Consider the following 144,179-nt stretch of genomic DNA (forward strand, 5'->3'; position numbering starts at 1 on the left):
TGACCTTTACCCTCACCGTCACCCTAACCCTAACTCTCACCCTCACCGTAACCCTAACACTAACCTTAACCCTCACCCTAAACCTAACTCTGACACTCACCCTCACCCTCACCCTAAGCTGAACCCTACATCTAAGCTTAATCTTAAACCTAACTCTCACTCTCACCCTCACCCTAAACCTAAACCTTACCATAACCCTAACATTAACCCTAGTCCTCACCCTATCCCTTTCCCTCACCGTCATCCTAACCCTAACCCAAACCCTCATCTGAACCCTCACCCTCACACTCACCATAACACTCACCCTCACCCTAAACATCACCCTAACCCTAACACTCACACTATCCCTAACCCTCACCCTAACCCTAACCCTAACCCTCACCCTAACCCTAACACTCACCCTCATCCTAGCCCTCACCCTAACCCTAATCCCAACCCTAACCCTCATCCTAACCCTAAACCTAACCATAACCCTAACCATCACTCAAAAGCTAATCCTCATCCCCAAACTCACAATCAGCCTAACGCTAACACTCAGCCTAACTCAAACCCTAAACCTAACCCTAATCCTAACCCTCACCCTCAGCCTCATCCTCACTGTAAACTTAACCCTAACCATAAAACTAACAATAACCCTAACCCTAAACCTAATCCTAACCCTCACCCTCACCCTAACCCTAAAACTAACCCTCACACTAATCGTAACCCTCACCCTCAAAGTAACCCTAACCCTAACCCTAAAACTCAACCTAACGCTAACCCTAACACTCACCCTCATCCTAACCCACACCCTAACCCTAAAGCCCTAATCCTCATCCTAACCCTAACCCTCTCCCTCACACTCATGCTCGGCCTAAGCGTAAGCCTAACACTAAGTCTAACCGTAAACCTCACACTCACCTTAACCCTCACCCTAACCCTAACACTAACCCTCACGCTCACCCTAGCCTATCATCTAACCCTAAGTCTAAGCCTAACCCTCACCCTAACCCTCAGCCTCACCCTAAGTCTAAACATAACCCTAACCCTCACACTCACCCTCACCCTAACCTTAACTGTAACACTAACCCTAACCCTAAAACTAACCATCACCCTAATGCTAACTCTAACCCTAAACCTCATCCTCACCCTAACCCTAACCCTCACCCTCACCCTCACCCTCCACCTAACACTAAGACTATCCCTAAACCCAAACCTAACCCTAACACTAACCCTAAACCTAACCCTCACACTAACCCTCACCCTAACCATGACCCTAAACCTCACCCTCACCCTAGCCCATAACTCAACCCTAAGCCTAATCCTAACCCTCACCCTGACCCTCTCTAACCCTAACCCCAACCCTCACCCTAACCCTAACTCTCACCCTGACCCTCACCCTCAACCTTAACCTAAGCCTAAGCCTAACCCTAACCCTAAACATCACACTCACACTAACCCTAATCCTAACCCTAAACTTAACACTCACCCTCACCCTAACCCTATCTCTAACACTAAGCCTAACCCTAACCCTCACCCTCAGCCTCACCCTAACCCTAACCCTCACCCTCAACCTCACCCTCAGCCTAACTCTAAGCCTAACTCCAAATCTTACCCTAAACCACACCCTCACCCACACACTAACCCTAAACCTAACCCTAACCCTAACCCTAACCCTCCTCCTAACTCTCACCATAACCCTAACCCTAACACTAATAGGAACACTAACCCTTAACCTCATACTAAACCTAACGATACTCCTCACCCTCACCGTTATTCTAACCCTAACCCTAATGATAACACTAACACTAACCCTCAACCTCAGCTTCACCCTAACCCTAACCCTCACCCTCAACCCAACCCTCAGCCTAACCCTAAGCCTAACCTCAACCCTAACCCTAAACCACACCCTCACACTCACCCTAACCCTAATCCTAACCCTAACCCTAACCCTAACCCTCCTCCTAACTCTCACCATAACCCTAACCCTAACCCTAACCCTAACCCTAACCCTAACCCTAACCCTAATCCTCACCCTCACGGTTATTCTAACCCTAACCCTAACCATAACACTAACCCTAACCCTAACCCTAACCCTCACCTTCACCGTAACCCAATCCCTCCTCCTAACCCTAACACTAACCCTAACCCTAAACGTCACCCTAACAATAAGCCTAACCCTCACCCTCAGCCTCACCCTCAAAATAAGATTAACGCTAAACATAACACTAACAATAACCGTAACCATATCCTTAATCCTAACCCTCACCATCACCCTAACCCTAACCCTAACCCTCAACCTAACCCTAAACCTCACCCTCAATGTAACCCTAACCCTAAACCTAACTTTACCCTAATGCTAACCCTAACCCTCACCCTCACTGTAGCCCTCACCGTAACCCTAATCCTAACCATAAACCTCATCCTAACCCTCACCCAAACCCTACCACCCTAACCCTCACCCTTACCCTAACCCATACCCTCAACCTTAAGCTCGGCCTAAGGCAAAGCCTAAGCCTAAGACTAACACTAACCCTCACACTCACCTTCACCCTAACCCTAACCATAACACTAACCCTAACCCTAACCCTCACACTAACCCTAACCGTAAAACTCACCCTCATGCTCGGCCTAAGCCTAAGCCTAAGACTAAGTCTAACCCTAACCCTCAACCTAACCCTCACCCTAACCCTAACACTAACCATAACTCTAACCCTAAACCTCACCTTTACTCTAACCCTATCCCTAAAGCTAAGCCTCACCCTATCCCTAACCCTAACGCTCACCCTCACAGTAACATTCAACCTAACTCTAATCCTTAACCCTAACCCTAACGCTAAACTTCACCCTGTCCATAACCCTAAACCTAATCCTAACCCTAAACCTCACACTTAGGCTCAGCCTAAACCTAAGCCTAAGCCTAAGACTAACCCTTACCCTCACACTCACCCTCACCCTAATCCTAAGAGTAACACTCACCCTAACCCTAACCCTCACACTAACCCTCACCCTAATGCTAACACTAACCCTAAACCTCACCCGCAACCTAACAATAACCCTCACCCGCACCCTCACCCTCACCCGAACCCTCACCCTCACCTTCCGCCTAACACTGATCCTATCCCTAACCCCAACCCTAAATTTAACACTAACCCGAAACCTAACCCTCATCCTAACCCTCAACCTCACCCTAGCCCATACCCTAACCCTAAGCCTAATCCTAACCCTAACCATAACCCTAACACTAAATCTAACCCTAAACCTAACCCTAAACCTCACCCTCAGCCTCACCCTCACTGTAAACTTAACACTAACCTAACACTAACAATAACCTTAACCCGAACCCTAACCCTCACTGTAACCCTAACCTTAACCTTTAGTCTTACCCTCACCATAACCCTCACAATAACCCTAACCCTCAACCTAACCCTAACCCTAACCGTAACTCTCACCCTCATGCTCACCCTCAGCCTAACTTTAAACCTAACGCTACTCCTAACACTAACCCTCAACTTCACCCTCACACTAACCGTAACCCTAAACCTAAGCCTAACCCTCACACTCACCCTCACCCACACCCTAAGCCTCACTGTCACCCTCACACTCATCCTCACCCTAACCCTAACCCTAACACTAAACCTAACTCTAACCCTAAACCTCACCCTTACCCTAACCCTAACTCTAACCCTATCCCTAAACCTAAACTTCACCCTAACCCTAACCCTAACCCTCACCCTCACAGTAAATTTCAACCTAACCCTAATCCTACCAATAACCCTAACCCTAACGCTAACCCTCACACTGTCCATAACCCTCACCCTAACCCTAACCCTCACCCTCACCCTTAGGCTCAGCCTAAACCTAAGCCTAAGCCAAAGACTAAACCTTACCCTCACACTCACCCTCACCCTAACCCTAACAGTAACACTCTCCCTAACCCTAACCCTCACCCTCACCTTCACCCTCCGCCTAACACTAAGCCTATCCCTAACCCCAACCCTAAACTTAACACTAACCCGAAACCTAACCCTCACCCTAACCCTCACCTTCACCCTAGCCCATAACTTAACCCTAAGCCTAATCCTAACCCTAACCCTAACCCTAAACCTAACCATAAACCTCACCCTCAGCCTCACCCTCACCGTAAAATTAACACTAACCTAACACTAACAATAACCCTAACCCTAAACCTAACCCTCACTGTAACCCTAACCTTAACCTTTAAACTTACCCTCACCATAACCCTCACAATAACCCTAACCCTCAACCAAACCCTAACGCTAACCGTCACCCTCACCCTCATGCTCACCCTCAGTCTAAATTTAAACCTAATGCTACTCCAAACACTAACCCTCAACTTCACCCTCACACTAACCCTAAACCTAACCCTAACCCTAACCCTCACACTCACCCTCACCCACACCCTAAGCCTCACTGTCACCTTCATGCTCACCCTCACCCTAACCCTAACCCTCACCTTCACCTTTAACCTATCTCTCACCCTAACCAAAAACCTCACAATCACCCTCACCCTCACCTCACACTAACCATAAACCTAACCCTAACCCTCACCCTAAACCTCACCCTAACCCTAATGCTAACTGTAAACCTCACACTCATCTTAAACCTCATGTTAAACCTTACTCTCACCATAAATCTAACACTAACCCTAACCCTCACCCTGACCCTAAACCTCACCCTAACCGTAACCCTAACCCTAACCTTCACCCGAACCCTGACGCTAACTATAACCCTAACCCTATCCCTCATCCTAAACCTCACCCTAACCCTAACCCTATCCCTATCCCTAACGTTAACCCTAAAGCTCATCTTAACCATACCGTACCCCTCAAACTAACACTCATCCTAAAGTTAACCCTAACAAAAACCCTCACCCTAACCCTAACCATAAAACTCAACCTAACCCTAATCCTCACCCAAATCCTCAGACTCATCCTCAGCCTTAACTTAACCCTAACCCTAATCTGAAACTAATCCTCATCCTAACTCTAACCCTAACCTTCACTCTCAACCTCACTCCCACCCTCAACCGAACCCTAACCCGAACCCTAACCCGAACCCTCACCCTAACCCTCATCCTAACCCTCTCCCAAACCCTCATCCTTACCCTAAACCTAACCCTTATATAACCCTAAACCTCACCCTCACCCTAAACCTAACCCTAACCCTAACTCTCACACTCACCATAACCCTCATCCTAAAACTTACCCTCACCCTAACCCTCATCCCAACCCTCAACATATCCCTAACCCTAACCCTCAACCTAACACTTACACTTACTCTAACACTAAGCCTAACCCTACCACTAACTCTCACACTAACCCTCAACTTAAATATCACCCTATCATTAAGCCTAATTCTAACACTCACCCTAACCCTAATCCTCACCCTCACTCTCAGCCTAAAACTCAGGCTAAAGCATAACCCTAACCCTAACACTCGGAGTCACCCTCACCCTAACCCTAACCCTAAGCCTCACCATCACCCTCAACCTCACCCTAAACCTAACACAAACACTCAAACTAACCCTCACCCTCACCATAAACATCACCGTAACCCTAACACCCACCCTAATCTGCACCATAACCCCAACCCTCACCCTAACGCTAACCCTCACCCTCACCCTAACCCTAACCCTCACCCAAACCCTAACCCTAACCCTCATCTAACCCTCACCCTAAACCAAACCCTAACCCTCACCCTAACCGTCAACCACACCCTCAACCTAAACCTAACCCTAATGCTCACACTCAACATAACCCTAAACCTCACACTCACCCCCACCCTCAGCTTAAATCTGAGCCTAACAATAAACCTAACCCTAACCCTCACAGTCACCCTCACCCTAAACCTAATACTAACCCTAAACCTAACACTCTCACTCACCCTCACCCTCAACCTAACCCTAACCCAAACCCTCAACCGAAACTTCACCCTCACCCTAACCCTAACCCTCACCCTCAACCTAAACATCACCCTAAACCTAACACTCACCCTAACCCTTAGCTTAACCCTCACCCTAAACCTAACCCTCACCCTCACCCTCACTCTCAGGCTCACCTTAATCCTAATCCTAACCCTAAGCCTCACCGTCACCCTCAACCTAACCCTACCCGTAATGCTAACCCTCACCCTAACACTAACCTCCAAACTAACCTTAACCCTAAACCGAAACCTAATCCTGACCCAAACCCTAACACTCACACCAACCCTTACGCTCACCCTTACCCCAAACCTAATTCTCACCATAACCCTAACCCTCAAGCTCACAGTCACCCTCAGCCTAACCCTAAACCTAAGCCTAACCCTATCCCTAAACCTCACAGTCACCCTCAGCCTAACCCTAATCGTAAACCTATCCCTAACCCTAACCCTCCTCCTAACTCTCACCCTAACTCTAACCCTAATAATATCACTAACATTATCCTAAAACTCACCCTAACCCTAAACTAATTCTCACGCTCACCCTGATTCTAACTCTAACCCTAACGATAACACTAACCCTCACCCTAACCCTAAACCTCACCCTCACCCTAAACCTATCCCTAAGTCTCAAGCTCACCCTAACCTTAACCCAAACCCTCAACTGAACCCTCACACTCACCGTCACTCTAACGCTCATCCTCACACTAAACATCACCCTAACCCTCACCCTTACACTCACCCTAGCCCTAACCCTCATACTAACCCTAAACCTCACCCTAACCTAATCCTCAACCTAACACTTACCCTCACCCTAACACTAAGGCTAAACATAACATAAACCCTCACACTAACCCTAAACCTCAGCCTAACCCTAACCCTCACACTCTCCCTAACCCTCACCCTAACCCTAAACCTAACACTCACCCTAACCCTAGCTCTCACCCTCATCTAACCCTCACCCTAACCCTCACCCTAACCCTCACCCTAACCCTCAACCACACCCTCACCCTAAACCTAACCCTAATGCTCACACTCAACATAACCCTAAACCTCACACTCACCCTCACCCTCAGCTTAAACCTAAGCCTAACAATAAACCTAACCCTAACACTCACACTCAACCTCACCCTAAACCGAGTCCTAACCCTAAACCTAACCCTCTCACTCACCCACACCCTCAACCTAAACCTAACCCAAACCCTCAACCGAACCTTCTCCCTCACCCTAACCCTAACCCTCACCCTCAACCTAAACATCACCCTATACCTAACACTAACCCTAACCCTTAGCCTAACCCACCCCCTAAACCTAATCCTCACCCTCACCCTCACTCTCAGGCTCACCTTAAACCTAATCCTAACCCTAACCCTCAACCTCACCCTCAACCTAACCATACCCCTAACGCTAACCCTCACCCTAACACTAACCTCCTACCTAAACCTAACCCTAAACCTAACGCGAACCCTCACCCAAACCCTAACAATCACCCCAACCCTTACCCTCACCCTAACCCCAAACTTAATGCTCACCATAACCCTAACACTCAAGCTCACAGTCACCCTCAGCCTAACCCTAAACCTAATCATAACCCTATCCCTAAACCTCACACTCACCTTCACCCTAACCCTAATCGTAACCCTAACCCTAACCCTAACCCTCCTCCTAACTCTCACCTTAACCCTAACCCTAACACTATCACGAACCTTAACCGTAAACCTCACCCTAACCCTAACCCTAATCCTAACCCTCACCGTTATTCTAACCCTAACCATAACGATAACACTAACCCTAACCTTTACCCTAACCCTCACCCTCACCCTAAACCTAATGCTAAGTCTCAACCTCACCCTAACCCTAACCCAAACCCACAACTGAACACTCACCCGAACCCTAACCCTAAACCTCAACCTCACCCTAAACCTAACACTAAGTCTCAAGCTCACCCTAACCCTAACCCAAACCCTGAACTGAACCCTCACCCTCACCGTCACCCTAACCCTCACCCTCACCCTAAACATCACCATAACCATAACCTTCACCCTTACCCTCAACGTAGCCCTAACCCTCATACTAACCCTAATCCTCACCCTAACCTAACCCTCAACCTAACCCTTACTCTCACCCTAACTCTAAGCCTAAACCTAACATGAACCCTCACATTAACCCTAAACCTCACCCTAACCCTAACCCTCACCCTCAACCTCACCCTCCGCCTAACACTAAGACTATCCCTAATCCCAACCCTAACCCTAACACTAACCCTAAACCTAAGCCTCACACTAACCCTCACCCTAAACCTGACCCTAACCCTCACCCTCACCCTAGCCCATACCTTAAACCTAAACCTAATCCTAACCCTCACCCTAACCCTCACCCTCAGCCTAAACTTAAGCCTAACCCTAACACTAACCCTAAACCTCAACTCACCCTAACCCTAATCCTAACCCTAATCTTAACCCTCACCCTCACCCTAACTCTAACTCTAACACTAAGCCTAACCCTAACCCTCACCCTCAGCCTCATCCTAACCCTAAACGTCACCCTCAACCTCACCCTCAGCCTAACCCTAAGCCTAACCTCAATCCTAACCCTAAACCACACCCTCACCCTCACCCTAACCCTAATCCTAACCCTAACCCTCCTCCTAACTCTCACCCAAACCCTAACCCTAACCCTAACACTAACACTAACCCTTAACCTCATCCTAAACCTAACCCTAATCCTCACCCTCACTGTTATTCTAACCCTAACCCTAATGATAACACTAACCCTAACCCTAACCCTAACCCTAATCCTCACCCTCACCTTAAACCAAACACTTCTCCTAACCCTAACCCTAACCCTAAGCCTAAATGTCACCCTAACCCTAACCCTAACGCTCACCCTCAGCCTCACCCTCAACATAAGCTTAACCCTAACCATAACACTAACAATAACCCTAACCATATACCTAATTCTAACCCTCACCAACACCCTAACCCTAACCCTAACCCTCACCCTAACCCTAAAACTCATCCTCAATGTAACCCTAACCCTAACCCTAACTTCACCCTAATGCTAACCCTAATCCTCATCCTCACACTAGCCCTCACCTGAACCCTAATCCTAACCCTGAACCTCAACCTAACCCTCACCCAAATCCTAACACCCAAACCCTAACCCTAACCCTAACTCTCACCCTCACCCTTACCCTCCGCTTAACACTAAGACTATCCCTAACCCCAACCATAACCCTAACACTAAACTTAAACCTAAACCTCACACTAAACCTCACCCTAACCCTGACCCTAAACCTAACCCTCACCCTCACCCATACGCTCAGCCTAAGCCTAAGCCTAAGACTAACCCTAACCCTCACACTCAATTTCACCCTAACCATAACCCTCACACTAACCCTAACCCTAAAACTCTCCCTCATGCTAGGCCTAAGCCTAAGCCTAAGCCTAAGCCTAAGCCTAAGCCTAACCCTAAAACTCACACTAACCCTCACCCTAACCCTAACCCTAACACTAACCCTAAATCTAACCCCAAACCTCACCCTTACCCTAACCCTAACTCTAACCCTATCCCTAAACCTAAACCTCACACTATCCCTATCCCTAACCCTCACCGTCACAGTAACTTTAAACCTAAACCTAATCCTACCAATAACCCTAACCCTAACGCTAACCCTCACCTTGTCCATAACCCTCACCCTAACCCTAACCCTCACCCTCACTCTTAGGCTCAGCTAAACCTAAGCTTAAGCCTAAGACAAACCCTTACCCTTACACTCACCCTCACCCTAACCCTAACAGTAACACTCACCCTAACCCTAACCCTTACACTAACCCTCACCCTAATGCTAACACTAACCCTAAACCTCACCCGCACCCTAACCCTAACCCTCACCTTCAACCTCACGCACCGCTTAACACTAAGCCTATCCCTCACACCAACCCTAAACCTAACACTAACCCTAAACCTAACCCTCACCCTAACCCTCACCCTCACCCTAGCCCATACCCTAACCCTAAGCCTAATCCTAACCCTCACCCTAACGCTAACTCTAACCCTAACCCCAACACTCACCCTAAACTTAACCCTCACCCTCACCCGCACCATAACACTAACCTTAACCCTAACCCTAACCCTCACCTTAAACCTCACCATAACCTTAACCCTAAAAATAACCCTAACCCTAAACCTAACCATAAACTTCACCCTCAGCCTCACTCTCACCGCAAATGTAACACTAACCTAACACTAACAATAACCCTAACCCTAACCCTAACCCTCACTGTAACCCTAACCTTAACCTTTAGCCTTACCCTCACCATAACCCTCACACTAACCCTAACCCTCAACCTAGCCCGAACCCTAACCCTAACCGTCACCCTCACCCTCACGCCCACCCTCAGCCTAAATTTAAACCTAACGCTACTCCTAAAACTAACCCTCAAGTTCACCCTCAAACTAACCCTAACCCTAACCCTAACCCTAACCCTAACCCTCACACTCACCCTCACCCACACCCTAAGCCTCACTGTCACCCTCATGCTCACTCTCACTGTAACCCTAACCCTAACCCTCACACTAAACCTATCTCTCACCCTAACCATAAACCTAACAATCACCCTCACCTTCACCTGATCCTAACCCTAAACCTCACCCTAACCCTCAACCTAAACCTCATCCTAAGCCTAATGCTAACTCTTACCCTCACACTCACCCTGATCCTCACGCTAACCCTTACTCTCACCATAAAGCTAACACTAACCCCAACCCTCACACTTACCCTAACCCTCACCCTAACCCTAACCCTAACCATAACCCTAACGCTAACCCTAACGCTCATCTTAACCATAACCATACCGCTCAAACTAACTCTCATCCTAAACTTAACCCTAACCTAAACCCTCACCCTAACCCTAACCCTAACTTTCAACCTAACCCTAATCCTCACCCACACCCTCAGCCTCATCCTCAGCCTAAACCTAACCCTAACCCTAATCCTAACCCTAAACTTCACCCTCATCCTAACTCTAACCCTAACCTTCACTCTCACCCTCACTCCCACCCTCACCCTAACCCTAACCCGAACCCTAAACCGAACCCTCAACCTAACCCTCATCCTAACCCTCTCCCTAAACCTCATCCTAACCCTAACCCTAGCCCTTACCATAACCCTAAACCTCACCCTCACCCTCACCCTAAACCTAACCATAACCCTAAACTGAACCCAAACCCGAACCCGAACCCTAACTCTCATCCTAACCCTCTCCCTAACCCTCATCCTAACCCTAACCTTAGCCCTTACATGACCCTAAACCTCACCCTCACCCTAACCCTAACCCTAACCCTCACACTCACCATAATCCTCACCCTAAACCTTACGCTCACCCTAACCCTCATCGCAACCCTCACACAATCCCTAACCCTAACCCTCAAGCTAACCCTTACACTCACTCTAACACTAAGCCTAACCCTAACAATAACTCTCACACCAACCCTCACCCTAAATATCATCCTATCATTAACCCTAACCCTAAAACTCACCCTAAACCTAACCCTCACCCTCACCCTCAGCCTAACCCTCAGCCTAAAGCCTAACCCTCACCCTAACCCTCAGAGTCATCCTCACCCTAACCCTAACCCTAAGCCCCACCCTCACCCTCAACCTCACCCTAAACCTAACGCAAACCCTCAAACCAACCCTCACCCTCACCATAAACATCACGGTAACCCTAACACTCACCCTAATCCGCACCATAACCCGAACGCTCACCCTAACGCTAACCCTCACCCTTACCCTAACCCTAACCCTTAACCTAACCCTAACCCTCACCCTCATCTAACCCTCACCCTAACCCAAACCCTACCCTCACCCTTATCCTCAACCACACCCTCACCATAATCCTAACCCTAGTTCTCACACTCAACATAACCCTAAACCTCACACTCACCCTCAACCTCAGCTTAAACCTAAGCCTAACAATAAACCAACCCTAACACTCACACTCAACCTCACCCTAAACCGAATCCTAACCCTAAACCTAACCCACTCACTCACCCTCACCCTCAACCTAACCCTAACCCAAACCACCAACTGAAACTTCACCCTAACCCTAACCCTAACCCTCACGCTCAACCTAAACATCACCCTAAACCTAACACTCACCCTAAACCTTAGCCTAACCCTCACCCTAACCCTAACCCTCACCCTCACCCTCACCCTCAGGCTCACCTTCAACCTAATCCTAATCCTAACCTTCACCCTCACCTCAACTTAAATCTACCCCTAACGCTAACCCTCACCCTAACACTAACCTCCAAACTAACCCTAACCCTAAACCTAACGCTAACCCTCACCCAAACCCTAACACTCACACCAACCCTTACCCTCACCCTAATCCCAAACCTAATGCTCACCATAACCCTAACACTCAAGCTCACAGTCACCCTCAGCATAACCCCAAACCTAAGCCTAACCCTATCCCTAAACCTCACACTCACCATCACCCTAAACCTAATCCTAACCCTAACCCTAACCCTCCTCCTAACTCTCACCCTAACCCTAACCCAAACACAATCACTAACATTAAGCCAAAACCTCACCCTAACCCTAACCCTAATCCTCACCCCCAACGTTATTCTAACCCTAACCCTAACGATAATACTAACCCTAACCCTAACCCTAACCCTCACCCTCACCCTCAACCTAACCCTAAGCCTCAACCTCACCCTAACCCTAACCCAAATATTCAACTGAACCCTCACCCTCACCTTCTCCCTCACCCTAATCCTCACCCTCACCGTAAACATCACCCTAACCCTAACCCTCAACCTTACCCTCACCCTAGCCCTAACGCTCATACTAACCCTAAACCTCACCCTAAAGTAAACCTCAACCTAACACTTACCCTCACCCTAACACTAAGCTTAAACCTAACATGAGCCCTTACAGTAACCCTAAACCTCACCCTAACCTTAAACATCACACTATGCCTAACCCTCATCCTAACCCTAACCTAACCCTCACCCTAACCCTAATCATCACCCTCACCCTCACTCTCACCCTAACCCTCTGCCTAAAGCCTAACCCTAACCCTCACAATCACTCTCACCCTAACCCTAACCCTAAGCGTCACCCTCACTCTCAACCTCACCCTAAACCTAACGCAAACGCTCAAACCAACCCTCACCCTCACCATAAACATCACCGTAAACCTAAAACTCACCCTAATCGGCACCAAAACCCTAACCCTCACCCTAACGATAACCCTCACCCTCACCCTAACCCTAACCCTCTCCCTAATCCTAACCCTCACCGTCATCTAACCCTCACCCTAACCCAAACCCTAAACCTCTCCCTAACCCTCAACCTCAACCTCACCATAAAACTAACCATAATGCTCACACTCAACATAACTCTAACCCTCACACTCACCCTAACCCTAAGCTTAAACCTAAGCCCAACAATAACCCTAACCCTAACGCTCACACTCACCCACACCCTAAACCTAACCCTAACCCTAATCCTAACCCTCTCACTCACCCTCAGACTCACCCTAACCCAAACCCAAACCCTCAACCTAAACATCACCCTAAACCTAACCCTCACCCTAACCCTTAGCCAAACCCTCACCCTAACCCTAACCCTCACCCTCACCCTCACCAACAGGCTCACACTAAACCTATTCCTAACCCTAAAACTCACTCTCATCCTCAACCTAACCCTACCCCTAATGCTAACCCTCACTTTAAACCTAACCTCCAACCTCACCCAAAACCTCACCCTTAACCTTACCCTCAACCTAACCCTAAACCTCACCCTAACCCTAAACCTCATGCTCACAGTCACCCTCCGCCTAACACTAAACCTAAGCCTAACCCTATCCCTAATCCTCACACTCACCCTCACCCTGAACCCAACCCTAAGTCTCACCCTCACCCTCAACCTCACCCTAACCCTAACCCAAACCCTCAACTTAACCCTCACCCTCACACTCACCCTAACCCTCACCCTCACCCTAACATCACCCTAACCCTAACCCTCACCCATACCCTCACCCTAGCCCTAACCCTCATACTATCCCTAAACCTCACCCTAAACCTAAGACTCAACCTAACATTTACCCTCACCCTAACACTGAGCCTAAACCTAACATGAACCCTCACACTATCCCTAAAACACACCCTAACCCTAAACCTCACATTAACCCTAACCCTCACCCTAACCCTAACCCTATCCCTCAACCTAACCCTCACTCTAACCCTAACCCTGACCCTAACCCTCACCCTGTCCATAACCCTCATCCTAACCCTAACCCTGACCCTAACCCTAACCCTCACCCTCACCCTTAGGCTCGGACTAAGCCTAAACCTAAGGCTAAAACTAACCCTTACACTCACACTGACCCTCACCCTAACCCTAAAAGTAACAGTCACCCTAACCCTAACCCTCACACTAACTCTCACCGTAACACTAACACTAACCATAAACCTCACCCAAACCCCAACCCTAACCCTCACCCTCACCCTCACCCTCCGCCTAACACTAAGACTATCCCTAACCCCAACCCTAACCCTAAAACTAACCCTAAACCTAACCCTCACCCTCACCTTAGCCCATACCCTAACCCTAAGCCTAAACCTAACCCTCACCTTAAACCTCACTCTAACCCTAACCCCAACCCTCACCCTAAACCTAACCCTCACCTCACCCTCACCATAACTCTAATCCTAACCTTAACCCTAACCCTAACCCTCACACTCACCCTCTCCTTAACCCTAATCCTAATCCTAACCCTAACCCTAACACTCACCCCCACCCTAAACCTCACGCTAACCCTAACCCTAACACAAACCATAACCCTAACCCTCACCCTACACTAACTCTAACCCTAAACCTCACCTTAACCCTAAACCTCACCCTAACACTTACCTTCACACTAAAACTCACCTTAACCCGAACACTAACCCTCACACTAACCCTAACCATCACCCTAAACTTAAAACTCAATCTAACCCTAACCCTAAACTTCAACCTTGCCCTAACCCTAACCATTACCCTAACCCTATCACTCACCCTAACCGTAACCCCCACCCTCAACCTCAAGCTGGGCCTAAGCCTAAGCATAAGCCTAAGACTAACCCGAACCCTCACACTCACCCTCACCCTAACCCTAATCGTAACCATAACCCTAACCGTAACCCTCACACTAAACCTCATCCTAACACTAACACTAACCCTATCCCTAACCCTCACCTAACCCTCACCCTAACACTTAACCTTCACCATTACCATAACACTCACCCTCAGACTAACCCTCACCTTTACCCTTACTGTCACCCTCACCCTAACCCTCACCCTAACCGTAATCATCATTCTAACACTCACCCTAACTGTAACCCTAACCATCACCCTAACCGTAACCCTCACCCTCAACTTCAGCCTCAGCCTATCCCTAAGCCTAAGCCTAACCCTAACCCTAAACATCACCCTCATCCTAGCCCTCACCCTAACCCTAATCCTAACCCTAACCCTCATCCTAACCCTCAACCTAACCATAAACCTAACCATCACTCAAAAGCGAATTCTCATCCCCATTATCACCCTCAGCCTAATCCTAAGCCTAAGCCTAACCCTAACCCTAATCCACACACTCACCCTCACTGTAACGCTAATCCTAAACCTAACCCTAACCCTAAACCTAATCCTAAACCTCACCCTCACCCTAACCCTAAACCTAACGCTCACCATAACCCTAACCCTCACCCTCAAAGTAACCCTAACCCTAAACCTCATCCTAACGCTAACCCTAACCCTCACCCTCACTGTAGCCCTCACTTAACCCTAATCCTAACCCTAAACCTCATCCTAACCCTCACCTTAACCCTAAAACCCTAATCCTCATCCTAACCCTAACACTCTCCCCCTCACACTCATACTCGTCCTAAGCCTAAGCCTAAGACTAAGACTAACCGTAACCCTCACACTCACCCTAACCCTCACCCCAAACCTAACACTAACCCTCACCCTCACCTTAGCCCATACTCGAACCCTAAGCCTAAACCTAACCCTCACCCTTACCCTCACTCTCACCCTCACCCTAAGTCTAATCCTAACCCTAACCCTCACACTCACCCTCATCGTAAACCTAATTGTAACACTAACCCTAACACTAACCCTCACCCTAATGCTAACTCTAACCCTAAACCTCATCCTCACCCAAACCCTAACCCTCACCCTCAACTTCACCTTCTGCCTAACACTAAGCGTATCCCTAAACCCAGCCGTAACCCTAACACTAACCCTAAACCTAACTCTAACACTAACCCTCAAAATAAACCTCACCCTAACCCTCAACCTCACCCTCACCCTAACCTAACCCTAATTCTCACACTCAACATAAGCATAACGGCCACACTCACACTCACCCTCAGCTTAAACATAAGCCTAAAAATAACCCTAACCCTAAACCTCACACTCACCCTCACCCTAAACCTAAACCTAACCATAAACTTAACCCTCACACTCACCCTCACCCTCACTCTAACCCTAACCGAAACCCTCAACCGAACCCTCACCCTCACCCTCAACCTAACCCTAACCCTCACCCTAACCCTCAACCTAACCCTACCCCTAACGCTAACACACATCCTAACCCTAATCTCCAACCTAATCCGATCCCTAACCCTAACGCTAACACTCATCCTAACCCTAACCTCCAACCTAACCCTAACGCTCACCCTAACCCTAACGTGAACCCTCACCCTAACCCTAACACTCAACCCAACCCTTACCTTCACCCTAACCTTAAACCTCACCCTAACCCTAACTCTCACGCTCACAGTCACCCTCAGCCTAACCCTAAACTTAAGCCTAACGCCATCCCAAACCCTCACACACACCCTCACACTAAACCTAACACTACGACTCACCCTCACCCTCAACCTCACCCTAACGCTAACCCAAACCCTCAACTTAACCCTCACCCTCACCCTAACCCTAACCCTCACCCTCACCCTGAACATCACCCTAACCCTAATACTCACCCTTTCCCTCACCCTAGCCCTAACCCTCATACTAGCCCTAAACCTCACCCTAAACCTAAACCTCAACCTAACCCTAACCCTCACAATAACCCTAACCCTAACCCTAACGCTAACACTAAACCTACCCTTAACCCTACCCCTCACTCTAACCCTAAATCCAACCCTAACCCTCACACTCACCGTCACCCTAACACTCACCCAACCCTAACACTCAACCAAACCCTAACCCTCATACTCTCCCGAACCCTAAGCCTCACACTATCACTCACACTCATCCTCAACCTAAACCTCACCCTAACCCTAACCCTCACCCTAACCTCACCCTTACCCTCAACCTAACCCTCACCCTCAACCTAACACTAACCGTAACCCTAACCCTAAACCTCACCCTAATCCTCACCCTAACCCTATTCCTAACCCTCACCATCACGCTAACCTTTAACATTACCCTCAGCCTAAGCCTCACACAAACCCTAACCCTCAACCTAACCCTAACTCTAACCGTCACCCTCACCCTCACGCTCACCCTCAGCCTAACTGTAAACCTAACCCTACTCCTAACACTAACATTCACCTTCACCCTCACACTAAGTCTAAGACTCACACTCACCCTCACTGTCACCCTGAACCTAAGCCTCACTGTCACACTCACACTCACCCTCACCCTAACCCTAACCATAACTCTAACCCTAAACCTCACCCTAAACCTAACCCTAACACTCACCTTCAATCTAACCTTTAACCTTACCCTCACACTAACCCTAACCCTCACCCTAACCCTAACCCTCACCCTAACCCTCACTCTCACCATAGACCTCACCCTAACCCTAATCCTATCCCTAACCCTCACCCTAAACCTAACCCTCAACCTAACCCTAACCCTCACCCTCATCTAACCCTCACCCTAACCCAAACCTAACCCTCACCCTAACCCTCACCTTAACCCTAACCCTCACACTAAACAAACCCTAACACTCACCCTAACCCTCACACTAACCCTAATGCTAACCCTAATCCTAACCATAACCCTCACCCTAAACCTAAACCTCAACCTAACCCTAACCCTCACACTCATCTAACCCTCACCCTAACCCTACACTAACCCTCATCCTAACCCTCACCCTAACCCTAACCCTCACCCTAACCTAACCCTAACACTCACCCTAACCCTCACACTAGCCCTAATGCTATCCCTAACCCTCACCCTCACACTAACCCTTCAAACTAACCCTTAAACTCACAGTAACCCTAACCCTAACACTAACCCTCAACCTCACCCTAAACCTCAGCCAAACCCTAACCCTCACCCCAACACTTACCCTCACCCTAACTCTCATCCTAACGCTAACCCTAACGCTAAACCTCACTTCACTCGCAACCTCACTTTAACCGTAACCCTAACACTAAACCTAACAATAACCCTCACACTAACCCTAACCCTCACACTAACCTTCACGCTCAACCTCACCCTAACCCTCACCCTCATCTTAACGCTAACCATAAACCTAACCCTGAACCTCACCCTAACCCTAAACCTAACCCTCACCCTCTCCCTAACCTTTAGCCTTCACCTCACGCTAACCCTCACACTAAACCTAACCCTCACCCTAACCCTAACCCTAACCGTCACCCTCATCCTCACGCTCACCCTCAGCCTAACTTTAAACCTAACGCTACTCCTAACACTAACCCTCAACTTCACCCTCACACTAACCCTAACCCTAACCCTAAGCCTAACCCTCACACTCACCCTCACCCACAACCTAAGCCTCACTGTCACCCTCACGCTCAACCTCACCCTAACCCTAACCCTAACCGTCACGCTAAGCCTATCTCTCACCCTATCCATAAACCTCACAATCACCCTCACCCTCACCTCACCCTCACCCTAAACCTAAACCTAACCCTCACCCTAAACGTCACCCTAACCCTAATGCTAACTCTAACCCTCACACTCACCCTAAACCTCACGCTAACCCTTACTCTCACCGTAAATCTAAACCTAACCCTAACCATCTATCTGACCGTAACCCTCACCCTAAACCTAATCCTAACCCTAGCCCTCACCCTCACCCTCAACCTAACCCTACCCCTAATGCTAACCTCACCCTAAACCTAAACTCGAACCTAACCCTAACCCTAACCCTACCACTAAGCCTCACCCTAAACCTAAACCTCATCCTAACCCTAACCCTCAACCTCACAGTCACCCTCAGCCTAACCCTAAAGCTAAGCCTAACCCTATCCCTAATCCTCACACTCACCATCACCCCAAACCTAACCCTAAGTCTCACCCTCACCCTCAACCTCACCCTAACCCTAACCCTAACCCAATCCCTCAACTGAACCCTCACCCTCACCCTAACACTCACCCTAACCCTAACTCTCACACTCACCATAACCCTCAACTTTAACCTTACCCTCACCCTAACCCTCATCCCAACCCTCACCCTATCCCTAATCCTAACCCTCAACCTAACACTTACACTCACTCTAACACTAATCCTAACCCTAACACTAACTCTCACACTAAACCTCACCCTAAATATCAACTTATCATTAACCCTAACCCTATCCCTAACCCTCACCCTCACCCTCAGCCTAACCCTCAGCCTAAAGCCTATCCCTAACCCTGACCCTCAGATTCACCCTCACCCTGACCCTAACCCTAAGCCTCACCCTCACCCTCAACCTCACCCTAAACCTAACGCAAACCCTCAAACCAACCCTCACCCTCAACATAAACATCACCGTAACCCTAACACTCACCCTAATCCGCACCATAAACCTAACCCTCACCCTAACGCTAACCGTCAATTTCACCCTAACACTAACCCTCAAACTAACCCTCAACCTCACCCTCACCCTAAACCTAAACCTAATGCTCACACTCAACATAACCCTAACCCTCACTCTCACCCTCACCCTCAGCTTAAACCTAAGCCTAACAATAACCCAAAACCTAACCCTCACACTCACCCTCACCCTAAACCTAACCCTGACCCTAATCCTAACCCTCTCACTCACCCTCACACTCACCCTAACCCTAACCCAAACTCTCAACCTAAACATCACCCTCAACCTAAACTTCACCCTAACCCTTAGCCTTACCCTCACCCTAAACCTAACCCTCACCCTCACCCTTACCCACAGGCTCACCCTAAACCTAATCCTAACGCTAGCCCTCCCTCTCCCCCTCAACCTACCCCTACCCCTAACGCTAACCCTCACCCTAAACCTAACCTCCAACCTAACCCTAACCCTAACCCTAACGCTAACCCTCAACCTAACCCTAACCCTCATCCTAACCCTAACCCTCACGCTCACAGTCACCTTCAGCCTAACTCTAAACCTAAGCCTAACCCTATCCCTAATCCTCACACTCACCATCACCCTAAACCTAACCCTGAGTCTCACCCTCACCCTCAACCTCACCCTAACCCTAACACAAACCCTCAACTGAATCCTCACCCTCACCCTCACCCTCACCCTAACCCTAACCCTAACCCTCACACTCACCATAACCCTCACCCTAAACCTTACCCTCACCCTAACCGTCATCACAACCCTCACCCAATCCCTAACCCTAACCCTCAACCTAACCCTTACACTCACTCTAACACTAAGCCTAACCCTAACACTAACTCTCACACTAATCCTCACCCTAAATATCACCCTATCATTAACCCTAATCCTAAAACTAACCCTCACCTTCACCCTCAACCTAACCAACAGCTTAAGCCTAACCCTAACCTTAACCCTCAGAGTCACCCTCACCCTAATCCTAAACCTAAGCCTCACCCTCACCCCCAACCTCAACCTAAAACTAATGCAAACCCTCAAACCAACCCTCACCCTCACCATAAACATCAGGGTAACCCTAAAACTCACCATAATCTGCACCATAACCCTAACCCTCACCCTAACGCTAAGCCTCACCGTCACCCTAACCCTAACCGTCACCCTAACCCTAACCCTCACCCTCATCTAACCTTCACCCTAACCCAAACCCTAACCCTCAAACACACCCTCACCCTAAACCTAACGCTAACCCTCACCCAAACCCTAACACTCACCCCAACACTTACCTCACCCTAACCCCAACCCTAATGCTCACCATAATACTAACCCTCAAGCTCACAGTCACCCTCAGCCTAACCCGAAAACTAAGCCTAAACCTATCCCTAAACCTCACACTCAACCTCACCCTAACACTAACCCAAACCCTCAACTGAACCCTCACCCTCACCCTCACCCTAAGCCTCACCCTCACCCTAAACATCACCCTAAACCTAACCCTCACCCTTACCTCACCTTAGTCCTAAACCTCATACTAACCCTAAACTTCACCCGAAACCTGACCTTCAACCTAACCCTTACCCTCACCCTTACACTAAGTCTAAACCTAACATGAACCCTCACAGTAACCCTAAACCTCACCCTAAACTTAACCCTCACACTATCCCTAACCCTTTCCCTAACCCTAACCCTCACCCTAACTCTAAACATCACCCTCACCCTCACCCTCAGCCTAACCCTCAGCCTAAAGCCTAACCCTAACCCTAACCCTCACAGTCACCCTCACCCTAACCTTAACTCTAAGCCTCACCCTCACCCTCAACCTCACCCTAAACCTAATGCAAACCCTCAAACCAACCTCACGCTTACCCTAAACATCACCCTCACCCTAACCCTCACCCTAATCCGCACCAGAAACCTAACCCTCACCATAACGCTAATCCTCACCCTCACCCTAACCCTAACCCTCACCCTAACCCTAACCCTCACCCTCATCTAACCCTCACCCTAACCCAAACCCTAACCCTCACCCTAACCCTCACACTCACCCTCACCCTCAGCTTAAACCTAAGCCTAACAATAACCCAAAACCTAACCCTCACACTCACCCTCACCCTAAACCTAACCCTGACACTAATCCTAACCCTCTCACTCACCCTCACACTCACCCTAACCCTAACCCAAACCCTCAACCTAAACATCACCCTAAACCTAACCCTCAACCTAACCCTTAGCTTAACCCTCACCCTCACCCTAACCCTCACCTTCACCCTCACCCTCAGGCTCACCTTAAACCTAATCCTAACCCTCACCCTCACGCTCAACCTAACCTTTATCCTAACGCTAACCCTCACCCTAACCCTAACCTCCAACCTAACCCTAACCCTAAACCTAACGCTAACACTCACCCAAACCCTAACACTCACCCGAACACTTACCCTCACCCTAACCCCAACCCTAATGCTCACCATAACCCTAAACCTCAGGCTCATAGTCACCCTCAGCTTAACCCTAAACCTAAGCCTAACCCTATCCCTAAACCTCACAGTCACCCTCACCCTAAAACTAACCCTAAGTCTCAATCTCACCCTAACCCTAACCAAAACCCTCAACCTAAACTTCACCCTAAACCTAACCCTCACCCTAAACCTTAGCCTAACCCTCACCCTAACACTAACCCTCACCCTCACCCTCACCCACAGGCTCACCGTCAACGTAATCCTAACCCTAAACCTCACCCTCAACCTAACCCTCACCCTAACTCTAACCTTCACCCTAAACCTAACCCTCACGCTCACAGTCACCCTCAGCCTAACCCTAAACCTAAGCCTAAACCTATCCCTAATCCTCACATTCACCGTCACACTAAACCTAACCCTAAGTCTCACCTTCACCCTCAAACTCACCCTAACCCTAACCCAAACCCACAACAGAACCCTTACCTTCACCCTCACCCTAATACTCACTCTCACCCTAAACATCACCCTAACCCTAACCCTCACCATTGCCCTCACCCTAGCCCTAACCCACATACTACCTCTAAACCTCACCATAAACCTAACCCTCAACCTAACCCTTACTCTTACCCTAACACTAAGCCTAAACCTAACATGAAACCTCACAGTAACAGTAAACTTCACCTTAACCCTAACCCTCACCCTAAACCTAACACTACCCCTCACCCTAACCCTCACTCTGACCCTAAACCCAACCCTAACCCTCAACCTCACCATCATCCTAACACTTACCCAACCCTAACCCTCACCCAAACCCTAACCCTCATACTCTCCCGAACCCTCAGCCTCACTCTAACAGTTACCCTCATCCTCACCCTAAACCTCACCCTAACCCTAACCCTATCAGTCACGCTCACCCTCACCCTCACACTCAGCCTAACTCTAAACCTATACCTCACCCAAACCCTCAACTTAACCCTAAACCTAACCCTCACCTTCACCCTAACCCTAACCCTCACTGACAACCTAGCATTCACCCTAAACCTAATCCAAACCCTAACCCTCACCCTAACACTAACCCTTACCCTCACCCTAACCCTAACCATAACCCTACCCCTAATCCTCACCGTAACCCTAACCCTAACCCTCACCCTAACCTTTAACCTTACCCTCACCCTAACCCTCACACTAACTCTAATCCTCAACCTAACCCTAACCCTAACCATCACCCTCACGCTCACCCTCAGCCTAACTTTAAACATAATCCTACTCCTAACACTAACCTTCACCTTTACCCTCACACTAACCCTAACCCTAACCCTCACTGACAACCTAGCATTCACCCTAAACCTAATCCAAACCCTAATCCTAACCCTCACACTCACCCTCTCCCTCACCCTAAGCCTCACTGTCACCCTTACGCTCACCTTCACCCTAAACCTAACCCTCACCTAAAACCTATCCCTCACCCTAACAATAAACCTCACAATCACCCTCACTCTCACCTCACCCTAACCCTAAACCTAACCCTAACGCTCACCCTAAGCCTACCCTAACACTTATGTAACTCTAACCCTCTCACACTAAACCTCACGCTAACACTTACTCTCAGCATAAACCTAACCCTACCCCTAACCGTCGCACTAACCCTATCCCTTACCCTAACCCTAACTATAACCATAACCTTCACCCTAACCCTCACCCTAACCCTCACCCTAACACTAAACCTCATCCTAAACCTCACCCTAACTCTATCCCTAACCCTAAAGCTAACCCTAATGCTCAATCTAACTGTAACCGTACCCCTCAAACTAACTCTCATCCTAAACTTAAACCTAACCCAAACCCTTACGTTAACACTAACCCTAACACTCAACCTAACCCTAATCCTCACCCACACCCTCAGCCACATCCTCAGCCTAAACCTAACCCTAACCCTAACCCTAACCTTAATCCTCACCGCATCCTAACTCTAACCCTAACCTTCACTCTCACCCTCACCCCCACCCTCACCATAACCCTAACCCGAACCCTAAACCGAACCCTCACCCTAACCCTCATCCTAACCTTCTCCCTAACCCTCATCCTAACCCTAACACTAACCCTTACCGTAACCCTAAACCTCATCCTAAACCTCACCCTAACCCTAAACCTATCCCTAAACCTAACGCTAACCCTAACGCTCACACTAACCGTAACCGTACCGCTCAACCTAACCCTCATCCTAAACTTAAGCCTAACCCAAACTCTCACGCTAAACTTAACCCTAACACTCACCCTAACTCTAATCCTCACCCACACCCTCACCATCACCCTCAACCCCACCCTTACCAAAACCCTAACCCTCACACTAACCCTAACCCTCACCCTAATGCTAACCCTCAACCTAAACCTTACACTCACCCTAACACTAAGCGAAACCCTAACACTAACTCTGACAATAACCCTCACCCTAAACATCACCCTATCCCTAACCCTAACCCTAACCCTCACCCTAACCCTAACCCTCACACTCACCCCCACCCTCAGCCTAACCCAAAGCCTAAGTCTAACCCTAACCCTAACCCTCACACTCACCCTCACACTAACCCTAAGCCTAATTCTCACCCTCACCCTCAACCTCACCCTAACTCTAACCCATACCCTCAAACCAACTCTCACCCTCAACCTCACCCTAACCCTCACCCTAAACATTACCCTAACCCTAAACTTCACCCTAATCCTCACCCTTACAATAACCATCACCCTAACCCTAACCCTCACCCTAAACCTAAACCTCAATCTAAACATTACCCTCAACCTAACACTAAGCCTAACCCTAACACTAACCCTCACTAACTCTTATCCTCACCCTAACCCTAATCCTCACCCTAACATAACCCTAACACTCACCCTAACCTTCAACCTATCCCTTAATCGCACCCTAAACCTAACCCTAACACTAATCCTCAACCTCACCCTAAACCTCACATTAACCCTAACCCTAACACTAACTCTCAACCTCACCCTCAATCTTACCCTAACCCTAACCCTCACCCCAACACTTACCTTCACCAAAACCCTCACTCTAACGCTAACCATAACGCTAAACCTCACCTCACCCGCAACCTCACCTTAACCGTAAACCTAACCCTAACCCTAACAATAACCCTAACCCTAACCCTAAACCTAATCCTTACCCTAACCCACACAATCACCCTCACTTTCACCCTAAACCGAACCCTAATCCTCTCCATAACCCTAAACCTCTCCCTAAACCTAACCCTCACACTCACCCTAACCCTCACCCTAAAACTTACCCTCACCCTAACCCTCAGCCTAACCCTAAACCTAACTCTAACCCTCACCTTAACCTTCACCCTAAACCCAACCTTAACTTTAACCCTCAAACTAACCCTGAACCTCACCATAACCCTAACCCTGCCCCTCATCGTAACCATCGTCCTAACCCTCACCCTAACCCTAAATCTAACCCTAAAACTTACCCACACCCTAACACTCACCCTCACACTCGCCCTAAGCCTCACCCTCACACCCACCCTAACCATTACCCTATCCCTAACCCTCACCCTAACCCTAAGATTAACACTCACACTAATCATAACCCTCACCCTCACCCTCACCCTCAGCCTAAACCTAACCCTAATCCTAACCCTAACTCTACCCCTCACCGTAACACTTACCCTAACAATCACTCTAACCCTAATGCTCACACTCAACATAATGCTAAGCCTCATACTCACCCTCACCCTCAGCTTAAACCTAAGCCTAACAATAAAGCTAATCCTAACCGTTACACTCACCCTCACCCTAAACCTAATCCTAACCCTAAACCTAACCCTTAACTTCACCCGCACCATAACACTCACCCTAACCCAGACCCTAACACTCACCTTCACCCTAACCTATCCCTAACGGTCACCCTCACCCTAAGCCTAAGCCTCACAGTAACCCTAACCCTCACCCTCACCCTCACCCTCAGCCTAACCCGAACTGTAATCCTAAACCTAACCCTAACCTTAACCCTCACCCTAACTCTAAACCTAAAACTCACACTCAACCTAACCCTAACTCTCACACTCACCCTCAGCCTAAACCTACCCTGAACCTAACCCAAACCCTCAACCAAAACCTCACCCTCACTCTCACCCTAAACATCACCCTCACCCTAAACATCACACTAAACCTAAGCCTCACCGTAAGCCTTAGCCTAACCCTCACCCTAAACCTCACCCTCACCCTCAGGCTCACCCTAACCCCAATCCTAATCCTAACCCTCACACTCAACCTTATCCTCACCCTCACCCTAACTTTAACCCTAACAATAACCCTAACCCTAACCCTGAACCTAACCCTCAACCTAACCATAAACCTCACGCTAACCCTCACCCTCACCCTCACCCTCATCTTAAACCTAAGCCTAACCCTAACCCTCATCCTTACACTCACCTTAACACTAGTCGTAACGCTAAACCTCACCCTAACAGTAACCCTAACCCTCACCCTTTCTTTATCCTCACCCTAAACCTAACCCTCACATTAATCTTTATGCTCACCCTAACCCTAACCCTACCCTTCACCCTAACCCTCACCCTAATTCTAACCTTAACCACTAACCTAACCCTCTCTCTAACCCTAACCCTAACCCTCACCCTCACCCTAACTCTCACCTAATCCTCACCCTAACCCTAACCTCTACCTAACCGAGACCCTCACCCTCAACCTCGCCCTCATCTTTAACCTAACACTCACCCTCACACTACCCCTCATCCTACCCCTACCCCTAATCCTAAACCTCAATCTCACTCTCACCCTCACCCTCAGCCTAACCCTAACTCTAAAGCTAATCCTAAACATAACCCTCAGCATAACCCTAACCCTCACCCTAAACCCTTACCCTCACCCTCACCCTAACCCTAACTGTAACCCTCACACTAAACCTAACCCTCACCTTAAACCTAACCCTCACCGTATCCCTCACCCTAAACCTAACTCTAACCCTCACCCTAACCCTAATCATCATCCTAATCTAGCCATCACCCTAACCCTCACCCACACCCTAGACCTGACCCTCACCCCACCCTCAAATTAACACTAAGGCTAACTCTCACCCTAACCCTAACCCTTACCCTAAAATTAACCCTCACCCTATCCCTCAACCTAACCCTAACCCTAAGCATCACCCTCACTCTCACCTTAACCAGAACCCTAATCCTAACCCTCAACCTAAACCTAACCCTCACCCTAACCCTAACCCTCACCCTAAAATTACAATCACCCTAACAGTAACCCTAACCCTAACACTAAGCCTCACACTAACCCTAACAATCACCCTAAGCCTAACATTAAACCTAACCCTAACCCTCACCCTCACCCGAAACCTAACCCTAACCCTAACCCACACCCTCATCCTCACCCTCACCCTAAATCTGACCCTAACAATAACCCTAACCCTAACCCTCACTCTAAACCTCATCCTCACCATCACCCTAACCTTAACCCTAAGCCTAACACTAACCCTCACCCTCACCCTCACCTTAACACTAAAGCTAACTCTAAACCTCACCCTAACAGTAACCCTAACCCTCACCCTAACATTAACCGTCACCCGAACTTTATCCTAACCCTATCCCTAACCCTCAAATTAATCCTAATGCTCACCCTAACCTTAACAGTACACCTCACGCGAACCCTCACCCTAACTCTAATCCTAACCCTAAACCTAACCCTCATCTAAACTTAACCCTAATTGTCAATGTTACCCTAACCCTCACCATCACCCGAAATCTCACCCTAACCCTAACACTCACCCACACCCTAACCCTCAAGCTCACCCTAACCCTAACCCTCACCTAATCCTCACCTTAATATTAACCATTATCAAACAAAGACCCTCACCCTCACCCTCTCCCTAACCTTCACCCTAAGCCTCACCCTCACCCTATCCCTCACCCTAAATGTAACCCTAACTCTAAACCTCACCCGCACCCTCACCCTCATGCTCATCCTTACACTAACCCTACCCCTAATCCTAATCTTAACCCTCAACCTGATCATAACACTCACCATAACCCTTACCCTCACCCTCACAATATCCCTAACCTTAAACCTCACACTAAACCTAACCCTCACCCTAAACCTAACCCTACCCCTCACCCGAAACCTCAACCTAAACCTAACCCTAACCCTCACCCTAAAGCTAACCCTCACCCTCACCCTAGCCCTCACCCTAATCCTAACCCTCATCTTAAACTTCACCCTCACACCACCCTCAAACTAACCCTAACCCTAACCCTCTCCCTAACCCTAACCCTAACCCGCACACTAGCCCTCACCTTAAACCTAATCCTAACCCTACCCCTCACCCTAACCCTAACCTTAACCCTAAACCTAACCCTCACCCTAACACTAACCCTAACCCTAACCCTCACCCTTACCTTAACCCTCACCCTAACCCTTAACCTCATCCTCACCCTTAACCTCACACTAAACCTAAACCTCACCCAAACTCTAACCCTAACCGTCACCCTCACCCTCACCCTCATGCTAATCCTAACCCTAACCCTCACCCTAACCCTAAAACTCACCCTAACCCTAAGCCTAACCCTCACCCTCACCAAAACCGACTGCTACCTCTAACACTCACCCTAACCCTCACGCTATCACTTACCCACACCATAAACCTAAACATAACCCTCACCCTCACCCTCACTCTAAATCTCACCCTAAACTTAACCCTAACCGAAATACGAAACCCTAACCCTAACCTGAACCCTAACCCTCACCCGAAACCTTAACCCTAACCCTAAACCTAACCCTCAAGCTAAGTGTCACCCTATCCCTAACCCTATTCCAAACCCTAACCCTCACCCTAACCCTCACCCTAAACCTTATACTCACCCTCACCCTAACCCTAACCCTAACGCTGACGCTTACAATAACTCTAACCCTCACCCTAAACCTCTTACCCCTCACCCTAACCCTCATCCTAACCCTAAACCTACCCAAAACCTATCCCTAACCCTAATCCTAACCCTAACCCTCAGCCTCATCATAACTAACCCTAACCCTAACACTAACTCTCACCCTCACGCTCACCCTCAGCCTCACCCTGACCCTCACACTAACCCTAACCATCACGCTAACCCTCAACCTAATCCTCAACACTAACCCTAACCCTAACCCTTACACTTACCCTAACCCTAAACATCACCAAAATCCTCAATAACCCTAAACCTGGTCCTAACCCTAACCCTTACCCTCACCCTAACCCTTACACTAACCCTAACCCTAAACATCACCAAAATCTTCAATAACCCTAAACCTAGTCCTAACCCTAACCCTTACCTTCACCCTAACCCTCACACTCACCCAACCCTAACCTTCACCCTAACACTAAGCCTAACCCTAACACAAACCCTCACACTAACCCTAACCCTCAGCCTAAACCTAACCCTCAACCTAAACCTAACCCTAACCCAAATCCTCACCCTCAACTTATCCCTCACACTAACCCTTTTTCTATCCCTAACCCTAACCCTAACCCTAACCCTCACCCTTTCCGGAACTCTCACCCTCACCAAAAACCTGACCCTTACCCTTACCTTAACCTCACCCTAACCCTCACACTTACCCAAAACCTCAACCTAACCTAATAAAAACACTCACACTAAACCTCACCCTAACCCTAATGCTAACCCTAACACTCACCCTCACCCTAACCCTCACCCTAAACCCGAAACTCACTCTAACCCTAACGCCAAACCCACAACCTCACCCTAAACCTCACCCTAACCCTTACCCTCACCCTAACCCTCACCCTAAACCTAACCCTAAGCTAACCATAAACCTCACCCTAACCCTCACCCTCATCCTATCCCTAATCCGCACCCTAACCCTCAGCCTAAACCTCACCCTAACCCTAACCTTAACCTTCACACTAACCCTAACCCTCACCCTAAACTTAACCCTACCCCTCACCCTAACCATATCCCTCATGCTCACCCTAAACCTAACCCTAACCCTATCCCACACCCTCACCCTAACCCTCATCCTCACCTTCACCCTAAACCTAATCCTAACAATAACCTTAATCGTAAACCTAACCCTCACCTTAACCCTAAACCTCAAGCTAACCCTCATCCTCACCCTCACCCTCACCTTAATCTTAAGCCAAACCCTAACCCTCACCCTCACCCTCAACTTAACACTAAAGCTAACCCTAACCCTCACCCTAACAGTAACCCTAACCCTCACTCTCACCCTAACTATCACCCTACCATTATCCTCACCCTATCCATAACCCTCACATTAACCCTAATTCTCACCCTAACCTTAATAGTACCCCTCACCCAAACCCTCATCCTAACTCTAACCCTAACCCTAAACCTAACCCTCACCTAACCCTAAATCTCAACCTTACCCTAACACTCACCATCACCTGAGCCCTCACCCTAAACCTAACACTCACCCACACCCTAACCCTAAAGCTCACCCTCACCCTCACCCTCACTTAATCCTCACCCTAACCCTAACCATTATCTACAAAGGCCCTCACCCTCACCTTCACCCTAACCCTCACCCTCACCCTAGTACTCACCCTAAACGTAACCCTACCCGTAAACCTCACCCACACTCTCACCTTCATGCTCAGCCTTACCCTTAACCCTACCCCTAATCCTAACCCTAACCATCAACCCATCATAACCCTCACCATAACCCTTACCCCCACCCTCACCCTATGCCTAACTGTTACGCTCTCACTAAACCTAAACCTCACCCTAAACCTAACCCTACCCCTCACCTCAAACCTCAACCTAAACCTAACCCTGACCCTCACCCTAATGCTAACCCTAACCCTCAACTTAACCCTCACCCTAATCCTAACCATCATCCTAAACCTCACTCTCACACCACCCACAAACTAACCCTAACCCTAACCCTCACCATAACCTAACCCTCACCCTAACCCTAACCCGCACCCTAGCCCTCACCCTAACCCTAACCCTAAACCTCCCCGTCACCCTAACCCTAAACCTAACCCTAACCCTCACCCTAACCCTCACCCTAACACTAACCCTAACCCTAACCCTCACCTTTACCTTAACCCTCACCCTAACCCTTAACCTCATCCTCACCCTAAACCTCACACTAAACCTAACCCTCACCCTAACTATAACCCTAACCGTCACCCTCACCCTCACCCTCACGCTAAACCTAACCCTAACCCTCGCCCTCACCCTCACCCAAACCCTACTAATAACTCTAACACTCACCCTAACCCTCACGCTATCACTTAAACACACCATAAACCTAAACCTAACCCTAACCCTCACCCTCACCATAAACCTCACCTTAACCCTAACAGTAACCCAAACACGAAACCCTTAACCTAACCCTAAACTGAACCCGAACCCTCACCAGAAACCTTAACCCTAAACCTAAACCAAACCCTCAAGCTAACAGTCACCCTAAACCTAACCCTATCCCTAACCCTAACCCTCACTCTAACCCGCACCCTAAACCACTCACCCTAAACGTAATCCTACCCATAAACCTCACCCGCACTCTCACCTTCATGCTCAGCCTTACCCTTAACCCTACCCCTAATCCTAACCCTAACCATCAACCCATCATAACCCTCACCATAACACTTACCCCCACCCTCACCCTATGCCTAACTCTTACGCTCTCACTAAACCTAAACCTCACCCTAAACCTAACCCTACCCCTCACCTCAAACCTCAAACTAAACCATATCCTCACCCTCACCCTGACCCTAACCCTAACGCTAACCCTCACAATAAAACTAATCTCATTCTAAACCTAAACTTTCCCCTCACCCTAACCCTCATCCTAACCGTAAACCAAACCCAAAACCTCTCCTTAACCCTAATCCTAACCCTTATTCTCAACTTCACCCTCACCCTCAGCCTAACCCTAACCCTCACACTAACCCTAACGGTCAAGCCAACCGTCAACCTAATCCTCACACTAACCCTAACCCTAACCCATACACTAACCCTAAACCTAAACCTCAACAAAACCCACAATTACCTTAAACCTAGACCTAACCTTAACCCTTACCCTCACCCTAACCCTAACCCTCACCCTCACCCTAACCCTAACCCTCACCCTAACCCTAACCCTCACCCTAAACCTTACCCTCACACTAATACTAAGCCTAAACCTAACACCAACACTCACACTAATCCTAACCCTCAGCCTAAACCTAAACCTAACCCTAACCCTAATCCTCACCCTCACCTTAGCCCTCACCCTAACCCTTTTCCTAACCCTAACTCTAACCCTCGCACTAACACTAACCCTCTCCCGTTCCGTAACCCTCACCCTCACCAAAAACCTCACCCTTACCCTTACCTTGCCCTCACCCTAACCGTCACACTAACCCAAAACCTCACCCTAAACTAACCAAAACACTCACACTAAACCTCACCCTAACCCTAATGCTAACCCTAAAACTCACCCTCACCCTAAACCTCAACCTAAACCTTCACCTCAACCTAACACTAACCCTAACCCTCAACCTCACCCTAAACCTCACCCTAAGCCTAACCCTAACCCTAACCCTTACCCTCACCCTAACCGTAAATCTAAGCTAACCCTTAATGTCACCCTAACCCTCACTCTCACCCTAACCCTAATCTAAACCCTAACCCTCAACCTAACCCTCATCCTAAACCTATCCCTAACCTTCACACTAACCCTAACCCTCACCCTAACCTTAACCCTACCCCTCACCCTAAACCTCATCCTAACCCTAACCCTAAACCTAACCCTAACCCTAAACCTCACACTAACCCTCACCCTCACCCTCACCCTCAACGTAACCATAAACCTAACCCTAAACCTAAAAATAACCCTAATCCTAACCCTTATCCTAACCCTCACCTTCACCCTTATCCTAACCCTCACCTTCACCCTCACCCTAACCCTAACCCTCACCCTTAACCTAACCATCAACCTCACCATAACCCTAAACCTAACCCTAAAACTTAGTCTCACCCTAACACTAACCCTAAACCTAAAACTAGCCATTACACTAACCCTAATCCTCAGCCTAACCCTAACCCTCAACCTAACCCTATTCCCAACCCTCAATCTCACCCTCACCCTAACCCTAACCCCAAACCAAACACTCACCCTAACCCTCACCCTTACTGTAAACCTAAACCTAACCCTCACCCTAACCCACAAGCTTACCATAATCCTAACCCTCACACTTAACATTACTCTCACCCTCAACCTAACCCTCACCCTAACACTAACCCTCACACTAACCTTACGCTAACCCTCACAATAACCATAATGCTAACCCTAACTCTCACCCTGACCCTAAACCTCACCATAACCTGAAACCTCACACTAAACCTATCCCTATCCCTAACCCTCAACCAAACCTTTACCCTCAACCTAACACTAACACTAAGCCTCACACTAACAATAAACCTCACCCTAACTCTAACCTCACCCTAACCCTAACCCTCACCCTAACACTAACCCTAACCCTCACCCTCACCCTAACCTTTAACCTTACCCTCACCCTAATCCTCACAACAACCCTAACCCTAAGACTAAACTTTACCCTCTTCCTCATGCTCACCCTCAGCCTAAATTTAAACCTAACCCTACTCTTAACCCTAACCCTCACCTTCACCCTCACACTAACCCTAAGCCTAAAGCTAACTCTAAGCCTAACCCTCACAATCACCCTCACCCTCACCCTAAGCCTCACTGTCACCCTCAGGCTCACCCACACCCTAAACCAAAGCCTAACCCTCACCCTAAACCTATCTCTCACCCTAACCATAAACCTCACAATGACCCTAACCCTCATCTCACCCTAAACATAAACCTAACCCTAACACTCACCCTAAACCTCACCCTAACCCTAATGCTAACTCTAAACCTCACACTCACCCTAAACCTCATGTTAACCATTACGCTCACCGTAAATCTCACCCTGACCCTACCCCTCACCCTAACCGTAACCCTAACCCTAATCCTAAACCTCATCCTAAACCTCACCCTAAACCTAAACCTATCCCTAACCCTAACGCTAACCCTAACGCTCACCCTAACCCTCACCCTAACCTAATCCTAACCCTAACCCTCACCCTAACCCTCACCCTTAACCTTAAACTAACCCTCATACAAACCATCACCCTAACTCTAACCCTCACCTTAACCTACCCCTAAACCTCTCCCTAACACTCACCTTCACCCTATCCCTATTCCTCACCCTAACCCTCACACTCACACTCACCCCCACCCTATTCCTAACCCTAAACCTCACCCTCACCCACACCCTAAACCTCACACTCACCCTCACACGAACCCTAACCCTAACCCACACCCTAACCCTAACGCTAAACCTAACTCTCACCCAAACCCTAAACCTAACCCTCACCCTCACACTCACCCTAACCCTAAACCTAAACCTAATCCTCACGCTAACTCTAACCCTAACCCTAATGGTAACCATAACCCTCACCCTCACCCTAACCCTCACCTTAACACTTTCCCTCTCCCTAACCCTCATCTTAACCCTCACACTAACCCTAACCCTAACCATCACCCTAACCATAATCCTCAACCCCACCCTCACCCTAAGCCTAACCCTAAGACTAAGACTAACCCTAACCCTACCCCTCAGCCTAATGCTCACCCTAACCCTAATCCTAACTCTAATACTCACCCTATCCCTAACCCTAACCGTAACCCTCACCCTCACCCTAGACCTGACCCAACCCCAAACCTAACCCTCACCATAACCCTAACACTAATGCTAACCATAAACCTCACCATCAATCTAACCCTCACCCTAAGACTTACCGTCCGCCTAACCCTAACACTCACCCTCACCCTAACCCTCACACTAATCCTTACCCTAAACCTAACCCTCACACTAACCCTAACCCTCACCTAACCCTACACTTACCCCTCAGCCTAACCCTCTCCCTCACCCTAAACCTAATCCTCAGCCTAACCCTCACCCTAACCCTAACCCTAAAACTCACACTCACCCTCACACTCACCATCACCCTCAGCATAACACTAACCATAACCCTAATCCTAACCCTAAACCTCACCCTCACCCTAAAAGTCACCCTAATTCTTACCTTCACACTGAACCTAACCCTAACCCTAACCCTAACACTCACACTAAACCTAACCCTCACCCTAATCATAACCCTACCTCTTACCCTAACCCTCACCCTAAACCTAACCCTATCCCTAACCCTAACCTTCACCCTAACCCTCACCCTCACGCTAACCCTAACCCTAACACTCAACCATACCCTAAAGCTCACCCTAAGCCTTAACCTCATCCTCATCCTAAACCTCACACAAAACCAAACCCTCACCCTTACTCTAACCCTAACAGTTACCCTCACCCTAACCCTCACCCTAAACTTCACTCTAACCCTAATGCTAAATCTAACACTCACCCTAACACTCACACTATCACTTACCAACACGATAAACCTAAACCTAATCCTAACCCTCACCCTCACCGTAACCCTCAACCTAACCCTAACCCTAACCCGAAACCCTCACCCTAACCCTCACCCTAACTCTAACACTAATCCTAACCCTAACCCTAACCCTAACGCAAACCCTTACCCTAACCCTAACCCTAACACTCACCTAACCCTCAGCCTACCCCTAAATCTAACACTGACCCTCACCCTAACCCTAAACTTCACCCAACCCTAACCCTCACCCTAAGCCTTACCCTCACCCTAACACTAAGCCTAACCCTAACAACAACCCTCCCAATAACCCTACCCTCAGCCTAAGCCTAAGCTTCACCCTAGACCTAACCCTACCCCTAAACCTCACCCTCACCTTAGCCCTCACACTAACCCTATTGCTAACACTAACCCTCACCCTAACACTAACCCTCACCCTAAACTTCCTCCTAACACTAACCCTAACCCTAACACTAAGCCTCAACCTAACCATAACCCTAACACTAATCCTAAACTCCACCCTAACCCTAACCCTCACCCTAACCAAAACCCTAACCCTCAACCTAACCCTAACCCTAACCCTCACCCTAACCCTCACACTAACCCTATCCCTCACCCTACCCCTAACCCTACCCCTCACCTTAAACTTCCTCCTAACACTAACCCTTACCCTAACCCTAAACCTCACCCTAACCGTAACCATATCCCTCACCTTCACCCTCACCCTAAACTGAACTGTAACCCTAAAAATAACCCTAACCCTAACCCTAATCTTAACCCTCACCCTCACCCTAACACTAACCCTAACCCAAATCCTCACCCTCACCCTAAGTCTCAGCCTCACCCTCAACCTCACCTTCACCTTAACCCTCACCCTCACCCTAGCCCTCACCCTAACCCTAACCCTAACCCTAAACCTCACCCGCATCATCACCCTAACCCTCAGTCTAAACCTAATCCTATCTTTAATCATAATCCTCACCCTCACCCTCACCCTAACCCTCACCCTAACCCTTACCCTCACCCTCACCCTAATCTTAGCCATAAAACTCAAATTAAAGCTAACCCTCACCCTAACCCCCACCCTAAACATAACCCTAACCCTCAAAATAACCCTAAAGTTCACCCTCAACCTAGCCCTCACCCTAACCCCAAGCCTCACCCTAAAACTCACCCTCACACCAGCCTCAAACTAAACCTAACCCTAACCCTCACCCTAACCCTAACCCTCACCCTAACCCTAACCCTCAGCCTAGCCTTCACCCTAACCCTAAATAACCCTCACCCTCACCCTCATCCTCACCCTCAGCGTAACAGTAATCCTATCCATATTCCTAAATCTAAACCTCACCCTCACCCTAACCACCAAGATAATTCTTACCCACACACTAATCCTAACCCTAACCCTAACCCTAACTATCACACTAAACCTAACCCTCACCCTAACTGTAACCCTACCCGTTACCCTAACTGTCACCTTAACCCTAACCCTAAACCTCACCCTAAACCTCACCCTAAACCTCACAGTCACCCTAAACCTGACCCTAACCCTAATGCTAACCCTAACCATAACCCTCACCCTCACCCTAAACCTCACCCTACACCTCACTCTACTCCTAACCCTAACCCTCAGCCTAACCCACACCCTAACAATAACCCTAACCCTCACCATATACCTCACACTAACCCTAATACTAACCTTCACCCTAACCCTCACGTTCACCCTAACCCTAACCCGAAACCCAACCCTCACGCTCACCCTTACCCTCTCCGTAACCCTAAGCCTAATCCAAACCCTCACCCTAACCCGAACCCTAACTCTAATACTAACCTCTACCCCAACCCTAAAGTTCACCCTAACCCTAACCCTAACCCTAAGCCTCACGCTCACACTCACCCTCTCCTTAACCCTAAGCCTAACCCTAACCGTCACCCTAACCCTCCCCTTAACACTAAACCTAACCCTCACCTTCACTCTAATAGTAACCCTAAACCTCACCCTCACCCTAACTCTCAACCTTACTTTATCCTCACCCTAACCCTAACCCTCACATTAACCCTAATACTCACCCTAACCATAACCCTACCCCTAACCCTAACCCTCACCCTAACTTTTAGCCTAACCCTAACACTCTCCTAACCCTAACCCTAACCCTAACCCTAACCCTCACCTAACCCGGTTATAGTTAATAACCCTCAACCTCATCCTAACCCTCACCCTCACCTGAACCTCCACCCTCACCCTAACCCTCACCTAATCCTCACCCTAACCCTAACATTACCTAACCAAGACCCTCACCCTCCCATTCACCTTCAGCCTAACCCTCACTCTCACTCTAGCCCTCACCCTAACCGTAACCCTAACCAAAAAATTCACCCGCACCCTCAGCCTAACCCTAACACTATCCCTAATCCTATCCCTAACCATCGCCCTCACCCTAACCCTCACCATAACCCCTAACCTCACCCTCACCCTAACCCTAACAGTAACCCTCACACTAAACCTAACCTCACCCTAAACCTAACCCTACCCCTCATCATAACTCTTAAACTAAACCTAACTCAAACCCTCACCCTAACCCTAACCCTCACACTCACCCAGGCCCTCACTCTAACTCTTTCACTCACCCTAAACCTCACCCTCATACCACCCTCAAATTAACCCTAACCCTAAACCTCACCCTAACCCTAAATCTCACCCTAACCCTAATCCTCACCCTAACCCTCAACCTAACCCTAACCCTAAAACTCACACTCACCCTCACCCTCACCATCACCCTCAGCGTAACACTAACCATAACCCTAACCTAACCCTAAACCTCACCCTCACCCTAAACGTCACCCTAATTCTTACCTTCACACTAATCCTAACCCTAACCCTAACCCTAATACTTACACTAAACCTAACCCTCACCCTAACCATAACCATACCCATTACCCTAACCCTCACCATAACCGTAACCCTATCCCTATCCCTACCCCTAACCCTATCCCTAACCCTCACCCTAACACTAACCCTAACCCTCACCCTTACCCTAAACCTCAAAATAAGCCTTAACCTCATCCTCAACCTAAACCTCATACTAAACCTAACCCTCAGCCTAACTCTAACCCTAACCGTCACCCTCACCCTTACCCTTACCCTCATGCTAACACTAACCCTAACCCTCACCCTAACCCTAAAACCAACCCTAACCCTAACCCTAACCCTCACCCTCAAGCTCACCTTAACCCTAACCATATCCCTCACCCTAAACTTCACTCTAACCCTAAAGCTAACTCTAACACTCGCCCTAACCCTCACACTATCACTTACCCACACGATAAACCTAAAACTAACCCTAACCGTCACCCTCACCTTAACCTTCAACCTAACCCTAACCCTAACCCTAACCCAAAAGCCTCACCCTAACCCTAACCATAACTCTTACACTAACCCTAAACCTCACCCTCACCCTAAACGTCACCCTAATTCTTACCTTCACACTAATCCTAACCCTAACCATAACCCTAATACTTACACTAAACCTAACCCTCACCCTAACCATAACCATACCCATTACCCTAACCCTCACCATAACCGTAACCCTATCCCTATCCCTACCCCTAACCCTATCCCTAACCCTCACCCTAACACTAACCCTAACCCTCACCCTTACCCTAAACCTCAAAATAAGCCTTAACCTCATCCTCAACCTAAACCTCATACTAAACCTAACCCTCAGCCTAACTCTAACCCTAACCGTCACCCTCACCCTTACCCTTACCCTCATGCTAACACTAACCCTAACCCTCACCCTAACCCTAAAACCAACCCTAACCCTAACCCTAACCCTCACCCTCAAGCTCACCTTAACCCTAACCATATCCCTCACCCTAAACTTCACTCTAACCCTAAAGCTAACTCTAACACTCGCCCTAACCCTCACACTATCACTTACCCACACGATAAACCTAAAACTAACCCTAATCGTCACCCTCACCATAACCTTCAACCTAACCCTAACCCTAACCCTAACCCAAAAGCCTCACCCTAACCCTAACCATAACTCTTACACTAATCCTAAACCTCACCCTCACCCTAACGCTAACCCTTACCCTAACCCTAACCCTAACTCTCACCTAACCCTCAGCCTAACCATAACCCTAACCCTGACCCTCACCCTAACCCTAACCCTCACCTGAAACCTAACCCTCACTCTAACCCTTATCCTCAACCTAACACTAAGCTTAACCCTAACACCAACCCTCCCACTAAACCTAACCCTCAGCCTAAGCCTAAACCTCACCCTAAACCTAAGCCTAACCCTAACCCTCACCCTCACCTTAGCCCTCACACTAATCCTATTGCTAAACCTAACCCTCACCCTAACACTAACCTTAACCCTAAACCTCAACCTAAGCTGAACCCTCACCTTAACCCTAACCAAAACCCTAAACCTCACCCTATCCCTAACCCTACCCCTCACCTTAAACTTCCTCCTAACACTAACCTAACCCTAGCCCTAAACCTCACCCTAACCGTAACCATATCCCTCACCTTCACCCTCACCCTAAACTGAACTGTAACCCTCACTCTAACCCTAACAATAACTCTAACCCTAACCCTAATCTTAACCCTCACCCTCACCCTAACACTAACCCTAACCCAAACCCTCACCCTCACCCTAACCCTCAGCCTCACCTTCAACCTCACCTTCAACCTAAACCTCACCCTCACACTTGCGCTCATCCTAACCCTAACCCTAACACTAAACCTCACCTGCACCCTCACCCTCACCCTCAGCCTAAACATAACCCTATCTCTAATCATAACCCTAACACTCACCCTCACCCTAACCCTCACCATAACACTTACCCTAACACTCACCCTAACCTTAACCGTAAACTTTACACTAAAGTTAACCCTCACCCTAACCCTCACCCTAAACATAACCCTAACCCTCATCATAACCCTAAAGTTCACCCTCAACCTAGCCCTCACCCTAACCACAAGCGTCACCCTAAACCTCACCCTTACACCAGCCCCAAACTAAACCTAACCCTAACCCTCACCCTAACCCTAACCCTAAACCTAACTCTCACCCTCACCCTCATCCTCACCCTCAGCGTAACTCTAATCCTATCCATATTCCTAAACCTAAACCTCACCCTCACCCTAAACATCACCCTAATTCTTACCCTCACACTAATCCTAACCCTAACCCTAACCATAACTCTCACACTAAACCTAACCCTCACCCTAACTGTAACCCTACCCCTTACCCTAACCCTCACCTTAACCCTAAAGCTAATCCTCACCCTAAACCTCACAGTCACCCTAAACCTGACCCTAAACCTAATCCTAATGCTAACCCTCACCCTAAACCTAACCCTCACTCTGACCCTAACCCTCACCCTAAACCTCATCCTAATCCTAACACTATCCCTCAGCCTATCCCACACCCTAACACTAACCCTAAACCTAACCCTCACCCTAAACCTCACCCTTACCCTAATCCTAACCCTCACCCTAAACCTAACCCTAACACTCACCCAAAACTCAACCTCACCCTCACTCTAACCCTAACCCTCACCCTAACCCTCACCATCACCATAAACTTTACTCTTACTGTAACCCTCAATCTCACCCTAACACTCGCCCTTACCCTTATTCTTCCTCTCACCCTAACCCTCACCCTAACCCTAACCCTCAACCTAACCTAACCTGAACCCTCACCCTAGCCCTCAACCTAAAGCTAATGCTAACCCTAACACTCACCCTAACCCTAACCCTTAACCTCACCCTAAACCTAACCCTAAAACTAACCCTCACTCTCACTCTAAACCTCACCCTAAGCCTAACCCTCACCCAAACACTTACCCTCACCCTAAGAGTAACCCTGACGCTAAACCTCACCTCACCCGCAACCTCACCGTAACCGTAACCCTAAACCTAACCCAAACAATAACACTAACCCTCACCCTAACCCTAACCTCACACTCACCCTAACCCTCACCCTAAAACCTATCTTCACCCTAACCCTCACCCTAACTCTAAACCTAACCCTAAACCTCACCCTAACCCAAACACTAACCATAACCCTTAAACTAACCCTGAACTTCACCCTAACCCTAACCCTGCCTCTCATCCTAACCATCTTCCTAACCCTAACTCTAAACCCTCACCCTGACCCTAAACCTAATCCTAAACCTCACCTGCACCCTAAGAGTCACGCTCACCGTCACCCTCACCCTAACCCTCAATCTCACCCTAAACATCAACCTATACCTAACCCTCACCCTAACCCTAAGCCTAACCCTCAAACTCACCTTCACCCTCAGCTTAAACCTAAGCCTAACAATAACCCTAACCATAACCCTCACAATCACCCTCATCCTAAGCCTAAGCCTAACCCTAAACCTAACACTCAAACTCACCCTCACCCTAACCCTAACCCAAACCCTCAACCGAACCCTCACCCTCAACCTAAACATCATCCTAAACCTAACCCTCAAACTAACCTTTAGCTTAACCCTCAATCTAACCTTAACCCTCACACTCACCCTCACCCTCAGGCTCACCCTAACCCTAATCCTAACCCTAACCCTAACCCTCACCCTCACCCTCAACCTAAACCTTTTTCTAACCCTCACCCTCACCCTATCACTAACCCTCACCCTAACCCTCACATAACCCTAACCCTAACCTTCAACGTCACCCTAACCCTCACCATTACCCGAACCCTCACCCTAACCCTAACCCTCACCCACACCCTAACGCTCAAGCTCACCCTCACCCTAAACCTCAACTAATCGTCACACTAACCCTCACCCTAATCCTAACCCTAAACCTCACCCTAACCCTAAGCATAACCATAAACCTAACCCTCACCCTAACACTCACCCTAAACCTAACCCTCTCTCTAACCCTAAAACTCACCCTAATCCTCACCCTAACCCTCACTCTCACACTCACCCTCACCCTAACCCTCACCATAACCCTCACCCTAACCCTAATGCTAACTCTAACACTCACCCTAACCCTCATGCTATCACTTACCCACACCCCAAACCTAAGCATAACCTTAAACCTCACCCTCACACTAAACCTCACCCTAACCCTAAACCTAATCCTAACCGTCACCCTCACCCTATCCCTAATCCTAACCCTAACCCTCACATAACCCTAACCCTAACCTTCAACGTCACCCTAACCCTCACCATTACCCGAACCCGAACTCTAACCCTAACACTCACCCACACCCTAACTCTCAAGCTCACCCTCACCCTAAACCTCAACTAATCGTCACCCTAACCCTAACCATTACCTAACCAAGACCCTCAGCCTAACCCTCAACTTCACCCTAACCCTCACCCTCACCCTAGACCTCACCCTAACCATAAACATAACCCTAACCCTAAACCTTACTCTCACCCTCAGGCTCACCCTCAGCCTAAACCTAACCCTATCCTTAATCCTAACCCTAACCCTCACCCTCAATCTAAGCCTCACCATAACCTTTACCCCCACCCTCACCCTCAACCTAAACGTAAACCTCACACTAAACCTAACCCTCATCCTAAACTTAACCCTAACCCTCACCCTAAACATAACCCTAACCCTAAATCTCACCCTCACGCTAGCCCTCACCCTAACCCTAATTCTAACCCTAACCCTTATCCTCACCCTAAACCTCACACTAGCCCTAACCCAAGTCCTCAGTCTAACCTTAACCCTAACCCTTATCCTAAACCTCAACTTCAGGCTAACCCTCACCGTTACTCTTACCATCACGCTCGTCCTAACCCTCACCCTAAACCTAACCTAATCCATCACTATAACCCTAACCCCCACCCTCACCATCACCCTCATCGTAACCCTATGCCTAAGCCTAACACTAACCCTTTCCCTCACCCTCACCCAAGACCTCACCCTAACCCTAATCCTAACCCTAACCCTAACCTTAACTCTCACCCTAACCCTAAGGCTAAACATCACCCTAAGCCTAATCCTCTCCCCAACCATCACCCTCAACCTTACCTTAAGCCTAAGCCTAATACTAATCCTAACCCTCACACTCACCCTCACCCTAAACCTAATCCTAACCCTAACCCTAAACCTCAACCTAACCCTCACCCTAAACCTAACGCTAACCCTAACACTAGCACTAACCCTAACAGTCACCATATCCCTCAGCCTCAACCTAACTCTAACTCTAAACCTCACCCTCACCCTATCCCTAATCCTAACCTTATCCTTAAACCTCACACTAACCCTAACCCTAAATCTCACCCTCACCCTCACCCAAACCGTAACTCTAACCCTAACCCTAACATTAACACTAATCCTAACCCTAAAACTAACCCTAAACCTAACGCTAAACTTCACCCTCAGCCTCACCCTAATTGCAAATGTAACCTAACCATAACACTTACAATGATCCTAACCCTAATCCTAACCATCACCCTCACCCTAACCCTAATCCTCACCCTAACCCAGACCCTAACCCTAACCCTGACCCTAACTGTAACCCTCACCATCATCTTAAGCCTCACCCTCACCCTAACCCTAACCCTTGAACTCACCCTAATCCTAACACTAAGCCTAAACAAAAACTCACCCTAACCCTCACCCTCAACCTAACTGTAACCCAAAACCTAACGACCAACCTAACCCTCACCCTAACCCTAACCCTAAACCTAACCCTAAACCTCACAGTAACCCTAACCCTCACCCTAAACCTAACCCTACCCCTCACCCTACCCCTCATTGTAACTCTAATCCCAACCCTAACACTCACCCTCACCGTCACCCTAACACTCACACTAACCCTAACCATCACCCAAACCCTAACCCTCACACTCTCCAGAACCCTCATCCTCACTCTAACACTCACCCTTACCCCAACCCTCACCCTTACCTAATCCTCACCCTAACCCTAACCCTCACACTAACCCTAAACTTAACTTTAACCCTACTCCTCACCCTACCCCTCTCCCTAACTCTAACCGTAACCCTAACACTAACCCTCACCCTAATCCTAACACTTACCCTCACCCTCACCCTAAACCTTACCCTTAACTTAAATCTCACCCTAACCGTAACCCTCATTCTACACATCACCCTAACCATAACCCTCACTCTAACCCTAACCCTATCACTCACACGAAACCTGACACTCACCCTAACCCTCAACCTAACCCTAACCTCCAACCTAAAATTAACCCTCACCCTAACCCTAACGCTAACCCTCACCCTATCCCTAACCCTCACCCTAACCTTTATCCTCACTCTAAACCTATCCCTCACAGTAACCCTAATCCACACCCTAACCCTAAATCTACCCCTCACCCTAACACTCACTCTAACCCTAACCCCAACCCTCACCGTCACCCTAACACTCAGCCTAATCCTCAAACTTATCCTCACCCTAACCCTCACCCTAAGCCTAACCCTCACCCTAAACCTTAACCTCACCCTCATCCTAAACCTAAACCTCACCCTAACCCTAAACCTAACCCTAAACCTCAACCTAGCTCTCACCCTAACCCTAATTCTAACCCTAAACCTCACCCTAATCCTAAACCTAGCCCTAACCCTTACCCTATCTCTAACCCTCACCCTAACCCTAGCCCTCACCCTAACCCTAATAGTAACCCTCACCCTCACCCTAACCCTAACCCTCATCCTCACATTAACCCTAACCCTAATAATCAGTCTAACCCTAACCCGAACCCTTACCCTAACCCTCACCCTAACACTAAAACTCACGCTTATATTAAACCTCACCCTCAGCTTAACCCTCACCTTTACCCTTACCATCACCCTCACCCTAACACTCACCATATCCCTAACCCTCACCCTAGCCCTCAACCTAAACCTAACCCTAACCCTCACCCTCACCTTCACCCTCACCCTCAGCCTAACAATAACCCTAACACTATTCCTAAAACTAAACCTCACCCTCACCCTAACCATCACCCTAATTCTTACCCTCACACTAATCCTAACCCTAACCCTAAATCTAACTCTCACACTAAACCTAACCCTCACCATAAACTTAACCCTACCCCTTATCCTAACACTCACCTTAACCCTAACCCTAAACCTCACCCCAACCCTCAGCCTAAACCTCCCCGTCACACTAAAGCTGACTCTAACCCTAATAATAATCCTAAACCTCACCAGAACTCTAACCTTCACCCTCACCCTAACCCTCACCCTAATCCTAAGCCTAACCCTCAGCCTAAACCTCAGCCTAACCCTCACCCTAACCCTAAGGATAACCCTAATCCTAACACTCACCCTAACCCGAACCCTCACCCTAACCCTAAACCTCACCCTAATCCTCACCCTAACCCTCACTCTCACTTGCATCCTCACCCTCACCCTAGCCCTAATGCTAACTCTAACCCTCACCCTTACCCTCATGCTATCACTTACCCACACCACAAACCTATCCCTAACCTTAAAACTCACCCTCACCCTAAACCTCACCCTAACCCTAAACCTAATCCTAACCCTCACCCTAACACTTACCCTCACCCTAACACTAAACCTCATACTAACTTTAAGCCTCACCATAACCCTAAACCTCACCCTCACCATAACCCTAACCCTAACTCTAACCCTAACACTCACCCTAACTCTAAACCTAACACTAACCCTAACACTAACCATCACCCTAACCCTAACTCTAAACCTAAACCTCACCCTCAACCTAACCCTAACCCTACCCTAAACCTCACCCTAAACCTAACCCTAAACCTCACCTTCATTCTAACCCTCATCCTAACCCTCACCCTAAACCTAATCCTAACCATCACCCTAACCCTAATCCTCAAGCTCAACCTCACCCTCAGCATAACCCTAACCCTAAACCTAAACCTAAACCTAACCCTAACCCACACAATCACCCTCACCCTAACCTTAACCCTAAGCATAACCTATCCCTAACACTAACCCTCACCCTAACACTTCCCCTCACCCTAACACTAACCCTAACTCTAACACTAACCCTCACGATAACCCTAACTCTCACCTTAACCCTAAACCTCACCCTAACCCTAAAGCTAAACTTCACCCTCACCCTAGCCCTCACTGTAACCTTAATTCTAAACCTAACCCTCAACCTAATCATAACCCTCATCCTCACCCCAAACCTCACACTAACCCTAACCTAATCCTCAATCTAACCCTCACCCTATCCCTAACCCTTAACCTAACCCTCACCCTAACCCTATCCCTCACCCTTATGTTAACTCTCACCCTCAGCCTAACCCTCACTTTGATCCTTACAATCACCCTCACACTAACCCTCACCCATACCCTAACCCTCACCATAGCCCTCACCCAACCCTAAACCCAACTCTCACCCTCACCCTCACCCTCAGCGTAACATTAACCCTATCACTATTCCTAACCCTAAACCTCACCCTCACCCTAATTCTTAACCTCACATTAATCCTAACCTTAAACCTATCCATAACCCTACCCCTTATCCTAACCCTCACATTAACCCTAACTCTAACCCTCACCCTAAACCTCACGGTCACCCTAAACCTAACCCTAACCCTAATAATAACCGTAACCCTCACCCTAATACTAACCCTCACCCTCACCCTAACCCTCAACCTAACCCTCACCCTAATCCTAATCCTAACCCTCAGCCTAACACTGAAACTAACCCTAAGCATAACCCTAACCCTAACCCTCACACTAACCCTCACCCTAAACCAAACCCTAACCCTAACCCTCACACGCAGCCTAACCCTCACACTAACCCTTAACCTCATCCTCACCCTAAACCTCACACTTAATCGAACCCTCACCATAACTCTAACCCTAACCGTCACCCTCACCGTCACCCGCACGCTAACCCTAACCCTAACCCTCACCCTAACCCTAAAACTCACCCTAATCCTCACCTTAAACCAAACACTCACCCTCACCCTCACCCAAACCCTAAACTTAATCCTCACCATAACCCTAATGCTAACTCTAACACTCACCCTAACACTCATGCTATCACCCACACCACAAACCTAACCCTAACCTGAACCCTCACCCTCACCCTAAACCTCACCCTAACCCTAAAACTAATCATAACCCTAACCCCCACCCTCAACCTAACCCTCACCATAACCCTTGCCCTCACCCTCACCCTCACCCTAACCATAACCCTCACACTAAACCTAACCCTCACCCTAAATCTAACCCTACACCTCACCCTAACCCTCACCCTAAACTTAGCCCTTAACCTAACCCTCACCCTCATGCTAACCCTCACCCTAACCCTAATTCTAACCCTAACCCTCATCCTCACCCTAAACCTCACACTAACCCTAACCCTAATCCTCAATCTAACCCTAACCTTAACACTTACCCTAACCCTCACCCTAACCCTAACCCTCACCCTTACTGTAACCCTCACGTTCAGCCTAACCCTCAACTTTACTCTTACCATCACGCTCATACTAACCCGAACCCTAACCCGAACCCTCATCCTAAACCTCCCCCTAACAATAACAATATCCATCACCATAACCCTAACCCTCAAACTCACCATCACCCTCAGCCTAAACCTATGCCTAAACCTAACCCTAACCCTAACCCTCACCCTCACCCTAGCCCTCACCCTAACCCTAATCCTATCCCTAACCCTCATGCTAACCCTCACACTAACCCTAAGGATAAACATCACAAAAAGCCTAATACTCATATCCACCCTCACCCTCAGCCTAACCCTAAGCCTAAGCCTAATCCTAACCCTAAACCTCACACTCACACTCACCCTAACCTAATCCCAAACCTAACCCTAAACCTCAACCTAACCCTCACCTTATACCTAATGCTAACCCTAACACTAACCCTAACCCTGACCCTCACCCTAACCCTCCCGCTCAACCTAACTCTAACCCTAAACCTCACCCTGACCCTATCCCTAATCCTAACCCTAACCCTAACCCTAAAATTAACCATCACCCTCACCCTCACCCTCACCCAAACCGAAAGTCAAACCCTAACCCTAACATTAACACTAATCCTAACCCTAACCCTAACCCTAAACTTCACCCTCAGCCTCATCCTCACTGGAAATGTAACAGTAACCATAACACTTACAACAACCCTAACCGTAATCCTAACCATCACCCACTCCCTAACCCTAATGCTAACCCTAACCATCACGCTAACATTAACCCTCACCCTCACTGAAACCCTAACCCTCATCTTAACTCTCAACCTAACCCTAAGCCTAACCCTCACCCTAACCCTTAACGTCACCTTAATCCTAACACAAAGCCTAACCTAAATCTCACCCTAATCCTCACCCTCAGCCTAATCCTAACCCAAACCCCAACCCTCAACCTAACCCTCACCCTAACCCTAACCCTAACCCTAAACCTCACATTAACCCTAACACTCACCCTAACCATAACCCAAACCCTCACCCTAACCCTGATGCTAACTCTAACCCTCACCATTACCAGAACCCTAAACCTAACCATAAACCTCACCTTAAGGCTAACTCTAACCCTAAACCTAACCCTAACCCGTACCCTAACCCTAACCCTCACATTCACCCTCACCCTCAGCTTAATCCTAAGCCTAACCTTAACACTAAGCCTAACCCTCACACTCACCCTCACCTTAACCCTAATCCTAAACTTACCCTATCCGTGCACCTAACCCTCATCCTAACCCTCACCCTAAGCCTAAACCTAACACTAACCCTAACCCTAACACTCACCCTAACCCTCACCCTAACCCTAACTCTAACCCGAAACCTCAACTTCAGCCTAACCCTAAATCTAACCCTAAACCTAACCCTAAATCTCACCCTAACCCTAACCCTAAACCTCACCCTCACCTTCAAACTCACCATAAATATAAACCTAACCCTAACCCTAACAATAACCCCAACCGTAACCGTAAACCTCACCCTAACCATAACCCTCACCCTAACGCTAAACCTCACCCTAACATTTACCCTCACCCTAACACTAACCCTCACACTAAACCTAACCCTCACCATAAACATAAACATCACCCTAACCCTAACCCTAACCCTAATTCTAACACTAACCCTCACCCTAACCCTAACCCTAATCCTCAATCTAACCCTAACCCTAACCCTTACACTAACCCTCAATCTAAACCTAACCATTACCCTTACTGTAACCCTCAGGCTCATACTAACCCTCACCCTAACACGAACCCTCATCCTAACCCTCACCCTAAACCTAACCATATCCATCACCATAACACTAACCCTCACCCTCACCATCACCCTCAGCCTAAACCTATGCCTAAGCCTAACCCTAACCCTAACACTCACTGTCACCTTAGCCCTCACCCAAACCCTAATCCTACCGCTAAACCTCATCCTAACCCTCACCCTAACCCTAATGCTAACCATCACTCTAAGTCTAATACTCAATCCCACCCTCACCCTCACCCTAACCCTAAGCCTAACACTCACCCTAACCCTAACCCTCACCCTCATCTAACCCTCATCCTATCCCTAACCTTAACCCTAATGCTCACAGTCACCCTAACCCTAACCCTCAAACTCACCTTAACCTCAGCTTAAACCTAAGCCTAACCATAACCCTAACCCTAAACCTCACAATCACCCTCACCCTAAGCTTAACCCTTACCCTAAACCTCACCCTCACCCTCACCTTCACCCTCACCTTAACCCTAACCCAAACCCTCAACCGAAACTTCACCGTCAACCTCACCCTAACCCTCACCCTCAAACTAAACATCACCCTAAACCTAACGCTCACCTTAACCCTTAGCCTAACCCTCACCCTAACCCTAAACCTCACCCTCACCCTCACCCTCAGGCTCACCCTAACCCTAATCCTAACCCTAACCCTCACGCTCATCCTCAACCTAAACCTATCCCTAACCCTAACCCTCACCCTAACCGTAACCTCTAACCTAACCCTAAGCCTCAACATAACCCTAACACTAACCCTAAACCTAACACTAACCCTAACCCTCACCCTCACCCTCAGCCTAAGCCTAAAGCCTATCCCTAACCCTCACACTCAGCCTTACCCTAAAACTAACCCTAAGCCTCACCCTCACCCTCAACCTCAACCTAAACCTAACCCAAACACTCATCCGAACCTTCACACTCACACTCACACTAACCCTCAACCTCACCCTAAACATCACCCTAACCCTAACCCTCACCCTAACACTTACCCTCACATTAACCCTAACCCTCACTCTAACCCTAACCCTCAACCTAACCCTTACCCTCACCCTAACACTAAGCCTAATCCTAACTGGAACCCTCACAGTAACCCTAAACCTCACCCTAACCCTAACCCTCACAGTAAACCTAACACTCACCCTAAACCTAACCCTACACCTCACCCTACCCCTCACTCTGACACTAACCCCCACCCTAACCCTCACCCTCACCGTCACCCTAACACTCAACCTAACCCTAACCCTCACCCAAACCCTAACTCTCACACTCTCAAGAACACTCATCCTAACTCAAACACTCACCCTCAAAATAAACATAACCCTAAGCCTAACCCTCACCATAACCGTATCCCTAACCATCACACTAACAGTAACCCTAAACCTCACCCTCACTCCAACCCTCACGCTTACCTTCTCCTCACCCTAACCCTAACCCTCACACTAACCCTAACCTTAACTCTTTCCCTACCCCTCACCATACCTCTAACCCTCACCCTCACCATAAACCTAACCCTTACCCTCACCCTCACCCTAACACTCACCGTAGCATTAACCCTCACCCTAACACTAACCCTCATCAATACCTTAACCTTCACTGTCACCCTCACCCTAAGCCTCACCCTCATTCTACACATCACCCTAAACATAACCCTCACCCCATCTCTAAACCTATCACTTACCTTAACCCTAACACTCACCCTAACCCTCACCCTAAATTCCAACCTAACACTAACCCTAACCCTAACACTAAACCTCACACTAACTCTAACCATCACCCTAACCCTAAACTACACACTAACACTAACCCTAACCCTCACCCTCAACCTCGCCCTCACCCTAACCCTAACCCTCATCCTGACCCTAAACCTAACACTAACCCTAACACTAATACTCAATCTAACCCTCACCCTCACCATAACATTTTCCCTAACCCTCACCATAACCCTAACCCTCACCCTTACCGTAACCCTCACCCTTGGCCTAACTCTCACCTTTATCCTTACCGTCACCCCCACCCTAAACCTTACCCTAAACCTAACCCTCACACTAACTCCCACCCTAAACATAACTCTACCCCTAAACCTCATCCTCACACTAACCCTAACTCTAAACATAACCCTAACACTAAACGTCACCCTAGCCCTAACCCCCACACTCACCCTCACAGTAACCGTAACCCTAACCCTAACCCTAGCAATAACACCTCACCCTAACCCTTAACCTCATCCTCACCCTAAACCTCAAACTTAACCGAACCCTCACCGTAACTCTAACCCTAATCGTCACCCTCACCGCCACCCTCACACTAACCCTAACCCTAACCCTCACCCTAACCCTAAACCACACCCTAATCCTGACCTTAAGCCTCACTCTCACCTGCAACCTCACCCTAAACCTAAACCTAACCCTCACCCTAACCCTAATGCTAACTGTAACACTCACCCTAACCCTCAGGCTATCACTTACCGACACCATAAACCTAACCCTAACCTTAACCCTCAACCTCACCCTAAACTTCACCCTAACCCTAAACCTAATCCTAACGCTCAACCTCACCCTAAACCTCACCCTCACCCTAACCCTCACAATAACCCTTACCCTCACCCTCACCCTCACCCTAACCGTAACCCTCACCCTAAACCTAACCCTCACCCTAAACCTAACCCTACCCCTCACCCTAACCCTCAAACTAAACTTAACCCTAACCCTAACCCTCAGCCTCATGCTAGCCCTCACCCTAACCCTAATTCTAACCCTAAACCTCACCCTAACCCTCATCGTCACACTAAACCTCACACTACCCCTAAACCTAATCCTCAATCTAACCCTAACCCTAACCCTTACACTAACCCTCAACCTAAACCTAACCCTCACCCTTACTGTAACCCTCAGGCTCATACTAACCCTCACCCTAACACGAACCCTAATCCTAACCCTCACCCTAAACCTAACCATATCTATCACCATTACACTAACCCTCACCCTCACCATCACCCTCAGCCTAAACCTATGCCTAAGCCTAACCCTAACCCCAACCCTCACATTAACCCTAACCCTAACCCTCAACCTAACCCTTACCCTCACCCTAACACTAAGCCTAATCCTAACTTGAACACTCACAGTAACCCTAAACCTCACCCTAACCCTAACCCTCACAGTAAACCTAACTCTCACCCTAAGCCTAACCCTACACGTCACCCTACTTCTCACTCTAACCCTAGCCCCAACCCTAACCCTCACCCTCACCATCACCCTAACACTCACCCTAACCCTAACCCTCACCCAAACCCTAACTCTCACACTCTCAAGAACACTCATCCTAACTCAAACACTCACCCTCAAAATAAACATAACCCTAAGCCTAACCCTCACCCTAACAGTAACCGTAAACCTCACCCTCACTCCAACCCTCATGCTTACCTTATCCTCACCCTAACCCTAACCCTCACACTAACCGTAACCTTAACTCTAACCCTACCCCTCACCCTACCCCTCACCCTAACTCTAACCCTAACCCTCACCATATACCTAACCCTTACCCTCACCGTCACCCTAACCCTCACCGTAACATTAACACTTAACCTAACACTAACCCGCATCCATACCTTAACCTTCATTGTCACCCTCACCCTAACCCTCAGCCTCATTCTACACATCACCCTAAACATAACCCTCACCCTAACCCTAACCCAATCACTTACCTTAACCCTAACACTAACCCTAACACTCACTTCCAACCTAACATTAAACCTGACCCTAACCCTAATGCTAACCCTCACCCTAACCCTAAACCTCACCTGACCCTTACCCTCACTCAAACCCTAACCCTCACACTATTCCTAATCCTCACCCTAAACCTAACACTACCCCTCAACCTAAACTTCACTCTAACCCTAACCCTCACCCTCACCGTCACCCTAACACTCACCTTAACCCTCAACCTTTCCCTCACCCTAACCCTAACCCTAACCCTAACCCTCACCCCCACACTAACCCTCACCCTAAACCTTAACCTCACCCTCACCCTAACCTTAAACCTTACCCTAACCTTAACCCTAACCCTAAACCTCACCCTAGCCCTCACCCTAACCCTAATTCTAACCCTAATCCTCAACCTAACCCTAAACCTCATCCTCACCCTAAACCTCATATTAACCCTAAACCTAATCCTCAATCTAACCCTCACCCTAACCCTAACTCTACCCATTATCCTAACCCTCACCTTAACCCTAACCCTAACCCTCACCCCAACCCTCACTGTAAACCTCACCATCACCCTAAACCTGACCCTAACCCTAATAATAACACCAACCCTCACCAGAACCCTAACCTTCACCCTCACCCTAACCCTCACCCTAACCCTCACCCTAATCCTAAGCCTAACCCTCAGCCTAACCCTCACCCTAACCCTAAGGATAACCCTAACGCTAACCCTCACCCTAACACTCACCCTAACACTAACCCTCACCATAACCATAAACTCACCCTAATCCTAACCCTAAACCTCATCCTAACCCTCACACTCACCCTACCCCTCAACCTAACCCTTATCCTAACCTTCACCCTAATCCTAACCATCACCCTTAGGGGAACACTCACCCTCAGCCTAACCCTCACATTTACTATTACCGTCACGCTCACCCTAACCCTCACCCTAACCCTAAACCTCATCCTAACACTCACACTAACCCTAACCCTATCCATCACCCAAACATTAACCCTCACCCTTAACCTAACCATCAGCCTAACCCTAAGCCTAAGCCTAAGCCTAACCCTAACCCTCACCCTCATCCTAGCCCTAACCCTAAAACTAATCCTAACTCAAACACTCATCTTAACCCTCACCCTAACCCTAACCCTAACCACCACCCAAAACTTATTTCTCACTTCCACCCTCACCCTCATCCTAACCCTAAGCCTAAGCCTAACCCTAACCCTAACACTCATACTCACCCTAGCCCGCACCCTAAACCTAATCTAAACCATAAGCCTCATCCTACCCCTCATCCTAAACCTAACCCTAAACATCAACCTAACGCTAACCCTAACCCTCAACCTAACCCTAACCCTCACCCTCACCGTAACCCTAACCCTAACACTCACTCTGAACCAAAACCTAACCCGAAACCTAAACCTCACCCTAAACATAACCCTAAACATAACGCTCACCCTAGACCTCACCCTAACCCGAATCCTAACCCTATACCACATCCTAACCCTCACCCTAACCCTAACCCTAACCCTCACCTTAACCCTAAACCTCACCCTCACCCTCAGCCTAAAGCTAAGCCTAGGCCTAACTCTAACCCTAACCCTCACACTCACCCTCATCCTACCCTTAATCCTAAATCTAACCCTATCTTTAACCCTAACCCTCACCCTCACCCTAGCCCTAAACCTAAACCAAATCCTAACCCTAACCCTCATCCTAACCCTCACCCTAACCTTAACGCTAACCGTCACCCAAAATCTATTTCTCACACCCACCCTCACCCTCAGCCTAACCCGAAGCCTTAGCCTAACCCTAACCCTAACTCTCACCCTCACCCTAGCCTGCACCCTAACCCTGATCCAAACCATAAACCTTAACCTCACCCTAACCCTAACCCTCAACCTCACCCTAAGCCTAAACCTAAGCCAAACCCTAACCCTAAAACTAACCCTCACACTCACCCTCAACCTAACCCTAATCCTAATCCCACCCCTAACCCTACCCCTCACCCTAACCCTAAATTTCACCCTAAACATAAAACTAATTCTGATCGTAAACCTAACCCTCACCCTAACCCTAACCCTCACCCTCACCCTCAAGCTAACGTAAACTTAACTCTCACCCTAACCCTAAAATTCATCCTAGTCCTCACCTTAACCCTCACTCTCACCCGCACCCTCACCCTAACCCTAAACCTAACCCTCACCCTAAACCTAATGCTAACTCTAAAACTAACCCTAACCCTCATGCTATCACTTACCCACACCACAAACCTAACCCTAACTTTAACCCTCACCCTCACCCTAAACCTCACCCTAACCCTCACCCTCACCCTAACCCTCTCCATAAACCTTAACCTCACCCTCACACTCACCCGAACCATAACCCTCAAACTAAACCTAACCCTCACCCTAAACCTAACCCTACCCCTCACCTTAAACCTCACCCTAAACTTAACCTTAACCCTAACCCTCACCCTAACGCTAGAACAAACCCTAACCCTAATTCTAACCCTAAACCTCACCCCAACCCTCATCCTCACCCTAAACTTCACATTACCCCTAACCTTAATGCTCAATCTAACCCTAAACCTAACCCTTACCCTAACCCTCACCCTTATTGTAACCCTCACTTTTACTCTTACCGTCACACTCCTACTAACCCTCACCCTAACCCGAACCCACATCCTAACCCTCACCCTTACACTAACCCTATCCATCACCATAACCCTAAAGTTCACCCTCACCATCACCCTCAGCCTAAACCTAACCATAACCCTAACCCTCACCCTCACCCTAGCCCTTACCCTAACACTAATCCTAACCATAAACCTCATCCTAACCCTCACCCTAACCCTAAGGCTCACCATCACCCTAAGCCTAATACTCAAACCCACCCTCACCCTCAGCCTAACCCTAAGCCTAAGCCTAATCATAACCCTAACCCTCACACACACCCTCACCCTAACCCAAATCCTATCCCTAACCCTAACCCTAACCCTCACCCTAACCCTCCCCCTCAACCTAAGTCTAACCCTAAACCTCACCCTGACCCTATCCCTAATCCTAACCCTAACCCTAAACCTCACCCTATCCCTAACGCTAACCCTCATCCTCACCCCCACCCTCACCCAAACAATAAGTCTAAACCTAACCCTAACATTAACACTAATCCTAACCCTAAAACTAACCCTAAACCTAACCCTAACCTTCAGCCTCACTGCAAATGTAACCCTAAAAATAACACTTACAATAACCCTAATCCTAATCTTAAACATCACCATCACCCTAACCATAATCCTAAACCTAACCCTCACCCTAACATTAACCCTCACCCTCACTGAAACCCTAAAGCTCATCTTAACCCTCACCCTAACCCTAAGACTAACCCTCACCCTAACCCTTAACCTCACCGTAATCCTAACACTAAGCCTAACCTAAACTTCACCCTAAACTTCATACTCACCCTAACCCTAACCCAAACCCTAACCCTCAACCTAACCCTCAAACTAACCCTAACCCTAACCCTAAACCTCACATTAACGCTAACACTCACCCTAAACCTAACCCTACCCCCACTCTTACCCTAATGCTAACTCTAACCCTCACCATTACCAGAAACTTAACCCTAACCCTAACCCTAAACCTCACCTTAAGCCTAACTCTAACCCTAACCCTAACCGTAACCCGCACCCTAAACCTATCCCTCACCTTCAGTCTCACCCTCAGCCTAAACCTAAGCCTAAACCTAACACTAACCCTAGCCCTCACACTCACCCTCATCTAAACCCTAAACCTAATCCTAACCCTATCACTAACCCTAACCCTCCCCCTAACCCTCACCCTAACCCTAACCCTAACACTAAACATAACCCTCACCATAACCCTCATCCTAACCCTAACTGTAACCCTAAACCTCAACTTCAATCTAACCCTAAATCTAACCCTAACCGTAACCTTAAATCTCACACTAACCCTAACCCTAAACCTTATCATCACCCTAACCCTCACAGTAACCATAACCTTAACCCTAACACTAACAATAAACCTAACCATAACCCTAAACCTCACCCTAATGATAACACTCACCCTAACCCTAAACTGCACCCTAACACTTACCCTCACCTTAACACTAAACCTCACACTAAACCCAAACCTCACCATAACCCTAAACTTCACCCTAACCCTAAACTTAACAGAACCCACACCCTAACCTTAATTCTAACCCTAACACTCATGCTAACCCTAACCCTCATCCGCACCCTAACCCTCACCCTAACCCTAAACTTAACCCTATACCTCACCCTAACCCTAACCCTAACCCTCACCCTCAGCCTAACCCTAAGCCTAACCCTAAACCTAACCCAAACCCACACACTCACACTCAACCTAACCGAATGCTAAACCTATCCCTAACCCTAAACCTCCCCCAAAATCGCACCCTAACCCTAAACCTAACCCTCAACCTAACCCTCACCCTAACCCTAACTCTAACCCTAAACCTCACCCTAACCCTAAACCTAACTCTAACCCTACCCCAAACCCTAAACCAAACCCTAACCATAACCCTAACCCTAATTCTCACACCCACCCTCACACTCAGACTAACCCTAAGCCTAAGCGTAACCCTAACCCTTACCCTCACAATCACCCTCACCCTAAGCCTAATCCTAACCCTAACCCTGACCCTAACCCTTAACCTCAACCTAACCCTCAACCTAACCTTAACCCTAACCCTAACCCTAACATTAACTCACGAAATAACCCTCCCCTAACCCTAAATCTAACCCTAAACCTAAACCTCATCCTCACTGTACCCCTTACCCTAATGCTCACCCTAAACCTAATCTTAACCTGAACCCCAACTCTCACCCTAACACTAAACCTAACCCTCACCCTAACCCTCACCTCCACCCTCACCCTCAGCCTCAGCCTAAGCCTAAGCCTAACCCTAATCCTAACCCTCACACTCACCCTAACACTAACCCTAATCCTAATCCTAAACCTAACCCTAATATTCACCCTCACCCTAACCCTCACCTTCAACCTAACCCCATCACTAACCCTAACCCTAACACACACCCTCAGCCTAACCCTAAGCTGAACTCTAACCCTAAATCTCACCCTCACCCTTACCCTAACCCTAACCCTAAACCGAAACCTAACCCTAACCCTAACCCTAAAACTAACCATCACCCTAGCCCCTCCCCCTAACCTTAATCCTAACGCTAACCCTCACACTAACCCTCCCCTAACCCTAACCTTAACCCTCACCCTAATCCTGAGCCTCACCCTCAACCTCACCCGCAGCCTAACCCTAAGCCTAACCCTAAAGCTAACGCTAACACACACACTCACCCTCACCCTAACCCTAATCCTAACCCTATCCCCAACCCTAACACTCCTCCTAACTCTCACCCTAACACTAACCCTAACACTCACCCTAACCCTAAACCTCAACCTCACCCTCACCCTAACACTAAATCTAACCCTAAAGTTCACCCTCACCCTAAACCTAACTCTAACCCTAACCCAAAACCTAAACTTCACCCTATCCCTAACCCTGACCCTCACCCTCACCCTCACCGTAAACCTAAACCTCACCTTAACAATAAACTTAAACCTATTCCCAACCCTCACCCTAAACATAACCCTCACCCTAACCCAAACCCTCACTCTCACACTTACCCTCACCCTAACACTAAACCTAAACCTAACACTAACCCTCACACTAACACTAACCATAATCCTAACACTAAACCTAAACCTAAACCTCACCCTCTCCCTAAACATAACATTGACCCTAAACCTAACCCTCACACTAACCCTCCCCCTAACCCTATATCTAACCATAAACCTCACCCTCACACTCACACTAACCCTAACCCTCACCCTAACCATAAACCTCACCCTAACCCTAACCCTCACCATAACACACTCACCCTAACACTAACCCTAACCCTAACACTCACCCTCACACTAACCCTAACCCTCACCCTAATCCTAAACCTCACCTAAACCCTAACACTAACCCTAACTCTCACACTCACTCTAGCCCTCACCCTAACCCTAATTCTAACCCTTACCCTCACCCTAACCCTAAAGCTAACCCTAACCCTCACCCTTATCTTAACCCTAAGCATCACATTAACCCTAAACCTAATCCTCAATCTAACCCTCACTAAACACTAACCCTAAACCTAACCTAACCCTAACCCTTACACTACCCCTAAAGCTAACCCTAACACTCACCCTTATCTTAACCCTCATCCTCAGCCTAAACCTCACCTTTACCCTTAACATCATCCACACCCTAAACATCACCCTAACCCTAAACCTCATCCTAAACCTCACCCTAACTGTAAACCTAAACATCACCCTAAACCTAACCCTCACCCTCAACCTCACGCTCAGCCTAAGCCTAAGCCTAAGCCTAAGCCTTACTCTAACCCTCAACCTAACCCTCACCATAACCCTAACCCTAACCCTCACGCTAAACCTCGCCCTAACCCTAAGTCTAACCCTAAACCTCCCCTCAACCTAAACCTAACCCTATCCCTAAACCTCACCCTAAACCTCACCCTAACACTTACCCTCACCCTCACCCTCAACCTCACCGTAACTCTAACCCTAACCCTAACAATAACCCTAAACCTAACCCTAACCCTAACCATAACCATAACCCTCACCACAAACATAACCCTAACCATAACACTAACAATAAACCTAACCCTAACCCTAATCCAAATCCTCACCCCCACTGTCACACTTAGCCTAACCCTAAGCCTAAGCCTAACCCTAACCCTAATCATAACCCTCACCCTTAACCTCACCCTCACCGCAAACTGAACCCTAACCATAACACTAACAATAACCCAATCCCGAACGCTAACCCTAACCCTAATCCTCAACCCCACTGTCACCCTCAGACTAAACCTAAGCCTAACCCTAACCCTAAACCTAACACTAACCCTAAACCTAACCCTAATCCTCAGCCTCACATTCACCCTAACCCAAACCCTAAACTTAACCCTCACCCTAACCCTAAGCCTAGGCCTAACACTAACCCTAACCCTCACACTCACCCTCACCCTAAACCTAATCCTAAACCAAACCCTATCACTAACCCTAACCCTTACCTTAACCCTCACCCTAGCCGTCAACTTAACCCTAAACCTGACCCGAAACCTCATCCTAAACCTCACCCTAATTCTAAACCTAACCCTCACCCTAATCCTAACCCTAACCCTCACTCTCATGCTCAGCCTAAGCCTAAGCCTAAACCTATCCCTCACCCTAAAACTAACCCTAACACTAACTCTAACAGTAACCCTAAGCCTCACTCTAACCCTAACCCTAACTCTAACCCTAAACCTAAACCTAAACCTCATCCTAACCCTAACCCTAACCCTCACCCTCACCCTAGCCCTCACCCTAAACCTTACCCTCAACCTCACCCTAAAACTCACACTAACCCTAACACAAATCCTCAATCTAAACCTCACCTTCACCCCACCACTAACCCTAACCCTCACCCTAACCCTAACCCTCACCCTAACCGTAAACCTCACCCTCAGTCTAACCTTCACGTTTACCCTAACTGTCACCCCCACCCTAACCCTCACCCTAACCCTAACCCTCACCCTATCATTTACCCTCACGCTAACACTAAACCCAACCCTATCTTTAACCCTCACACTAACCCTAACCCTCACCCTAATCCTAAACCTCACCCTAACCCTAACCCTAACCCTAACTCTGACCCTAGCCCTCACCCTAACACTAATTCTAACCCTCACCCTCACCCTAACCCTAACCCTCATACTCACCCTAAACCTCACACTAACCCTAACCCTAATCCTCAATCTAACCCTCACCCTAAACCTAACACTCATCCTTACCCTAAACCTAAACCTAACCTTTACCCTCATCCTAATCTTAATCCTCACCCACAGCCTAAACCTCACATTTACCCTTACCATAAACCTCATCCTAATGCTAACCCTAAACATAAACCTAAACATCGCCCTAACCCTAACCCTCACCCTCAACCTCACACTCAACCTATCCCTAAGCGTAAGCCTATGCCTGAACCTCACCGTCACCCTCACCTTAAATCTAACCCTAATCCTAACAATAACACTAATCCTAAACCTAAACCAAACCCTAAGCCCAAACCTAACTTAATCCTAAACCTCACCCTCACCCTAAACCTAATCCTAAACCTAACCCTAACCCTCACCCTAACCCTAACCCTCACCCTTACCATAACCCTAACCCTCATCCTAACCCTCACCCTAACCCTAACCCTAACCCTAAACCTCATCCTAACACTAACCCTAACCCTCACCCTCACCGTAGCCTTCACCCTAATCTTAATCCTAACCCTAATCCTCATCCTAACCATCACCCTAAACCTAACCCTAACCCTCACCCTAACCTTAAGAATAGCCCTCAACCTTACCCTAACCAATACGTTCACCATAACCCCAAACCTAACCCTCAGCCTAACCCTAAACTTAACCCGAACCCTAACTCTCACCCTATCCCTAATCCTATCACTCAACCTAAACCAAATCTTCACCCTCACCCTCGCCTTCAGCAAAACCCTAAGCCTAACTCTATCCCTAAACCTAACCCTCACACTCACCCTTATCCTAAACCTAATCCTAACCCTAAGCTTAACCATCACCCTCACCCTAACCCTCACCCTATCCCTAACTCTAACACTAACCCTAACCCTAACCCTCACCCTCAGCATCACCCTAACCCTAACTCTAACCCTAAAACCCACCCTCACCCTAACCCTAACCCTAACGGTAAACCTCAACCTAACCCTCAAACTAACCATAACCCTAACAATAACCCTAACCCTAACCCTCGACCTAACCCTCCCCCTAAACCTAAGTCTAACCATGAACCTCACCCTCACCATAACCCTAATCGTAACCCTAATCCTAAACCTAACCCAAACCCAAAACCAAACCCTAACACACACATTCACCCTCACCCTAACTCTAATCCTGACCTAACCCTACCCCTGAACGTCCCCATAACTCTCACACTAACCCTAACCCTAACACTAATCCTAACCCTTAACCTCAACCTAATCTTCACCCTAACCCTAACTCTCACCCTAAACCTAACCCTCACCCTCACCTTCACTGTAACCGTAACCCTAACCCTAACCCTAACAATAACCCTAACAAAAACCCTCACCCTCACCATAACAATTACCCTCACCCTAACAATTACCCTCACCCTAACACTAACCCTAAACCTAACTCAAACTCTCACACTAACCCTAACCCTCACCCTAATCCTAAACCTCACCCTAACACTAACCCTAACCCTCACCCTGACCCTAGCCCTCACACTAACACTAAATCTAAACCTCACCCTCACTCTAACCCTAACCCTCATACTCACCCTAAACCTCACACTAACCCTAACCCTAATCCTCAATCTAACCCTCACCCTAACCCTAACCCTCATCCTTACCCTAAACCTAAACCTAACCCTTACCCTCATCCTAATCTTAATCCTCACCCACAGACTAAACCTCACATTTACCCTTACCGTAAAGCTCATCCTAATGCTAACCATAAACGTAAACCTAACCATCACCCTAACCCTAACCCTCACCCTCAACCTCACACTCAGCCTATCCCTAAGCATAAGCCTAAGCCTGAACCTCACCGTGACCCTCACCTTAAATCTAACCCTAACCCTAACAATAACACTAATCCTAAACCTAAACCTAACCCTAACCCCAAACCTACCCTAACCCTAACCCTCACCCTTACCGTAACCCTAACCCTCACCCTAACCATAACCCTAACCCTAAACCTCACCCTAACACTAACCCTAACCCTCACCCTCACCGTAGCCTTCACCCTAATCTTAATTCTAACCCTAATCCTCATCCTAACCATCACCATAACCTAACCCTAACCCTCACCCTAACCTTAACAATAGCCCTCAATCTTACCCTAACCCTCACGTTCACCATAACCCCAACGCTAAACCTTACCCTAACCCTAAACGTAACCCTCATCCTCATGCTCTCCGTAACTCTAACCCTAACCCTAACAATAACACTAATCCCAACCCTAAACCTATCCTTAACCCTAATCCTAACACTCACCCTCACCCTAACCCTAAACCTAACCCTAACCCTCACACTAAACCTCACCCTCACCCTCATTGTAACCCTAACCTTCATCCAAAACCTCACCCTAACCCTAAACCTAACCCAAAACCAAACCCTAACAAACACACTCACCCTCACCCTAACTCTAATTCAAACCTTAATCCTATAACCCTGAACGTCCCCCTAACTCTCACACTAACCCTAACCCTAACACTAACCCTAACCCTAACCCTCAACCTAACCCTCACCCTAACCCTAACTCTAACCCTAACCCTAAACCTCACCCTCACCTTCACTGTAACCGTAACCCTAACCCTAACAATAAACCTAACCCAAACCCTAACCCTCACACTAACCATAAGCCTCACCCTAACCCTAAACCTCAACCTAACCCTAACCCTAACCCTAACCCTCACCCTCACCCAAACCTGAACCCTAACCCTCACCCTCATCCTAACGCTACCCCTAACCCTAATCCTAAACCTCACCCTAACCCTAACACTAACCCTCACATCACCCTAACCCTAACCCTAACTCCAAACTTCATCCTAACCCTAAACCTGACCCTCAACATCACCCTCACCCTCACCCTTACCTTAACCTTAACCCTAACCCTAAACCTAAGAATAACACTAACCATAAACCTAACCTTAAACCTCACCCTCACCGTAACTCTATCCCTAACCCAAACCTTCACCCTAACCCTAACACTGACCCTAACCCTAACCCTAAACCTCACCCTAACCGTAAACCGAACCCTCACCCTAGCATATATCCTAACCCAAATCTTAAACCTATCACTCATACTAACCCACACTCTAACCCTAAACCTAACCCTCACCCTTAATCTAACCCTCACCCTCAGCCTCAGACTCAGCCTAACCCTAAGGCTAACACTAACTCTAACCCTCACACTCAGCATCACCTTAACCCTAATCTTAACCTTAACCCCAACCCTAAACCACCCTAACACTAACCCTCAACATCAACCTAACCCTAACCCTAACACTCACCCTGGCACATACCCTAACACTAATCCTAACCCTAATGCTCACCCTAACCGTCACTCTAAACCTAACCCTAAACCTAACCCTCACCCTAACACTAACCCTCACCCTAACGCTAACCCTCACCCTACCCCTACCCATAAACCTCACACTAAACCTAAACCTCACCCTCACCCTAAACCTCACCCTCACCCTAACCCTAAACCTCACCCTCACGCTAGTATTCACCCTAAACCTAACCATAACCCTAACACTCACCCTAACCATAACCCTCACCATAACCCTAACACTCACACTAACCTTAAATCTAAACCTCTCCCTCACCCTCACCCTAACCCTAACCCTAACCCTCCCCCTCACCCTAAACCAAACCCTAACCTGAACACTCACCCTAACACTAACCCTAACCCTAACCCTAACCCTCACACTCACCCTCAACCTACACCTAATACTAAACCTAACCCAAACCCTCACAGTAACCCTCAAACTAGCGCTCACCCTAACCCTAATACTAACCCTAAATCTCATCTTAACCCTCACCATAACCCTAACCCTAACCCTCACCCTAACCCTAATCCTCACCCACACCCTTATGCTCGGCCTAAGCCTAACCCTAAGCATAAGCTTAAGCCTAAACCTAAACTTCACACTAACCCTCAACCTAACCCTAACCCTAACACAAAAGCTAACTCTAACCCTAAACCTCACCCTCACCCTAACCCTAAATCTAACCCTAACCCTAAACATAAACCTAAACCTCAACCTAACCCTAAACCTCACACTCACCTTAACAGTAAACCTAAACCTAACCCTAACAATAACCCTAACCCTAACCCTCATTCTAACCATAATACTCACCCTAAACCTAACCCTCACCCTAAGACTTAAATTCACCCTAACACTAAACCTAACCCTAACACTAGCACTCACACTAACCCAAATTCTCCCCCTCACCCTAAACCAAATCCTAACCCTAACCCTCACCCTAACCCTAAGCCTAACCCTAACCCTAACCCTCACACTCACCCTCAACCTACACCTAATCCTAAACCTAACCCTAACCCTCACAGTAACCCTCAGACTAGCCCTCACCCTAACCCTAATCCTAAGCCTAAATCTCATCCTAACCCTCACACTAACCCTAACCCTAACCCTCACCCTAACCCTAACCCTAACCCTCACCCTCATGCTCGGTATAAGCCTAACCCTAAGCCTAAGCTTAAGCCTAAACCTAACCCTCACACTAACACTCAACCTAACCCTAACCCTAACACAAAAGCTAACTGTAACCCTAAACCTCACCCTCACCCTAACCCTAACTCTAACCCTAACACTAAACATAAACCTAACCCTCAACCTAACCCTAAACCTCACACTCAACTTAACAGTAAACCTAATCCTAACCCTAACCCTAACCCTAACCCTCATTCTAAACATAACACTCACTCTAAACCTAACCCTCACCCTAACACTTAAATTCACCCTAACACTAAACCTAACCCTAACAGTAGCACTCACACTAACCCTCACCCTCACCCTCACCCTAGCCCTCACCCTAACCCTAACCCTCATCCTCATCCTAAACCTCACACTAACCCTAAAACTAATCCTCAATATAAACCTCACGCTCACCTTAACCCGAACCCTAACCCTCACCCTAAACCTAACCCTCACCCTTAACTTAATCCTCACTCTCAGCCTCTCACCTTTACCCTTACCTGCACCCTCACCCTAAACCTCACCCTAAGCCTAACCCTCATCCTAACACTCACCCTGACCGTAACCCTAAGCCTAACCCTAACCCTAACCCTCACCCTCACCCTAGACATCATCCTAACCCTAATCCTAACCCTAAACCTATCCCTAACCCTAACCATCACCTTTAACCTAATCCTCAACCCCACCCTCACCCTCAGCCTAAGCCTAAGCCTAAGCCTAATCCTAATCCTAACCCTCACACTCAGCCTCACCATAACCCTAATCCTAAACCCAACCGTAACACTAACCCTAAACCTCAACCTATCCCTCCCCCTAACCCTCCCCCTAACTCCAACTCTAACCCTAAACTTCACCCTCACCCTAACCCTCACCCTAAACCTAAATCTAACCCTCACCCTCACCCTCACCGTAACTCTAACCCTAACTCTCACAATAACACTAACCCTAAGCATCACCCTAACCCTAACCCTAACCCTAAACCTCACCCTAAGCCTAACCCAAAACCTCAACGTCAGCCTCACCCTAACCGTAAACTTAACCTTAACCATAACACTAACAATAACCCTAACCCTAATCCTAACACTGATCCTCACCCTAACCCTAACCCTCACACTCACCGTAAGCCTAACTCTAACCCTCACCCTAACCCTCACCCTCAGGTTAAGGCTAAGCCTAACCCTATGCCTAAGCCTAACATAATCACTCACCCTAACATTTACCCTAATCCTAATCCTAATCCTAACCCTAACACTCATCCTAACCCTCAGCCTAACCCTAACCCTAACACTAACCCTAATACTCAACCCAACCCTAATTCTAACCCTAAACCTCACCCTCAACTTCACCCTAACCCTAATCCTAACCCTAAACCTCACCCTAACCCTAACCCTTACCCTCACCCTCACTGTAACTCTAACCATAACCCCAACAATGACACTAAACCTATCCCTAACCCTCACCCTCACCCTCAACGTAACCCTAACCCTAACCCAAACCCTCACTCTAACCCTAACCTTAACCCTAAACTAAACCTCACCTAACCCTAACCCTAACCCTCACCCTGAGCCTCAACCTCACCATAAACTTAAACCTAACCATAACACTAACAATAACCCTATCCCTAACCCTAATCTAACCCTCACCCTCACCCTCACCCTAACCCTAACCTTCACCCTAACCCTAACCCTCACCCTCACCGTAACCCTCACACTAACACTCACCCTAACCCTAAACTTAATCCTAACCCTAAACGTCACCCTAATGCTAACACTAACCCTCACCCTCACCCTAGCCCTCACCTTAGCCCTAATCCTAAACCTAAACCTCACCCTAACCTTCACCCTAACCCTAAAACCCTAACAATCACCCTAATCCTAACCCTTAACCTCACCCTCACGCTAGGACTAAACCTACGACTAAGGCTAACCCTAACCCTAACTTTCACACTCACCCTCATCCTCATCCTCACAGTAACTCTAACCTTACCCCTAACAATAACACTAACCCGAACCTTAACCCTAATCCTTACCCTCACCTTGACAGTAAACCTCAACCTAAACCAAGCCCTCACCCTAACACTAACACTAATCCTAACCCTAAAATTTACCCTAACCTAACCCTAAACCTAACCCTCAGCCTCAACCTCACTGTAAACTTAACCTTCATGATAACACTAACAATAACCCTAACCATAACACTAATCCTAACCCTCAGCCTCACCCTAACACTAACCCTCACTCTCACCGTAACCCTAACCTAACCCTCACCCTAACCCTAAACCTAACCCTAATCCTAAACCTCGCCATAATGGTAACCCTAACCCTCACCCTCACCCTTGCCCTCATACTAACCCTAATCCTAAACCTAAACCTCATCCTAACCCTGATTCTAACCATAACCCTAACCCTCAACCTAACCCTAACCCTAACCTTGAAGCTAACCCTAACACTCACACTCACGCTCACACTCAGCCTCAGCCTAACCCTAAACCTAAGCCTAATCCTAACCCTCACACTCACCCTCACCTTAACCCTAATCCAAACACTAACACTCACCCTAATCCTCAACCTAACTCTCCCACTAATCCTAACCCTAAACCTAAACCTCACCCTCACCCTAACCCTAACTCTAACACTGAACCTAAAACCTAAACCTCACCCTAACCCTAACCCTAACCTTCACCCTCACCGTAACAGTAACCCTAACCCTAACAATAACCCTAACCCTAACGTTAACACTAACCCTAAACATAAACCTCACCCTAATGCTAACCCTCACCCTAAAACTAACCCTAATACTAACACTAACCGTCACACTAACCCTAACCATCACCTTAACCCTAAACTTCAACATAACCCTAAACCTAACCCTCACCCTCACCATAGCACTCACACTAACCATAACCCTCATCCTCACCCTAAACCTCACACTGACCCTAACACTGATACTCAATTTAACCTCACCCTCACCCTAACCCTAACCCTAATCCTCATCCTAACTCTCACCCTAACCTTAACCCTCACCTTTACCCTTACTGTCACACTCACCCTAACCCTCACCCTAACCCTAACCCTCATTCTAACCCTCACCCTAAACATAACCCTAACCATCACGCTAACCGTAACCCTCAAACTCACACTCAGCCTCAGTCTAAACCTAAGCATAAGCCTAACCCTAACCCTAAACCTCACCCTCACCCTAGTCCTCACCCTAACCATAATCCTAACCCTAACCCTAAAAATAACACTAACCCTAACCCTAACCCTCATTCTAACCCTAAACCTCACCCTAACCCTGATCCTCACCCAAACACCTTACGCTAACAATAACCCTAACCCTACCCCTAACACTCATTCTAACCCTAACCCTCACCCTAACCCTTACCCACACCCTAACACTTACCTTACCCTAACACTAACCCTAACCCAAACACTAAACCTCACACTAACCCTAACCCTCACCCTACCCTAACTCTAACCCTAAACCTCACCCTAGCCCTAACCCTAACCCTCACCCTCACTCGCCCCCTCACCCTCACCCTCACCATAACTCTAACCCTAACCTTAACAATAACACTAATCCTAACCCTAATCCTAATCCTAACCCTAATACCCACCCTCAGCCTCACCCTCACCACAAACTTAACCCTAACCATAACACTAACAATAACCCTAACCATCACCCTAACCCTAACATTAACCCTCACCTTAACCCTAACCCTAACCCTAATCCTAACCCTATACCTCATCCTAACCCTCACCCTAACCCCAACCCTAAACCTCAACCTAACCCTAAACCTCACCCTCACACTCAGCCTAACCCTAAACTTAACCTAAAAACTAACCCTCACACTCACACTCAAGCTAACCCTAATCCTAAATCTAACACGATCTCTAACCATAACCCTCAACCTAACCCACACCCTAACCTTAACCCTAACACCAATCCTAACACTAACCTTCACACTAACCCTAACTCTAACCCTAAACCTCACCCTCACCCTCACCTTAATCCTGACCCTCAACCTCAGCCTAAACCTAAGCCCGACCCTAACCTGAATCATCACACTCACACTCACCCTCACCCTAACACTAATCCTAATCTCAGCCCTAACCCTAACCGTCACCCTAACGCTAACCCTCACAATAACCCTAAACCTAAAACTAACCCTAACGCTAATGCTCACCCTAACCATAAATCTAAACCTAAACCTCACCCTCAACTTAACCCTAACCCTAACCCTAACCCTAACCCTAAACCTCACCCTAAACATAACCCTAAACCTCACCTTCACCCTAGCCCTCACTCAAACCCTAATCCTAACTCTAACCCTCATCCGAACCCTAACCCTAACCCTAACCCTAACCATCACCCTAACCCTAACACTCAGCCTCAACCTTACCCTCAGCCGCAGGCTAACATTAAGCCTAAACCTAAACCTAACCCTAACCCACACACTCACCCTCACCCTAACTCTAATCCTAATCCTAAACCTAACAATAACCCTAACCCTAAAGCTAACCCTCACCTTAAATATAACCCTCACCCTAACCCAAACCCTCACTCTAACACTTACCCGGACCCGAACACTAGCCGTAAGCATCACCCCAACGTTCACACTAACCCTAATCCCCACAGTAACCCTAAACCTCATCCTAACCTTAACCCTAACCCTAACCTAAACCTCAACCTCATCATAGCCCTCACCCTAACCCTAATTCTAACCCTAACCCTAACCCTCATCCTCACCCTAAACCTCACACTAACCCTAACCCTAATCCTCAATCTAACCCTCACCCTAACCCTAACCCTCACCTTTATTTTAACACTCACCCTCAGCCTAACCCTCACCTTTACCCTTACCATCACTCTCACACTAAACCTAAACCTCAACCTAACCATAACCCTACACCTTACCCTAAACCTCATCTTAACCCTAACTCTAACCCTCACCCTAACCCTAACCCAAAACCTCAACATCACCCTAAATCTGACCCTAACCCTAAGAACAACCCTAACCGTCACCCGAACCCTAACCGTAACCCTGAACCGAACCCTCACCCTAACCATCACCCTAATCGTAACCCTAACCATCAGCCTAACCCTCATCCTAACCCTAATCATAACCCTAACCCTAACCCTCACCCTAACCCTCACGCTAACCCAAACCTTAACCCTAACCCTCACCCTCACCCTTACCCTCATCCTAACACTTAACCTCATACTCACCCTAAACCTCACATTTAACCGAATCCTCACCGTAACTCTAACCCTAACAGTCACCCTCACCGTCACCCCCATACTAAGCCTAACCCTAACCCTCACCCTAATCCTAAAACCCACCCTAATCCTCACCCTAAACCTTACCCTAACTCTAATGCTAAGTCTAACACTCACCCTAACCCTCACGCTATCACTTATCCACAGCACAAACCTAACCCTAATCTTAACCCTCACCCTCACCCTAACCCTAATCCTAACCCTAACCCTCATCCTAACCCTCACCCTAACCCTAAGGTTAACCATAACCCTAAGCCTAATCCTCACACACACCCTCACCCTCAGCCTATCCCTAAGCCTAAGCCTAATCCTAACCCTAGCCCTCACACTCACCCTCACTCTAACCCTAATCCTAACCCAAAATCTAACCCTAGCCCTAAACATCAACCTTACCCTCACCCTAAACCTAATGCTAACCCTAACACTAACCCTAACCCTAACACTCACCCTTACCCTCCCCCTCAACCTAACTCTAACCCTAAACCTCTCCCTCACCTTATCCCTAATACTAACCCTAACTCTAATCCTCACCGTAAACCTAACCCTCACCCTCACCCTCACCCTCACCCAAACCGTAAGTCTAACCCTAACCATAATATTATCACTAATCCTAACCCTAAAACTAACCCTAACCCTAAGCCTAACGCTAGTGCTAACACTCACCCTCACCCTAATCCTAATCCTAACCCTAACCCGCAACCTAACCCTAACCCTCACCCTCACTGTAACCCTAAACCTCATCCAAAAGCTCACCCTAACCCTAACCCTAACCCTAAAACTCACCCTAACACTAACCCTAACCCTCACCGTCACCCTAGCCCTCACCCTAACCCTAATCATAACCCTAATCCTCATCCTAACCCTCACCCTAACCCTAACTCTAACCCTAAAACTCACCCTAACCCTAACCCTAACTAAACCCCTAACCCTAACACTAAACCTCACCCTAACCCTAACCTTCACCCTCATCCTCACTGTAACCCTAACCCTAAACTTAACAATAACCCTAAACCTAACCCTAAACCTCACCCTAAACATAGCACTCACCCTAACCCTAACCCTCACCCTAACACTTACCCTAACCCTTACCCTAACCCTAACTCTAACACTAACCCTCACAGTAATCCTAACTCTCACCCTAATCCTAAACCTCACCCTAACCCTAACCCTAAACCTAACCCTCACCCAAACCCTAGCCCTCACTCTCACCCTAATTCTAACCATAACCCTCAACCTAACCCTAAACATCATCCTCACCGTAAACCTCACACTAACCCTAACCCTAATCCTCAATCTAACCCTCACCCTCACCCTAACCCTCACCCTCACCCTAACCCTCACCCTATCCCTTATGCTAACCCTCACATTAATCCTTACCCTCACTCTTAATGGAACACTCACCCTCAGCCTAAACCTCACCTTTACTGTTACCATCATGCTCACCCTAACCCTCACCCTAAAACTTACACTCATCCTAACCCTCACCCTAACCCTAACCCTATCTATCACCCTAACCCTATCAATCACACTCACCCTCACCCTCAGCCTAAACCTATGCCTAAGCCGAACCCTAACCCTAAACCTCACCCTCACCCAAGCCCTCACCCTAAAACTTATCCTAACCCCAACCCTCATCCTAACCCTCACCTAACCCTAACCTTAACCATCACCCAAAACCTATTCCTCACCCCCACCCTTATCCTCAGCCTAACCCTAAGCCTAAGCCTAACCATAACCCTCACATTCACCCTAGCCCTCACCCTAAACCTAATCCTAACCCGAAACTTCATCCTAAACCTCACCATAACCCTAACCCTAACCATCACCCAAACCCTATTCCTCACCCCACCCTCAGCCTAACCCTAAGTCTAAGACTAACCCTAACCCTAACCCTCACCCTCACCCTAGCCCACACCCTAATCCTAACCCTAACCTAACCCGAACACTAATCCTAATCCTAAACCTAAACCTAACCTCAACCCTCACCCTAGCCCTCACCGTAACCATAATCCTAACCCTAAACCTCATCCTATCCCTCATCCTAAACCTAACCCTAACCCTTACCCTAACCCTAACCCTCACCCTCACCCTCAGCCCAACCCTAACCCTAATCCTCACACTCACACTCACGCTAAACCTAATCCTAAATCTAACCCGATCCCAAAACATAACCCTCACCCTAACCATCATCCTAACCCTAATCCTAACAGCAATCCTTACACTAAACCTCACACTAACCCTAACTCTAACCTCACCCTCACCCTCACCTTAAGCCTCACCCTCAACCTCAGCCTAAACCTAAGGCTCACCCTAACCCTAACCCTAAACCTTACACTCACCCTCACCCTCACACTAACACTAATCCTACTCCCAGCCCTAACCCTATCCCTCACCCTAACCCTAACCCTCACCCTAAACCTAAACCGAACATTAACCCTAAACCTAACCCTCACCCTAACCCTAACTCTAAACCTAAACCTCAGCCTCACCTTAACCCTAACCCTAACTCTAACCCTAAACCTCACGCTAAATATAACCCTAAACCTCACCTTCACCCTAGCCCTCACCCAAACCTTAATCCTAACTCTAACCCTTATCCTAACCCTCACCCTAACCCAAACCCTAACCATCACCCTAACCCTAATCCTCAGCCTCAACCTCACCCTCAGCCTAACCTTAAGCCTAAACCTAAACCTAACCCTAACCCACACACTCACCCTCACCCTAACCCTAATCCTAATCCTAGCCCTAACAATAACCCTAACCCTAAACCTAACCCTCAACCGAAACATAACCCTCACCCTAACCCAAACCCTCACCCTAACACTTACCCTCACCCTAACACTAACCTTAACTCTAACCCTAACCCTCATACTAATCCTAACCCTCACAGTAACCATAAACTTCACCCTAACCTTAACCCTAACCCTAACCTAAACCTCACCCTCATCCTAGTCCTCACCCTAACCCTAATTCTATCACTAACCCTAACCCTAACCCTAACCCTCAACCTCACCCTAAACCTCACACTAAACCTAACCCTAATCCTCAATCTAACACTCACCCTAACCGTAACCCAAACCCTTAGCCTAACACTCACCCTAACCCTAACCCTCACCCTTATCTTAACCCTCACCCTCAGCCTAACCCTCACCTTTACCCTTACCATCACTCTCACCCTAACCCTCAACCTTAACCTAACGCTCACCCATGAACTCACCCTAACCGTAACCCTAAACCTCACCCTCACCCTCAGATTTACACTAATCCTATCACTATTCCTAACCCTAAACCTCACCCTCACCCTAACAGTCAGCTAATTCTTACTCTCAAACTAATCCTAACCCTAACCCTAACCCTAACTCTCACAATAAACCTAACCCTCACCCTAACCGTAACCCTACCCCTTACCCTAACCCTCACCTTAACCCTAACTCTAACCTCAACCTAACCCTCACCCAAAACCTCACCGTCACGCTAATTCTGACCCTAACCCTTATAACAACCCTAACCCTCACCCTCACCCTAACCCTCACCCTAATCATAACCCTAACCCTCACCCTAAACCTCACCCTAACCCGAACCTTAACCCTAACCCTCACCCTCACCCTAACCCTCATCCTAACACTTAACCTCATCCTCACCCTAAACCTCACACTTAACCGAATACTCAACGTAACTCTAAACCTAACCGTCAACCTCACCGTCACCCTCACGCTAAGCCTAACCCTGACCCTCACCCTAACCCTAAAACTCACCCTAATCATCACCCTAACCCTCACCCTAACCCTAATGCTAAGTCTAACACTCACCCTAACCCTCATGCTATCACTTATCCACACCACAAACCTAACCCTAACCTTAACCCTCACCCTCACCCTCACCCTAAACCTCACCCAAAACCTAAACCTAATCCTAACCCTCACCCTAATCCAAACCCTAACACTAACCCTCACCTAACCCTAAAACTAACCCTCTACCTCACCCTAACCCTCACCATCACCCGAACCCTCACCATAATCCTAACGCTCACTCACACCCTAAACCTCAAGCTCACCCTTACCCTAACCCTCAACTAATCCTCACCCTAACCCTAACCATTACCTAACCAAGACTCTCACCTTCACCCTCACCTTCACCCTAACCCTCACCCTCACCCTAGACCTCACCCTAACCATAACCATAACCCTAAACCTCACCCTCACCCTCACCCTCAACCTCAGCATATCCCTAATCATATCCCTAATCCTAACCCTAACCCTCACCCTCATCCTAACCCTCACCATAACACTTACCCTCACCCTCACTCTCACCCTTACGGTAACCCTCACACTAAACCTAAACCTCACCCTAAACCTAAACCTACCCCTCACCATAAACCTCACCATAAACTTCACGCTAACCCTAACCCTCACCCTCACGCTAGCCCTCACCCTAACCCTAATTCTAACCCTAACCCTCACCCTAACCCTCATCCTCACCCTAAAAATCACACTAACCCTAACCCTAAACCCCAATCTAACCCTAACCCTAATCCTAACCCTAACCCTCACCCTAACCCTAACCCTCAACCTTACCGTAACTCTCACACTTAGCCTTACCCTCAACTTTACTCTTACCATCACGCTCATCGTAACCCTCACCCTAACCCGAACCCTCATCCTAACCCTCACCCTAACCCTAACACTATCCATCCACATAACCCTAACCCTCACCCTCACCATCACCCTCAGCTTAAACCTATGCCTAAGCCTAACCCTAACCTTAACCCTCCCCTCACCATAGCCCTCACCCTAACCCTAATCCTAACCCTAACCCTCATCCTAACCCTCACCTAACCCTAAGGTTATCCATCACCCTAAGCCTAATCCTCACACCCACCCTCACCCTCAGCCAAACCCTAAGCCTAAGCCTAATCCTAACCCTAACCCTCACACTCTACCTCACCCTAACCCTAATCCTAACCCTAAACCTAGCCTAAACCCTAAACCTCAACCTTAACCTCACTCTAAACCTAAAGCTAACCGTAACACAAACCTAACCCTACCCCTCACCCTAAAACTCCCCCTCAACCTAAGTCTAACCCTAAACCTCACCGACACCCTATCCCTAATCCTAACCCTAAAACTAACCCTTACTCTAACCCAAAGCTTCACTCTCAGCCTCACCCTCATGGGAAATGTAACCCTAACCATAACATTTACAATAACCCAAACCCTAATCCTAACCATCACCCTCACCATAACCATAATCCTAACCCTAACCCTCGCCCTAACCTTAACCCTGACTCTCACTGAAACCCTAACCCTCATCTTAACCCTCAACCTAACCTAACCTTAACACTCACCCTAACCCTTTACCTCACCCTAATCCTAACACTAAGCCTGACCTAAACCTCCCCCTAAACCTCCCCCTCCCCCTAACCCTAACAAAAAACCTAACCCTCAACCTAAAACTCAACCTAACCCTAACCCTAACCCTAACCCTAAACCTCACATTAATCCTAACCCAAAACATACCCCTCATCCTGATCCTCAAGCTAACTCTAACCCTCACCCTCACCAGAACCATAAACCTAACCCTAACCCTAAACCTCACCTTAAGGCTAATTCTAACCCTAACCCTAACCCTAACCGGCACCCTAACCCTAATCCTCACCTAAACCCTCACCCTCAGCCTAACCCTAAGCCTAACTGTAAGCCTAACCCTCACACTCACCCTCACCCTAACCATAAACCTAAACCTAACCCAAGCCCTAACACTTACCCTCAACCTAACACTCACCCTAACCCTAACCCTAACACTAACCCTAACCCTAACCCTCAACCTAAACCTCACCCTAACCCTAACACTAACCCTAAAACTGACCTTCACCCTAACCCTAACTCTAACCCTAACCCTAACCCTAAATCTCACCCTAACCCTAGCATTAAACCTCACCCTCACCCTCACCATAACCATAACCCTAACCCTAACAATAACACTAACCATAATCCTAAGCCTCACCATAAACATAACCCTCACCCTAACCCTCAACCTCAACCTAACACTTACCCTCACCCTAACATTAACCCTCACACTAAGCCTACCCCTCACCGAAGCCCTAAACCTCACACTAAACCTAACCCTAATCCTCAATCTAATCCTCACCCTCACCCTAACCCTAACCCTTACCCTTACCCTCACCCTCACCCTAACCCTAAACCTTACCCTTAATCTATACCTCACCCTAACCCTAACCCTCCCCCTTAACGAAAACCTCACCCTCAGCCTAACCCTCACCTTTAACCTTACAGACAACCTCAACCTAACCCTCACCATAACCCTAAAGCCGAACCTTAATTCTCACCCTAACTCTAACCCTAAACCTCACCCTAACCCTAACACTCACCCTAACCCTAATACTCACCCTCACCCTCACCCTCAGCCTAACCCAAAGCCTAACCCTAACCCTAACTCTAACCCTCACACTCACACTCTTCCTAACACAAATCCGAATCCTAACCCTAACCCTAACACACACCATCACCCTACCCCTCACCCTAACCCTCACCCTACCTGTAACACTAAACCTAACCCTAACCCTCACCCTAACCGTCACCCTAACCCTACCTCTAACACTAAACGTCAAACTCACACTGACCCTAAATTTAACCCTAAACCTAAACCTCAACCTAAACCTACCCCTAAACCTCACCCTCAACCTAGCCCTCACCATAACCATAATCCTAAAACTAACCCTCATCTTAACCCTCATCCTAACCCTAAACCTAACCCTAACCCTCACCATAACCCTAATCCTAACCATAATCCTAACCCTAAACCTCACCCTAACCCTAAACCTAAAACTAACCCTAACCCTAACCCTCATCCTAACCCTCAATTGAACCCTAACTGTAACCCTAAACCTCACCCACACCCTCACCGTAACTCTAACCCTAAACCTAAACCTCACCCTAACCCTAACACTCACCCTCACCCTCAACGTAACCCTAACTCTAAACTTAAAAATCACCCTAAACCTAACACTAACCCTCACCCTAACCATAACCCTCACCCTAACCCTAACCCTCACCCTAACACTTACCCTCACCCTAACACTAACCCTAACTCTAACACTAACCCTCACTCTCACCCGAACCCTAAACCTCACCTAAACCTTAACTCTAACCCTCAGCCTCACCCTAGCCCTCACCCTAACCTTAATTCTAACCCTAACCCTCAGCCTAACCCTAACCCTCATCCTCAACCTAAACCTCACACAAACCCCAATACTGATCCTCAATCTAACCCTCAACCTCAACCTAACCCTCATCCTAATCCTTACCCTAAACCTCAACCTAATCCTAACCCTCACCCTTAGGGGAACACTCACACTCAGCCTAACCCTCACCTTTATTCTTACCGTCACATTCAGGCTAACCCTCACCCTAAACCTAACCCTCATCCTAACACTCACCCTAACCATAACCCTATCCATCATCCTAACCCAAACCCTCAAACTCACCCTCACCCTAAGCCTAACCTTAAGCCTAAGCCTAAGCCTATTCCTAACCCTAATCCTCACCCTCACCCTAGCCCTCACCCTAAACCTAATCCTAACGCTAAGCCTCATCCTCACCCTCAACCTAACCCTAACCCTAACCATCACCCAAAACCTATTCCTCACCCCCATACTCACCCTCAGACTAACCCTAACCATAACCCTCAAACTCAGGCTCATCCTCACCGCAAACTAAACCGAAACCATAACACTAACAATAACCCTAATTTTAACCAAAACCCTAACCTTAATCCTCACCCCCACCCTCACCCTCAGCCTAACCCTAACCCTAACCCTAAACCTAAACCTAACACTAAACCTCACCTTAATCCTCAGCCTCACCCTAACCCAAACACTAACATTAAAGGTCACCCTAACCCTAAGCCTAACCCTCTCAAACTCAACCTCAACCTAACAATAAACCTAACCCTCAACCTCACCCTAAACCTAACACTCACCCTCAACCTCAACCTCACTGCAAACTTTACCCTAACCATAAAAATACCAATAACCCTAACCCTAACCCTAACCTTAACCCCAATCCTCACCCCCACCCCCACCCTCAGCCTAACCATAAGCCTAATCCTAAACCTAACCCTAAGCCTCACCATAACCCTAAACCTAACCCTCACCCTAACCCTAACCATAACAATAAACCTCACCTTAAGGCTAACTCTAAACCTAACCCTAACCCTGAACCGCACCCTAACTCTCACACATACACTCTACCTCAGCCTAACCCTAAACCTAAACCAAACCCTAATTCTAACCCTCACACTCACCCTCAACCTAACCATAATCCTAAACCTAACACTATCCCTAACCCTAACCCTCACCCTAACGTGAACCCTAACCCTCACCCTAACACTAACCCTAAACCTAACCCACACCCTAACCCTCCTCCTAAACCTATCTCTAACCCTAAACCTCAAACTCACCCTGACCCTAACCCTAAACCTAACCCTAAAACACACCCTAACACTAAACCTCAACCTCACTCTAGCCCTCACCCTAACCCCAATCCTAAACCTAACCCTCATTCTAACCCTCACCTTAACCCTAAACCAAACCCTCACCCTAACCTACACCCTCACCCTAACCCTCAGCCTAACCCTAAGCCTAACCCTAAACCTAACCCTAACACTAACCCTAACACTCACACTCACGCTAACCTTAATCCTAAATCTAATCCTATCCCTAAACATAACGCTCACCCTAACCCTCACCCTAACACTAACATTAACACCAACCCTAACGCTAACCCTCACACTAACCCTAACTCTAACCCTAAACCTCACCCTCACCCTCACCTTAACCCTCACCCTCAACCTCAGCGTAAACCTAAGCCTAACCCTAAACCTAACCCTAACACTAACCCTCAAACTCACACTCACCCTCACAAAAATCCTTATCCTAATCCCAGCCCTAACCCTAACCCTCACCATAACCCTAACCCTCACCCTAACCCTAAACATAACACTAACCCTAACTGTAACCCTCACCCTAACCCTAACTCTAAACCTAAACCTCACCCTCACCTTAACCCTAACCTAAACATAACCCTAAACCTATACCTCACCCTAAACATAACCCTAAACCTTACCTTCACCCTAGCCCTCACCCAAACCCTAAACCTAACCCTCAAACTAAACATAACCCTAACCCTAACCCAAAGCCCCACCCTAACACTTCCCCTCACCCTAACACTAACCCTCACACTAACCCCAACTCTCACAGTAAACCTAAACCTCACCCTAACATTAACCCTAACCCTAACCTAAACCTCACCCTCACCCTAGCCCTCACCCTAACCCTAATTCTAACCCTAACCCTCAACCTAAACCTAAGCCTCAACCTCACCCTAAACCTCACACTACCCCTAACCCTAATCCTCAATCTAACCCTCACTCTAACCGTATCCCGAACACTTAACCTAATGCTCACCTTAACCCTAACCCTCACCCTTATCTTAACCCTCACCCTGAGCCTAACCCTCACCTTTACCCTTACCATCACTCTCACCCTAACCCTCAACCTTAACCTAACGCTCACCCAAGCACTCACCCTAACACTAAGCCTAAACCTCACCATCACCCTCAGCTTTACACTAATCCTATCACTATTCCTAACCCTAAACCTCACCCTCACCCTAACAGTCAACTAATTCTTACCCTCACACTAATCCTAACCCTAACCCTAAACCTAACTCTCACAATAAACCTAACCCTTACCCTAACCGTAACCCTACCCCTTACCCTAACCCTCACCTTAACCCTAACTCTAACCCTCAACCTAACCCTCACCCAAAACCTCACTGTCACCCTAAATCTGACCTTAACCCTTATAAAAACCCTAACCCTCACCCTCACCCTCACCTTAACCCTCACCCTAATCATAACCCTAACCCTCAGCCTAACCCTCACCCTAAACCTAAGCATAACCCTAACCCTAAACCTCACCCTAACCCTAACCCTCACCCTCACCCTCAGCCTAAACCTAAGGCTAACTCTAATCCTAACCCTAAACCTCACACTCATTCTATGTTTGTAATGTTTTTTTTTGTTTTTTTGTTTTTTTTTAATTGTATTTTATTTTATTTGAGAACATACTGTACAGAGGGGCTACAATTACATGGGCAGGATAATGCATACATTTCTTACCAAGCATTGCAGCCTCCTCCTTTGTTTACCCTTCACTTCCCTTCCCCGCCTCCCCCCTCCCCCCACCCAATTTTACCCCCCTCCCCCCACCCAATTATACCCCCCTCCTCCCCCCACACCGACATTGTAAAGCTGGTTTTGACATGACATTTTGTACTTCTCATTGTTGCAACAGGTCCACCTGAATCCTTAAACGACTTGTTTGTCCCCATCTCCTCCACATGTTATACTGACATCAAATATAGTGAAAGCGGGGGTTACACTGTGGGGGAGGGACATACAAAGCAACGAAGAAATAATCTTATAAATGCGTTAGAAACACATGCATGAAAGAAACGAAAACATTAAAATACATATTTAAGGGTTCATTTTCCTAACATCACATTATCTGACCTTTTCCGCTTGACTCATACGTATACTAGATATTGCAAATAAGGGAAACCATGGGACCTATGCTTCTTTGGGCCTGGCTTACTTCACTTAATATAATTTTTTCCAAACCTTTCCATTTCCTAACAAATGGGGAAATGTCATTCTTTCTGATGGAGGCATAGAATTCCATTGTGTATATATACCACATTTTCTTGATCCATTCATCTACTGAGGGGCATCTGGGTTGGTTCCATATCTTAGCTATGGTAAATAATGCTGCAATAAACATAGTTGTGCTGGTAGCTTTAGTGTGGTCTTGTTTGTAAACATTTGGGTAAATGCCCAAAAGTGGGATTGCTGGATCATAGGGGAGATCTATGTGAAGTCTTTTGAGGAACCTCCATACTGCTTTCCAAAGTGGTTGAACAAGTTTACATTCCCACCAACAATGAAGTAAGGTTCCTTTCTGTCCACATCCCCTCCAGCATCTGTTGTTGTTAGAGTTCTTGATTTTTGCTGTTCTAACTGGAGTGAGGTGATATCTCAATGTTGTTTTGATTTGCATTTCTTTTATGGCTAGGGATGTTGAACATTTCTTCATGTGTCTATTGGCCATCCTTCTTTCTTCTTCAGAGAAGCTTCTCTTTAAGTCCTCACACTCATTCTAACCCTAAGCCTAATCCTAATCCTAACCCTAACAGTAAACCTAACCGTCAACCTAACCATCACTTTAACCTTAACCCTAACAATAACCCTAACCCTAACCCTCACCCTCACCCTCATCCTCACTCTAACCCTAACTTTAACCCTAAGCCTCAGCCTCACCGTAACCCTAACCCTAAAACTAACACTAAACCTCACCAAAAGCATAACCCTCACCCTAACCCAACCTCTCACCCTAAAATTTAACCTCACTCAAACACTAACCCTAACCTTAACACTAACCCTCACACTAACCCTAACCCTAACCCTAAACCTTAACCTAACCCTCACCCTCACCCTAACCCTAACACTAAGCCTCACCCTAACCCTCACCCTAACCCTCCCCCTAACCCTATATCTAACCCTAAACCTCACCCTCACACTAACCCTAACCCTAACCCTAACCCTAAACCCCACCCTAAACCTAAACCTAACCCTCACCCGCACCCTCACCCTCTCCATAGCGCTAACCCTAACCTAACAATAACACTAACCCTAACCCTAACCCTCACATTCACCCTCACCCTCAACCTAACCCTAATCCTAAATGTAACCCTATACCTTACCCTAACCCTCACCCTAGCCCTCAGCCTAAACCTAATCCTAACCCTAAACCTCATCCTAACCCTCACCCTAACCCTCACTCTAACCCTAACCCTAACCCTCACCCTCATGCTTGGCCTAAGCCTAAGCCTAAGCCTAAGCCTAGCCCTAACCCTAACCCTCACCCTGACCCTAACACTAACCCTAACACTAACTCTAACCCTAATCATCACTCTCACCCTAACCCTAACTCTAAACCTAACCCTAAACCTAAACCTCATCCTCAACCCTAAACCTACACTTCACCCTCACCCTCAACTTAACCATAACCCTAAACCTAACCCTAAAAATACCCTAACCCTAACCCTCACTCTTACCTTAAGCCTCACCCTAACATTTACCCTCAACCGAACACTCACCCTAACCCTAACACTAACCCTCATACTAAATCTAACAATCACCCTAACTCTAAACCTCACCCTAAACCTAACCCTAGCCCTCACCCTCACCCTAGCCCTCACCCTAACCCTAACACCCATCCTCACCCTAAACCTCACATTAACCCTAACAATAATCCTCAATCTAACCCTCACCCTCACACTACCCCCAACCCTAACTCTCACGCTAACACTAACCCTCACTCTTAAAATAACCCACACCCTCAGCCTAACCCTCACGTTTACCCGTACCGTCACTCCCTCCCTAACCCTCACCCTAACTCTAACCCTCAAACTAACACTCACCCTAACCCTGACTCTACCCCTAAACCTCACCCTCACCCTAACCCTAACTCTAAACCTAACCCTAACACTAAACCTAACCATAATGCTAATGCTAATCCTCACCCTCACCCTCATTGTAACTGTAACCCTAACCCTAACCTTAACAATAACCCTAACCCTAACCCTAACCATCACTGTAACCCTAACCCTAACACTAACACTAACCCTAAACCTAAACCTAACCCTCAACCTAACCCTAATCCTCAGCCTCACCCTCACCCTAACAAAACCCTAACCCTAACCTTCACCCTAACTGTAAGCCTAAACCTAACCCTAATTCTAACCCTCACATTCACCCTCACCCTAAACCTAATCCTAAACCTAAACCTATCCCTAAGCCTAACCCTCACCCTAAACCTCACCCTAGCCCTCAGCCTAACCCTAATCCTAAACCTAAACCTCATCCTAATCCTCAACCTAACCCTAACCTTAACCCTCACCCTAACCCTAACCCTAACACTCACACACATGCTGGGCCTAAGTCTAAGCCAAAGCCTAAGCCTAACCCTAACCCTAACGCTCACCCTAACTCTAACCCTAACACTCACCCTAACTCTAACCCTAAACCTCACCCTCACACTAACCCTAACTCTAAAGCGAAACCTAAACTTAAACCTCATCCTAACCCTAACCCTAATAATAACCCTAACAAAAACCCTTACCCTAACCCTACCCTAACCCAAACCCTAACCCTAACACTAAACCTACACCTAAACCTAGCAATAACCCTAACCATAACCCTCACCCTAACCCTAAACTCACCCTAACACTAAACCTAATCCTCACCCTCACCCTAGCCCTCACCCTAAGCCTAACCCTCATCCTCACCCTCAAACTCACACAAACCCTAACACAAATCCTCAATCTAACCGTCACCCTCACCCTCAACCTAACCCTAACCATCACCGTAAACCTAACCCTCACCCTACTGTAACCCTCACCCTAGGCCTAACCCTCAACTTTACCCTTACCGTCACGCTCACCTTAACCCTCACCCTAACCCTAACCCTCACCTTAACCTTCACCCTAACCCTAACTCTACCCCTAAACCTCACACTCACCCTAACCCTGTCTCTAACCCTAACCCTAACACTAAAAACCTCACCCTAACTCTAACTCTAACCCTCAACCTCATTGAAACCGTAACCCTAACCCTAACAATAACCCTAACACTAACCCTAATCCTAAACCTCAACCTCACATTAACCCTAATCCTTACCCTAACCCTCACTCTAACCCTAACCCTCACACTTACCGTAACCCTAACCCTCATCTTAACCCTCACCCTAACACTAACCCTAACCCTAAAACTCACCCTAACAATAAACCTACCCCTCACCCTCACCCTCACCCTCAAACTCACCTTAATTCTAACCCTAACAATAACAGTAATCCTAACCCTAAACCTAACCCTAATCCTAACCCTAATCCTAACACTCACCGTCAACCTAACCCTAACCCTAACCCAACCCTCACTCTCAGCCTCACCCTAACCCTACCTCTAACCCTAAACCTCACCCTCACCCTAACCCTAACCCTAATCCTAACCCTAAACCTCACCCTAACCTTAACTCTAAAACTCACCCTCAAGCTAGCCCTCACCCTAACCCTAATCCTAACCTTAACACTCACCTAAACCTCATCCTAAAAATAACCCCAAACCTAACCCTCACCCTCACCCTAACCCTAACCCTAACCCTAAACCTCAACCTAAACCTAACCCTCACCCTCACTGTAACCCCTACTCTAACACTCACCCTAACCCTAAACTTAACCCAAACCCTAACTCTCACCCTAACCCTATCCCTCACCCTAACACTAATCCTCACACTCACCCTCACCCTCAGCCTAAACCTAAGCCTATACCTAACCCTCACCCTCACTGTAACCCCTACTCTAACACTCACCCTAACACTAAACTTAACCCAAACCCTAACTCTCACCCTAACCCTATCCCTCACCCTAACTCTAATCCTCACACTCACCCTCGCCCTCAGCCTAAACCTAAGCCTATCCCTATCCCTAACCCTAACCCTCACATTCATCCTAACCCAAATCCCAATCAAACCCTAACCCTGACTCTCACCCTCACCCTAAGCCTCACCTTAAGCCTAACCCTAACATTAATACTAACCCTAACCCTAACCCTAAACCTCACACTAACACTAACCCTAACCATCACCTTAACCCTAAACCTCACCCTAAACCTAACCCTAACCCTCACCCTAAACCTAACCCTCACCCTTACCGTAACCCTCACCCTCAGCCTAAACTTCACATTTACCCTTACCGTGACCCCCACACTAACCTTCACCCTAAACCTATCCCTCATCGTAACCCTAACTCTACTCCTAAACCTCACCCTCACCCTAACCCGAACTCTATCCCTAACCCTAACACTAAACCTCAACCCAACCCTAAAGCTAATCCTCACCCTCAACCACATGCTCAGCCTAAACCTAAGCCAAAGCCTAACGCTTACCCTAACCATGAACCTCACCCTAGACCTCAGGCTAACCCTAATCCTAAACCTAACACTCATCCTAACCCTCACTCTATCCCTAACACTAAACCTCAACCTAAACCTAACCCTAAACCACACCCTCACCCTAGCCCTAATCCTAACCCTAACCCTGATCCTAACCCTCCCCATAACCCTAACCCTAACCCTCACCCTAACCCTAACACTCAGCTTCAACCTCACACTCAGCCTAATCCTAAGCCTAACCCTAACACTAACCTTAACCCTCAATCTCACCTTAACCCTCACCCTAACCCTAACCCTAACCCTAACACTAAGCCTAACCCTAAACCTCACCCTCAGCCTCACCTTAACCCTAACTCAAACCCTAAACCTCACCCTCACCATAACCCTTAGCCTAACCCTAATCCTAAACCTGACCCTAACCCTAAAACTTACCTTCACGCTAGCCCTCACCCTAACCCTAATCCTAACCCTAACCCTCATCCTAACCCTCCCTATAACCCTCAGCAGAGTTCTGCAACATCCTCTCCCGGGTCCTCTCCCGGGCCAGGAGTCGGCCAGCTAATTTGTATGTGTATATCAATGAACTCTGCACTGTTCTTAAGGCCCATTCTGCCAAGAAGAAGCTGAATCTGGCCCCTCCTGCTACCACTTCCAGTGAGCCCTTTGAGAATAACCCTCCCACAGACTCCTCAAACCTCACACATGCTGAAGCCTCTGCCTCTGAGGCCCCAAGGTCCCGTGGTTCCCGACGGCAGATCCAGCGCTTGGAGCAGTTGCTGGCACTCTATGTGGCAGAGATCAAGCGGCTACAGGAAAAGGAGTTGGATCTGTCAGAATTGGATGATCCAGATTCCACATACCTGCAAGAGGCCAGATTGAAGCGGAAGCTTATCCGCCTCTTTGGCCGCCTGTGTGAGCTGAAAGACTGCTCTTCTCTGACTGGCCGTGTCATTGTGCAGCGAATACCCTACCGGGGTACCCGCTATCCAGAGGTTAATAGGCGCATCGAACGGCTCATCAACAAGCCAGGGCTGGATACTTTCCCTGACTATAGAGATGTGCTTCGAGCAGTAGAGAAGGCAGCTGCTCGGCACAGCCTTGGCCTTCCTTGACAGCAGCTTCAGCTCTTGGCTCAGGATGCCTTCCGGGATGTTGGTGTTGGGTTACAAGAGCGCCGCCACCTTGATCTCATCTACAACTTTGGTTGTCACCTCACAGATGACTATAGGCCAGGTATTGACCCAGCACTTTCAGATCCTGCTTTGGCCAGGCGCCTTCGAGAAAACCGAAACTTAGCAATGAACCGACTGGATGAAGTCATCTCCAAATATGCAGTGATGCAAGACAAAAGTGAGGAGGGGGAGAGACAGAAGCGAAGAGCTCGGCTTTCCCAAGGCACTTCCTCCCAATCTCCAGACTCCCCCAAAGCCTCCTTGGATTCTGGTGAGGGCCCTAGTGGAATGGCATCCCAAGAATGCCCTCCTACCTCCAAGGCTGACACTGATGATGAGGAAGATGAAGAAAGTGATGAGGAAGAAGAAGAGGAAGAGGAAGAAGCCACAGATTCCGAAGAAGAGGATGATCTAGAACAGATACAGGAATGTCAGGAAGATGAAGAGGAGGAGGAAGAGGAAGAAGAAGAAGAGGAGGAAGAAGAAGAGGAGGAGGAGGAAAGAGGAGGTAATAGTAGAGACAAAAGCCCAATGTCACCATCACAGACCTCCACTGAAAACGTGGAACCCAGCAAAGAGAACAACAGGTCTTCAGAAGAACTGCAAAATAAAGAACTAGCAGCGTCACCTGCTTCACTGTTGGAAGAACCCCTGAATCCTTCCAGCATAGATGCTGAAAGCAGTGGAGAACAGTATGAAAAGCTTCCCCTAGAGGAAGAGAGTCCTAAGTCTCAGCTCTTTGAGTTAGAAATTGAAGCTTTACCAGTGGATACCACCCCCTCCCCTGTGGAAAAGGATATTTCCTCTTCTAGAAAGCAATCAGAGGATGTCCTCAGTACTGTTTTGGAGAATGGGGCAGCCATGGTCTCCTCCACATCCTTCAATGGAGGTGTCTCTCCTCATGCTAGGGGAGATTCCAGTCCTCCCTGCAAGAAATCTCGCAAGGAGAAGCCAACAGGAATAGGACCATTAAGAAACAGCTTTGTGGAAGAGCAAAAGGCATTACAGGAGAAGAATGGGAAGAAGACAGTATGTACCCTGCCTAGTCCACCTTCCCCCTTGGCTTCTATGGTTCCAGTTGCTGATTCTTCTACAAGGGTGGACTCTCCTAGCCATGGCCTGGTGACCAGCTCCCTCTGCAGCCCTTTTCCAGCCCAGATGTCCCAAGTTCCCCAATCACAAGCTCTTCAACCCAGTTCTTATAAGATGAGTGTGGCCACACAGTGTGATCCAGAAGAAATCATCGTGCTCTCAGACTCTGATTAGTTCCCTCCCACTCTCCCTGCCTTCCAGAATGATTTGGATAGCATTTGGAGGATGGTGGAAAGCAAATAAATTTGAGGAAGGGAAAAAAAAAAAACCTCAACCTAACCCTAACCCTCAAACCCACCCTAACACTCAGCCTAACACTAAGCCTAACCACAAGCCTTACCTGAAACCTAACATTAACCCTCACACTCAACCGCACCCTCACCCTCACCATAACTCTAAACCAAACCCTAACCCTAACCCTAAACCTCACCCTAACCCTAACCCTAACACTAACCCTCACCCTCACCCTAACCCTAACACAAACCCTAACCCTCCCACTAACCCTCCGCCTAACCCTGTATCTAACCCTAAACTTCCCCCTCCACCTAACCCTATCCTTAACCCTAACCCTAAACCCCACCCGAATCCTAACACTAACCCTCACCCTTATCTTAACCCTCACCCTCAGTCTCAACCTCACCTTAACCCTTACTGTCATCCTCACCCTAACACTTACTGTAACCCTAAAACTCATCCTAACCCTCACCGTAACCGTAAACCTAAACATCACCCTAATCCTAACCCTCACACTAAACCTCACACTCAGTCTAACCCTAAGCCTAATCCTAAGCCTTTCCCTAATCCTCACCCTCACCCTATCCAACACTAACCCTAATCCTAACCATCACCCTAAACCTAATCCTTCACCCCACCCTCACCCTCAGCCTCAGCCTAAACCTAACCGTAACCCTCACACTCACCCTCACCCTAACCCAAATCCAAACCCTAAACCTAACCCTAACCCTAAAACTCAACCTAACCCTCACCCTAACCATAACCCTCACACTAACCCTAATCCTAACCCTCCACATAACCCGCACCCTAACCCTAAATCTAAACCTAAACCTCACCCTCAACATAACCATAATCCTAACCATAACCATAAACGTCACCCCAAACCTAACCCTCAACCTCACCCTCAGCCTCACCCTAACTGTAATTCTAACACTAAAATTAACACTAATCCTAACCCTAAACCTAAACCTAACCCTAACCCTAACCTTAATCCTAACACTCACCCTCACCCTAACACTAATTCTAACCCTAACCTAAATCCTAACCCTAACCCTCATGTCACCATTAACCTAACCCTCATCCTAACCCTCACCCTAACCCTAACCCTAATCCTAATCCTCACCCTAACACTAATCCTAACCCTAATCTTCATCCTAACACTCACCCTAACTCTAACCCTAACAGTCACAATAAACCTAACCCTAATCCTAACCCTCAAACTAACCCTAACTCTCATGCTCACTGTAAGACTAACCGTAACCCTCACCCTAACCCTAAACTTAAGCTGAACCCTAAATCTCACCCTAACCCTAACCCTAAACCTCAACCTAACCCTAACCTTCACACTCACCCTCACCCTCGGCCTAAACCTAAGCCTAACCCTAACCCTCAGACTCACCCTAACACTTACCCTAATCCTAATCCTAACCCTTAGTCTAACCCTCACCCTCACCCTAACCCTTAATCTAACACTAACCCTAAACCTAACCCTCATCCTCAGCCTCACCCTAACCCTAACTCTAACCCTAAACCTCACACTCATCCTAACCCTAACCCTAACCCTAACCCTAAACCTCACCCTCACTATAACCCTCACCCTAACCCTAATCCTAAAACTAACCCTCATCCTAACCCTCACCATAAGCCTAACACTCATCCTCACCCTCACCCTAAACCTAATCCTAAATGTCAACCTAATCCTAACCCTCACCCTCAACATAACCCTTACCGTAACCCTCACCCTAACCCTAAACTTAACCCAAACCCTAACCCTCAACCTAATCCTAACCCTCACCCTCAACCTCACCCTCAGCCTAAACCTAAGCCTAACCCTAAACCTAACCCTAACACACACACTCACCCTCACCCTAACTCTAATCCTAACCCTAACCCTCCCCCTAACTCTCACCGTAAACCTAACCTTAACACTAACACTAACCCTAAACCTCAACCTAACCCTCACCCGAACCGTAATTCTAACCCTGAACCTCACCCTCACCCTAAACCTAACTCTAACCCTAACCCAAACCTAAACCTCACCCTAACACTAACCCTCACCCGCACCTGCACCCTCACTGTAACTCTAAACCTAACCATAACAATAACACTAACCCTAACCAGAACAATCACCCTACCCCTAATCCTCACCCCCACCCTCACCCTCAGCCTAACTATAAGCCTAAGCTTAATCCTCAACCTAACCCTTACACTCACTCTCACCCTAACCCTAACCCTAAACCTAAACTTAAACCTAAACATAACCCTAACCCTAAACCTAACCCTAATCCTCATCCTCACACTCACCCTAGCACAATCCCTAAACTTAACCCTCACCCTAACCCTAAGCCTAATCCTCACCCTAAGCCTCACACTAACCCTCACGCTAACCCTAACCCTAACCCTCACCCTAACCCTCACACTAGCCCTAATCCTAACCCTAATCCTAACCCTAACCCTCATCCTAACCCTCACCCTAAACCTAACCCTAGACCTCACCCTCATCCTAGCCCTCACCCTAACCCTAATCCTAACCTTAAAGCTCATCCAAACCCTCCACATAACCCTAACCCTAGCCCTCACCCTAAACCTAACCCTCACCATCAATCTCACCCTCAGCCTAACACTAACCTTCGCCCTAACCCTCACATTCACCCTAACAGTAAACCTAATCCTAAACCTAACTCTATCCCTAAATCTCAACCTAAACCACACCCTCACCCTAAACCTAACACTAACCCTAACCCTTAACCATACCCTAACTGTCCCCCTAAACCTAACTCTAACCCTAAACCTCACCCTCACCCTCAACCTCAAAGTAACTCTAACTCTAAAACCATAAACCTCACCATCATCCTCACCCTCACAACAAACTTAACCATAACCATAACACTAACAATAACCCTAATCCTAACCCTAACCCTAACCCTAAGCCTAACTCTCACCCTCCCCCTAACCCTAACCCTATCCCTCACCCTAACCATAAACTTAACCCGAATCCTAACTCTCACCCTAACCCTAACCCTAACCCTCACACTAACCCTAACCCTCAGCCTAACCCTAAGCCTAACCGTAACCCTAACCCTAACCCTCACATTCACCCTCCCCCTACCCTCCCCCTAACCATATATCTAACCCTAAACCTCACCCTCATCCTAACCCTAACCCTAACACTAAACCCCATACTAACCCTAAATTTAAACCTCACCCGCACCCTCACCCTCACCATAACTCTAACCCTAACCCTAACAATAACACTAACCCTAACCCCAACCATCACCCTAACCCTAATGCTCACCCCCACATTCACCCTCACCCTAACCCTAATCCTAAACCTAACCCTAAACCTAACCCTCACACTCACCCTCTCCCTACCCCTAATCCTAAACCTAACCCTCACCCTAACCCTAACCCTAAACCTAACCAAAACCCTAAACCTAAACCTAACCCTAATCCTCAGCCACACCCTCAACTTAAACCAAACCCTAACCCTAACCCCCACCTAACCCTAAACCTAAACCTAACCATAACCATAATCATAACCCTCATTGTAACTCTAACCCTAACCCTAACCCTAAACCTAAACCTAACCCTAACCCTAACCCTAACCATAGCCGTCACTGTAACTCTAACCCTAACCCTAACACTAACAATAAACCTAACCCTAATCCTCAGCCTCACCCTCATCCTACCCCAAAACCTAACCCTAACCCTCACCCTAAACCTAATCCTAAACCTAACCCTAAACTTAACCCTCACACTCACCCTCTCCCTACCCCTAATCCTAAACCTAACCCTCACCCTAACCCTAACCCTAAACCTAACCCTAACCCTAAACCTAACCCAAACCCTAACCCTAAACCTAACCCTAATCCTCAGCCTCACCCTCAACTTAAACCAAACCCTAACCCTAACCCCCACCCTAACCCTAAACCTAAAACTAACCATAACCATAATCATAACCCTCATTGTAACTCTAACCCTAACCCTAACCCTAACCCTAAACCTAACCCTAACCTTAACCTTACCCTAATCATAGCCCTCACTGTAACTCTAACCCTAACCCTAACCCTAACACTAAACCTAACCCTAATCCTCAGCCTCACCCTCACCCTAACCCATACCCTAACCCTAACCCTCACCCTAACCCTAAGCCAAACCCTAACCCTAACCCTAAACCTCACACTCACCCTCACCCTAACCCTAATCATAAACCTAAACCTATCCCTAACCCCAACACTCACATTCAGCCTCAACCTACCCCTCACCCTAACCCTAATTCTAACCCTAAACCTCATCATAACCTTCACAATAACCCTAACCCTAACCCTCACCCTAACCCTAACCATAACCCTCACCCTCATGCTCAGCCAAAGCCTACTTCTAAGCCTAAAGCTAAGCCTAACCCTAACACGAACCCTCACCTTCACCCTAACCCTAACCTTAAACCTAACTCTAACCCTTAACCTCACCTTCACAATAAACCTAACTCTAACCCTAACCCTGAACCTAAACCTCATCCTAAACCTAACCCTCACACACACGCTAAACCTTACCCTAATCCTAATAATTTCACTAAGCCTAACCCTCACCCACACCCTAACTCTCACACTAACCCTAACTCTAAAACTAACCCTAACCCTAACCCTCACCCTCAGCTTCACTCTAACCCTAACTCTAACCCTAAACCTCAACCTCAACCTAACCCTAACCCTAAACCTAACGCTAAACCTCACCCTAACCCTAACCCTAAAACTCTAACCCTAAACCTAACGCTAAACCTCACCCTAACCTTAACCCTAAAACTCACCCTCACCCTAGCCCTCACCCTAACCCTAATCCTAACCCTAACACTCACCCAAACCCTCCCCATAACCCTAAATCTAGCCCTAACCCTAACCCTCAAAATCTCCCTCACCCTCAGCCTAACCCTAAGCCTAAACCTAACCCTCACCATAACCCTCACACTCAACCTCTCCCTAACCCTAATCCTAAAGCTAACCCTATCCCTAAACCTCAAACTAAACCTCCCCCTCACCCTAAACCTAACCCTAACCCTAACCCTGAACCTCATCCTAACTGTCCCCCTAACCCTAACTCTCACCCTAAACCTCACCCTCACCCTAATCCTAACCCTAACCCTAAACCTCACCCTAACCCTAACCCTCACCATCACCCAAAACCTCAAAGTAACTCTAACTCTAAACCTAACAATAACACTAAATCTAACCCTAACCCTAACCATAAACCTCACTCTCAGTCTCACCCACACCGAAACTTAACCCTAACCATAACACTAACAATAACCCTAACCCTAACACTAACCCTAATCCTCACCCCCACCCTCACCCTCAGCCTAAACCAAAGCCAAACCCTAAACCTAACAGTAACCCTAACCCTCACCGTAACCCTAACCCTAAACCTAACCCTAACCCTAAACTTAACCCAAACCCTAACCCTAAACCTCATCCTCACCCTAAAACTCACACTAACCCTAACACAAATCCTCAATCTAACCCTCAACCTCACCCTCAGCCTAGCAATCACCCCAACCCTAACCCTCATCCTCACCCTAAAACTCACACTAACCCTAACACTAATCCTCAATCTAACCCTCACTCTCACCCTAACCCTAACCCTAACCCTCACCCTAAACCTAACTCTCACCCTTACCATAACCCTCACCCTCAGCATAACCCTCACCTTTACCCTGACACTCAACCCTACCCTAACACTCACCCTAACCCTACCCCTCACCCTGACCCTAAACCTACTCCTAAACCTCACCCTCACCCTAATCCTATCCCTAACCATAACCCTAACACTAAAACTCACCCTATCCCTAACCCTAAACCTCACCCTCAACCTCATGCTCAGCCTAACCCTAAGCCTAGCCTAACCCTTACTCTAATCCACACACTCACCCTAGCCCTCACCCTAAACCTAATCCTAACGCTAATCCCCATCCTAAACCTCACCCTAACCCTAACCCTAACCATCAACCTAACCCTAATCCTCACCTCCACCCTCACCCTCACCCTAACCCTAAGCCTAAGCCTAACCCTAAACCTAAGCCTCACACTCACCCTCACCCTCACCCTAATCCTAACCCTAATCCTAACCCTAATCCTGAACATCAACCTAAACCTCATCTTAACCTTAACCCTAACACTAAACCTAACATTAACGCTTGACCTAACCCTCCAACTAACCCTAAATCTAACCCTAAACCTCACGCTCACACTAACACTAATCCTAACCCTAACCCTAAACCTAATCCTAACCCTAACCCTAACCCACACCCTCACACTCACCCTCACCCTCACCATAACTCTAACCCTAACCCTAATAACACTAATCCTAACCCTAAACGTAACCCTAACCCTAACCCTAATTCTAACACTCACCCTCACCCTAACCATAATCTTAAACATAACCCTCAACCTAACCCTAACCCAAACCCTAACCCTAACCCTAAACCTTACGTAAAACTAACCCTAACCCTCACCCTCACCATAGCCCTCACCCTAACTCTAATTCTAACCCAAACCCTTACTGTAACCCTAAACTTAAACGAACCCTAACTCTCACCCTAACCCTAACCATAACCCTCAACTTAACCCTTAACCTCAAACTCACCCTCATTCTCAGCCTAACCCTAAGCCTAAGCCTAACCCTAACCCTAACCCTAAGACTCACCCTAACCCTTACCCTAATCCTAATCCTAACCCTAAGCCTAACCCTCACCCTCACCCTCACCCTCACCCTAATCCTCACCCTAACCCTAATTCTAACACTAAACCTAAACCCAACCCTCAACCTCAGCCTCACCCTTACCCTAACTCTAAACCTAAACCTCACACTCACCCTAAGCCTAACTCTAACCCCAACCCTAACACTAAACATCACCCTAAACTTAACCCTAACCCTCACCCTCACCATAACCATAACCCTAGCCCTAACCCTAACAATAACCCTCACCCTCACTTTAACCCTAAACCTAAACCTAACCCTCACCCTAACCCTAATTCTCACCCTCACCGTAACCCTAACCCTCATCCTAAACCTCACCCTAACCATAACCCTAACCCTCACCCTAACCCTAACCCTAACTCTCACCCTCACACTAGCCCTCACCGTAACCCTAATACTAACCCTAATCCTCATACTAACCCTCACCCTAACCCTAACCCTAACCCACACTGTAACCCTAACCCTAACCATCACCCTAACCCTAAACTTACCCGAACCCTAAATCTCACCCTAACCCTACCCCTCTCACCCTAACCCTAACGATCACCCTCACCCTCACAGTAAGCCTAAACCTAAGCCTAACCCTAAACCTAACTCTAACCCTCACACTCAACCTAACCCGTTCCCTATATCTAATCCTAACACTAAGCCTTACCCTCACCCTCACCCTAACCCTCACCATAACCCTAACTCTAAGATTATCCCTAAACCTAACCCTCATCCTCAGCCTCACCCTAACCCTAACTCTAACACTAAATCTCAGCCTCATCCTAAACGTAACCCTATCCCTAACCCTAAACCTCACCCTAACCCTAACACTAAACCTCACACTCACCCTAGCCCTCACCCTCACCCTAATCCTAACCCTCACCCTCACCCTAACACCATACTTAACCGAAACTTAAATCTCACCCTAACCCTAACCCTAACCGTCACCCTAACCCTAACCCTCACCCTCATCCTCACCCTCAGCCTAACCCTAAGCCTAAGCCTAACCCTAACCCTAACCTTCACACTCATCCGAACCCTTACACTAATCCTAATCCTAACCCTTATTCTAAAGCTCACCCTCACCCTAACCCTCACCGTAACCCTAACTCTAGCACTAACCCTAAACGTAACCCTCAACTTTACCCTAACTCTAACACTAACCCTAACACTAAAACTCACCCTAACCCTAACCCTATCCCTCACCATCACAGTAACCGTAACCTAACCTTAACAATAACCCTAACCTTAACTCTAACCCTCACCCTCACCCTAGCCCTCACCCTAACCCTAATTCTAACCCTCACTCTCACCATTTTCTTAACTCTCAACCTCAGCCTAAAACTCACCTTTACCCGTACCATCATCCTCACCCTAACCGTCACCCTAACCTTAAACCTCATCCTAACCCTCAACTTAAACTTAAACCTAACCATCACCCTAACCCTAACCCTCACCGTCAACCTCATGCTCAGCCTAACCCTAAGCCTAAGCCTAACGCTCATTCTAACCCTCATCCTCACCCTAGCCCTCACCCTAACCCTAATCCTAACCCGATCCCTCATACTAACCCTTCCCTAACCCTAACCCTAACCATCACCTAACCCTAAGCCTCACCCCCAACCTCACACTCAGCATAACCCTAACCCTAACTCTAACCTGAAACCCTAATTCTCACATACCATCACCATAAATCTAATCCTAATCCTAACCTTAACCCTAACGCTAAACATCAACCTAACCCTCACCATAACCTTAAGCCTAACACTAATCCTAACCCTAACCCTTGACCTAACCCTCCCCAACCCTAAATCTAATCCTAAACTCTCCATCACCTTAACCCTAATCCTAACCCTAACGCTCACCCTAACCCTCACCCTCACTCTAAACCTAACCCTTATCCTAACCCTCACCCTAACCCTAACCCTAAACCTAAATCTCACCCAAACACTAAGCCTAACCCTCACCCTCACCCTAACCCTCACCCTAACCCTAATTCTGACCCTAATCCTCATCCTAACCCCCACCCTAACCCTAACCCTAACCTTCACCCTAATCTTAAGCCTAACCCTAACCCTCAACCTAACCCTAACCTCACGCTCACCGTAACCCTAACCCTAACCCTCATCATAACCTTAAACATAACCTGAACCCTAACTCTCACCCTAACCCTACCCCAAACTCTCACCCTAACACTAACACTCACACTCACCCTCACCCTCAGCCTAACCTAAATCCTAAGCCTAAACCTAAACCTAACCTCACACTCACCCTAACCCTTACCCTAAACCTAATCCTAACACTAAGGCTAACCCTTACCCACACCTTAAACCTTACAGTAACACTGACCTAACACTAACCCTCACCCTCACCGTAACCCTAACCCTCATCCTCACCCTAAACCTAACCCTAACCCTAACCCTAACCCTAATCCTCAATCTAACCCTCACCCTAACCCTAAACCTAACCCTAAACCTAACCCTAACCCTCACCCTTATCTTAACCCTCACCCTCAGCCTAAACCTCAACTTTACCCTTACCAACATCCTCCCCCTAACCCTCACCCTAACCCTAAACCTCATCCTAACCCTCACCCTAAACGTAATCCTAACCATCACCCTAACCCTAAAACTCACCCTCAACCTCTTTCTCAGCATAACCCTAAGCCTAAGCCTGCCCCTAACCCTAACCCTCACACTCACCCTAATCCTTACTCGAATCCTAATCCTAACACTAAGCGTAACCCTCACCCTCACAATAACCCTCACTGTAACACTAACTCTAACACTAACCCTAACACTAACCCTCACCCTCAGCCTCAACCTAACCCTACCTCTAACCCTAAACCTCACCCTCATCCTAACCCCAACCCTAAACCTAACCCTAAACCTCAACCTAACCCAAACCCTAAACCTCACCCTCACCCTAGCCCTCACCCTAAACCTAATGCTAAACCTAACCCTCATCCTAACCCTCACCCTAACACTAACCATAACACTCATCCTCACACTCACCCTAACCCTAAACCTAACCCGAACACTCCACCTAACCCTAACCCTCACCCTCACTGTAACCGTTACCCTAACCCTCACAGTAACCCTAAACTTAACCCGAACCCTAACTCTCACCCTAACCCTAACCCTAACTCTCACCCTAACACTAACCTTCACCCTCACCCTCACTCTCAGCCTAACCCTAAGCCTAAGCCTAACCCTAACGCAACCCTCACACTCACCCAAACCCTTACACTAATACTAATCCCAAACCTAAGCCTAAACCTCACCCACTCCCTCACCTTCACTCTAACACTCACCCCAACCCTAATTCTAAGACTAACCCTAAACCTAACCCTCAACCTCAGCCTCAACCTTACCCTAACTCTAACCCTAAACCTCACTTTCACCCTATCCCTAACTCTAACTGTGACCCTAACACTAAACCTCACCCTAATCCTAACCCGAACCCTCACACTCACGCTCAACCTAAACCTAAGCCTAAGCCTAACCCTTACTCTAACCCTCAACCTCACCATAGCCCTCACCGTAAACCTAATCCTAAACATTTTCCTCATCCTAACCCTTACCCTAACCCTAATCCTAACCATCACCCTAACCCTAATCCTCACAACCAACCTCACCCTCAGCCTAACCCTAAGCCTAAGCCTAACCTAAACCTCAACCTAACCCTCACCAAAACCTTAAACCTAACACTGAACCTAACACTAACCCTCGACCTAACCCTCCCCCTAACCCTAAACCTAACCCTAAAACTCACCCTCACCCTAACCCAAATCCTAAACCTAACCCTAACCCTCAGCCTCACTATTACCCTAACCCTCAACTTAACCCTAACCGAAACCCTAACCCTAACCCTAAACCTTACCCTAACACTAACTCTAATCCTCACCATCACCCTAGCTCTCACCCTAACCCTAATCCTAACCCTAAACCTCACCCTAACCATAAACATAACCGAACCCTAAATCTCAACCTAACCCTAAACCTAACCCTCACCTTAACCCTAACCCTCACACTCACCCTCACTCTCAGACTAACCCTAAGCCTAAGGGTAACACTAACCCTAACCCTCACACTCACCCGAACCATTACACTAAACCTAATCCTAACCCTAAGCCTAACCCTCACACTCACTCTCACCCTCACCCCAACCCTCACCCAAACCCTAACTCTAACACTAACCCTAAACTTAACCCTCAACCTCAGCCTCACCCTTACCCTAACTCTAACCCTAAACCTCAACCTCACCCTAACCCTAACTCTAACCCTAACCCTAACACTAAACCTCACCCTAACCCTAACCCTAAACCTCACCCTCACACTAGCGGTAACCCTAACCCTAACCATAACAGTAACCCTAACCCTAATACTAACCCTCACCCTAACCATAGCCCTCACCCTAACATTAACCCTCACCCTAACACTTAACCTCAACCTAACACTAACCCTAACCCTAACACTAAATCTCCCACTAACCCTAACCCTCACCCTAATCCTAAACCTCACCCTAATGCTAAACCTACCTCTAACCCTCACCCTGACCCTAGCCTTCACCCTAAACCTAATTCTAACCCTCAGTCTCATCCTAACCCTAACCCTCATCCTCACCCTATACCTCACACAAACCCTAACCCTAAACCTAATCATCAATCTAACCCTCACCCTAAGCCTTACCCTAACCCAAAACCTAACCCTAAACCTCACCCTAACCCTAACCCTAAACCTCATCCTCACCCTAGCCATCACCCTAACCCTAATCCTAACCCTAACCCTTATCCTAACCCTCACACTAACACTAACCCTAACCCTAACCCTCACCCTCACCCTCACACTAACCCTAAACCTAACACTAAACCTCAACCTAACCCTAACCCTCACCCTCACTATAACCGTTACCCTAACCCTAACCCTAACCCAAAACTTAACCCGAAACCTAACTCTCAACCTAACCCTGAACCTAATCCTCACCCTAACCCTCACCCTCACCCTCAGCCTAACACTAAGCCTAACTCAATCTCTAAGCCTAACCCTCATCGTATCGCTCACCCTAACCCTAACCCTAATCCTAATGCTAACCCTAACCCTAAACCTCACCCTCACCTAACCCTCAACTTAAGCCTAATCCTAACATTAATCCTAACCCTAACCCTAACCCTAAACCTCAGCATAAACCCTAAAAATCACACTAACCCTCACACTAATCCTCAACCTAACCCTCAACCTAACATTAACCCTAACACTAACCCTAACATTAACGCTCGACCTAACCCTTCAACTAACCCTAAATGTAAACCTAAACCTCCCCCTCACACTAACCCTAATCCTAAACTTAACACTAAACCTCCCCCTAACCCTAAACCTCACCCTCACCCTCACCCTCACCATAACTCTAACCCTAACCTTAACAATAACACAAATCCTAACCCTAAACCTAACACTTACCCTAACCCTAATCCTAACACTCACCCTCTACCTAACCATAATCTTAACCCTAACCCTCAACCTAACCCTAAACCTCACTCTCACCTTAACCCTAACCCTTATCCTAACCCTAACCTAAACCCTAACCCTAACGATAAACCTTACCCTAACGCTAACCCTAACCCTCAACCTCACCCTGGCCCTCACTCTAACACTAATCCAAACCCTAACCCTCATCCTAACCCTAAACATAATAAAACTTTAACTCTCACCCTAACACTAACCCTAACCTTCACCGTAACCCTAACCCTCACCCTCACCCTCACTCTCAGTCTAACCCTAAGCCTAAGCCTAACTCTAACCCTAAACATCACACTCAACCTAACCCTTACCCTAATCTGAATCCTAACACTAAGCCTAAGCCTAACCTTCATGCTCAAACTCACCCTAATCCTAACCCTCACCCTAACTTTAACTCAAACACTAACCCTAACCCTAACCCTCAAACTCGTCCCCACCCTTACCCTAACTCTAAACCTAAACCTCACCCTCACCCTAACTCTAAACCTAACCCTAAACTTGACCCTAACCCTAACAATAAACCTCACTCTCAACCAAGCAGTCACTCTAACCCTAATCCTAACACTAACCCTCATCCTAACCCTCCTCATAACCCTAATCCTAAACCTCACCCTCATCCTAACCCTCACCCTAAACTTCACCCTAACCCTAACACTAACCCTAACCCTAACCCTAACCCTCCACATAACCCTCACCCTAACCCTAACTCTAAACCTCACGCTCACCCTAACCCTAACTCTAACCCTAACCCAAAACCGAAACCTGACCCTAATCCTAAACAATAACGCTCACCCTTACTCTCAACGTTACCTTAACCCAAAACCTAACCCTAACAATAACCCTAACCCTAATCCTAACCCTCACCCTAACCAAAAACCTCACCGTAACCCATACCCTAACCCAAACACTAACCCTCACAGTAACCCTAACCCTAACCTCACCCTATTCTTAACTCTAACCCTAAGCCTAACACAAAAAACCTCAACCTAACCCTAACCCTAACCCTCACCCTCAACTTCAACATAACAGTAACCCTAAAAAAAACCTAACCCTAACCCTAATCCTAACCCTCACTCTCACCCTAAACCTAACACTCACCCTAACCCTAACCCTCACCCTTAATGTAACCCTAACCCTCATCTGAACACTCACCCTCACCCTAACCCTAAATCTCACCCTAACCGTAAACCTACCTCTAACCCTCAACCTAACTCTAACCCTCACACTCAACGTAAACCTAACCCTAACCCTCACCCTAACTCGAAACTTATACTGAACCCTAACTCCCACCCTAATCCTCACCCTCACGCTCACACTCAATGTAACCCTAAGCCTAACGCTAACCCTAACCATAACCCTCACACTCACCCTAACCCTAACCCTAACCCTAACCATAAACCTCACCTTAACTTAACCCTAAACATCACCCGCACCCTAGCCATGACCCTAAACCTAATCCTAACATTAACCCTCATCCTAACCCACTCCATAACCCTAACCCTAACCCAAACAATAACCCTAAAGCTCAAGCTCACCCTTGGCCCAAACCTAAGCCTAACCCTAAGCATAACCCTAAAAGTAACCACAACCCTCACACTCATTCTGCACCCTAACCCTCACCGTTACTCTAACCCAAACACTAACCCTAACCCTAAACCACACCCTTACCCTATACCTAACCCTAACCCTAACCCTCATCCTCACCCTAACCCTTACACTAAACCTAACCCTAACCCTCACCCTAACCGTCACCCTACCTTATATCTAACCCTAAACCTCACCCTCACCCTCATCCTAACCCTAACCCTAACCCTAAACCCCACCCTAACCATAAACCTATACCTCACCCGCACCCTCACCCTCACCCTAACACTAATGCTAACCCTAAAAATAACACTACCCCAACCCTAACCATCACCCGAACCCTAATCCTCACCCCACCCTCACCCTCAGCCTATCCCTAAGCCTAAGCCTAACCTTTACCCTAACCCTCACACTCATGCTCACCCTAACCCTAATCCTAAACCTATCCATATCCCTAAACCTCAACCTAACCCTCACCCTCACCCTAAAACTAACACTAACCCTAAACCTAAACCTCACCCTAACCCTCCCGCTCACCCTAAATCTAACCCTAAAGCTCAACCTCACCATAAACCTAACCCTAACCCTTACACTAAACCTCACCCTAACCCTAACCCAAACCCTCAACCTCAACCTCACCGTAACACTAACTCTAACCCTAACAATAAAACTAACCCTAATGCTAAACCTAACCCTAACCCTAATCCTCAACCCCACACGCACCCTCAGCCTAAACCTAACCCTAACCCTAACACTAACACTAACCCTAAACCTAAACCTCACCCTAACCCTAACCATAAACCTCACCCTCAACCTAGCCCTCACCCTAACCCTAATCCTAACCCTAACCCTCATCCTAACACTCCCCATAACCCTAAACCTAACCCTTACCCTCAACCTAACCCTCACCCTCACCCTAACCCTAACCCTAACCCTAACACTAACCGTAATCCTAACCCTCAACCTAACCATCACCCTAACCCTAACTATAACCCTAAACCTCACCCTCACCCTAACCCTAACTCTAACCCTTACCCAAACCCTAAACCTCACTTTAACCCTAAACGCTAACCCTCACCCTTACCTTCACTATAACCGTAACCCTAAACCTAACCCTAACAATAACCATAACCCTAATCCTAACCCTCACCCTAACCACAACCCTCACCGTAACCCATACCCTAACCCAAACACTAACCCTCACACTAACCCTAACCCTAACCTCACCCTAACCATAACTCTAACCTTAACCCTAACACTAAAAACCTCAACCTAACCCTAACCCTAATCCTCACCCTCAACCTCACCATAACCGTAACCCTAACAATAACCCTAACCCTAAACCTAAAACTAACCCTCACTGTCACCCTAACCCTAAACCGAAACTAAACCCTCACCCTAACCTAACCCTCACACTTACTGTAACCCTAACCCTCATGCTAACCCTCACCCTAACCACAACCCTCACCGTAACACATAACCTATCCCCAAAACTAACCCTCACACTAACCCTATCACTAACCTCACCCTAACCCTAACTCTAACCCTAACGCTAACATTAAAAACCTCAACGTAACCCTAACCCTCATTCTCACCCTCACCCTCACCATAACCATAACCCTAACAATAACCCTAACCCTAACCCTAATCCTAACACTCACCCTCATCCTAACCTTAAACCTAACCCTAAACCTCACCCTAACACTAACCCTCACCCTTACCGTAACCCTTACCCTCACCCTAACCCTCACTCTATATCTAACCATAAACCTAAACCTAACCCTAACACTAACCCACACCCTCACCCTCAACCTAGCCCTCAACCTAACCCTAATCCTAACCCTAATCCTCATCCTAACCCTCACCCTAACCCTAAACCTAAACCTCACCCTAAGCCTAACCCTAACCCTAACCCTCAAGCTAAGTCTAACCCTCACACTCAATGTAAACCTAACCCTAACCCTCAACTTAACCCTAAACTTAACCTGAACCCTAACTCTCACCATAACCCTAACCCTCACCCTCACCCTCAGTGTAACCCCAAGCCTAACCGTAACCCTAACCCTAACACTCACACTCACCCTAACCCTTACCCTAATGCTAATCCTAACCCTAACCCTAACCCTCACCTTCAGCCTCACCTTAACCCTAACTCTAACCCTAAACCTCAACCTCACCCTAACCCTAACCCTAAACCTAACCCTAAACCTAACCCTAAACCTCACCCTAAACTAACCCTAAACCTCACCCACACCCTAGCCATTACCCTAACCCTAATCCTAACACTAACCCTCATCCTAACCCTCCCCATAACCTTAACCCTAAACCTCACCTTCAACCTAGCCCTTACCCTAAACCTAATCCTAAACCTAATACTCATCCTAACCCTCAGACTAACCCTAACCCTAACTCTCACCCTCACCCTCACACTAACCATAACCCTAACCCTCAACCTAACCCTAACCCTCACTCTCACTGTAAACATTACCCTAACCCTCACGCTAACCCTAAACATAACCCGAGCTCTAACTCTCACCCTAACCCTGACCCTAACGTCACCCTAACCCTAACCCTCAACCTCACCATCACCCTCAGCCTAAACCTAAGCCTAAGCCTATCCTTAACCCTAACCCTCATCCTATCCCTCACCCTAACCCTAACCCTAATCCTAATCGTAACACTAACCCTAAACCTCACCCTCACCCTAACCCTCAACTTAAGCCTAACACTAACATTAATCCTAACACTTACCCTAGCGCTAAACCTCATCCTAAACCCTAAACCTCACACTAACCCTCACACTCATCCTCAACCGAAACCTCACCCTAAACTTAACCCTAACACTAACCTTAACATTAACACTCGACCTAACCCTACAACCAACCCTAAATCTAACCCTAAACCGCCCCCTCATCCTAACCCTAATCCTAACCCCAGCCCTAAAAATCACTCTAACCCTAAACCTCACCCTCAACCTCACCCTCACCCTCACCATAACTCTAACCCTAACCCTAACAATAACACTAATCCTAACCCTAAAGCTAACCCTAACCCTAACCCTAAACCTAACACTCACCCTCACCCTAAACATAATCTTAACCCTAACCCTCAACCAAACCCTAACCCTCACCCTCACAGTAACCCTAACCCTCATCCTAACCCTAACACAAATCCTAACCCTAAACCTAAACCTTACCCTAACACTAACCCTAACCATCACCCTCACCCTAGGCCTCACTCTAACCCTAATCCTAACCCTAACACTCACCCTAACCCTAACCATAATCGAACCCTAACTCTCACCCTAAACCTAACCCTAACTTTCACCCTAAACCTAACCATCACCCTCACCCTCACTCTCAGCTTAACCCTAAGCCTAAGCCTAACCCTAACCCTAACAATCACACTGACCCTAACCCTTACCCTAATCTGAATCCTAAACCTAAGCCTAACCCTCACCCTCACCCTCGCCCTAATCCTAACCCTCACCCTAAACCTAACTCTAACACTAACCCTAACCCTCAACCTCAGCCTCACCCTTAACCTAACTCTAAACCTAAACCTCAACCTTACCCAAACCCTATCCCTAACCCTCACACTAAACCTTCCCAAAACCCTAAAACTAAACCTCACCCTCAACCTAACTCTCACCCTAACCCTAACTCTAACTCTAAACCTCACCCTCACCCTAACCCTAACTCTAACCCTAACCCAAAACCTAAACCTGACCCTAACCCTAAACCCTAATGCTCACCCTTACTCTCAACGTTACCTTAACCCAAAACCTAACCCTAACAATAACCCTAACCCTTATCCTAACCCTCACCCTAACCACAGCACTCACCGTAACCCATATCCTAACCCAAAAACTAACCCTCACAGTAACACTAACCCTACCCTAACCCTAACCCTAACTCTAACCCTAAAACTAACACAAAAAACCTCAACCTAACCCTAAACCTAACCCTCACCCTCACCCTCACCGTAACTGTAACCCTAAAAATAACCCTAACCCTAACCCTAATCCTACCCCTCACCCTCACCCTAACCCTAAACCTAACCCTAACCCTCACCCTAACCCTAACCCTCACCCTTACAGTAAACCTAACCCTCATCCTAACCTTCAACCTAAACGTAACCCTAACCCTAAACCTCACCCTAACACTAACCCTAACCCTCACCCTGACACTGGCCCTCACCCTAACCCTAATCCTAACCCTAATCCTAATCCTAACCCTCACCCTAACCTTGACCATAACCATCACCCTAACCCTAAACATAACCCTAAACCTGACCCTAACCCTAACCCTCACCCTTAGTTTAACCCTTACCCTCATCCTAACCCTCACCCTAACTCTAATCCTAATCCTCATCCTAACCCTCACCCTAACCCTAACCCTAAACCTCACCCTAACCCTAACCCTCAACCTAACTCTAACCCTCACACTCAACGTAAACCTAACCCTAACCCTCAACCTAACCCTAAACTTAACCTGAACCCTAACTCTCATCCTAAACCTAAACCTCACCCTCACCCTCACCCTCAGTGTATCCCTAAGCCTAAACCTAACCCTAACCCTAACACTCACACTCACCCTAACACCCTAATCCTAATCCTAACCCTAACCCTAACCCTCACCCTCAGCCTCACCTTAACCCTAACTCTAACCCTAAACCTTAACCTCACCTTAATCCTAACCCTAACCCTAACCCTAAACCTCACCCTAACCTAACCCTAAACCTCACCCTCACACTAGCCATCACCCTAACCCTAATCCAAACATTAACCCTCATCCTATCCCTCCACATAACCCTAACTCTAACAGTCACCCTAACCCTAAACCTCAACCTCACCCTTAGCCTAACCCTATGCCTAAACGTAAGCCTAACCCTAAACCTAACCCTAAACCTCACACTCATCTGCACCCTCAACCTCACCGTAACTCTAACCCTAACCCTTACCTAAACCCTAAACCTCACCCCTACCCTAACCCTAACCCTATCCCAAACCCTAACCCTCATCCTTACCCTAACCCTAACACTAAACCTAACCCTAACCCTCACCCGAACTCTCCCCCTAACAATAACCCGAACAGTCACCCTAACCCTAATCCTCACCCCCACCCTCACCCTAAGCCTAACCATAAGCCTAAGCCAAACCCTCACCCAAACCCTCACACTCCCCCTCACCCTAACCCTAATCCTAAACCTAACCCTGTCCCTAAACTTCAAACTAACCCTCAACCTCACCCTAACCCTAACACTAACCCTAACTCTAAACCTCACCCTAACCCTCCCCCTAACCCTAACTCTAACCCTAAATATCACCCTCACCCTAACCCTAACCAAAACCCTCAGCCTAAACCTCACCCTAATCCTAACTTCACCCTCACCTTCAAACTCACCGTAACTCTAACCCTAACCCTAACAATAACACTAACCCTAACCCTAACCCTAACTCTAACCATAACCCTCACATTCAGCCTCACCCTCACTGCAAACTTAACCCTAATTATAACACTAAAAATTACCCTAACCCTAAGCCTAACCTAACTCTAAATCTAATCCTAACCCCCACCCTCAGCCTCAGCCTAACACTAAGCCTAAACCTAACCTTAAACCTAAACCTAATCCTCAGCCTCAGCCTCAACCTAACCCAAACCCTAAACCTAACACTCACCCTAACTCTAAGCCTAACCCTAATCCTAACCCTCACACTCACCCTCAAACTAACCCTAATCCTAAACCTAACCCAATCCCTGACCCTAACCCTCACCCTAACCCTCACCCTAGCGCTCACCCTAAACCTAACCCTAACACTCACCCTCACCTTAACCATTACCCTAACCCTCACTCTAACCCTAAACTTAACTCAAACCCTAACTCTCACCCTAACCCTAACCCTAACACTCACCCTAACCCTAACCATCAACCTTACCGTAACCCTCACCCTCAGCCTAACCCTCATGTTTGCCCTTACCGTCACCCCTACCCTAACCCTCACCATAACCCTCACACTCACCCTAACCCTCACCCTAAAACTAACTCTACCCCTAAACCTCACCCTCACCCTAACCATAACTCTAACCCTAACCCTAACACTAAACCTCACCCTAACTGTAACCCTACCCCTCAGAATAACCCTAACCCTCAACCTCACGCAAACCCTCAGCCTAAACCTAAGGCTAACCCTAACCATAACCATAAGACTCACACTCACCCTAAACAGAACCATAATCCTAATCCTAACCCTAAACCTAACCCGAACCCTCACGCTCAGCCTCACCCTAACCCTAATTATAACCCTAAACCTCACACTGACCCTAACCCTAATCCTAAAACTGACCCTCACCGTAACCGAAACCCTAAACCTAACCCTAAACTTATCCCTAACCCTAGCCCTAACCCTACCCCTAACTCTCACCCTAACCCTAAACCTAACACTAACCATAACCCTAAACCTCACCCTAACTCTAACACTAACTGTAAACCTCACCATCATCCTAACCATCACTCTAACCCTAACACAAACACTAAACCTTACCCTAACCCTAACCCTAAAAGTCACCCTCACCTCACCGTAACCAAAACCCTAAACCTAAACCTATCAATAACCCTAACACTAATCCTAACCCTCCCCCTAACCATAACCCTCATCCTAACCCAAACACTCACCCTAAAACTTACCCTCACCCTAACACTAACCCTAACCCTAAAACTAACCCTCACTCTAACCCCAACCATAACCCTAACCCTAAACCTCAAACTAACCCTCACCCTCAGCCTAACTCTAACACTAACCCTATCCCTAACCCTCCTCCTAACCCTATATCTAACCCTAAACCTCACCCTCACACTAACCCTAACCCTAACCCTAAACCATACCCTAACCCTAACCCTACCCCTCACCCGCACCCTCACCCTCACCGTAACTCTAACCCTAACCTTAACAGTAAAACTAACCCTAACCCAAACCATCACCCTAACCCTAACCCTCAAACTCACCCTGAACCTCAGCCTAACCCTAAGCCTAACCCTAAACCTATACCTAACACACACACTCACCCTCACTCTAACCCTGATGCTGTCCCTAACAATAACCCTAACCCTAACCCTCCCCCTAACTATCACCCTAAACCTAACACTAAAACTAAACCTTACCCTAACCCTCAACCTAAACCTCACCCTAACCCTAACTCTAACCCTAAACCTCACCCTCATTCTAACACTAACTCTAACCCTAACCCAAACCCTAAACCTCACCCTAACACTAACCCTAAAACTAACACACACTCTCACCCTCATTCTAATTCAAGCCTAACCCTAACCCTATCCCTCACAGTCACCCTAAACCTAACCCTAAACCTCAACCTAACCCTCACCCTCACCCTCAACCTCAGCCTAACACTAATCTTACTCCTAACCCTAACCACAAGCCTCACCCTCAAACTAACCCTCACCTTAAGCCTAACCCTAACATTAATCCTAACCCTAACCCTCACCCTCAGCCTCACCCTAAATCTAAATCTAACACTAAACCTCACCCTGACCTTAACCCTAACCCTAACCCTATCCCTAAACCTCATCCTAGCCCTAACCCTAACACTAACCCTCACCATAACCTTAACCCTAACCCTAAAGCTAAAATAACCCTAACCCTAACCCTAAACCTCACCCTAAACATAACCCTCACCCTAACCCTAACCCTCACCATAACGCTTAACCTAACCTAACACTAACCCTAACCTTAACACTAAACCTCACACTAACCCTAACCATCACCCTAACCCTAAACCTCACCCTAACACTAACCCTAAACCTCACCCTCTCCCTAGACCTCGCCCTAACCCTAACCCTAATTCTCACTCTAAACTGCACACTAACCCAAACACTAATCCTCAATCTAACCATCACCCTCAACCTATCCCTAACTCTCACCCTCACCCTAACCCTAACCCTCACCCTAACCCTAACCCTCAACCTCACCCTCACCCTCAGGCTTACCCTAAGCCTAACCCTAACCCTAACGCTCACACTAACCCTAACCCTTACCCTAAACCTAAGCCTAACCCTCACCTTCAACCTAACCCTAAATCTAACCCTAACCCTAACCCTCATCCTCACCCTAAACCTCAGCCTTACCCTAAGCCTAACCCTAACCCTAACGCTCACACTAACCCTAACCCTTACCCTAAACCTAAGCCTAACCCTAAGCCTAACCCTCACCTTCAGCCTAACCCTAAATCTAACACTAGCCCTAAACTTCACCCTCACCCTAACCCTCAACCTTACCATTACCCTCAACCTCAGCCTAACCCTGAACTTTACACTTATCGTCAATCCCACCCTAACCCTCACTCTAACTCTAACACTCACCCTAACCCTAACTCTACCCTGAAACCTCACACTCACCCTAACCCTAACTCTAACACTAACCCTAACACTAACCCTCACCCTAACCCTAACACTAACCATCACCCTAACCCTAATCCTCAACACCACCCACACCCTAAGCCTAACCATAAGCCTAAGCCTAACCCTAACCCTACACCTCACACTCACCCTCACCCTAACCCTAACCCTAACCCTAATCCTAAACCTCAACCTAACCCTCAACCTAACCTTAACCCTAACACTTACCCTAAACCTAACCCTCCACCTAACCCTCCAACTAAAAATAAGTCTAACCATAAACCTAACACTCACCATAACACTAATCCTAGGCCTAAACCTAAACCTCACACTAACCCTAACACTCACCCTCACCTCACCCCAATCCTAACCCTAACCCTCACCCTAAACCTTACCCTCACCCTCACCGTAACCCTTACCCTCATCCATACCCTCACCCTAAACCTAACCCTAAACATTACCATAAAACTAACCCTAATCCTCACCTTCACCCTAGCCCTGACCCTAAACCTACTCATAAACCTAATCCTCATCCTAACCCTCAACCTAACTCTTAGCCTAACTCTAACCCTAACCCTAACCCCAAAACTCACTCTAACCCTAACACTAACCTTACCACTAACACTAACCCTAAACCTAACCGTAAACCTAACCCTAAACCTAACCCTAATCCTCAGCCTCACCGACACCCTAACCCAAACCCTAACCTTAACCGTCATCCTAACTCTAAGCCTAACCCTAACCCTAATCCTAACCCTCACACTCACCCTCACCCTAACCCTAATCCTAAACCTAACCCTATCCCTAACCCTAACCCTCACTCTAACCCTCAGCCTAGTCCTCACCCTTACACTTATCCTAACCCTAATCCTCACCCTAACCATAACCCTCACCCTAACCCTAACCCTCTCCCTAAGATTTACCCTCACCCTAACACTAACCCTAACCGTACCACTAACACTCACACTAACCCTAAACATCACCCTAACACTAACACTCACCCTAAGTCTAACCCTAACCCTCACCCTCACCCTATCCTTCACCCTAAACCTAACCCTCATCCTCACCATAAACCTCACTCTAAACCTAACCCTCACACTAACCCTAACTCTACCACTAACAATAACACTAATCCTAACCCTAAACCTAACCTGAACCCTAACCCTAAAGCCAACACTCAACCTCTCCTTAACCCTAAACCTCACCCTAACCCTAAATTTTCCCCTAAATCTCACCCTCACCCTAACCCTAACTCTAACCCTAACCCTAACACTAAACCTCATTGTAACCCTAAACCGAACCCTTACCCTCACTTTAAACGTAACCCTAACCCTAAACCTAACAATAACCCTAACCCTAACCCTAACCCTCACCCTAAACATAACACGTACCCTAACCTTAACCCTCACCCTAAAACTAACCCTAACCCTCACCCTTATCTTAACCGTAACCGTCAGCCTAAACCTCACCTTTACCCTTACCTTCATCCTCACCCTAACCCTATACCTCATCCTAACCCTCGCCCTAAGCATAAACCTAACCATCATCCTAAACCTAACCCTCACCCTCACCCTAGCCCTCAACCTAACCCTAATCCTAATCCTAACCCTCATCCTAACCCTCACCTTAACCCTAACCATAACGATCAAACCTAAATATAATCCTCACCCCCACCCTCACCCTCAGCCTAACCCTAAGCCTAAGCCTAACCCTAAACCTAACCCTAAACCTCACCCTCACCCTAGCCCTCACCCTCACCCTAATCCTTACCCTAACCCTCAACCTATCCCTCACCCAAACACTAAACCTTAAACTCAAACTCACCCTCACCCTAACCCTAATCGGAACCCTAACCCTCAATCTCACCCTAACCATCACCCTCACCATAACCCTTACCCTAACACTCAACCTAACCCTAAAATTAAACCAAACCCTAAATCTCACCCTTACAATAACTCTCACCCTTACCCTAACCATAACCCTCACCCTAACCCTAACCCTAAACTTCACCCTCACCCTAGCCCACACTCTCAACCTCACCCTCAGCCTAACCCTAACCCTAAACCTAAACCTAACGCTAACACACACACTCACCCTCACCCTAAACCTAATCCTAACCCTAACACTCATCCTTACCCTCCCAATAACCCTAACCCTCAACCTAACCCTAACCCTCACCCTCAGCCTAATCGTAAGCCTAACCCTAACCCTAACCCTCACACTCAACCTAACCCTATCCCTAAACCTCATCCTAGCCCTAAACCTAACCCTCACCCTCACCCTCACAATAACCGGAACCCTAACCCTAATGCTAACAATAATCCTAAACCTAACCCAAACCCTCACCCTAACAATAACCCTCACCCGAACCCTAACCCTCACCCTAACATTTACCCTAACCCTAACCCTAACCCTCACCCTAACATTGACCCTCACCTTAACACTAACCCTAACCCTAACACTAACCCTAAACATCAAACTATACCTAAACCTCACCCTAACCCTAACCCTAAACCTCAACCTCTCCCTAGAACTCACCCTAACCCTAACCCTCATCCTCACCCTAACTTCACACTAACCATAACACTAATACTCAATCTAACTCTCACCCTCACCCTAACTCTCACCCTAACCCTAACCCTTACCCTTACTGTAACCCTCAACCTCAGCCTAACCCTCAACTTTACCCTTACCGTCACCCTCACCCTAACCCTCACTCTAACGCTAACCCTCACCCTAACCATAACTCTATCCCTAAACCTCACCCTCACCCTAACCCTAACTCTAACCCTAACCCTAACACTATCCTCACCATAACCCTAACCATAACCATCACCCTAACCCTAATCCTCACCCCCACACTCACCCTCAGCCTAATCCTGAACCTAAGCCGAACCCAAACCCTAAACCTCACACTCACCCTCAGCCTAATCCTAACCCTAACCCTAAACCTAACCTAAACCCAAAACCTCAACCTAACCCTGACCCTAACCTTAAACCTAACATTAACCCTAACCCTAACCCTCGACGTAACCCTCCAGCTAAACCTAAATCTAACCATAAACCTCACCCTCACCCTAACACCAATCCAAGTACTAACCCTAACCCTAAAACAAACCCTCACACTAATCCTAACCCTCACTCTAATTCTCATCCTAACCCTAACCCTCATCCTAACCCTCATCCTCAGTGTAACCCTAAGCCTAAACCTAACCCAAACACTCACACTCACCCTAACCCTTAACCTAATCCGAATCCTAACCCTAAACCTAAGCCTCACCCTCAGCCTCAGCTTAACTTTCACTCTAACCCTGTACCTCACACTCACCCTAACCCTAAACCTAACCCGAAACCTCACCCTAACACTAACCCTAAACCTCAACCTCACCCTAGCCCTCACCGTAACCCAAATCCTAACCCTAAAACTCATCCCAACCCTCCCCATAACCCTAACCCTAAACCTCACCCTAACCCTAAACCTCACCCTCAACCTCACCCTCAGCCTAAACCTAAGCCTAACCCTAAACCTAACCCTAACCCTCACACTCACTCTAACCTTAACCCTAATCCTAATCTTAACCCTCACCCTCACCCTAACCCTCCCCCTAAACTTAACCCTAAACATAACACTAACCCTAACCCTAACCCTCATTCTCAGCCTCACCCTAACCCTAACACTAACCCAAAACCTCACCCTCACCCTAACCCAAACTCTAACCCTAACCCAAACTTTAAACTTCACCCTAACACTAACCTTAACCCTAACCCACACCTTCACCCTCAGCCTAATTCTACGCCTAACCCTAACCCTAACCCTCACACTCACCCTAATCCTAACCCTAAACCTCACCCTAACCTTAACCCTCACATTCACCCTAACACTAATCCTAATCCTACTCCTAACCCTAACCCTAACCTCACCCTAACCCTAATCCTCACCCCACCCTCACCTTCAGCCTAATCCTAAGCCTAAGCCTAACCCTAAACCTAAACCTCACACTCACCCTCCAACTAACCCTAATCCTAAGTCTCATCCTCAAGAGCACCTTAACCTTAACTCTAAACCTGTACTTCACACTCACCCTGACCCTAACCCTATCCCTAACCCTAAACCTCACCCTAACGCTAACCCTAAAACTCAACCTCACCCCAGCCCTCACCCTAACCCTAAACCTAACCCTAACCCTCATCCTAACCCTCCCCATAACCCTAACCCTAACCCTCACCCTAACCCTAAACCTGACCCTCGCCCTCATCCTCAGCTTAACCCTAAGCCTAACCCTAAACCTAACCCTAACCCTAACCCTCACACTCACCCTAACCGTAACCCTAATCCTAATCTTAACCCTCACCCTCACACTAACCCTCCCCCTAAACCTAACCCTAAACCTAACACTAATGCTAACACTAACCCTCACACTCAGCCTCACCCTAAACCTAACTCTAAACCTAAACCTCTCCCTCACCCTAACCCTAACCCTAAATCTAACCCTAACCTTAAACCTCACCGTCACACTCACCTTAGCCCTTACCCTAACCCATATCCTAAACCTAACCCTCATCCTAACCCTCCCCCTAACCCTAACCCTCACTGACAAACTCACCCTCAGCTTAACCCTAAGCCAAACCCTAAACCTAAACCTAAGACACACACTCACCCTCACTCTAACCCTAATCCTATCCCTAACCCTAACCCTAAACTTAAAACTCCCCCTAACTCTCAACCTAACCCTAACCCTAACACTAACCCTTGCCCTAACCCTAAACCTAAACCTCACCCTAACCCAAACTAACACTAAACCTCACCCTCACCCTAAACCTAACTATAACACTAACCCAAACCCTAAATCTCACCCTAACACTAACCCTAACCCTAACCCACATCCTCACCCTCAGACTAATCCTAAGCCTATCCCAAACCCCAACACTCACACTCAACCTAACCCTAACCCTAAACCTCACCCTAACCCTAACCCTCACCCTCAACCTCAGCCTAAGCATAAGCCTAACCCTAATCCTAAACCTAACCCTCACTCTCACCCTAACACTAACCCTAATTCTACTCTTAACCCTCACCATAACCCTCATCCTCAACTTAACCCTCACCTTAAGCCTAACCCTAACATTAATCCTAAGCCTAACCCTCACCGTCTGCCTCACCCGAACCCTAAATCTAACACTAGGGTTACTAACCCTAACCGTATCCCTAAACCTCATCCTAGCCCTAACCCTAAACCTCACCCTCACCCTCACCATAACCTTAACCCTAACCCTAACAATAATAATAACCCTAACCCTAACCCTAAACCTCACCCTAAACATAACCATCACCCTAACCTGAACCCTCACCCTAACACTAACACTAACCCTAACATTAAACCTCACACTAACCCTAACCCTAACCATCACCCTAATCCTAATTCTCACCCCCACACTTACCCTCAGCCTAAACCTAAGCCTAAGCCTAACCCTAACCCTAAACTTCACAGTCACCCTCACCCTAACCATAATCCTAACCCTAAACCTTACCCTAACCCTAAACCTCAACCTAACCCTCAACCTAACCTTAACCCTAACAATTAAGCTAACCCTAACCCTCGACCTAACCCTCCAACTAAACCTAAATCTAACCCTCACCCTAACCCTTATCCTACCCCTAAACCTAAACCTCACCCTAACCCTAACACTCACTCTCACCCTCACCCTACGATAACTCTAATCCTAACCGTAACAATAACAGTAATCCAAACCCTAAACCTAAACCTAACTCTAACCCTAACCCTAATGCTAACTCTCAACCTCACCCTAACCCTAATCCTAAACCTAAGCCTCACCCTAAGCCTAATCCGCACCCTCATCATAACATTAACCCTCATCCTAATGCTCACCCTAACCCTAACCCTAAATCTAAACATTACCATCTCACTAACCGTCACCCTCACATTCACCCTAGCCCTCACCCTAACCCTAATCGTAAACCTAATCCTTATCCTAACCCTCACCCTAACTCTAAGCCTAAACCTAACCCTAAACCTAACCCCAACCCTCACTGTAACCCTAACACTAACCGTAACACTAACCCTAAACCTAACACTAAACCTAAACATAAACCTAATCCTAACCCTCAGCCTCACCCTCACCCTAACCCAAACCCTAACCCTAACCCTCATCCTAAAGCCAAGCTTAAACCTAACCTAATCCTATCCCTCACATTCACCCTCACCCTAACCCTAATCCTAAATCTAACCCTATCCCTAACCCTAACCCTCACCCTAACCCTCAGCCTAGCCCTCACCCTTACACTTATCCTAACTCTAACCCTCACACTAACCATAACCCTCATCATAACCGTAACCCTCACCCTAACATTTACCCTCACCCTAACACTAACCCTAACCATAACAGTAACCCTCACACTAACCCTAAACATCACCCTAACCCCAAACCTCACACTAACACTAACCCTAACCCTCACCCTCACCCTAGACTTCATCCTAACCCTAAAACTCATCCTCACCATAAACCTCACACTAACCCTAACAATAATACTCAATCTAACACTCCACCTCACCCTAACACTAACACTAACCCTCACCCTAACCCTAACCCTCACCCTTACCGTAAACCTCACCCTCAGCCTAACCCTCACCTTTACCCTTTCCTTCACCCCCACGCTAACACGGACCCTAACCCTAAGCCTCCCACTAACCCTTAATGTAACCCTAAACCTCACCTTCTCCCTAACCCTAACTCTAACCCTAACCCTAACACTAAACCTCACCCTAACCCTAACCCTAAACCTCACCCTCATCCTAACCATAACCCTCAGCCTAACCCTAACCCTCACGCTAACACTTACCCTCACCCTAACACTAACCCTAAACCTAACACTAACCCTCACACTAACCCTAACCCTCACCCTAATCCTAAACCTCTCCCTAACCCTAACCCTATCCCTAATCCTAACCCTCACCCTAGCCCTCACCCTAACCCTAATTCTAACTCTCACCTTCACCCTAACCCTAACCCTCATCCTCACCCTAAACCTCACAGTAACCCTAACCCTAATCCTAAATCTAACCCTCACCCTAACCCTAAACCTAACACTAACCCTTACCCTAAACCTAAACCTAACCCTAACACTCACCCTTACCTTAACCCTCACCCTCAGCCTAAACCTCACCTTTGCCCTTAACATCATCCTCACCCTAACCCTCACCGTAATCCTAAACCTCCTCCTAACCCTCACCGTAACTGTAAACCTAACCATCACACTAACTCTAACCCTCTCCCTCAGCCTCACACTCAGCCTAAACCTAAGCCAAAGCCTAAACCTTAATCTAACCCTTACCCTCACCCTAACCCTCACCCTAACCCTAATCCTAATGCTAACCCTCATCCTAAAACTCACCCTAGCCCTATCCCTAACCATCACCCTAAACCTTATCTTCACCCCCACTCTCGCCTCAGCCTAACCCTAAGCCTAAGCCTAAGCTGAACCCTCACACTCACCCTCAACTTCACACTACTCCTAACCCTAACCCTAAGAATAACCCTAAACATCAACATAACCTTCACCCTAAAAATAACCCTAACTCTAACCCTTGACCTAATCCACCAACTAACCCTAAATCTAACCCTAAACCTCAACCTCAACCTCACCCTAACCCTATTCCTAACCCTAACCCTCAACCTCACCCTAAACCAAACCCTAACCCTCACCCTTAACCTCACCCTCACTATAACTCTAACCCTAACCCTAACAATAACACTAATCCTAACTCTAAACCTAACCTTAACCCTAACCGTAATCCTAATACTCACCCTCACCCTAACCCTAATCCTAATCCTAAACCTCATCCTAACCCTAATCCTCACCCTCACTGTAACCCTAACCCTCAACCTAACCTTCACCTTAACCCTAACCCTAACCCTAAACCTTAATCTAACACTAACCCTAACAATCACCCTCAACCTAGCCCTCACCGTAACCCTAACCTTAACCCTCACCCTAACGCTAACGTTAACCCTAAAACTCAACCTAACCCTAAACCTCACGCTCGCCATAACCCTAAACCTCACCCTAACCCTAAACATAACCGAACCTTAACTCTCACCCTAACCCTATCCCTAACCCTCCACCTAACCCTAACCCTCACCCTCACCCTCACCCTCACCCTCAGCCTAACCCTTAGCCTAACTATAACCCTCACACTCACCCTAACCCTTACCCTAATCCTAATCCTAACCCTAACCCTAACCCTCACCTTCAGCCTCACACTAACCCTAAATCGAACCCTAAACCTCACCCTCTACCTAACCCTAACAATAACCATAACCTTAAACCTCACCCTCACACTCACCCTAGCACTTACCCTAACCCTAATCCTAACCCTAACCCTCATCCTAACCCTCCCCCTAACCCTAACTCTCACCCTCAACCTCACCCTCAGCATAACCCTAAGCCTAACCAGAAAAATAAACCTAATACACACACTCACCCTCACTCTCACCTTAATGCTATCCCTAACCCTAACCCTAACCCTCCCCCTAACTCTCACCCTAATCGTAACCCTAAACCTAACCATTACAATAAACCTCAACCTAAACCTCACCCTAACACTAACTCTAACCCTAAACCTCACCCTCACCCTAACCCTAACTCTAACCCTAACCCAAAACATAAAACTCACCCTAACACTAAAACTAACCCTAAACCTCAACCTAACCCTCCAACTAAACCTAAATCTAACCATAAACGTGAAACTCACCCTAACCCTAATCCTAACCTTAACCCTAAACCTCACCCTAACCCTAACCCTAAACCTCATCCTAACCCTCACCCTAACTCTAAGCCTAAACCTCACCATAACCCCAACCCTAACCCTCCCCGTAATGGTAAACCTAACCTTAACCCTAACAATAACCCTAACACTAACCCTCAGCCTCACCCTAAACAAAAACTTCACTCGAACCCTATCCCTCACCTTAACACTTACTCTCACCTTAACACTAACCCTAACCCTCATCCTCACCCTAAACCTCACACTAACCCTAACACTAATCCTCAATCTAACCCTCACTCTAAACCTAACCCTAACCCTTACCCTAAACCTAAACCTAACCCTAACACTCACCCTTATCTTAACCCTCAGCCTCAGCCTAAACCTCAACTTTACCCTTACCACAATCCCCACCCTAACCCTCACCGTAACCCTAAACCTCATCCTAACCCTCACACTATCCGTAAAACTAACCATCACCCTAACCCTAACACTCACCCTCACCCTAACCCTCACCCTAAAACTAATCCTAATCCTAACCCTCATCCTAACCCTCACCCTAACCCAATCCCTAACCATCACCCTAAACCTAATCCTCACCCCCACCCCCACCCTCAGCCTAAACCTAAGCCTAAGACTAACCCTAACCCAAACGCTCACACTCACCCTCACTCTAATCCTAACCCTAACCCTAACCATAACCCTAAACCTCAACCTAAACCTCACCGTATCCTTAACCCTAAAAGTAACCCGAACCATAACCCTCGACCTAACCCTCCAACTAACCCTAAATATAACCTTAAAACTCACCCTCACCCTAACCCTAAGCCTAAACCTCACCCTAACTCTAACTCTAACCCGAACCCTCACCTCACCCTCACCCTCATCATAACTCTAACCCCAAACCTAACAATAACATTAATCCTAACCCTAAACCTAACCATAACCCTAACCCTAACCTTAATCCTAACATTCACCCTCATGCTAACCCTAATCCTAACACTAACCCTCACCCTAAACCTAATCCTCACCCTCACTGTAACCCTAAGCCTCAACCTAAGCCTCACCCTAACCCTAACCCAAAACCTAAACCTTAATGTAACACTAACCCTAACCCTCACCCTCACCCTAGACCTCACCCTAACCCTAATCATAACCCTAATCCACATCGTTACTATCACCCTAAACCTAAACTTAACCCTTACCCAAACCCTAACACTAAGTCTCAACCTTAACCTAACCCTAGCCCTCACCCTAACCCTAACATTCACCCTCACTCTCACTCTCAGCCTAACCCTAAGCCTAACACTAACCCTAATGCTCACAATCACCCTAAACCTTACCCTAAAACTAATCCTAACCCTAAGCCTACAGCTCACCGTCAACCTAACCCTAAATCTAACACTAACCCTAACCCTAACCAACAACCTAAGACTCACGCTAACCCTAACTCTAACCCTAAACTTCACCCTCACCCTCATCCTAACCCTAAACCTCACACTAACCCTAACCCTAACCCTAACCCTCCACCTAACCCTCACCCTAACACTAAACCTAACCTTCACACTCACCCTCATCCTAACCCTAATCCGAACCCTAACCCTCAACCTAAACCTAACACTCACCCTCACCATAACCCTTACACTAACACTCAACCTAACCCTAAACTTAAACTGAACCCTAACTCTCACCCTTACCCTAACCATAAACCTCACCCTAACCCTAATAATAAACCTCACCCTCACCCTAGCCCTCACCCTCAACCTCACTCTCAGCCTAACCCTAAGCCTAACCCTAAACCTAAACCTAACACACACACTCACCCTCAACCTAACCCTAATCCTAACCCTAGCCCTCATCCTAACCCTCTCCATAACCCTAACCCTCACACTAACCATAACCCACAACCTTCAACATCAGCCTAATCGTAAGCCTAACACTAACCCTAACCCGAAACCTAAACCTCACCCTAACCTTAACCCTCACTGTCAACCTCAGCCTAACACTAAGCCTATACCTAACCCTAACCCTAACACTCACACTCACCCTAACAAAAACCCTAATCCTACTCCTAACCCTAATTCTAACCCTCACCCTCAAACTAACACTCACCTTAAGCCTAAACCTAATTTTAATCCTAAACCTAACCTTCACCCTCAGCACCACCCTAACCCTAAATCTAACACTAAACCTCACCCTGACCCAAACCCTAACCCTAACCCTATCCCTAAACAACAACCTAGCCCTAAGCATAATCCTCACCCTCACCCTCACCATAAATGTAACCCTAAACATAATGCTAACAATAATCCTAAACCTAACCCTAACCCTCACCCTAACCATAACCCTCACCCTAACCGTAACCCTCACCCTAACACTTACCCTCACTCTAACAATAACCCTAACCCTAACACTAAACCTCACACTAACCCTAAACATCACCCTAACCCTAAACATCACCCTAACAATAACCCTAAACCTCACCCTCACCCTAGACCTCGCCCTAACCCTAACCCTCATTCTCACCCTAAACTTCACACTAACACTAACACTAATCCTCAATCTAACCCTCAGACTCACCCTAACCCTAACCCTAACTCTCACCCTTAACGTAACCCTCACCCTCAGCCTAACTCTCACCTTTACCATTACCGTCACCCCCACCCTAACCCTCACCCTAACCCTATTTCTAACCCTAACCCTAATTCTAACCCTAACCCTAACACTAACACTCACACTAACCCTAACCCTAACCATCACCTTAACCCTAATCCTCACCCCCAGCCTCACCCTCAGCTGAACCCTAAGCCTAAGCCTAACCCTAAACCTAATGCTCACACTCACCCTCAACTTAACCCTAATCCTAACCATAACCATAACCCTAAACCTCAACCTAACCCTCAACAGAACCTTAACCCTAACACTTACCCTAACCCAAACCCTCGACCTAATCCTCCAACCAAACCTAAATCTAACCCTAAACCTCACCCTAACCCTAACACTCACCCTCACCCTCACCCTATCCTTCACCCTAAACCTAACCCTCATCCTCACCATAAACCTCACTCTAAACCTAACCCTCACACTAACCCTAAATCTACCCCTAACAATAACACTAATCCTAACCCTAAACCTAACCTGAACCCTAACCCTAAAGCCAACACTCAACCTCTCCCTAACCCTAACCCTCACCCTAACCCTAAATGTACCCCTAAACCTCACCCTCACCCTAACCCTAACTCTAACCCTAACCCTAACACTAAACCTCATTGTAACCCTAAACCGAACCCTTACCCTCACTTTAAACGTAACCCTAACCCTAAACCTAACAATAACCCTAACCCTAACCCTAACCCTCACCCTAAACATAGCACGTACCCTAACCTTAACCCTCACCCTAAAACTAACCCTAACCCTCACCCTTATCTTAACCCTCACCGTCAGCCTAAACCTCACCTTTACCCTTACCTTCATCCTCACCCTAACCCTATAACTCATCCTAACCCTCGCCCTAAGCATAAACGTAACCATCATCCTAAACCTAACCCTCACCCTCACCCTAGCCCTCAACCTAACCCTAACCCTAACCCTAAACCTCAACCTAACCCTCACCCTAACCTTAACCCTAAAACTTACCCTAAACCTAATTCTCGACCTAACCCTCCAACTAACCATAAATCTTACCCTAATCCTCACCCTCACACTAACCCTAATCCTAATCCTAACCCTAAACCTCACACTAACCCTAACCCTAACCCTCACCATCACCCTTACCATAACTCTAACCCTAACACTAACAATAACATTAATTCTAACAATAAACCTAACCTGAACCCTAACCCTAATCCTGACACTCACCCTCAAGCTAACCCTAATCCTAAATCTATAATTAGCCCTAACCCTTATCCTCAACCTCACTGTAACCCTAACCCGCAACCTTACCCTCACCCTAACCCTAACCCTAACCCTAAACCTTAATCTGACCCTAACACTAACCCTCACCCTCACACTAACCCTTACACTAATCCACAACCTACCCCTAAACAAAACCAGAACCCTAACTCTTACCCTTACCCTAAACGTTACCCTCAACCTAACCCTAACACTAAACCTCATCCTCACCCTAGCATACCCAACCCTAACCCTAATCCTTACCCTCTTCTTAACTCTCCCCCTAACCCTTACCCTACCCTCACCCTAACCCTAACCCTCACCCTCAACCTCACCCTCAGCCTAACCCTAAGCCTAACCATAAAACTAACCCTAACACACACACTCACCCTCACCCTAAACCTCACCCTAACCCTAACCCTCATCCTAACCCTCCCCATATCCCTAAACCTCACCCTAACCCTAACCCACACCCTCACCCTCAGCCTAATCCTAAGCCTAAGCCTAACCCTAACCACCAAACTCACCTTTACCCTAACCCAAAACATCACCCTAAACCTAACCCTCACCCTCAACCTCAGCCTAACCCTAAGCCTATCCCTTTTCCTAACTCTAACACTAACCCTCACCCTCACCCTAACCCTAATCCTACTCCTAACCCTAATCCTAACCCTCACCTTAAGCCTAAGCCTAACAGTAATCCTAAACATAACCCTCACCCTCAGCCTCACCCTAAACCTAACTCTAACACTAAACCTCACCCTGACCCTAAACCTAAACCTCACCCTCACCCTAGCCCTCACCCTAACCCTAATACTAACCCTATCCCTCATCCAAACCCTCCCCCTGACCCTTACCCTAAGCCTCATTCTAACCCTAAACCTCACCATCAACCTCACCCTAAGCCTAACCCTAAGCCTAACCCTAAAACTAACTCTAACCCACACATTCACCCTCACCATAACCCTAAGACTAACCCTAACCCTCACACTCACCCTCACCCTCTGTGTAACCTTAAGCCTAACCTAACCTTAACCCTCACACTCACCCTAACCCTTACACTAATCCTAATCCTAACCCTAACCCTACCCCTCAACCTCAGCCTCACCTTAACCCTAACTCTAAACCTAAACCTAAACCTCACCCTAACCCTAAAAGTAACCATAACCCTAAACCTCACCCTAACCCTAACCCGAAACCTTACCCTCACCCTAGCTCTCACCCTAACTCTAATCCTAACCCTATCCCTCATCTTAACCCTCCCCCTAACCCTATCCCTAACCCTCACCCTCACCCTCACCCTCACCCTAAACCTCACCCTTACCCTAACCATAAAGCTAATACTAGCTGTAACCCTAACCCTGATCCTCAGCTTCACCCTAACACTAAATCTAACCCTAAACCTCACCCTCACCCTAACCTTAACCCTAAGCCTAACCCTAACCCTCACCCTAACCCTCATCCTAAAACTAACCCTTACCCTAATATTAATCCTAACCCTAACCGTAAGCCTCACCCGCAGCCTCTTATTAAACCTAAATCTAAACCTATACCTCACACTCACCCTAATCCTAACCCTAACCCTAAACCTCACCCTAACCCTAACCCTAAACCTAAATCTCACCCTAGCCCTCATCCTAACCCTAATCCTAACACAAACCCACATCCTAAACCTCCCTATAACCCTAAACCTAACCCTAAACCCCACCCTAATCCTAACCTTAACCCTCACCCTCACCCTCAACGCAAACTTAACCCTAACCATAACATTAACAATAACTGAAACCCTAACCCTAACCCTAAACCTAACTCTAATCCTCAAACTCACCCTCACCCTAAGCTTAACCCTAAGCCTAACCCTAAACCTAACCCACACTGTAATAAACCTAACCCTAACCCTAACCCTAACCCTAACGCTAAACTTGACCCTAAACCTAACCCTAAACTTCAGCCTCACCCTCACATTAACCCAAACCTTAACCCACAACCTCACCCTAACTCTAAGCCTAAACCTAACCCTAACCTTCACACTCACCATCACCCTAACCCTAATCCCAAACCTAACCCTATCCTTAACCCTACCACTCACCATAACCCTCATCCTAGCCCTCACCCTAACCCTAATCCTAACCCTAAACCTCATCCTAACCCTAACCCTAACCCTCACACTCATGCTCGGCCTAAGCCTAAGCCTAAGCCTAAGCCTAACCCTAACCCTCACCCTAACCCTAACGCTAACCCTAACCCTAACCCTAAAATTAACCCGAAGCCTAACTCTCACCCTAAACCTAAATCTAACCCTAAACCTGACCATCACCCTAGCCCTCACACTAACACTAATCATAACCCTCCTCCTAACCCTCACCATAACATTAACCATAACCCTCACCCTACAACTCACCCTAACCCTAAACTTAACCCGAACCCTAACACTCACCCTAAACCTAACCCTAAACCTCACCCTAATTCTAATCCTAAACCTCACCCTCAACCTAGCCCTTGCCCTAACCCTAATCCTTTCCCTTACCCTCTTCCTAAACCTCTTCGTAACCCTTACCCTAAACTCACCCTCACCCTAACCCTCACCCTCAACCTCACCCTCAGCCTATACCTAATTCTAACCCTAAACCTAACCTTAACACACACACTCACCCTTACCCTAACCCTAATCCTAACCCTAACCTCACCCTCACCCTCACACTCAGTGTAACTCTAAGCCTAAGTCTAACCCTAACCTTAACCCTCCTACTCACCCTAACCCTTACCCTAATCCTAATCTTAACCCTAACCCTAATCCTCACCCTCAGCCTCACCTTAACCCTAACTCTAACCCTAAACCTCACAACTCACCCTCACCCTAACCCTAACACTAAACCTCACCCTAACCCTAACTCTAAACAACACTCTCACCCTAGACCTCACCCTAACCCTACGCGTAAACCTAACCCTCATCCTAAACCTCCCCATAACCCTAAACCTAACCCTCAACCTCACCCAAACCCTAATCCTCACCCTCACCCTCAGCCTAAACCTAAGCCTAACCCTAACTCTAACCCTAACCCTCATACTCACCCTAACCCTAATCCTTATCCTAATCCTAACCCTAACCCTCACCCTCACCCTAACCCTCACACTTACCCCAACCCTAAACCTATCACTAACTGTAACCCTACCACTCACCCTCTGCTTCACCCTTACCTTAAATCTAACCCTAAACCTCACCCTCACCCTCACCCTAACCCTAACTTAAACCTCACCCTAACCCTAACCCTAAACCTAACCCTCACCCTAGCCCTTACCCTAACCCTAATCCTAACCCTATACTTCATTCAAACCCTCCCCCTAAACTGAATCCTCAGCCTAAACCTAAGCCTAACAATAAACCTAACCCTAACACACACACTCACCCTCAACCTAAACCTAATCCTATCCCTAAACCTAACCCTAATACTAACCCTCCCCCTAACTCTCACCCTAACCCTAACCCTTACACTAAACCTAAACCGAACCTTCAACCTAACCTAAACCCTAACCCTAACCCTAACCCTCACCCGAACCATCACCCTCACAGTAATTCAAACCCTAACCCTAACAATAACACTAACACTAACCCAAGCCATCACCCTAACCCTAATCCTCACCCCCACCCTCAACCTCACCCTAACCCTAAGCCTAACCCTAAACCTAACCCTAACCCTCACACTCACCCAAAACCTTACCCTAATCCTAATCCAAACCCTAACCCTCACCCTCACCCTAACCCTCACCCTAAACCTAACCCTAAACCTAACACTAACCCTAACCCTAAACCTCACCCTCAGCCTCACCCTAACCCTAACTCTAACACTAAACCTCACCCTCACAATAACCTTAACCATAACCCTAACGTTAAAGCTCACCTTCACACTCACCCTAGACCTTACTCTTACCCTAATCCTATACCTAACACTCATCCTAACCCTAACCCTAACCCAAACCCTTAACCTCAACCTCACACTCATCCTAACACTAAGCCTAACCCTAAACCTAAACCTAACACACAAACTCACCCAGACTCTAACCCTAATCCTATCCTTAACCCTAACCCTAATCCTAACCCTCCCCCTAACTCTCACCCTAACCCTAACCCTAACACTAACCCTTAAACTAACCCTCAACCTAAACCACACCCTAACCCTAAATCTAACCCTAAACCTCACCCTCACCCTAACCGTAAATCTAACCCTATCCCAAACCCTAACCCAAACCCTAACCCTAACCCTAACCCATACCGTCACCCTCAGCCGAATCCTAAGCCTAACCCTAACCCTAATGCTCACACTCACCCTAACCCTAAACCTAAACCTCACCCTAACCATAACCCTAACCCTCAAACACAGCCTAACCCTAAGCCTATCCCTAACCCTAAACCTAACCCTCACACTCACCCTAACACCAACCTAATCCTACTCATAACCCTAACCCTAACCCTCACCCTCAACCTAACCCTCATCTTAAGCTTAACCCTAATATTAATCCTAACCCTAACCCTCACCCTCAGCCTCACCCTAACACTAACTCTAACACTAAACCTCACCCTGAACCTAACCCTAACCCTAAACCTATGCCTAAACCTCATCGTAGCCCTAACACGAACCCTCACCCTCACCCTCACCATAAACTTAACCCTAACCCTAACGCTAACAATAACCCTAACCCCAACCCGAACCTCACCCTAAACATAACCCTCACCCTAACCCTAACCCTCACCCTAACACTTACCCTTACCCGAACACTAACCCTAACCCTGACACTAAACATCACACTAACCCTTACCATCACCTTTACCCTAAACCTCACCCTAACACTAACCGTAAACCTCACCCTATCCCTAGACCGCGCCGTAACCCTAACCCTCATCCTCACCAGAAACTTCCCACTAACCCTAACACTAATCCTCAATCTAACCCTCACCCTCACCCTAACCCTAACACTAACCCTCACCCTAACCCTAATCCTCGCCCCCAACCTCACCCTTAGCCTAACACTAAGCCTAAGCCTAACCCTAACCCTAAACCTCACACTCACCCTCACCCTAACCCTAATCCTAACCGTAACCCTAACTCTAACCCTAAAACTCAACCTAACCCTCAACCTAACCTTAACCCTAACACTTAACCTAAGCCTAACCCTCGACCTAACACTTCAACTGAACATAAATCTAACCATAAACCTCACCCTCATCCTAACCCTAATGATAACCCTAACACTAAACCTCACCCTAACCCTAACACTCACCCTCTCCCTCACCCTCACCATAACTCTAACTCTAAGACCAACAATAAGAATAATCCTAACCCTAAACCTTACCCTAACCCTAATGATAAAACTCAACCTCACCCTAACCCTAACCCTAACCCTAACCCTCACCCTAACCCTAACCCTAACCCTCACCCTCACCGTAACCCTCACCCTCATCCTAACCATCACAGTAACCCTAACCCTAACCCTAAACCTTACCCTAACACTAACACTAAACCTCACCTTCACCCTAGCCCTCACCCTAACCCTAATCACAAACCTAATCCTTATCCTAACCCTCACCCTAACTCTAAGTCTAAACTTAACCCTAAACCCAACCCTCACTGTAACCATAACACTGACCCTAACACTAACACTAACCATAAACCTAACCCTAAACCTCAGCCTCACCCTCACCCTAACCCAAACTCTAACCCTAACCCTCATCCTAACTCTAAGCCTAACCGAACCCTAATCCTAACCCTCATATTCACCCTCAACCTAACCCTAATCCTAAAACTAACCCCATACCTAACCCTAACCCTCATCCTAACCCTCAGCCTAGCCCTCACCCTTGCACTTATCCTAACCCTCACCCTCAACCTAAGCATAACACTCGCCCTAAAACTAACCCTCACACTAAAACTTACCCTCACCCTAACAGTAACCCTAATACTAAACCTCACACTAACCCTAAACATCACCCTAACCCTAAACCTCACCCTAACACTAACCCTAACCCTCACCCTCACCTTAGCCTTCACCCTAACCCTAACCCTCATCCTCACCATAAACCTCACACTAACCCTAACACTAATCCTCAATCTAACCCTCAACTTCACCCTACCGCTAAAACTAACCCTCACCATAACCCTAACACTCACCCTTACCATAAACCTCACCCTCAGCCTAAAGCTCACCTTTACCCTTACAATCACAACCACGCTAACCCGCACACTAACCCTAACCCTCACGATAACCCTAAATGTACCCCGAAACCTCACCCTCTCCCTAACCCTAACTCTAAGCCTAACCCTAACACTAAACCTCACCCTAACCCTAACCCTCACCCTCACCCTAACCATAAACCTCACACTAACCCTAACCCACAACCTAACGCTTACCCTCACCCCAACACTAACCCTAACATTAACACTAACACTCACACTAACCCAAACCCTCACCCTAATCCTAAACCTCACCCTATCCCTAACACTAACCCTAATCCTCACCCTCACCCTAGCCCTCACTCTAACCCTAATCTAACCCTCACCCTCACCCTATCCCTAACCCTCATCCTCACCCTAAACCTCACACTAACCCTAACTCTAATCCTCAATCTAACCCTCACCCTAACCCTAACCCTATCCCTTACCCTAACCCTAAACCTAACCCTAACCCTCACCCTTATCTTAACCCTAACCCTCAGCCTAAACATTACATTTACCCTTACCATCATCCTCACCCTAACCCTCACACTCACCCTAGCCCTTAACTAACTCTAATCCTAACCCTAACCCTCATCCTAACCCTACCCCTAACCCTAACCCTCACCCTCAACCTCACCCTCAGCCGAACCATTAGCCTAAACCTAAACCTAAACCTAACACACACACTCACCCTCACTCTAACCCTAATACTATCCCTAACCCTAACCCTAACAATAAACCTTCCCCTAACTCTGACCCTAACCCTAAAACTAACCCTTACCATAACCCTCAACCTAAAACTCACCCTAACCCTAACCCTAAACCTAAGCCTTACCCTAACACTAACCCTAATCCTTACCCTCACCCTAGCCCTCATCCTAACCCTATTTATAACCCTAAACCTCATCCTAACCCTCACACTAACCCTAACCCTAACCCTCATCCTTACCCTAACCTTAATCCTCAACCTAACAAGAAACCTAACCCTCACCCTAACACTATCCCTAACCCTCACCTTAACCCTAAACTTAACCGAAATCTAACTCTCACCCTAACCCTAACCCGAACCCTCCCCCTAACAATAACCATCACCCTCAACCTCATTCTCAGCCTAACCATTAGCCTAAACCTAAACCTAAACCTAACACACACACCCTCACTCTAAACCTAATACTATCCCTAAACCTGACCCTAAACCTAAACCTCCCCCTGACTCTCACCCTAACCATAAAACTAACACTTACCATAACTCTCAACCTAAACCTCACCCTAACCCTAACTCTAACCCTAAAAGTCACCGTCACCCTAACCTTGACTCTAGAACTAACCCAAACTCTAAAACTCACCCTAACACTAAGCCTAACCCTAAACTCCGAATTTACCCTCCAAATAAACCTAAATCTAACCATGAATATCACTTTTACCCTAACACTAATCATAACCCTAACCCTAAACCTAACCCTAACCCTAACCCTGTCACCCTAACCCTCACCTTCACCCTAACCCTAACCCTCACTCTAACCCTTACCCACACCCTCACCCTCAACCTAATCCGGACCCTAACCCTAAACCTAACCCTTACACTCACCCTAACCTTAGGCCTAAAACTCACCCTAACCCTATCCATCACCCTCAAAGTCAGCCTAACCCTAAGCCTATCCCTAAACCTAACCCTAACCCAAACCTTCACACTCAAACTAATACTAACCCTAATCCTACTCCTAACCCTAACCTCAACCTGACCCTCTCCTTAAGCCTAAACCTAACATTAATCGGAACCCTGACCCTCACCCTCAGCTTCACCCTAACCCTAACTCTAACACTAAACCTCACCCTGACCCTAACCCTAACCCTAACCCTATCCCTAAACCTCATCCTAGCCCTAACCCTAAAACTCACCCTCACCCTCACAATAACTGTAACCCTAACCCTAATACTATCAATAACCCTAAACCTAACCCTAACCCTAACCCTCACCCTCAAACTCAGCCTCACCCTAACTTTAACTCTAACACTTAACCACAAACTCACCCAAACCCTAATCCTAACCCTAACCCTAAACCTCACCCTACCCTAACCCTAACCATCACCCCAAACCTCACCTTCACCAAAACTCTAACCATAACCCTAACAATAACACTAATCCTAACCCTAAACCTAACCCGAACCCTAACCCTAATTCTAAAACTCAACCTCACCCTAATCTTAATCCCAACCCTAACCGTCACCCTCACCATAACCCTATCCCTCATCCTAACCCTCACCCTAACCCTAACTCTAAAACTAAACCTTACCCTAACACTAACCCTAATCCTCACCCTCACCCTAGCCCTCACCCTAACCCTAATCATAACCCTAATCCTCATCCTAACCCTCACACTAACAATAACCCTAACCCTCATCTTTACCCTAACGCTAACCCTCAACCTAACCCTAACCCTAAAGCTCACCCTAAACCTAACCTTAACCCTTACCCTAACCCTAAACTTAACCGAACCCTAACTCTCACCCTAACATTAACCCTAACCCTCACCCTAACCCTAACCCCCAAACTCACCCTCATCCTCGGCCTAACCCTAATGCTAAACCTAACCCTAACCCTAACCCTCACACTCACCCTAACCCTGACTCTAATCCTAATCCTAACCCTAACCCTAATCCTCAACCTCACCCTAACCCTCACCCTAACACTAAATCTAACACTAACCCTAAACCTAACCCTCAACCTCAGCCTCACCCTTACCCTAACTCTAAACCTAAAACTCACCCTCAACCTAAACCTAAACCTAAACCTAACCCTAATCCTAACCCTAAACCTCACCCTCACCTTAGCCTTCACCCAAACACTAATCCTAACCCTCATCCTAACCCTCACCCTAAGACTAACCCTAACCCTCACCCTCACTCTCAAACTAACCCTAGTCCTAACCCTAATATTCATCCTAACCCTCCCCCTAACCCTTACCGTAAACCTCACACTAACCCTAACCCTCAACTTCAACCTCACCATTAGCCTAACCCTTTGCCTAAACCTAAACCTCACCCTAACACACTCACTCACCCTCACCATAACCCAAAACCTAACCCTAACCCTCATCCTCACCCTCACCTTAACCCTAACTGTAACCCTATACCTCACACTCAACCTAACCCTAAACCTAACCCTAAACCTCACCCTAACACTAAACCTAAACCTCAACCTCTCCCTTGCTCTCACCCTAACCCTAATCCTAACCCTAACCCTCATCCTAACCCTCCCCATATCCCTAAACCTAACACTCACCCTAACCCTCACACTCACCCTCAGCCTAAACCTAAGCCTAACCCAAAACCTAAACCTAACCCTCACACTCACCTCACCATAACCCTAACCCTAATCCTAATCCTAAACCTAACCTTAACCCTCACCCTAACCCTAAACCTCACCCTAAACCTAGCCCTAAACCTAACACTAACCCTAACCCTAACCTTCACGCTCAGCCTCACCCTAAACCTAACTCTAACCCTAAACCTCACCCTAACCCTAACCCTAACCCTAACCTTAAACCTCACCCTCAAACTCAGCCTAGCCCTTACCCTAACCCTAACCCTAACCCTAACCCTCATCTTAACCCTCCCCCTAACCCTAACCCTCACCCTCAAGCTCACTCTCAGCCTAACCCTAAGCCTAACCCTAAACCTAAACCTAACACACACACTCACCCTCACTCCAACCCTACTCCTGTCCCTAACCCTAACCCTAACCCTAACCCTCCCTCTAACTCTCACCCTAACAATAACCCAAACCCTATTCATTACCATAACCCTCAACCTAAAGCTCACCATAACCCTAAATCTAACCCTAAACCTCACCCTCACCCTCACCCTAAAACTAACCCTAACCCAACCCCTAAACCTCACCATAACACTAGCCCTAACCCTAACCCACACACTCACCCTCAGCCTAATCCTAAGCCTAACCCTAAACCTATCCCTCACACTCACCCTCAGCCTAACCCTAAACCTAACCCTCACCCTCAACTTCAGCCTAACCCTATGCGTATCCCTAACCTTAACTGTAACACTCACACTTACCCTAACAATAACCCTAATATACTCCTAACCCAAACCCTAACCCTCACCCTCAACCTAACCCTCAACTTAATTATAACCCTAACATTAATACTAACCCTAACCCTCACCCTCAGCCTCACCCTAACCCAAACTCTAACATTAAACCTCACCCTGAACCTAACCCTAACCCCAACCCTATCCTAAATCTCATCCTAGACCTAACCCTAAACCTCACCCTCACCCTCACCATAAACTTAACCCTAACCCTAATGCTAACAAAAACCCTAACCCTAACCCTAACCCTCACATTAAACATAACCCTCACCCTAACCCTAACCCTCACCCTAACACTTACCCTCACCTTAACACTAACCCTAACCCTAACACTAAACCTCACACTAACCCTAAGCATCAATGTAATCCTAAACCTCACCCTAACACTAACCCTAAACCTGACCCTATCCCTAGACCTCACCCTAAACCTAACCCTCATCCTCACCCTAAAATTCACATGAACAATAAAACTAATCCTCAATTTAACCCTCACCCTCACCCTAAACATAACCCTAAACCTCACCCTAACCCTAACCCTCACCCTTACCTTAACCCTCATGCTCAGCCTAACCCTCACATTTACCCTTAACGTCACCCCCACCCTAACACTAACTCTAACCCTAATCCTAACACTAACCCTTACACTTACCCTAACCCTAACCATCACCCTAACCCTAATCCTCACCCCCAACCTCACCCTCAGCCTAACCCTAAGCCTAACCCTAAACCTAAAACTGACACACACACTCACCCTCATTCTAACCCTAATCCTATCCCTAACCCTAACCCTAACCCTCCCCCTAACTCTATATCTAACCCTAAACCTCACCCTCACCCTCACCCTAACCCTAACCCTAACCCTAAACCCCACGCTAACCATAACCATAACCCTCACCCGCACCCTCACCCTCACCGTAACTCTAACCCTAAGCCTAACAAGAACACTAAACCTAACTCGAACCATTACCCTAAGCCTAATCCTCACCACCACCCTCACCCTCAGTCTAACCCTAAGCCTAAGCCTAACCCTCACACTAACCCTCATACTCACCTTCACCCTAAACCTAATCCTAAACCAAACCCTATCCCTAAACCTCAATCTAACAATCACCCTCAACCTAACCCTAACACTAAACCTGTCCCTAAACCTCAGCCTAATCCTCCACCTAACCCTAACCCTAACCCTAAACCTCACCCTCAACCTAACTCTAACCCTCACCCTAAACCTCACCCTAAACCTCAACCTAAACCTGAACCTCACCTTCAACCTCACCATTACTCTAAACCTTACCCTAACAATAACACTAACCCTATCCTTAACCCTAACCATAACCCTCACCCTCAGCCTCAACCTCACAGCAAACTTAATCCTAACCATAACACTAACAACAACCCTAACCCTAAGCCGAACCCTAACCCTAACTCTAATCCTCACCCCCACCCTCACCCTCAGCCTAACCCTAAGCCTAACCCTAACCCTAACCCTCAGCATAACCTTAACCCTAACCCTAACACTAACACAAACAATAACCATAAACCTAATCCTAAACCTCACCCTCACCCTACAAATCACTCTAACCCTATTCCTAACCCTAAACCTCATCCTAACCCTCCTCCCCAGAATCCTAAACCTAAACCTCACCCTAACCCTAACCCTAAACATAATCCTAAACCTCAGCCTCACCCTCACCGCAAACTTAACACTAACCAAAACACGAACAATAACCATAACCCTAAGCCTAACCCTAACCCTAACTCTAACCCTCACCCCCAAGCTCACCCTCAGCCTAACCCTAAACCTCACCATAACCCTAACGCTAACCCTAATCCTAACACTATCCCTAAACCTAAACCTAACTGTAAACCTAACCCTAATCCTCAGCCTCAACTTCACACTAACCGAAAACCTAACCCTAAAACTCACCCTCACTCTAACCCTAACCCTAACACTAACCGTCACCCTAACGCTAACCCTAACCACCACCCAAACCCTAATCCTCACCCCCAACCTCGCCCTTAGCCTAACCCTAAGCCTAAGCCTAACCCTAACCCTAAATCTCACATTCACCATCACCCTCACTCTAACCCTAACCCTAACCCTAACACTAAAACTAACCCTAAACCTAACCCTAAACCTAACCCTAATCCTCAGCCTCACCCTCACCTTAACCCAAACCCTACCCCTAACCCTCAACCTAACACTAAGCCTAACCCTATCCCTAACCTTCACACTCACCCTCACCCTAACCCTAATCCTAAACCTTACCCTATCCCTAACCCTACCCCTTACCATAACCCTCATCCTAGACCTCACCCTAACACTAATCCTAACCCTAAACCTCATCCTAACCCTCACCCTAACCCTAACCCTAACCCTCACACGCATGCTTGTCCTAAGCCTAAGCCTAAGCCTAACCCTAACCCTCACCCTAACCCTAACGTTAACACTAACCCTAATTCTAACCATAAATCTCACGCTAACACTAACCCTAACCCTAAAGCTAAACCTCACCCTAAACCTAACCCTAAACCTCACCTCACCCTAGCCCTCACCCTAACACTAATCATAACCCTCATCCTAACCCTCAACATAACAATAACCATAACCCTCATCCTCACCCTCACCCTAAACCTAATACGAAACCTAACCCTCAACCTAACCCTAACCCTCACCCTCACCATAACCCTTACATTAAAACTCACCCTAAGCCTAAACTTAACCCAAACACTGACTCTCACCCTAACCCTAACCCTAGCCCTCCCCCTAATCCTAACCCTAAACCTCTCCCTCATACGAGCCCTTTCCCTAACCATAATCCTAAACCTAACCCTGTTCCTAAACCACCCCCTAACCCTTACCCTAACCCTCACCCTAACCCTAACCCTCACCTTCAACCTCACCCTCAGCATAACCCTAAAACTAACCCTAAACCTATCCCTAACACACACACTCACCCTTACCCTAACCTTAATCCTAACCCTAACACTCAACCCTAACCCTAAAGCTAACCCTCACACTCACCCTAACCCTTACCCAAATCCTAATCCTAACCCTAACCCTAACCCTCACCCTCAGACTCACCTTAACCCTAACTCTAACTCTAAACCTCACCCTCATCCTAACCCTAACCCTAAACCTCACCCTAACCCTAAGGCTAAACATCACTCTCACCCTAGCCCTCACCCTAACACTAATCGTAACCCTAACCGTCAGCTTAACACTCCCCATAACCCTAAGCCTAACCCTCACCCTAACCCTAACCCTCAACTTCACCCTCAACCTCAGCCTAACCCTAAGCGTAATCCTAACCCTAACCCTCACACTCACCCTAACCCTAACACTAATTCTAATCCTAATCTTAACCGAAACCCTTACCCTCACCCTAACCCTCACCCTAACCCTCACCCTTACCCCAACCTTAAACCCAACACTAACTGTTACCCTAACACTCACCCTCAGCTTCACCCTAACCTTACCTCTAACCCTAAACCTCACCCTCACCATAACCCTAACCCTAACCCTTAACCTCAGCCTAACCCTAACCCTAAACCTCACCCTCACCCTAGCCCTTACCCGAACCCTAATCCTAACCCTCATTCTAACCCTCCCCCTAAACCAAACCATCAGCCTAACCCTAAGCCTAACCCTAAACCTAACCCTAACACACACACTCACCCTCAACCTAACCCTAATCCTATCCTTAAACCTAACCCTAACCCTAACCCTCCGCCTAACTCTCAACCTAACCCTAACACTTACACTAACCCTAAACCTAACCCTCAACCTAACCCAAAACCTAAACCTAACACTAACACTCACCCTCACCCTCACCAAAACTGTAACCGTAAACCTAACCCTATCAATAAACCTAACCCTAATCCTAACCCTTACCCTAACCGTAACCCTCACCCTAAACCAAACCCTCACACTAACACTTACCCTCAACCTAACCCTAACCCTAACCCTAACACAAACCCTCACACTAACCCTTACCCTAACCCTAAACCTAAACCTCAACTTAACCCTTACCCTCACCCTAACCCTAACACTAACCCTATCCCTAACCCTCACCCTAACCCTATTTCTAACCCTAAAACTCACCCTCAACCTAACCCTAACCCTAACCCTAAAGCCCACCCTAACTGTAACCGTAATCTTCACCCGCACCCTCACCCTCACCGTAAATCTAACCCTAACCCTAAAAATAACACTAACCCTAAACCGAACCATCACCCTCACCCTAATCCTCACCCCCACAGTCACCCTCAGCCTAACCCTAAGCCTAACCCTCACCCTAAATTTCATACTCACCCTCACCCTAACCCTAATCCTAAACATAACCCTATCCCTAAACCTCAACCTAACCCTCACCCTCACCCTAACCTTACCACTAACCCTAACCCTCAACCTCTCCCTAACCCTAACTCCAACCCTAAACCTCTCTCTCACACTAAACCTAAATCTAACCCTAAATCTCACAGTAAACCTCACCCTAACCATAATCCTCACCATTACCCTCAACCTCAGCGTAACTCTAACCCTAACCCTAACAATAACACTAACCCTAACCCTAACCCTAATCCCAACCCTAACAATAACCGTCACTCTCAGCCACACCCTCAATGCAAATTTGACCCTAACCCTAACCCCAATCCTCATCCCCACCCTCACCCTCAGCCTAACCCTAAGCCTATACCTAACCCTAACCCTAACCCTAACCCTCACTGTAACCCTAACCATAACCCTAAATCTAACCCTAACATTAAACCTAAAGCTAACACTAATCCTCAGCCTCACCCTCACCCTAAACCAAACCCTAACTCTAACCCTCACCCTAACCCTAAGCCTAACCCCAAATCTAACCCTCACACTCACCCTCTCCCTAACCCTAATACTAAACCTAACGCTTTCCCTAAACCTAACCCACACCCTATCCCATACCATAGTCCTCACCTTAACCCTAATACTAACCCAAAACCTCATTCTAACCCTCACCCTAACGCTAACCCATACCCTCACCCTAACCCTAACCCTAACCCTCACCCTCATGCTCAGCCTAAGCCTAAGCATAAGCATAAGCCTAAGCCTAAACCTAACCATCACCATAACCCTAACACTAACACTAATCCTAACGCTAAACGAAAACCTCATTCTCACCCTAACATTAAATCTAACCCTAACCCTAAACATCATCCTAACCCTAATCCTAACCCTCACCCTCACCCTCACCGTAACCGTAACCCTAACCCTAACCCTAACAATAACCCTAAACCTAATCCTAACCCTCAACCTAACCATAACCCTCACCCTAACTCTAACCCTCACCCTAACATTTACCCTCACCCTAACCTAACGCTAACCCTACCACTAACCCTCACACTAACCCTAACCATCACCCTAACCCTAAACCTCACCCTCACCCTAGCCCTCACCCTAACACTAATCCTAACCCTCATCCTAACCCTCACCCTAACACTAACCCTAACCCTCACCCTCACTCTTACCCGAACCCTTATCCTAACGCTAACCCTCATCCTAGCCCTCACCATAACCCTTACCTTAACCCTCACCCAAAACCAAACTTTCACCTCAACCTCACCTTTAGCCTAACAATTAACCTAAACCTAAACCTAACCCTAACACACACACTCACCCTCACCCTAACCCTAATCCTAACCCTCATTCTAACCCTCCCCCTAAACCAAACCCTCAGCCTAACCCTAATCCTAACCCTAAACCTAAGCCTAACACTAACCCTAACCCTAATCCTCATCCTCAGCCTCACCCTAACCCTAAATCTATCCCTAAACCTCACCCTCACCCTAATCCTAACCCTAACCCCAACATTAAACCTCACCCTAAACCTAAACCTAATCCTCATGCTAACCCTCCCCCTAATCCTAACCCTCACCCTAACCTCAAACTCAGCCTAACCCTAAGCCTAACCCTAAACCTAAACCTAAGACACACACTCACCCTCATTCTACCCCTAATCCTATCTCTAAACCTAACCCTCCCCCTAATGCTCACCCTATCCCTACCCCTAAAAGTAACCCTTACCATAACCCTCAACATAACCCTCACCCTAACCCTAACTCTAAACCTAAAACTCACCCTCAGCCTAACCCTAACTTTGACACTAACCCAAACCCTAAACCTCACCCTCTCCCTAACCCTAACACTAACCCTCACCCTCACCCTCACAGTAACCATAACCCTCACCCTAACTCTAACCCTAACCCTAACACTGAACCTCACACTAACCCTAACCAAAACCCTACCCCTCCCCCTAACTCTATATCGAACCCTAAACCTCACCCTCACCCTCACCCTCACCCTAACCCTAACCCTAAACCCCACCCTAACCATAACCATAACCCTCACCCGCACCCTCACCCTCACTGTAACTCTAACCCTAAGCCTAACAAGAACACTAAACCTAACTCGAACAATTACCCTAAGCCTAATCCTCACCCCCACCCTCACCCTCAGCCTAAACTTAAGCCTATGCCTAACCCTCACACTAACTCTCATACTCACCCTCACCCTAACCCTAATCCTAAACCTAACCCTATCCCTAAAGCTCAACCTAACCCTCACCCTCACCCTAACCCTAACACTAAACCTATATCTAAACCTCAGCCTAATCATCCGCCTAACCCTAAACCTAACACTAAACCTCACCCTCCCCTAACCCTAACCCTTACCCTAAACCTCAACCTAAACCTCACCCTAAACCTAACCCTCACATTCAACCTCACCATTACTCTAACCGTAACCCTAACAATAACACTAACCCTAACCCTAACCCTAACCCTCACCCTCAGCCTCACCCTCATCCTCAACCTAAGTCTAACACTAACCCTAACCCTAACCCTAACCCTATATCTAACCCTAAACCTCACCCTCACCCTCACCCTAACCCTAACCCTAACCCTGAAACCCACCCTAACAATAACCATGACCCTCACCCACACCCTCACCCTCACCGTAACTCTAACCATAACCCTAACAAGAACACTAAACCTAATTCGAACCATTACCCTAAGCCTAATCCTCACACCCACGCTCACCCTCAGCCTTACCCTAAGCCTAAGCCTAACCCTCACACTAAACCTCATACTCACACTCACCCTAACCATAATCCTAAACCTAAACCTATCCCTAAACCTCAACCTAACCCTCACCCTCACCTTAACCCTAACACTAAACCTATCCCTAAATCTCAGCCTAATCCTCTGCCTAACCATAACCCTAACCCTCAACCTCACCCTCACCCTTACTAACCCTAACCCTAACCCTAACCCTAACACTAACCCTCACCCTAACCCTAACCCAAAACACCACCCTAGCCCTAATCCTCACCCCCACCCTCACCTTTAGCCTAACCCTAAGCCTAAGCCTAAGCTTAACCCTAAACCTCACACTCACCCTAACCCTCACCCTAAACCTAACTCTAATCCTAACACTAAAACTAACCGTAAACCTAACCCTAAAACTAACCCTAAACCTCAGCCTCACCCTTACATTAACCCAAACCCTAACCCTAACCCTCACCCTAACTCTAAGCCTAACACTAACCCTAAAATTCACACTCACCCTCACCCTAAACCTAATCCTAAACCTCACCCTATCCTTAACCCTACCCCTCACCATAACCCTCATCCTAGCCCTCACACTAACACTAATCCTAACCCTAAAGCTCCTCCTAACCCTCACCCTAACCCTAACCCTAACACTCACATGCTTGTTCGGCCTAAGAATAAGCCTAAGCCTACATCTAAGCCTAACCTCACCCTAACACTATCCCTAACACTCACAGGCATGCTCGGCCTAAGCCTAAGCCTAAGCCTAAGCCTAACCCTAACCCTAACCCTCACCCTAACCCTAACGCTAACACTAACCCTAACTCTAACTCTAAATCTCACCCTAACCCAAAAGCTAAACCTCACCCTAAACCTAACTGTAAACATCACCTCACCCTAGCCCTCACCCTAACACTAATCATAACCCTCATCCTAACCCTCAATATACCACTAACCCTAACCCACACCCTAACCCTAACCCAATACGAAACCTAACCCTCAACCTAACCCTAACACTCACCCTCACCATAACCCTTACCCTAACACACACCCTAACCCTAAACTTAACCCAAACCATAACTCTCACCCTAAACCTAACCCTAACCCTCACCCTAATCCTAACCCTAAACCTCACCCTCAACTGAGCCCTTGTCCTAACACTAATCCTAAACCTAACCCTCTTCCTAAACCTCCCCCTAACCCTTACCCTAACCCTCACCCTAACCCTAACCCTCACTCTCAACCTCAACCTCAGCATAACCCTAAACCTATCCATAAACCTATCCCTAAAACACACACTCACCCTTACCCTAACCTTAATCCTAACCCTAACCCTCACCTTCATCCTCAAACTCAGTGTAACCCTACGCCTAACCCTAACCCTAACCCTAACCCTCACACTCACCCTAACCATTAACCGAATCCTAATCCTAACCCTAACCCTAACCCTCACCCTCATGCTCAGCCTAAGCCTGAGCCTAAGCCTAAGCCTAACCCTTACCCTAACCATCACCCTAACCCTAACACTAACACTAACCCTAACTCTAAACTTAAACCTCACTCTCACCCTAACCATTAACCGAATCCTAATCCTAACCCTATCCCTAAACCTCACCCTCACCCTCACCGTAACCGTAACCCTAACCCTAACAATAACCCTAAACCTAACCCTAACCCTCAACGTAACCATAACCCTCACCCTAACTCTAACCCTCACCCTAACATTTACCCTCACCCTAACCTAACCCTAACCCTAACACTAACCCTCACACTAACCCTAAACATCACCCCAACCCTAAAGCTCACCCTAACCCTAACCCTAAACCTCACCCTCACCCTAGCCCTCACCCTAACCCTAATCCTAACCCTCATCCTAACCCTCACCCTAACACAATCCCTTACCCTAACCCTAACCCTAAACATCACCCTAAACCTAATCCTCACCCCCAACCATACCCTCAGCCTAACCCTAAGCCTAAGCCTAACTCTAACCCTAAACCTCACACTCACAATCACCCTATCCCTAATCCTAACCCTAACCCTAATAACCCTAACCCTAAATCTCAACCTAACCCTCAACCTAAACTTATCCCTAACACTTAGCCTAACTCTAACCCTCGACCTAACACTCCAACTAAAACTAAATCTAACCATAAAACTCAACCTCACCCTAACCCCAATCCTAACCCTAAACCTAAACCTCAACCTAACCCTAACACTCACCCTCACCCTCACCCTCACCATAACTCTAACCCTAACCCTAACAATAACAGTAATCCGAACGGTAAACCTAACCCTAACACTAACCCTAATGCTAACACTCAATCTCAACCTAACCCTAATCCTAACCCTAATCCTCACCCTAACCCTCAGCCGAACCCTAAGTCTAACCCTAAACCTAAACCTAACCCTCACACTCACACTAACCAAAACCCTAATCCTAATCCTAAACCTAACCCTAACCCTCACCCTCACCCTAACCCTCACCCTAAACTCTAACCCTAAACCTTACCCTCACCCTAACCCTAACCCTAAACTTAAACCTCACCCTCACACTCACCGTAGCCCTTACCCTAACACTAATCCTAAATCTAATCCTCATCGAAACCCTCCCCGTAACCCAAACCCTCAACCTCAACCTCACCATCAGCCTAAACCTAAGACTAACACTAAACCTAAACCTAACAAACACACTCACCCTCACGCTAACCCTAATCCTATCCCTAACCCTAACCCTAAGCCTAACCTTCCCCCTAACTCTCACCCTAACCATAACCCTAACACTGACCCTTACCCTAACCCTCAACCTAAACCTCACCATAACCTAACTAACCCTAACCTTCACCATCACCCTAACGCTAAATCTAAACCTAAATCAAACCCTAAGCCTAAACCTAACCCTAACCCTCTCCCTCAACCTAACCATCATCTTAAGCCTAACCCTAACATTAATCCTAACCCTAAC

General features: G+C 47.6%; 1 pseudogene; it reads left to right on the forward strand.

Moving 5' to 3' along the window:
* The first annotated feature begins 50,107 nt into the window (after positions 1–50,107).
* Positions 50,108–88,903, forward strand: LOC138826577 (death domain-associated protein 6-like; annotated as a pseudogene).
* The last annotated feature ends 55,276 nt before the right edge of the window (positions 88,904–144,179 follow it).

This window comes from Dipodomys merriami, unplaced genomic scaffold, assembly GCF_024711535.1.
Source record: "Dipodomys merriami isolate MVZ:Mamm:240054 unplaced genomic scaffold, mDipMer1.0.p SCAF_144, whole genome shotgun sequence".
Classification (NCBI taxonomy): Eukaryota; Metazoa; Chordata; class Mammalia; order Rodentia; family Heteromyidae; genus Dipodomys; species Dipodomys merriami.